We start from the raw sequence: 137,377 nt of genomic DNA, 5'->3' as shown, positions 1-137,377 counted from the left end.
GAAAAAGCACTCCCGACGAACGCTCTTATTAATGACCCGTATTCTCTTTCTGACGGATCTGATGCTGGGAATGAAAAGCGAGCTGGCAGACGCCAGAGCGGAGATCAAGCTGCTCGAAGCGTCCTCTCGGCTATATGAATCATATCCGAGTTTTTTCAGTACGCCAGGACTCAGGGGAACAGAAAAGAGCCCAGCTCACCGCTCGTCGTGACGCCTATCGCATCGACCAGCTCTCAAACAAGCAATATGCACAACTGGAGACGCCGAAACTCCAGACTGCGCGGAAGCGATCAGCTGCCGCATCTCAAGACGACCGGCGATCACCATCGGAACCATGCGGAGACTTGCCGGTCGCGGCGGCCCCAGCCAGGGTCATACGACCCGACCGCATCTTCATTACTCAAGTGGCACCTGAGGTGAAGGCGAAGACGAATCTAGAATACGTGCTCAAGGTGACCGATAAAGTGAGAAACATCATAAAGGTCAAACCCCGTGTACCGAACCCCTCCTTCGCATCGTTCATCGTGGAACTCGAGAGAGGTGAGGCTGAACGATCGTGAACGATCCGGCCAACTGGAGGGAGGGACTAGCGGTGAGAGAGTTCGATCGACGCGTCTTCCGTGTCTCGGAGCAGGGAAGTGCCGAGATGGAGACCACTGTGATTGAGAGGGCCCCGGGGGACTCCTAATTCTCAGTGGAGGCCCCATCCTCTCCCCTATCCCAAACACGGACCGGAACTCTACCGACGATGGAAAACAAAATCTAAACGAAAACGAAAGCGAAGCGAGATCTACTTCGGTGGGTGCAGAGGAAAGCTCCGACGACCTTATCGGCGAAGAAGCAGCAGATATGGTCGTCGGATTATGGAATTGTGAGGGACTGCGGAACAAGTTGAAACTGATCACAGGAGATGTTCTGAACAAATGCGACGCTTTCGTGTTCACCGAGACGTGGGAGACGAGTGAGCTCCAAATACCGGGCTTCTACACCGTCAGCTGTCTCGCCGAGAAGAGAGAGGGCCCCGGGCGCCCCAGTGGGGGAGTCACGGTGATTTACAACAACAAACTGATTGGAGCAAAGATAGAACGAAATGACGACAACACGATGATCATCAGCTCGCTGAACTGTATGATCATAGCAATGTATGCGAGTCCGGCGGAGAGTCATGGCACCTTCGAAGACAGACTGGCACAGATCGCGTGCTGGGTCACCCCCGAGATCCCAACAGTCCTTTGTGGAGATTTCAATGCCCCGCTCGACAAGCCGCAGAACAAACGCACGGTCACTCTGAACGAGACCCTTAAGACCTGGGGTTCAGCCCTCCAGACGGACCCAGCGACACCAACTTTTGTGGCTCACCAAGGACGCTCGACGATCGACATATTCGCGACGAATGGAACTGCCCGCTACAGGGGCATGCGGAGCAGGCTGCCAATCTTCGGAATGACGGCACATCTGCCGGTGGCAATGTCAATTCAGACGCAGAGATGCGAGACCAAACCAAAGAAGAAACGACCGAAGACTGCTCTGAACCAGGCCAAACTGCTCGCCGGGGCACGAACGTTACCAGCCCTTCCTCCGGAAACGAAGGAGGAGATCGAGGAGTCCTATCGCTCAATTAGTAGTATTATCTCCGATAGCGTGCTCCCTACGAGACAATGGAACTCGAAGGAATGGTTTGACGCGGAATGCTTTCGAGCCTTCAGAAAACTCATGAACGCCACGGTCCTCGTTACCAAGCACGGCCTCGCCGACTCAGAACTGTTCGAGCTGAGAGCAAGCTATAGGGTACTCCTTCGAGAGAAGAAGTAAATGCACTTCGAAAAGCTCGAGTTGAGGATGATAGAAGAGTCGAGGGCGAGACCATACGTATGCCTAAGACGAGATTGTGGAACGAGAGCATGTGAGATCCCCACGAACACACTCTTGGAACCTTTCTCTTCGATGTTCGGTTCGAGTGACACAGTACCGCAGGGGACTCCAGAAATCAAGTAGGTGAGATCGCCAGGCGATCAGTTCGAGCACGACGCTCTGAACGCTCCATGGACAACGCGGGAGGTGTTGCAGGCTATCGCGAGGCTTCCGAGACGAAAAGCGCCCGGTCCGGATGGCGTCCTCAATGAGCACCTTCAGCAGAGTGGTGCCGTCATTCCCCAAATCACGGATCTGATGAATGCATTCCTGCTGAACGGACTGATCCCGAGCACCTGGAGCTCATGCCTCATGACGATTATACCCAAAGGGAAGGGTAATCCGATGGAGCCGAGCTCCTGGAGGGGAATCGCGAAAAGAAACACTCTGAGCAAGCTTCTGTCATCTTTAGTGACCGAAAGACTGAGGGACTACCTGAACTACAGAGACATCATACCGCAGGAACAACATGGATTTACACCGGGAAAGTCGACCTTATCGGCCTGTAGAGTTCTCTTAAACAGGGTCAAGGAATCGACATCGAGAACGGGAAGACCACTCTACGCGGTATTCGTAGACTACAAGGCTGCTTTTGACCTCGCCTCCCGTTCCATCATCGTTGAGAAATTGGCCAGAGCCGGTGTCGCCGGCAGGATTCGCCATTCTGAAAATCGAGAAGCTTAGAATTCCGGTAAAGTCGTGTCTAGTGACGGAGAGCTCTTCGGGCTCGCCGAGGAAAGCATGTCACATTGATCACCCCAACGGGTGCTCCGAATGCGCTTTGAAATTTCGCTAATCGCATTGGAGCAGGTGGTGGGTGACACAGCCTAAATTTTATCGACGATCCTTTCCCGAACTTCAAGATGATCAATAGACGATGTATTCTGTTGTCTCGAATTGCTTGCGCTCGACGCGGTCGAGGACGATGAATAGGACTCATTTTCTCTACCTTTCACCAAAGTCCTCCGCTCAGTTTCTGTGCAGTCTCTGATCGAGTGCTGCTCTATGCTTGCGATATAGCTATGTAGGCGATCCTCCAACTTACCGAGGAAACTCATGCTTCCGGCTCAGCTGACCTCCGGGTGTCTATTCCCGAAGAAATATCGCAGAAAATATCCTTGAAAGTCCACAGTCACTAGAGGAAATAGTCGTGGAACTCGATCAGGATTCTGGCTCCGAGGATCCGGCCTTGCAACCAGAGACATTCAGCATCCGAAAGTTATCGAACGAATTCTGTTGATCTTGCAGAAAGCAAAGCGTCGGAGATTACAATGAGGGCTCCCGTGCGAAAGGGGAACGTCTCACATCAGAAATTTATAGATACGAGTTCGTGATCCAGCAGAACTTATTCGAAGACTTCGTCATTCTACGGGAACTCCTAAGACGTTCATGATCTTCCCCAACAGATTCATGTATTCGGCATCAGAGGGTATGCGTTCACCATTGAGAACCCTGACAGCGCAATAGTTTTCCAAACGGAGCATCCAATAGAATTGGTATCCGGTGACGGTATGATTCCCTGGGGAGATTCTCACGTTTCTGATCGCCTGAGCAGCTGAGCGGTCGTACGCATGCTTCTCGAAATCCTCCCACGGGCGTGCGAAGTCTTGGAGAGCGATGTTTTCAGTGATCACGAGAGCTTGCTCCATCACTTGGATGATCTGAGATTCACCAGCTGTCTCTAATATGTACGCGAACAGAGCCGTATCGAACGGAACTATCAGAGTCTTCTCGTTCCAAAGCGTTCTGGGACTGAGCCAGCCTCGATGGAACAAATCGTACATCTTCTCGAATAGCATGTTCAGCCGGACCCCGGAGGCGTAATTCGTGATATCGCGGCATTCGTTACATAACTGATCTAGTTGGAACATATGTGGTCTGCATACTATGCTCGAGCCCTCCATGAGCCGATTGCATATGTCATACGGAAGAAAGTATCCATTGATCACCTGCAGCGACTCTAGATCCTTCGCTGCGAGCGATTGCTCACATTTAATATCCATCGGGCTCTCGTCTGCCACGCCGTGCCGAGCGAAGAAAACATGATTTGACAGACAGACCAATCTCTCAAAGGCGTCTTTTCGCTTGGAGTGATGTAGCAAGACCGACGACATTTCCAAGGGTGGTCGTATGTTGCAGATTCGTCGCACAAGTTTCTCAGAAGTCCCCCCGGAAAATACAATCGGTATGGGTTCTGCATCTAGCATACCGACCCTTCGGAAAGTCAGGGTGACCAAGGTAAGTAATAGGACGAACCAACAAACCCAGAGAGTTTGTTTCTGCTTCCTTGTCAGCGGAGGATCCGAGAACTCCTCCGGCTTTGTCTCGAAAAACCGCCTGGTATGCAGTTCAGTCTTCACGGGCGCGGCGAGAACTTTCGCGATTCGACGAATCAAATTCGGTGGAGAGGGCCTCTGATTTGATTTCTCGGAAATGAGCTTCGAAATGGGCTGGCTGGTCTTCGAGACCCTCTTAGACGGGATGCCGTCGTCAAAAGCGCCGTGCTTGGCTGTGGCAATATTCACAGCGGGCTCTTTCAAGATGCTTTGGACGCCAGGACCTCCCAAGTCCGGGACCAGCCTCTCTGTCAACGCAGGCGGGAACTGTTGGTACTTCCCATCTGCGGGATTCATCTAGACCCTCGAGTAGCATCGAATCGTTGTTTCCCGCGTAGAGATCAGGGGCAGGAATCGGCTCAATCCCCATCTCCTCGAGTCCGAATTTTAGATGAGAAACTTGCAGGCTTGTGAAGATTTTGGAACATTGAGGAATGTAACCTTGAAATTGAGGAATGATACCTCTGAATATACCCGTCGAACTCTTTGGTGATACAGTCATACTGGGCTCAGGGCTCATGATGGTTTACGGGAATCAGCGTCGAGCGAATCAGCTGTATGAGAGACTATGTAGGAGCTCCACAGGAACGCGCTCCTGTGACCCAGACATCGAGCTTCAACATCGGTACCGGGCGTCGCGTTATAGCGTTGCACCGAGGAACGAGACAGCGTTGAGCGGGGTATCATCGTGAACAGCTCCATACCAATCCAGCCCTACCTTTCCCTGGAGGAAGCCCGAGGCAGACGCTTTCCTCGGAAAGAAGGAACGTCGCGTCGGCTTTGGAGTCTCCACTGGAGATACCCGAACGGAGGAAAGCACGCGCGACTCCAAGAGAGAGGATCTGAGGGAGCAGACGTTTTGAAGTTCATGATTCCCGTCAACAGGCGACGTTTTTATTCGACCCGGACTTCGACGAAAGAAAAAGTAAGATCCAAGCGTGACTATGTTTCCTTGAGCCATGTGGACACCGCGAGGCGACTTTCATCCTGCGTTCGAAATCCGGATCTCTGACGAGCCTGAGAGCGTTTTCGCAGCCTAGTTCTCTCGAAGTTGAGCACTGCGATTGTAGAACTCGATGTCCGCGGAATCTTACCTGCAGATTGAGCGATTTGCCCTCGTTGACCACCCGACTGCTCTTGCGGGCTCAGGAGCGTGGGATCTCCAACCTCCCGTATTCGCATCGGAACTTACGCAAACAAGTCACCAATCTTAGTTAGTTCAAATCCAAAAACCCGTGGAATCTAAAATTTTGAGGAGGGATTTCGAGAGGATCTCCTCCCGGCAGTCTAAGAGTACATGGAATCGTATGAATGTGGGGAAAAAAGCTCGAGATTGCAATGGATCAGAAATTTATTCATCTATCCTACAGGAACTCGGATCAGGAGCCTTGTGTCCAGGTGCCTCTTGCTCTCAACCGCCTTCAAATAAACACTCACATTCATCCTCCCACTCTTCTGAAACGATCCCGTGACACGAGGTGATCGTTAGGTTGACGCGATACAAAAATTACATTTTTGATTTCATCAGAGTATGACTCAGTTTCAGTTGCGGAACTTGCTCCATCGTTGTATTCTGCTAATTTCTGCCTCAACATCGATTTCAATCGATGACCCTTGTTCTGCGACTTTTTCGTTCCTCTAGCAAATAGCCCGCCAGCATTCCGGGAGGCTAACTTGTACCCTCCATGAGGCTCCTTACTTCAGTGCATTTTCCCTCGTCGGAATCGTCGACAAGGTAAATCATCATTTTCGAAGGATGGAGGGGGGAGAGGATCCTTGATTGCGAAGAGGGCTCTTTGTCGGGGAGCCGTTCTGTTCCGAAGATATCGGGGCGGCATCGGTAGCAGTAAGCAATTCGAGGCCGGCCTCCTATGAGACTTCCAGCATCTAGTAGTAGGACATGCCATCTCTGACGATGGCTCTCTTGGTCCACTTCTTTCGGACGCAGCGACTCCCGTCCCAGGACAATCGTGCACATCCTCGAACCTTTTTGAAGACGAAACACTGTTTCGATAGCAGATCGAAGAACATGCGACCGACGAATCGGCTTTGTGAAGTTCTCGCCATCTTCAGACACGACCGGAATCTGCAATAGCCCGATTGATTATGAATTCGATCAAATCTTTTTGGCGCCTAAGGTATGTCATAGGTTTTCGGTACAATTAACGAACTGCGAGTACAACGCGTACAATTAACGAACTGCGAGTACAACGCGTGAGTCTGGGAGGGGGCGAAAGCTCGCGTCTACCGATTTTTTCGGGATTTTTTAATTCCGGACGACATCAGGAGATTGCGTTGCTTCGTTGATCGATTCTGAGCCCTCGAGCATCATAAGACGGAGCTTATCGGAGCGATTGGAATATAAGAAATTTATTCCATCCCTGATTTTTTTTCCGAACTCCTCGAGGAGGGGATGACTTAATTTGTCATGTGTCTCGCGGCAGATACCAGGTTCTGCACCCCGGAAACTATCGAAATTCGCACTTCGGAATGTCTTCGATCGGAAACATCCGCGAGACGCCCACAAGGGTAAAGTTTTCTCTGGGAAACCTCCGCACTTCCAAGCGCCCTGGCAACGACTGTAAAGAACTCCCTAATATGAGAGCGGTTGGCTTGCCTGCATCGCCATCGTTCGCGATTCGTCTGTTGTCCTGATCGATCCCGATACCCCCGCCGAGACGCTGAAATGCATTCCGCCCCTCGGACGAGAAGCAAGGAGCCAATCTCGACTTGATTATAGTTCCCCGACTCACAACAAGCTCATTCTTCGCCGATTACCGTATAGCGTAAACCCTCAAACCTAGGGTCCACGCGCTCTGCACTGTGTGCCTTGAGAGGGAGCGCGGGAATATGTAGGTAAGTGATTGCCTCGCTTCAACCCCGGGCTCTCGGGCAGTCTTTCGGGGAGCTTCGTTCGCGGTGAAATCCATCGGGATAGACAGATAATCTCCTCGTTTTGTTTGGAACGTTCACGACGCAGGGAGAATCGAGGTTGCGGTTTCTTCTTCGAACTTTGCGAGTATGTTTCGACAGGCAGGCGTCGAGCTAGCGGACTCTATCAACCAGTCCGAACTATGAGTGTGCTCGTAATGTTCTTGTTTCAAATTTATGCACCCTGCCACACCCCGAAAATTGCCAGTGAGAAGCGCGAAGAAGAAAAGAACATATTCTGAGCGTACGAAGGTTGTCTTCTTCAACATAAATATGGAACACCAAATGTCACCTCCAGTAGGCAACGGATAAATAAATCCTCCCCTTAAGTGAATCTGCCGGCTTCGATCTCCGCTTCATCGGTAATGTCATCCACAGAAAGCCAATGAGAGCTCCGTTGTAAAAGTCCAGCTGCGAGAAAGCCTGCAAACTCCTTCCTGTTGGCTCAGTCAGTCGACCGGGGGCTGGTCCCGTGCTACGCTTTTCTAGATGATGATCCGCACCATCGTATCATCGGTGGCACGCTCAGCAAACTTCAGCAGGCAGATTTCATTCCTTGCGCCCGATAGAGAAGATGCTGCGTCTGCGCTTCCCCTGACTCCCACCGAGATTCATACCGGACCTGAACAGAAACGTCACCCTGACATGAGTTCGGCTGCGTCGCGGTCTCGACTGTGACTGCGTGTGTTCCGGGAATTGCTCGGAGGCACGACTACACCGACGATACGTTGTGGAACACCATGAAAGTGACTCTCTAGCGTGACGAGCATTGTCGCTCGGACAATTCCACGACACAGGGACTAATGCATCAGAGCTCTGATCGTGAGTCCGGCGACGGATTGACGTCTCATTCTCGCATTAAGCAAGAGGTCGGAGCCACGACCCACGAGATAGTGATGGCTCGGAGGAAAATGCTCGCATCGGATTCTGCCGAGCTCGAATTTGGCATATTTCGTCTGACGATGTCCGAGCAGCAAAAAGGACTCCGTCCGTGATGTGGCGCTGAGCATCCCGAGATATGATTTCTTGGCGCAGTCGATAGCTGCCGAATTACCAGCATCCTAACCCCTCATTCTGACAGAGGAAACAATGAGCATTCGATTGTGACTTAGTGCCTACGAACGAAGTAACGAGTCGATATCTGTCACGTGACTCCTAGCAAATCGTCGCACAATGAAGTATAGTACGCAGGCACTAGAACGAGGATCTCGGTGACACCGTGGCGTTATCTCCTGTCAGTCCCCCCGAGTCCATCAGATCAATCAATGAATGCGACCCGAGATATGGTCGCTTGCGCATTGGTCGGAATGAATTCCCCTCACTCGCTTCCCGGTCATTCTCTCCCGCTCTCTCCCTCTTCCGCTCCCAGGCTTGTTTGAATGTTGACCTAGATGATGCGGCGGGAAATCTGAGCTTGTTTGTCGATCATCTTGTCACAACGTTACAAATTCACCCCGACTAACCTTTCGTCGCATCTGCAGTGTGACAACGTGAAGAAACTCCTATTGCGTAACCCCCAACGCTTCTGGAAGCTGACCAATGTATAGGGGCACTGATCGTGTTCTCGACAGCAATCGTCGGTTTTTGCCGAAGCTCCCAACTCGTTGAAGGACTTCGCGTGATTGCCCGACCCGCACCATTTTGTACCGGGCAGTATCGATGAGAAAATCGAGCTGAAAAATTTTCGCGCGATGCTCCGAAATTCTGCTTACTCGAGTTAGAATCAATCCAGCGAGGAGAAACGAATTCCACTGACCGTTTCGATCGTCGAGACCGCGAACTTCGCTCGGACGCGACTTCGTAGCCGACGCCTTCATCTGAGGTATCCGAAGTCCTGCTGGAATCATAATTATTCTCCTTCCGGAGCGCGTCCCGCCGCATTGCTCTCTGCAGGGAGCGACATTCCCTTCTCCGCACCTGTGAGGATATTCATGAACTGAATGAGAAATCTCTCCATGACGATCTGCCATTGAACGAAGCCGATGATCAGCGTGAATTTCAACACTCACTCGAAACTGGAGGAATTTCCGAATTTCCCGCATCAGCTCTCTCTGTTCGGCACTGTTCACGAGCAGAGCGAAGGTCTCGTTCCAAATTTGTCTACCAACAGGATCTTCAATCGAGCACCAAAATGGCTCTCTAGCGGCATCCGACTGTTTAACTTCATTAGTTTCGTCGAAGTCGACATCCGAAGACTCATTCTCTCCATCTGGGTCGGTGGACGATGATTCGTCGGACGTATCTCTCGGGTCCATCTCCTCCACCTGGCGTCTCGACTCCTTATAACTAGTGAACTTTGATGTGTTGCTCTGGTGTGCAAGGGAATCGATCCGTTCTGATCCTGCCGCAGATTCCGCTTTCTTCTGCTCCGCACAGTTGAAGTCGTCCGTGAGACTTCTGTAGAAATCAGCTATCTCGACCGGGTCCGTTTCAAGTCGGCACGAAACCAGATGCTCGTTGAGGAAAAACGAGCTCACCAGGACTTTTCCGTTGCTGAGCCGCAGCGAGCTGGTCCCGCGTTCCGGTAATGCATTGTGGACCGCAGTCAGACCCCTATGGTGGGCTCGGACCTCGGTCTCCCCGCCGCTGAAGAAGAGCCGATGATAGAAGCCGGGAATGTCGATAGACCTGGAAGGAGCCCGAGTGGAATCTCGAAGTTCAAGGTGCCGATGGCCGATTGGCATCGGGATTCAAATATAAATGATTCCGGGAAAACGGGAATCTGAGCTCCGATTGCTTGGACCACGGACCACCACCCATAGCTCGACATTCTTCGTCCGACTGGGCTGATGGTTCGAGACGCCGACGCTACTCTTTTTTCTATTAAAGCTCATGCCTGCATCCGCTCTGTCATCTCTGATAACTATTTGTCTCCACAGTCGACGATTCGAAGGGAAATGAAGGATTGCGTTTTCGCTGCTGCTTGTAACCTTATCCTAGTTGCATTGGAAAACATGTCATGAAACATGAGACGGCACTTAACGGCTGCGTGAGCCGCTTGCGTTATGATCTACAGAAAGGCAACAATTTGCATGGCTGCCTCTTCGCCTCGAGCGTATTGGAAAGCTCGCAGGAGAAAATCCTCTCTGAGATGGCTGTCGCACGCCTGGGCATCACGCCGCGGCGTCGAGTCCCCTTGGTCCAATTTGGAAAATTGACACAAAAGCTTGCCACGGGCGTTCGTTGTGTCCCATTATGGTTGCAACCAGAGGATCAGGGTCGAGCGAGGAGTGATTCCGAAAATTCTGCGGCGGAGGAAGTCGACTGCCTGTAGACATATCAGGAAAAAACACTGGAGCGTTCCATTCATTTTCGCCCATTTTCATATCGAGACCTTGACCATGGAATATAAGCTTTGCGGCTCACTCTTCACCATCAGTTAACGATCGGATGATTAGTATCTCAGCTGATTGGTTTTCGTTCAAAGAGCGGTGATACTAGAAACTCATGAGGATCACTCGCGAGAATATTGATAATGATACGCCATAGGATCAAAGCTGTACCGACGGACCGTCTGTGCAGCCCGCGGATTCCATGAAATTCCGATTCGCTCCTCAAGGAGACACCAAAGCCGTACCGTCTCACCGATCTCTGACTTGAAGACGAGCCTCTTTTTCCCCCTCCGGATGTCGATGCACATATGAATCCAAAGGCTTTACTCCTTTCCGAACAGTTGGCTATGGTTTACCCGAGTACGTGATAGGTATTCGACTTGCTTAGACGGCAGCGCGAAAGGAAGTCGCTGTAGGAGGGCTACACAATCGTTCCAGCAAATTGATACCGAATAGAGCACTGAGACGGCATATCATCATGCTGCATCCATTTGTATTCAGAGAAAAATCGTAACACGGTTCTTCCACTCCGGGAAGCCATTGCTGGCGCAGTGTCATCAGTTTCGTCATGCGTGCGACCACTCCAAATGCTGTTTCGACGATTGCCGGCGCCAGCTACTTACCAATGCGGAGTCTCGGAATCCTCAGATTCACTTGCGAATGCGCCAAGTTCGAGAGAGCACAGGAGAACGATTATCGCGGTCAACTTGGAATTCAACGCGAGTGTTCGCTTGATCGTGGTCGAGCCCGCCATTCTGGGAAGCATGCAAGCTGTCGTCTCTTCACACCATGACAGAAGTCTTCGCACAGGGGAGTGTGCGTCCCGAAAGACCCGAACAGTTAGCGCGCGCACCCGTAGCACTTGTCAACGGACAACATTTCGAACATGGCGCAAGCCTCAGTCAAGAGGGCCGGCTCCGGTCGGCAAGATCCGGAGAGCTCAGAATCGAGTCTGCGACACAGGGCACCGGTGCGCCGAAGAACTCGGGCAGAGGCTCCACAGGGTCGATGGCGCACTCGTCGAACGAATGAACGAACTAAATCGTTCATCTCTCCGGAAATCAACCGGCTCTCACTGCTAGGAAACACGTCGCTGTTTGTGGTTCGGAGAGGCGGAGCCTGAGGAAAGGAGGAGTTTTCTTGTCCGCTGACTCATCCTTGCAAGGAGCTCTGTGTAGTATTCTTCCTGTCTACGGCTGCCGGTGAGGGGTAGGCGAACGAGGCAAAGAAAAGAGAAGGCTGGGAAGAGAGTGAGACGCGCTGCACGTGAGCGAGAGTCCATCGTAATATCGATAAGCAACCAACCAGTCGACCAACCGAAAGGTTAGGAGCGACCCGACGAGTTTATGGTCGCTAGCTGTTCACAATCCTATTGATGATCGCATTGATTGAGTCTGACACGAGTCAAAGAATGCAAGTCAAGTATAGGGCTCTAAACTTCTCACTTCATGTAGGAGCTCGGAGTCTCCGTGGAACCGACCGATGAAAGCGAAATACACCAGCACGCATGCGTCTGCTTTACAAAACCTCGATGACGTAAAATGCAGTGAATGATTGCCGAAAAATTTTCGGGCACACGGAAGGTTCAAATTGAAAGCGATGCGATTTTCCCAGGAAAGCTTCAGGATCGAACCGAGGCGAACTTATCGAGCGGACTGGAAGCTGGAAGACTTCGAAACCAAACCCGTGCAGCTCACACAGTCGGACCTCCACGGAAACTCACGGCTTTCGGAGGCGCTGCTGGTGGAGGTGGAAGACTCACTCGTTCCTTGTTCTCGCGACAAAGCTCTTAAAACGCCGGTGACGTTTGAGCTGGCCGCTCTCTTCAACCATCCATCCCTCCCGAGCGAGCACGCAAGCAAGCGAGCAAGCCACCGACCGCGCGGGGGAGCGAGAAACCGAAAACGAACAACAAGCTTCTTCGGGACGACAGCTGGCTTCGACATCAAAATGTCGTCAGTACAATCGAATCGGATCTGCGAAACAGAGCCCGTAGCTATGAACACCTCGACTTCTCGACGAACAGGGCGCCGGATACGACAGACGATAAAGGGATGCTTCCTCGGTGAAGTCCGTACAAATGTGAAATCTACTGTTACCACCTTCACGCCGATCAAGAGTCAAATCCCATGAAGGCGAAAGACCGAGGTCCTTCCGAAGCTCTGGAATCTCATTCCAGATGGATGCAGTGATGCGGCATCGTGTTCCTGGATATCCCTTCCGAGGATACCTCGTCTACGGGGTCACAATCCAAGTCAAGCCTTCTCGGCCGGCCGAGCAAGTTTGCCTCTGGACGGAACGACCTTCTCCCTCAGCCGTGATTTTTCCCTCCTGGGCTGCCTTTCCAACATCGTCGCCAATGCTCAGCAGCAGAGGCGGATTCACCCAGTAGGCCTGCTAGGCTATCGACTGAGACAGCAAATTATAGGGGGCGGCGAATGTCCGAAGGGACTGCCGTGATTCCCGAAGTGCGGGGAATCACGTATAAAATCATAAGGACCGAGTCGAATTTTTGAGCTGCATACTCCGCGGGTGGGCGGAAATGCTTCATTGGAAGCCCTTTCGAGAACCCTCCTTGGGGAGTTCCGATGCCCTCGTCGAATGGTAGAGCTGCGACATGGAATCTCGATCAAATCCAGTCAGATGAGACTTCGCGTGTAAAATCAGAGATTTCCAAGCTTCTCCCGCAAATTACTCTCCGGACACTTCAGAAGGATTCCTGTATCCCGGGAGCGCGGAAAATAGATTGGAATATCTATGGTTTGTCAACAACAAGGATCACGTGCTCAACTCGATTTTCGGTGCATTCGCTATGGTAGACCAGTCGGGGATGGTGATCCTAGATATGTATGTACTAGATGCTTATGGCAGTCATTGATCTAGACGAATCACGTCGACTGCGATCTCTCAGCATTTAGGAGTGCATTGCAAGATCCATCGCTCTAGATTCGCCAATTGCTGACCTGCATCGCATCGACGGTTGGAGCAGATTCTCGGAGGATTCAAGTAGGGCCGTGGGAGCGAATTACAGTGACAGCGTCGGCGCCGTGATTTTCCGGAGCTGAGGCCGAGTAGCCTGCTCGCCGATTCATCGGCCCGCGGTGCACTCCACCAAAGTTCAATTCATCGGATCCTTGGACTAGTGGGATAGGCCGGAGAGAGACGTCGACTTCCGACTCTCACCGACAAGAGGCGAAGGATTGTCGACACCGCGCCGACACCGTCGAGAGGAGCGCAGTCGTCATGCTCCTCAGATTGGAGAACAATCAATTACAAGCTTTTTTCAGTAGGGCTCCAGGAGCTGGTGATAAGGACGAGACCTCTGTGGAACCACCAGAGGAAAACTAGAGCAAACCCGGAGGCAAGCAGTGAGTGTATCTGTTAGTTCGGCAACAAACATACACGCGAGCGCAGACGAATCCTCTTAGAGTCGTTTCTCATCGTGCACTCTCGTGTATCAGATGTGTTCCAATCAGCATGACGCGCGTCGTAAGCTTGTTCTCCATTATTTAGCTATACCTCGAGTCTGGTTGCTCTTTTTTACCGGAAATCAGTAGGGGATGCCTCGCTCCTCAGCTAATTCGCTCGCCGGCATCGCTCGACCGAACTCGCGATATAGAAAGATGTCCTCAGAGACCGTGAGAACAGATGGTCGCAGCATATTCAAATTATGCGCAATTCCGGGAACCCGTGGCTCCTCGAATAACTATTTTGGAATTAAGATCTCAAAATGCTATTACCGAGATATCCTCGCGTCACTTTGATCTATCCGAAATCCATGACGTGGGAATTGAGTGAGCGCCAGCACACTTCCGGGAACCGACATTTCGCGGGAGTGAACTTCTTCAGGAAATTCCTCTTGCCGTGTGATCCTCGAGGGGATCGTAGAGAAGGCCTGATTCCCGACGTCGACTCCCGCTCCACCCTCACCGAAAAAAGTATCCTGTCCGAACAATAATCCTAATCCTCGATGCTGAACGAGAAGCCAGATCAGGATATCGCTGGCTAACAGAACACATTCCTCTCCACAAAGAAAGTGAAACGGCCCCTTCGAGATACAGCGACCCGCGATCTCAGGAATCTCCGAGAATGGTCTCATTCGCTCGAACCCTCCCAGTCACCTCACGGGGGCACTTGTGGTGGTCACACGCCCCTATGAAAATATTCGCAGATTCCCCCGGAAGAGCACAGCTGCTAAATATCCCTATTCCGCTCACGATCTGACAAGCATGTTCACACGGATGAAGGAACGAGTGGGTAATAATTTCAGAAGTCCGATCGTTCGAGCTCTATCCACATCCGGAATCAGCACATCGCAACTCGAACGAACATTCAATATGTCGCGAAGATCACATGCGGGAGATGCTCTTTATCAGCTGTTATTTCTCGATTGGAATTTTCTTCCTGATGATTTTCGAGCATTCGTTCGTATTCATTCTATGCTAGTGCGATAGAGCTCACTGGTCGAGTGTACCTAAATCTGCGCCATGAGCAAAGGTTTCCTCGCCAGGGAGCACGCGCGTGCTCCTCGATTCAAGGTTCCTGCCCCATCGAGTGTGGATGAACGCATCCGGAGATTGGAACTGAGTGAAAGTAAGATTTTGATTCCAGGATCCGTTCATCCTGAGACGCATCATTCGCGCACGACTTTTATCGGGACCGCACTCTGGCAGAGGGCACTGATTCCAATATATCTGGCGACGATTTCAGATGAAGCGTCAAGCGCGGATCAAACTGGTTGGTATTCTGCAGTCTGAGGACCTCAGAGAAATACTGATTCGGGAGAGACTTTTCGATGATGCTTGAGGCGAATAGCTCGATGATGGGCTCTTGCATCGAACCGACGATCCTTTTCGATAATTCATCAAGATCGAGGCTTCCAGAGAGATCGCCAGAGAACATAGCCTTCTTCCATCACGAGTCTCGCGGGCCTGCTTTCGAGGCGATACCAGAACGACAGGCTCCATGGGATATCGACGGTGAGTGGAGTTGTTGTGAGTACTCGTGTCGCCTTCGATCGCGACGGAAGATCCCCCCTGTATGATAAATGCTTCCTTCCAGATGCCTTAGCCGATTTCCAGGATCTCTCAGTGGATGGGATCCGGGGGAAGCGACGTCGATTGTCCCCGAGTGAGTGAGTTTTACGACGGATATATCTCATATCTCGGAGCTTGGGATTCTCTTCCGTTCGGAATGTTTAGTATGAGGAAGGTCGGTGGAGAAATGCGGATCGCTTCGCGTCACTATCGAATTCTTTCAGCGGGCTTGGCCCGTCCAAATTCATCCGCGTCCGGAGGACTCAAGCTCCCAGAAGATTATCCTAGTTTCGAAGACGGGCCTCGTCCTACAGAGGAACATTACCCGGAACGAGTTAAGTGTTCAATGCCTCGTTTCTTTTTGACGTGAAGCGTCTTTAATTTGGACTTGGGGGGCGCGTTCAATGTACTTCGTCCTTCATGTAACGATTTAACACCGTTATTGAGAGGCTAGAACTTTCTTAATTGTGCACAGAATTTTTTTCTTCCCATGAACCTCCCTTTAGGCCACGTCGAGCCGAGAGAGGGCATCTTGATGCTCAACATTGTGCGTTTGCAGCCGACTATAATCGCGCAGAAGAAGAAGCGTCCGAGGAACAAGCTGCGTCAGGCCAGGCTCGACAAGTTTCTGCCCACCCGAAGAGCCCGAGTCTCGAAGGGATCCAATTCCGAGAAGGATAAATCAGAAGTTGTATCTCGAGAATCACCTGCATTCCCGGGACTATTCACGGGCCACGCTCCGCAGGATACCATATCTCCTACTGTTGATTGCGCCAGTTCGATGCCACCAAGATCGCCTCTCCAACCCAATTTCGTTGTGAAAATCAAGCTGGAACCTGCCGAAGAGAGGCTGCTGATCCGTTTCAAGTACATGTTCGAGGCCGCTGCCGAGAGATTGAGCCACGTTCCGCCTTTGCCCCTGGGACTCCAACCTTTCCAGGCTTCGATGCTGGAAGTCCAATTGGATTCGACGACCTCCAGCACCGAACACCAGATTCTACAGCAAGTCTTATACGCGGGGCAGAAAACCGAATGTGTCCTGACAGGAAGACCCGAGAGACCCTCTCGAGACCTCCCAGAATGGGCAAGAGTGCCAGCTTCATTGCCGGGAACTTTCATGTTGAAACTCTCGGAATTCCTCAAGCTCAGGAGGGTCGTCCTTGTGGTACCAGGGGCCTCATTGAGTGATCTTTGTCGATTGTCGGAGAGATTGCGATCCATGGACATATCCACCAAATATACTTTGGAGAGAATTCCATGTGAAAAGGTGAAGGATCTCGGAACTTGGTTAGTTGGAAACGAACGATGTCTCGAAAGTCTCCCGAGAGATTGCTTCGATGGAGTCATACTGCCACGCGGATCCCCTCCGTGGCCCGGATTGCCCTGTGGAACTCTGGAAATCGATATAGATCCAGACTTTTCCGATCTAGTCCCCGTGAGGACGGCTTTCGTCGACTGCCGTCTGGAAGAATTAATGAAGAGGTGAGCGGATGATGGACTTTCTTCGGAAATGACCCTTCCGGAACTTAAGATTTGTGCCCCGACTCCGCTCAGGAGACTTCGCTGCGACGAAAGCTCCCGCAGCGAGCTGGCTGTGCCGTTGAGAGTATTGGTCTTCTCGAATCGATTTCAGGTTGGGGCAAATGAATAAGATGCAAGCGGAAACCAAGCCACTGGATCGGTACGGGGTTGACGCGTGCTCCGGGGAGATAGGTTTCATCATAAATCACGAAAAACTACTCAAGTCCACGAGTAAAGCTGTCAAGGTCCGACTGGTCCAACGAATACTCCGGGCAGCCACTCTTTTCCGTCACTTGATCATCGTGCAGATTGCAAATCGGCCGACGGAGTACCTGAAGGGGATCATTGAATTCATAACGTCGACGAGCGTTCATACAGAGTGTCAGATCCAGGTACAGTGGGGCCAATCCTGGGCAGGGGGCAGTTCAGGTTCGCGGTGTACTCCGAGCGATTCCTGACTCTTTCAGATGGTCGACTCATGTCATGTTCCGATAGAGAAGACGATTCAAGGGATCTGTGCCGCGAAAGGCGATGACTTGTCAGACTTTGCTTTCCTCACCATGAGGAATAGCGCGGTGAGTCTCCGCTGTTCGAAAGAGAGCCGTCGTCAATATCAGTCGAGATCTCGGAACCTATCTCAAGCAGAATTAATCCTAAATCTCCTCCTGTCGTCCATCGGCAGCTAGCGAATATCATCGACGAAGGAAACCCAGACCGGACCCCGCACGGAACTTTAGTGACGGCTCTCCTGTGAAAAGATCTCTTCGGTGGGGTCATTCTGAATTTTGTGTTGATTTTCTGACCTCAAACGCTTTCGAACTCCCAATCTCATTTGAGATTTGGTCGCTGTACATTACTATCTAATTCGAGCGAGCCGGAGCACTCAGCAGCCTCCGTGATTTTACTAAAATTTCTGTCCCCCCTAATGTCGAGTTTTATCATCTGGAGATTCCCTATGATTCAATGCTCCCTGCCACGATGTGCTAGAGACCGGGATCATGGTTTTGAGCGAGTTTGCAGGGAGCGCTATAGCATTATATGCTTGAACATGAAATTGATGATCGATGATCACCAACACATGCCTCCGTCACGGATGCGGAACTCGTTGCTATCTCACTCAGTCAGGGGTATCGGGGGAGTAGAGGTACTCCGCCATCCGGAAGTCGGGGTCGACGGCTCCCAACGAAGGATTTCCCATTCTCCCACCAGTCCACGCAGACATTCGATCACTCTCCCAGTGGTGACGTCTGTCAACCGCGCCAACTTACCATGCGCGCATCCGCGAATTTTAGCCTCGGAGGATATCCGAGGCGAAGACCGCCGCTCGATAAAGGGGAGTTAGCCCGACTCTTGTGAGACGCATCCGGGTAGAAGATCCTTCCATTGACATTTCTCGATGCTCAATTCGGAGGAAGTATGTAGATTCGATTCGATCGGGGATATAGCCACGGAACAGTCAACATATTTCAGATCAATTTCTCTCTCGGATGAGAGATCACGATATAATCTTCCCAGAGTTCACGCCCGCCCCCGCGCTGGGCGCTCCCTCACCCCGGACAGTCCATGGAGAAGTTGACACGTTAGTGAGGTGCCCGATTCCGGCCGAATATGAACAGGTGGAATATCGCCCCGGACGAACAGCCGCGCGATTTGAATCTAAAGACGATTATGAGAGTCAGGGGGAGAAGATAGTGTCGTAACCCGCGGAAACCGCTTAAGCGTCGGAAACTGGAACGAGTGATACCAGCTGGGTCTGCTCCTTCGTTCGGCCAATGCTTATCAAGCCGAAAAAAGCGGAGGAATGTGAAGCATTTCCACCAAGAGTCCAGTGATAAATCTATTTTCTCATTTCTGTGGAGTTTCAGTGATTGTCACTCGAAACGGAGAGGTGAGTTCTTGAAGGTTCCGCATACCCCTTTGCAAAGGCACAGCTGAGCTCGTGAAAAAAGGTTCAACTTCTCGGAAACACATCGCACAGTGGGAGAGACAGCCCATTCTAGAGGTTGACCTGCCGACCGTCGATGAGCGGATTTCGATATGCCCAAGTGGATGATATGGGTGGTCCTGATACTGGAAGACAATATCCGAGATACGTCCGGTTCCGTACTCGGCTTTTTTCGCGCTGCACTAGGCCAGGTTGGAACGTCCATCGAACGGAAAGCACTGAAATGGCGTCACGCTGAATTTTTGCGGAATCAGACTCCACGCGAGAAGGAACTTTCATGGGCTGACGGCTGGGAGCCCACCGCGAACGTGATCCGAGAGACAACAGAATCGCAAAAGACTAACCGCTCCGATTATCCTTGCAGATTCTCAGGCGCAATGAGTCTAAGAGAGTGCCGAGACCTGAGGTGAATATGATACCCACCTACCTTGGATTTAGAGTCGCAGCCTCTGCTTCACGACATAATAGGAACGCGCTGATAATATGAACTGAACATTGCAGAATACGTGTCATCACGTACAACGTGGCCTCGACATACCCGATAGAAGATCTGCGGGAGCTCCTTGGAGTAAAACCACCGTTTGAATTGGAGAATCTCCCCAATATCTACGCGATCGGGTGAGTTTCTGGCTATACATATGTACCATAGGTACCTATATTAATATTATCACGTCGCGTTCCGGATAATATGGTCCGTCGAGCCGAGGGGAAAGATATTGATGTCCTTGTATCAGGTTGCAGGAGGTCAGCGTGAAACCTGCGAATTTGGTCAATCAGACTATTTTCGAAGAACCCTGGATCACCTGCTTGCGCTCAGAGCTCAAATCCCTAGGGTATATCAAGCTCATAAGCTACAAACTGCAGGTTCGTCCTCATCAAAGAGCTCTGAATCTCAGATAATTTTATGATCTGCATCATCATGATGTAACGACTGCCGCTTGTCTCATATGTTAGACCAGGTCCTCTGTGCTTCCAGGGATTGGTCCTCATAATTTTCGTGAGGCGAGCCGAGCTCTTTCACTATCGAGATATCACTCCGTCCTACGTGCGAACGGGGCTTGGCGGAATGTGGGGCAACAAGGGAGCGACTGTGGTGTCATTGAAAGCCTTCGGGAACTCGATTTGTTTCGTGAACTCGCATCTGGCGGCTCATGATCACGGTTATTACAAGAGGGTCCAGGTATGGGGTAGTAGGCAATGCTTCGATTAATTAATTGAATATCAAATTAATTCAATACTCGATTAAATATCTCCGATGACGATCGTCCCATCCTCTCCTGCAGGAGTACACGGACGTCTTGAGATCGCAAACTTTCGAGGGTGAAGCGTGCAATATAATCGCTCACGACTACTCGTTCTGGTTTGGAGACTTGAATTTCCGGTTGAACGACGTGACCTTAGAGCAGCTAAAGAACGCCATACAGGATGACACGATTATGGCGATGTTCAAACATGACCAGGTGGGTAGGAATGCATCTCGATTTCATTAGGCTGAAACCTGATCTCTATCTATCATCATGGGTATTCCTATGCCCATGCTCAGATGAATAAATAATCAACGGTTCCTGGCATTTCATGCTTCTTCTCACAGCTCACGCGGGCTCAACGCGCCGGGGAAGCATTCGAAGAGTTCCAGGAGGAGGAAATCACATTCAGACCCACGTTCAAGTTCCAGCAGGATACGGCGTATTATAAACTAACGTGAGCGAGAGCTTTTTCTCGGAATCGATGAGCCGGATAGGATCTGAATCCGAGTCGAGCAATCATTGACAACGCTCTCTTCACAGCTCCCGGAAACCCGCGTGGACGGATAGGATCCTCTACCGCTGTACAGAAGAGGCTTATAAGTCCTGCAGACTAAGTTTGAAAGTAGACGACTATCGGTCTCACGAGTCGTATCTACACAGTGATCACAAACCGGTATCAGCGATTTTTACCATCAAAGTTTTCGACGCGGGGCTACCCAAGGATAAGATTTATTTCTACGATCTGGAGGACTGGTCTGTAAATACGGGTTTTGGAACGTGGTGAGTTTTTTGCCCGAAAAGGACTGCGACTCGATGAGTGATGAGTCCCGAGGAACTGTGTCGACCATGGACCCTTGTTAGTTTTCCGACTTCCCTCTACTCCAGGTTCTGTTGTGATGATTCTGAGACGCCTCAGAGAAGCGATTGGATCGGCCTCTTCCAAGCAGACTTCACGTCGATTGACCAATATGTAGGCTACATATGGGTTGAGACACAGCCCGCGGACAGACCACCGATGGATGGAGACGTACGTTCAGACTGTACCATTCGTCGTCCTATGCCGGTCGGGCGCTGCGAGATTGAAAGGGCTTTATACATGTGTTCTGCCCAATATTTGCAGCACGAGATTTCTCATGTTTTTCGCTCTTCCACTTCTCAGGAAACAGATTTCCCGGTCAATCGACGGACCTATTACCAATCTTTCTGCGACCAAATGTTCGTTCCACCGGGAGACTACGTATTGATCTATTTTCGCGGCACCTGTGATGTTCTAGGAATCAGTCAATCTTTCAAGGTAAAGTGGCCTCCTAGTCACCTGCGCCTCGACCCTTTTTACTATAGAGTCTCCTCTTGAGTTTCCAGCCATGGTACCCGTGTCTTCTTTTAAGAAACGAGTGAAGTGGGGCTTCTGATTACGTAGAGTTCGGCTCCTTCAGCGTGCGCCGATGGAATCGGACATCGAAAAGTTTTAGGATATTATCGGGGGGGGCCACGTGATCTAGACCTCGACGGGGCCTGTCGGGAGCGCGTGGCATCTTTTTCTATGTAATCGCCAGGGCTCTGTCCCCCTCCGCGGAGCCTGGGGCATTGTATGGCGAAGTTGGAGAACGAGACCTGGGCATGGTCCTTAAAAAAAGTCCAAATCTCTTGGCACGTATCTGATCTCACAGTGCAGCTCCCCATTAGCATTCGAATTGTCGTCTTGATCGGGGGTGATGATTGATGGCTCATTACTTTGATAGAATCAGAACGAATGTCGTGTGTTTCTGCTGGGGAACGAATGATAAAGACAATTTTTTAACGAGTCGAGCTGTTTTCGATCCATCCGTTCTCCTTGCGAGAGGGCGTCATACGGTGATATATGAAGATTCCTCACGGTCCAATCGAGAAATGATGACATTCGTTTCAGATCGTGGACTCCGTGGGGTCCTAGAGAATGGAAATGGCAGACTCACCCGACAGCTGAATCGTTGCATATCACTGACGTTGCTAGTTCGTATCTTGCTGAGACGCGAAGCGTCCCCATCAAGTTTACGCGTTCGTTATTGTTGACGTCGTTGTAAGTTTTGTACACCTCCTGATTGTTCACAGAACACTGCTCATAAGTTTTCGGCTCAGTATTGGTCACGTGACAATGTCGTCTCTTGGAAATGACGGATCTGCAGAGCGTCGAAACGGCAGACTCGCTCATTTTAGCATTTTCTCACGGAAGGACAATTTATAGAGTCTATTTTCTTAATAATAAAGAAATCAATATTGGGAAGCTCTTCGAGCAGTGCACTTATTCAGACCGAGAAGTTTAGAGTTCTCGAGGGAATGGTCTTCATCGAATGATCCTCCGCCTTCCTATAATATAGTCCCTACCCCATCCACGAACCCCTTGGCCATCACACATGATCTCGGAGCGATGAGTCCGAGACTTTCTCCCGGAGTCAGGTTCTCGAGATTCATCATATATCCGAAAAAAAACTCGAGGAGGAATGAGGTCGAGGTCATGATCGTTGATCACCGACGAACATGTGCATGAATCAATTTCTAGCCTCACGCGATGCTACGCTGACGATTCGAAGCTCCATTGTGCAGGGCGACGCAGCTACGGAACGTATCCCGCTCCCGGGATTCCCGTGAGACTCACCTGACAGTGCCACCGGCCGCCTGGAAGTTCCCGGGGGATGATTAGAGAATAAAGATGGAAGTCCGCTGGAGGGACTGAAGAGTGGAGAGTTCAGACGAATGAGTTCGAAAAGTTAAATCTCAATCTCAATGCGTTTATTTACGTGAACGATGCCTAGGAATAGCATTCGACTAAGTTACATCAACGAATCAGCTAAATCGCAAACGACGGCTCCCTTCGGAGTTGGAGCTCTTTACTCGAGCGAGTGGTGCACTCCATTCGGGTTACAATCAATAATAGATTTCAGTACAATAATATGAATATAATCTTGTCAATGATTCTGTGTAATATCCGTCAGTCACCAAGTCTCTAATTATAATTACCAGCGCCAACCAACGTGACACGCGCATTTATCAACATCGCTCTTTCGATAACGGTCCGATTCGATAGCACGATCGGTAATCAACCGCAATTCTCATTCGAGAAACAACTCGACCAAACATAGTAACTAGAACCGTAAACATTTTCGAAACGACTTAATGAAGACATTGGAAGATCGAGGACCATCGGCCGGTAACGGATAAGAAGACTGTGCCGAGGGTCCTTTGGCGCGTATGTAATCGCTCGTCCTGGTTGGGGGTGGTGGTGGTCATCGTGTCATGGTCGATCTTTGTATTGTACGAAATATGATTCATCCTCTCTATCTACGCGTTGAGCATCCGTAGCGAGTTGGGCGCCCTCGGAGAGCCTCCCGAGTTTTCTTTCTACGCCTTTCCGAAGAGTCAGGCGCTGGATTCACATTTATAGATACCGGGATCGAGCCCAGACTCGTTTTGGCTCAAGTTCCGCCACGTTTCGATTGTGTGCTCGGGTCTGACTGTTCCAGCGAGATCTCTCGATCGTGACATATTGGAAGGGATTCGAATTGAGAGAGAACTCGAATGGGCAGCGTTGGTGAATCATAATTCACCAAGAAAACACCGGTCGACTCTGCTCGGGGGCCAGAACCACTCTGATCAAAGGTTTATTAAGGTTCATTAGATTAATCCATGAACGATCTATTCAGTCTTCTGGAGGGGACGCCATGGAAGTTTCTTCGCGACGGAGACGTTCAGGAGGTTTTTTCCAATATCGTTTTGGTTCCGAAAACCGCAATTAGACAGACATTCGCGAAGAATCGACAGCTCTGACTATATTCATCTCGACGGGCGCCTAATGAAACCGACTGACTTCCGGCTCGGTATTATTCTCAGAGTCCGCTCTCGTACCCTACGTGGAGTATTCGCACTACTCAGAGCTAGTTTCGGTAGTTTAGTCTTAGGAGTAATACGTACTTTACGCAGCGAAGAGCATGCACTAGACTCCCGTTTTTCGAAGTGGATTGAATCAGGCATTTTCTCCTCTTTCTTCCTTCCTTGCGACCTCGTCTAGTAACGTCGTATAAATGATATCCGAAAAATTCATGCGTATACAACATGGGGGAATTCAACTTATCATCAAATTCACCTACTACTGGCGCGGTGATTCTTTGCATCGTTCGGAGGCTGTCGATGGCACCAGGACGAACTCTCCAATTCTTATCTGATTAGCCATCCGTTATTCAGCGAAACTTCGCTCCTACCATGGGGTGTTTCCTATCATTACTGCTCCTGAGATCATTATTCAATGGAGCTTCATTTTTGAACTATCATAGAAATCTCCCAGTGCTTCCTCGTTTTAGGGAAACGTAATGAGTTTCCGCCTCTTGCTCTCCACGGCACCTGCTGTACAGGTGACCGTTCCGCTGTCTCGCTAGTGGTAGTCAAATGATGGTTTTCCATTCTACAAGCAATATGGTCTCTCCCATGCGGGACAAAGTTGTAAAAATAACAAGGTCATAACCTTTCATCGAGGAAATCAAAAGTAGTGATCGCATTTATCGTTACAATGGCAACGTTTCATATCAGTCAATCGTATAGGAAGTAATCACTTCAGTTATACGTTCTTCCAGGAAGTAGAGGGGATTCGTGGGGGCTTTGTTGGAAAGCGAATAATTCTGCACCGGTCATTGAGACAATAGTTTCAGCTATGGTTGTCGATCAAATCGTTGATCCTCAGGGGATTGATAACGAATCCAAGTGTATAGATAAGTTGAGGTTTTCTGCGCTCGATATACAGTCAGCATCAAGTAAGGATGAAGTAGCCGAGTAGGATACAAAGATGAGCATATTATCATTATGTTCGACGCTTAGAAAACCTCCAACGAGGCTTGGTCAGTACTCAAGTTTGCTGTACCGGACCAAGGATTCTGGTCAGTGCCTCGATTCTGATCAGCCGGGACGGCTATTGGAGCAAACCGTAGAACAGTCTCGGCAGCTGTACGTTTTACCCGCTGCATTTGTCCGTGATCAAACCCAGGTCCTACAATGCCTTCTGGGATCTCAGGATATACTCACGTACAAAACGCTCGCGGCTCAGTGTCGAGATTGTCCCGGCAGGCATCAGAACAAAATTATTTCTGTCGTTTGTACTTTTACTTCACTGTCTTCTGCTGGGAACGCTTGCTAGAATCGCTCGCTCGAGTGTGTTTTCCTTCTCCTCCCTCTTCTCGGGATAGAATAGCCGACCGAACTCGGGGGTCCTGTCGCAGGCCATAAGTCCCCGCTCCATCGCGGAGAAATTCGAGGCTCCGATATTCCCGATCCTGGCAGTCATGGTCATGAACTGCTGTCGGTAGGTGATCTCGGTTCGCCTACGACGTCCTTCCGAGCCGGCGGAGGTGGTCTCATCGGCGCGGCGGCGACGCGATTGGACTCTTTTCCAATAATAACCAGATAGGAGACTATCATTCGCTGTTGCGGATGCTTCTGGTGCTGCGACTTCTGCGGCTGTGATCATCTCCGGTCCTCTTATGGCTGAGCTTGAAAGCTAAGAAGCGCGTCGTCAAGCAGCTGGTGAAGAGGACGGCCTGCTGCTTCTAGGCGGTAAGTTGCTCCTTGTTCCGCATTTTTTCCAGTGCTTCTCCTTTTTCCCTGCCGCATGTCTGCATGCAAGTTATACGTCTACCTTATCTATCCTCAGGTGAGACATGAGAATTTTTCGGATGACTTCCGAAAATGACGCCTTCTAGTAGATCCAACGAAATAGATCTTTTGGCAGAGCATCAGGCGTGCCGTATCAGAACGAGTGACTTCAATGCATTTCGAAAAAACCTTGGACGCAAGCTCTTGGTCATCGTAGTTGTTCGATGGCCTGCGCGTGTTCCGAAATCCCGATTAGCATTCAGCTCGTATTCCGAACCGATCGGTGGATTATGGTTCTTAGGCCATAGTAGCTCAAGAAGACGACAACAGAAGTTAGTGGATCCATTCGGAAAGATACCGTAGTTGTCGGCTGTATCCGATCGAAATACTGAATGAACAAGCTCGATAAAGCGAAGCTTAGCATCAAAGTCCCATCGATCGGAGCTCAAGATGTTCCGTGTCTTGCTCGATGGTATGCTGCCGCTTCTTGCCCTCGCCTCTCTCGATCGAGGTTCGCTTGCTTCATAAGCTCAAGCCTGTTGTGAAATGATTCCGTCTGGGTGGCTCATGTAGCTTGATTATTCCGGTGTCAGTCTGATGAAATTTGTCCTTTTGTCAATTGTATTGCGAAGCTCGTGAGTTCAAGCGGCTCCTCGAAGCCTTGCTTGCTTTGCTGGCGTGCCAGCGAATGTCAAGCCCCGCCGCCGAACAGTATTTTCATTCGAGGAAATTCGGACGGTCGGTCGGGCACATGATGAGAGTTCCTCATCTCCATAGAAAGCTTTGGTCGTATTGTTCCTCTTTCTGTGTCCTTCATTCTTGTCATAGGTAGAATCGTTGTTGATGTCGAGTCTTGTATTTCATTTATATGCATTCGTTCGCTGTGCAGTTTCGAGGTAGACTTTTCGTGCTCTGATTGAACTTACTGATAAGAAGTGCTGCTGTGTCATGAGTGTTGTATTTATGAAGCGACGGGTTACTCGAGTACTAGCGATTCAGGAGCGGAATGGTGCGTCTGTATTCATATATCGATGTAGAATCTATTCTCTCCGGGAATTCGCGGAGTTTCAAGTGCTCTGGAATACTGACGATTTGGCAGCCTGGTCACGGCTGGATTACAAGGGAGGGGGGCGGCGACCATATCGGAAGATTTGGGTTCGGACGACGACTGACGCCTTCCTCCGTGAAATGCGCGGACATCCTTCAGGGCCGAAAGTCTTTGAGGAGAGACGACAACGGCGCCAGCGCGCGCGTCTCGCATGAGAATATCGAATGAACATTCGAAGGTGTGCTCGCGGAGCACCCTCAACAGGGCAAACAGGCTCATGGTCGGTGAGCACTGAAAATTCCCACCGTCGATGAGAGATTCGGACACAGAGTCATCAATCATAAACATGAAAACAATGAACAAGTGAGGACGCTGTGCATATGTCCTTCAAAAGGTAACATTCCTGAAAAGGCTTCGGCCCTGTGGGGATTCGTCCATGATCTAGGGATGCTAATTCCGATGTGATTTGACTCTAGCCGATTAGAAGGTTTCTGCTTGCTTTCACTTACTGGCGCGTACGATCCGTGCGCTCTGATCGGGTGGACACTCAAAACCGAATCACCCGATGCACAGCCATCACGAGACTCAGACGAGTACATGTGGTAGTAGAATATCGAAAGAATTTCGCTCATCTAATCAAGTATTCCAGCACTGGAGGTGGGTGAAACTTCGAACAGTGACAACGTCACACTCGTTACTCTTGATCTGAGACGGGAGGAGCTCATGAGGACACGAAGTCCTGTGAGAAGAACCGGTTGACACAAATTACAAGTGTCGAGCTCTCTTCACTCTGTAGGCCTCGGACGTCTGCGCTTGGAGCGAGCGTCAAACTAACCTCAGTGATCGATCAGCCGCTCATGCTAGACAGCTGATCAGTGCTTGGCTGGCATCTCAGAAGACCCTAAATACTTCGACTTGAAGTGGAGCGGAGAAAGGAGAGTCTGTCTAGATGAATTGTGTGGATGGGTGGATGAAACTGTGTGATTCTCTAGAAATTCGTCTCGCTGGTAACTAGTTCTGAAATAATTCAACTGATACTAGGAACAAGGAGAATACATAGGTATACCGTACTATGGAAAAACGTGATACTTACAATATGACTACTTGAATTGATTGATAGGTTGGTAGGTTGGTTGGTAGATAGATTGACAGGTAGATAGGTTGATTGATAGAGTTCAATATGAAGTAGTAGGATCGATGGATGACTTGAAGTAGATGTAATCTTTAGCTAATTTCAACATGACAATCAACATGGCGTTCTAAGTCCCTTCGACATCAGTCAAAGCTGATGCGGCTTATTCTTGCTTCCCATTTGTTACACTTTCCCCGCTCATTGCTGTTCATCCCAAACAAAAATGGATGATGATATCGTCCATAACGGTCGTTCATGGCCGGTCTGAGCTTTAAACAGCGGATGGATCTACTGATGAGATGGATGGTTTTTCTTGAATCAATGTCAATCAGTTCGAAAATGTTGTGTGAAGGCGGTGGTTGTTGTTGTTTGTTGTGTGTTATGTGTGCCGTACATCGCCGACGATCGACTCAGTGGAGGATCGTCGGTTCTTCGTACTGAACGTCTGAGATCTTCAGATAAATTACCCAGTAGGTAAGATTGAAGCAGACGAAGCACACTGGGAAAACGACTCGAGAGTACTTATCGATGTTCGACGGATTGACCCCGAATAGTTTGTTGGGGTTCTTGCCGGCAAGGGCCGCTTCGATCTCAGCGGGACTTCCGGCGGCAGTTTGCGCCTCGGGGGTTTGAGCCGATGATTCTTTTCGGGAACTCTTGGAATCCGACTTTTTCAGCTGCAAGAACGGTTAAATCATTGAAGTCGCTGTGATCGGGAATCTTCCAAGGCCCCCGAGCTTCCATTCGTCGGAACGACGTTCGGCGAAGGTAAGGCGGGGCACTCGTGAAATAAGTCAGAGGGAATATGAGAGCAGCTCACCGAATGTTGCTGCTGGCCAGGCTGGCCTTGTTGCTGTTGTAAGCCTTGTTGTTGAGCTTGAGACTGCACTTGCTGATGTGATTGTTGCGTAGAACAAATCGTACAATTTCGGATCCCAGGACAACACTGCTCACCCATTCGGCGCAACTGACTGTCGTACAACGTCTGTGGAACGATTGACAGATATTCGATGGGTAGTCCGGAATATGATATGAGTGGGAACTCAAATATTGATCCTAGTGAGCACGCTTATACGCGACCGATCGGGCCTGCAGTCACTCACCATCGTAAAACAGGGTGGGACATGACCAGGTTGGCCTTGCACCATAGTCGGGCAGGTTGGGCAGCCCGGGAAGCCTTTCACAAGAGGCGCCATGGCTTCAGGACTCTGAGGCATCATTGGCTCGTTGTGAGCGACTTCTTGTGCAGCTTGTTGACGCGCTCGTTCCTGTCGGGCTTGTTCGGCCAACTTAGCCAGTTGTTGTGCGCGTGATTTGCGCATCGCCACCCGTTTTCCAAGATAGCCCACTGCTGCATACTCCAGAAGGGACGCGAACACCTTCGAATGGGGATTCTGAGGTGAATTCCAGGATCTCACGGCGGCACGGAAGTTTTGCCCGGGACGATGACGGAAACATTCGTATGGGATAACGGGGGAGCCCGGGGCAAAAGCGTTCCTGCACCAACTCACCATGACGAAGCATGTTCCTAAGAAAACGTCGATCGACTTGACGTAGGAGATTTTGGGCAGTTGGGAGTTGGTGCTAGACATCAGGGTAGTCATGGTCAGCACGGTCATCACTCCCAGAGACACCCGTGCCGGGGTTGCATTCCGATGCAGCCAGAAGGACACCCACGATATGACAACAATCAGTGAGGCTGGGATATAGATCTGGATCAAGTAATAACCCATAGACCTCACGAAACGAACTTCGCATATCAACCGGGAGTAGTTGCCGGTCGATAAAGACACCTCGGAGATTTTTTGAACGTGGCCGAGCACCTTGAATTGTGGTAACTCTACTTCTTTGGATATTCCAATCGAAATTGGCCCATCTTTCCACTTGTAGCGGATGTCGCTCATCGTATAACCAACTGAAAGAGGCGAGTCGGACTTGAGACATCAATTCGGCTGTCCACCGGGACAGAAATTGATCGTCAAACGGCGGAATCACTCATATCTTCTCGGGCGAGAAGCCCCTCTCAGCGAACTCACAGCTTTCAACCTCGATGGTGCACGATTGTCGATCCATAGGAAAGAATCGTAGGTCCATGGGACAACTGGCGGTCACAGTTAATCTGTATGGGAGGCAAACAAAATCAGAGCCTATCCTATGCCCAAATGATGTTCCCTCCGGATCCTCGGAGGCCACGACGTTTGACCTCATCACTCACCGGATACTTCTGTAAACTTCGCCTTCAGAACTTATTCGCAGAAAGGTATTTGGTGTCGTGGCTACGTGGAAGTAGGCGGTTTTTTCGTTGGCGAAGAAGGTGTCGGGCACCCAGATCTTGTTGGCCACTTCGGCTCCAACGGTCATTTGATCTAAATCGTTACTTTTGACAAAGGACAGGCGTTCATCTCGCCACGCTTGACGGAAGTAGAAATCGGATGTGAAGTCCTGCAAGCGAACGCGACCTTAGTGCATCCGGGGTCTGTGAGAAAGTCGATCATCGAGCGCCGAAGGGGAGCACCAACCCTGGGATTTCACGTTGCCATCCACATTTTTACTCACCATCTGCACTTCTGATACGGTACTGATACTGACGATCTGCATACTGACGCCGACTTCAACGGGATTGCCTGGAGGAGAGATCAGGTTTTTCATTCCTCTTCCCGACTCATACGAACGCGCCGGGGAGCTCTGTTTATTTCATCCTGTCAGCTCTCTGGCTTCGTTCCAGAGGCCCCTCCCCGTCCCCTCTTTTGACGTGTGGCCTCCTCCTCCCGAACGGAGGACTGCGTTATGCCGGGGGGGAACGGAGTAGGCGTGCCGTCAATTGTTTCCCAACAAGACCTCGAGAGGGCTTCGGTAGGCAGATTGAAGGAAGGTCTCCTTACATGCATGAGTTTTTTCGCGGCCCGCTATGAAGCGCACGAGGCTCGATCGCTCCCGAGAATAGTGTACGCAGGAGCAATCAGTGAGCGACTGCCGGCTTTGCGTAACGTATACATGGGCAGGTAATGTCGGTTTCCGCCCAGACAGCTCCCGCACATTGGCGACAGCTGTCCTGCGACACTTTTCCGATATAGATCGAGTGACCGAAGTCTTGAGAGAGCGCTCACCTCCGTAATTCGGCCGTACTCGCTTGTCATATCCTTTCGTGAAAAAGGCATTGAGTATGTGCGTGATGTTCTGACCGCGTTGTGTTTGACTGGAAAGGAAAAGACATCAATCGAGTCAGCCCTGTTGGGAACAAAATTGATCTTTCCGTTGAGTCGCGTCGGGGGGGGGGGCGATACGTGGACGATGGTCTCGAGCTCTTACCCCGGTCTTAGACCATTGTTGCTAGATGCCATCTGGTGGAGGAGAACTCGCTCTGCGTCCACCGTTAGAATGCAGCACGCGAGAATCGCCAGTGCAAGTCTGGTGACGTCTCGGACGCATCCCGCGGTTAAAACTTGGCTATCCATTCTGATGTTTTTCGTTTCGATACCTCTCTCCCTAGGTACGAGGTCACAGTCACGCAGAAGGCAAGAGTCGCTTGTTCGGGCTCAAGACGACGGGCCGTGGGTCGACGGTCTAGAATAACGACGCACGCACGAGATAATACAAGTAGAAGTAGAAATGTACTGAGACTGACTGCTGCTGCTGTCGCTGCTGTTGCTGCAATAGTAGAGTGTTTTTTCTTTTCTGTGATGATTGAGCGACGTGTCACGCGGACTCTCTCGCGCTAGCTCCAAAGAGCTCACTGTTGGAAGAACCTCGTAGCACACACGTTGAGAAGAGGAGGTCGACAACAGCGGAGCCGCTAATGACGCATCTGCTGGACTCTAGCCCTACACCGAGCCACGATAGTTCTCGTTGCTTGAGACGAACCAACCAAGGGACCAAAGCCGCTACCCGGTCGAGGGCATTGGCTACACACTGATCGACTGACGCACTGGGCACCGGCAGGCGCACTGAGTCGCTACGGATTACAGATTGACCTGATGATGAGTAGTAGAAGTAGTATGTATTAGTAGTTGGAGAAGTAGCAGTAGTAGTTGTAGTAGTGAGTATTGTTTTCTCTCGTAGTAGAGGAACTTGCAGCTGCGGTGATTGATGGAACTAACTCCCAGATGATCCTCTCGCCCTAGTTCACGGAGTACGGAGCGCGAGCGCTCTTCGCCTCGATACTTCCTCGCCTGTCTCGTTCAGGACGCGGAAGCACCAACAGGTGGAGCTTCGGTGATCGTTCTCACCGTCATCGGTTCATCTCCGGGGAGAGCGCTTCTGTTCCTCACTTGGTCTTCTTCGCTTCCACTTCTCTTCCCTTGTTTCGTTTTCTGACCCTTATCTCATCTGACTCCTCCGCTTAGCGAGGTCGATGCGAACGGCTCCGGGTTGCTTGGTTGTTTCATACGTGAAATTAACGCGGTTGACGAAACTTCAATGAGGAACCCAGGTCATGAGACAGACGGTTGCTCCCTCTTCTCCTTCTGCGACGACTGCTCGAATTTTCAGAGTTGCTCCTCTTCTAATAGACGCTTCGAAGGAATGCCACTCCGCCGCTCCCGGCTTGAATGACAGGTTTGTGGCAGAAGTGTCGATGAATTCCTTGAGCAGATGGTGAGGAAGGTGGAGATTTCGCTCGCTAGTCGCTCTCTTCTTCCCGTTTCGAATTAGGAGTTCTTCTCCTTCCAGGAGGGATCCACTGCGTCTCGAAAAGCTCGGCTGTCTCGAGTAGGTCTAACAGTAGTAGCTTGAATTAATCAGCTGATCGGTTGATTCGAGTGACAAATTAACAATACGGCATCTGACGACGACCGAACGAAATTCGTGGCGAGAGATAAGGACGCTAATGTTGGAGACCACTTGGTTGCTAGAGATCATTGAGCAAATCGAGAGGGGTACTCGACCGATGATCCTGGCATTAGAACGAAGGATACCATGGTCGTTTTCGATAGCGACAACTGGAGCAATGATTCAGAAGACAAACAGAGAATCACTATCTACTGCTCTGTTTCTGGCTAGTCGTTCAGGTCGGTAGGGAATTCGGCCTCTCCTCGAGCTTTGTCTGATGTTCTGACTTCCAGAGTTGCTTGTTTCCCTTGAAGAAAACCCCGATTGTCCTTCAGTGTATCGACCTACGATGGTTGGGCAGGCCCGCTTTGACGAACTCAGACAACCTCGACTGCCTCTCGCCTCCCGGACTCATTGTCCGCACCTGAAACGTAAACCGCTCGTTAGTGTATACGACTTCCGAACCTGATCAGGATACCTCATCGGGCGCCGGGGTGATCCGTAATTGACCCGCCTCGGTGTCGACCGATTACAGCGACGACCTATAACGTCTGCCTTGATAGCTCGGTGATTTTTGGCGATGAACGCTTCGATGCCCCCGCTCTCCCCTCTCTCAGTCTGTGATATTGAAACTCCGAGTTCCCGATCAGATTTTCTGCAAGCTGATGGCATTTTCGAGTCGGATGCTTCGGATTCCGAGAGGTATCCGGTATTTTCCGCATACTAGGCAGAACACGACCCACCACCATTCATGACAAAGGCGTTAATGAGATTAGGCAAAGTTCGTTGACCGCGAATGTCACAAGGTCGAGGGGTTCCATCAAAAGGGACGCGGCTCGAAGTCACGTCCTCTCTGCATGTGGAACGGCAGTTGAGGACACCATTTTTTCCTGAATTTCCGGCCGCCCTGCTGCGTCTGACCTCCGCCTCGACTTGCCTCCGCGTTGTTGCGCTCCTGAAATCTTGTCACGTAGCCCGACCGGGACGGCTCGAGGCGGCAGACAATCGTAGGTTTAGATCGCAAGATTCGTGGAGCTCTTCAGATCCGATCGACTGATTTCGGAACGACCTCCCCGTGTAGGTGAGCGCATCCTGGGTAGACGAAATATCGTTCATCAGATCAACCTAGCGCGTTCCCCATTCGGAACCCGCCCGGGACACGGGAGCTCCAAGCCGGGTCACGATGATCGACTGAGAGCTCGGAGACACCCTCAGAGGTCGCCGAATCTACGACGGCGTTCTTCATCGGGAGAATCTATTCAGTATCTCGATGCGCCGTCGCTTCCCTATGCAAACGACGGATGCAGTCCCCGGAAGAACCCGCCTGCTATAAACTCAATCATAGACCGTCGCGACGCGCCTGGCTCATCGGCTCGTACGGGCACGCAGCCTGAATCGAACGACCTCACATGTCCGCTGGGACGTGAAGGACCCTTCCGTTTTCTGAGCGGCGCGTCCTCAGCTGTTCCCAATCAAAGTGAGCGATGAGCTCAGTGAACAGCGGAGCGGCGGAATGAGCCCTGTCGGACGGGATAAGCGCATTCGTACATGTACGGTCGAGGCGCTCAGGTGCTAATTTGCAACGTGACTACTTTGCTTCGGAGAATTAGGTGTGAGTGATAGTCTCGCCTGCATGTAAACATTTCCATCGGATATGAGAAACCGGCGCCATTGAAATGGTAACTCCGATCAAAATGCAAGAGAACCGAAGTTCGGAGGCACACTCGGGGTACTCCTCGCGTGAACTCGCACGTCAAAAAAGCTTTATCGAGTATTCGGAGACGGAAGACGCGCCTAATCGAGCCAGAATCGTCTTCCCTATTTTTTTTGCTCATGTAAGCTTCGTGCACGCTTCCTGGGTTGTGATCCTGCGGAGCAGACTGCGGCAGCGGTTGCAGAATAGCCATTCCGGCAGAAAATCGACCGTATCAGCGTTTCGTGCTAGGCAGCTGAGTTTGCTCTCTCATGGTTGACGTCTAACGCAACTCCGGTGCGTCAGGTTCGCGATCGCGACTCGCGATACCCGGGGAGCGTTCAAGCTGCATGACGACAATTTGGAGTCGCTCAAATTCGAATCTGTAGAAATTTCTCAACTCGCACCCAACATTCGCTCTCGAGCTGCAGATTACCCCACGTCGTTTCGGACTAGTGCTCACCGCAATGAAGTTTCCTCGTCAAACCGCAGGGTAAGTCCAGACATCCACTCATTTTGCCACCGACACCGTGACCACGCTTCCGTGATTTGAGCCATTAATGGTATCGGTTCCAGAAAGCTGTTAGCTCCGGGTGACCCACTTCGATGGAGTCGAGCAGAGGATCGAGGCTTGGAAAAATACCCATCGCTCTTTCGACACAGAAATCCACCGGATTTCCCCTCAAAATTACCACTAAAATTCACATATTCCCCGCGAGTCGGATATTTCAGGGAAAGCGCGCTCGAAAGTGGGGGACACGGTCACAGTTCCACCGAAATCGCAACGCTCTATCTTGACATTTGGGAATCTGGGACAGAACAACATGGCGCGCCTCCCAGCGGGACTGCTCAAGGTTCCACCTCTACAACAGCTTCCGAGCTCTGCCAACCCACGGTTGAACGCTCAAACATCGACCCTTTGCATCGACGTTCGACGTCGATACACCTACCAGGCGATCTCGGGGACTCCGGGTCGACTAGAGGAGTATAACTCACCGATCTGCGCGGTGGACTGAGTTTTGCTGCAATGATGAGGCTGCTCAGGTCGTCGTCGTCCAGTGCCTCGCTCTGGGTTTCATGCCTCCAGTTGTTCGCGCGATCGTCCCTGCCCCGCCGGGAAGCAAAAGCTACGCGCACTTGACGAACAACGCAGTGATAAAAAGGGTGATGAAAACAGTGGATAACCAAGAAGCCAAGAAGAAAGATCCCGCTTAGGCAGGGACATTCAAAAGAGAAAGATACTGAGCCCCGAGTGAGAGCGAGCGAACGCCGAGGGCCCGGAGACGAAGAGCGGGCTCGGGGGAGAGGCCCGGATCGTCTGCTCCCTTCTGAGGCCCTCGGTCGGGCCCTCGCCTGACCCCCGCCCGTCGAACCTCCCCCTTCCCCTCACCCTGGCGGCGCGGCGGTCCGAATGGTTGCCCTGTTCCCTCTTTGCCTGTCTGCTCGCCTGTTCGCTTGCGCGGAGCCGCTCTACGCTATCTATTCGCTCACACGGCGCTTTTTTTCGGCTCTTGCATGGAAGCAGTAGCCGAAGGCGCAACATAGCTTCCACAAAAGGGAACCTCTGAAAAGACGGATCTCCAGCCTGTCAGCCAGCACTTGCTTCCCTTCAAAGGAACGAGATCGCTCTGGCGAGAAATCAGTTTTCCACGCTCGGTTTCTGGTCTCGCCCGCACACGCCGTCACCAGAGTACATAGGTACAGTCGGTTATGGATTTACCGTCCCTTGAAGCGAACCAGATGAATATAGACCTCAGGGACGTGGTCGGAAGCGTTGAGTGGAAAAGTTTTTATTCGCTGGGGTGCTCGCTGCGGTAGTATCATCGGGGATCCGCAAGGCGAATCAAAGTCCCCACGTGCTGCGAAGTGTTATCGATTCCGAGAGCTCGCATACTATAGCATTCTGCTTCGAGCCTCGTCCCGTAAAATAAGATACCATGCATTCTCCCATGGGGCGGAACTCGCCACAACGGATAATGGAGCTGCAGCCGGTCCTTGAACTTGATGTAGTGAAATAATACAATACGGATTACACAGTCTCCGATAGGGAAAGGGTGTCAATTGAATCGTGATACCCTCATGTACGATGCTGCGGTCGCTAATTACTACGAGAGCAGGTTGTCTGCCAGGTTGGACATATTATGATGGAGCGGAGCGTGTCGTGAATACTAAGGTTTCAGGGTCACGAAAGGCTTGTCGCTCATATTACCCTCGGATGGCCGACCTGGCGACAGGGGGAAGACGGATCAAACCGCCGTCCACTCGAATATCAGGATCATTCCCCCTGGAACTGGAGAAATCCAAGCGTGATAAGGGAAGAGGTGGATGGACGGCTTATAAATATAGGGTGCAGAAGAAAATTATTTCGTCGACTCAGATGGAGTCGGGAAGTCACCAGGAATGATCAAGGGAACGCAGGGAGAATGAGCTCCGATCATCCACTTCCATTATCTTCTATCCGAGTTCGACTTACACATGTGTTCAACTTCAAGTCATTTCTCGCGGGGCGGCCTTGTATCTAGCGCGTGGAATATTCCCCCGGAACGGAGCTAACAGATCTGGGGGGAAACCGGTGGATCATCCGGACTCCATGCACCCATGTAACTGGAACGTGATTCTCCACTCGAGAGTTCTTCGTAGACCGCAAACGACCGCTCCAATATTCGGAGGACGATCAACTCGGAGGAGGAATGGAAGTCGATCACCGAAGCGGTGAGCCGGATCCTGGCGAGGAAAAATAATCCAGGACGGCAGAGGGACGGAAAGAAGCCTCCCCGAGGATACACCCAGAAGTGCCTGCGGGACAAGACATGAGAGCCCGCGGATTGAATTCTTGTATATTTAATTCCCCAATGTACATACAGGATACTTCCAAGTGGCAGAGATCGATTGCGGACTTAATTCCCTCACCTATCGGCTCGACTTCTCCCTCGTGGAATGTTCCGGCCCCCTGCCCTCTTCTCCCGCATATAAGTGTACGCTACCATCTCTCCGTGTCGGCTCCCCTACTGCTTCTGCGAGTGCCTTCGAGGGAGCCACCGCTTGTCCTCTGACTCTCCATAGACTGAGGAAAGCCTCCAATGCTGCGCCCTTCGCGGTCGCGGTCATGAAGGGAGAAAATGTCGTTTGCTAATTGAGAGGTTCCGGAGCGTATCACCAATCGCCAAACCCAATAATCACTTCGCGCAGGCTCCCCCTAAATTAACTCCCGCGATCGATATCCTTCACCGGAAGGTCCACCGTACGAGCCATATACCCGCATGCCCGGTGCCTCTCTTCAGGATGTGGGAAACAAGGGGTTCATCCCGGGGTAATTTCGTTGCCCCGATGCTCCAGCTCGCCGTCCGATCACCCCATCGTTGGGAGGGACGGAGGCTTTCCCATGGTCGGTGAAGGATCAATATCTGCAAGAGCGATGATTTAGATTGAGGTGTGACTCTTGAAACAATCGAGACTCATCGGGATTACCGCCATATTGAAAAAAGTACGAATATTCTATGAGAGACTGCGATCTTTCCGGTCGGAGTCGGTGCGCGAGAAACGAAATATTCCAAGCCTGACCATTGATAGTCGTGCTGAGTTGGAGCATGCCCATCTAACGCCAGGTAGCCGAAAGCTCGATATGAGAGTAAATTATTCGCGCTCCTCTCAGAGTTCCAATGTAGCAGAGTTCGTGCGTCTGGCTACGTGTTCATGCGGTTCCTCTCGGGGGGCTCGCTTTCTGGCTTGCCATCAATGCAGAACGAACGCTGGTTTCCCATTCATGGACCCTGACATACCGAGGGATCGATTCCTCCGCTCGAAAACCTGGAAAATCGAGGTATGTGCCCAGGATGAGCCGGTCGTCGTCTTTCCGTCGTTGGGCTGCCGCAGGCGAGTCGATCGCATTTCTTTCGCTTCTAAGTCGTCACCATCGCTTGCGACAAACTGGAGCTCCCTTGACAGAAGTGTCAGTCTTCCCGGAAGAGTTCATCCCGACCGACTGAAAGTACCGACTCTAGCACCGGAAATCAAACGCGATCCGATACCGGAAAGAGTGGAGGAGATCCCATGCAACATGGATCCATAAGCGTAAACGAGTGAGCAGGAGACGACCTTCTGCGGCCTCTGCAACGGATAGCCAAATGATCGCTGGATGACCGATATATTTGCCCTGCATTGTGCCGCGGAAACGGTCGTGATGTCTGGGACACCTCCGACGGGACTGTGACACAAGGTCAAGGTTGGGAGGCGACGGGACTCATGCTGAACGTGACAGCAGATTGACGGCTCGGGAAAGCGGGAGGAGGAGTCGCGCAGTCATTCATCTCGTTCAATCTTGGGGTCATAGGTTGTCCAAGACATCTCCAATGGCGACACCTCCGAGAGGTGTTGAGGGACCGACAGATCATTATAGATTGACGAAGCGATAGCCTCCGAACTTAATCGACGGATTCCATGTATATTGGAGAAGGGTTCGGTTACCCACCGCAGCTATTATGCATCATCTTTGTCGAAATTTAGCGAGCTCTCCCGTTCTGATGAAAGGCTCGCTGGATACGACGAGCTCGGGAACGCGAAGTCAGAAGCTCGCTCCCGCCTGAATCTCTCAACTCATCTGATGCGTAATGACTAATGACCAATGACCGGTTACCTGATACAGTGACGTCATAACGATATAATAGTGATTTAACAGAATACTAACAATACAATGAATCCTTATATGCCTTTAGTCCCGAGCAAATGATGATGGTTCTCGGGCTGAGCCCCCATCGAAACGAGATAGATCACTTGGAGTGAAGTCGTCTCATACCCTAGATATCATATACCCATATACCCATATACCAGCGGACATACATATTTTGGTAGCTCCAAGGAGCGAGCGAAATGGAAAAATAAAACTTGTCCTCTAAAATCGCAAGTCCAAAACTAATGTACCTATTATATATCCAGGCCGTGGAAGTTTTGGCGAACGAGACGCATTGGGAGGCGAGTTGTAAATATACCTAAGAAGGAAAAAAAATGAGGGGAACTCCACGGAGCTTTCTTGCTTTGCTCTCTGTGCACACATTCGGCGATATCAATGACTCGCAAAAGGTTTAGTAGTTAGACAACGCGGCTCGATCGGGTACACGAAGGGGCTAGCTGGTTCACAGCAAGCTTCTCGGATGCGCTTGTGAGCATTGTTCGGCGACAAGAAGCGCTCTCGAGTAAGTGAGAAGCTGGCAGTTTAAGGTTATTTAATTTGCAGAACGCCTACTTCACTCCGGGAGGCCCAATCGAAGTTCCGGTAAGATCTATGGAGGTCGTCTTTGAGGTTAGCCGGTTTTTCTCCAAGTAGGACCTGTTTGAGCTGCACCCTGGGTGCCGTCATGGGTGGTCAATGGGGTCGTCGCCGACGTCTTAGTTTTTCTATCTGGCTGCTATCTACCGAGCTCACTTTCTTTTCAAACCTCACACCGAGCGAGCCTATTACCGACTCTGTACGTCGTTCCGCCATTCGATCCCGACCGGGCTCCCTTCTGCTTCTGTCTCTATCCGTTTTTTCTTCTACAAACTTCGAGAAGTCAATGTCTGTTTGTTGGAGGTCTCTTTCTCAATTCTTTGCGTTGGCGTCTATTGAGCTGGGCGACCGAGTCTGCTGCTGGCCCGTACGCGACATCATTTCGAGGAACGGACGGCCTCACTGCCTCCTACGACTTCAAATAAAGAGAAGAGAATGACGGAGGAATCTCGTGCCGGTTGATCATAATCAGTCTTGTTGATGACGTACTCCGATCGCCTGATTGAACACAGCCAAGCTGATTGAGTTGCGGGCCTCACTAAGGAACCGGAGTTCATAGCTCAAGAATGTTGCGTGAATTTCTCCGGCTTATCGCCTTCGTTCCTTGCGAAATAAATTTTGAATGATTGCGGGATCTCCCAAGATAAGCTCCAGCTCGCTAGCCCGCGAACAGCGGAGAAAGTCTCAACACAGCGCCAAACCTCAGTCCGCCTCCTGAGGTTGTGATGGCCTCGGTTTACAATCTCGATTAGCGGGAAAAAGTACGACCTAAACCGAAGCGTCCTGCCAGTTCGAACTCTCTTTGAAAGGGAAGCCGCGGCTGAAGTTCAAAAGAAAAGTTCCTGGAACGACCGAAGAGAGAATAAGCCCGCGAGCAGTACTGTCGAGAGACACGGGGCACATGTGGGAACTGCCGAACGACTTGCCAGCAACTGCCATGATAGTTACTAACGAATCTGGTTGTCACTCCCCTCGTTCCACGCGGCACCCCGAGCAGTCGACACCGCCTAGCACCTTCTTTAAACAAATCCGACAGCCGAACGACACCGATCCCGTGCGCCGAGAGATAGAGAGAGAACAATGGTCCAGATCACACGACAACGACATTGAAAAAAAGGGATGCTACAAGGCCGACCCAAAGGAGTCGAAGCCGAATGGGCCAGGGTCATGGCGAGGAGTTCCAGAATCCAGCGTTCTCGACAAAGAAGAATCTTGTCTCATGGAGTCATTGCGACGACCGACCAATCGAGGGGAGACATCAATTTGTCGTTCGGGTTCTCTAAGATCCGCAAAGACAGTTGTTCTGTCGACTTCTGAATGGGGATCTCGTCGATTCCACTCGATCATCTGCTGTGCGTGGGACGGAATCAGAAGGGACCTAAATGAAGAGCCAAAAGCGGTCGCGGATTTGGATCAGATCGGGGTCCTGAGTTGTATGCTCAATTACGAACCCGAATGTGGCTCGCTCAGGAGCTGCGTAAGTATAAGCAAATAACCGGTTGTGCTTTCCGAGAGCAAACACCTCCGAGACGCCCCGGAATCACATACGACATGGTGCTTGGGCTATGCTTACAAATATTGTAGTAAAACAACTTTGATGGGGCTCGCTCGGTCGTCAACGGAAAATGATTAGTCTTGATAGATATACAAATGGAGATCGGCCCATTAGTTTTGATGTTAACGTTTAGAAGACGGCGTGGAGCAGTTCCCGTGTCTGTCTCGGAGGAGGGCTAGACGGCTGTCGGATGCGCTCTTAGAGAGTCTCTATGCCCGAGCTAGCTTGCTCTTCGCAGCCGCCGGACGAAAACAAAGCGCATTGACTGAAGAAACTCGTTAAACAGAAGGGAGCTTCAGCGAATGACCGCGGCTTTGACGCATAGCCCCGGCAAGGGCTATCGCTCGATTTTGCAGGAAATTACACCGTTGCTAGAAACGGGCCTCAGCAAGTAGACAAGGCACGCCGCGAAACGGCCGATGATGTACACTTGACGACCGATGCTCAAATCAAAGGATTCGGTAGTAGCGAAGCGAGCGAGGCTCCCGATAAAGAAGAATCACCCCATCCGATCGAGTCTCTGCACGGCTTCTTCTTCACGAATCAGACGGAGGTATAACCGAGTTACGGTTGCAGACGCTCATAAAATTCTCGAGCATAAAAAGAGATCGAACCATCTCGGAGGGTATGAACGAACCCTGCCTCCCCAACCCTGCCCCCCTGGTATGCCTCCCCTCACGTTAGTTCGAGATTCCGAATTCAAAACTCGATCTGTGGATAAGTACCGAGTGGGAAGAGGGAAGAGATCAGGGAAGTTCTTCTGGTCGCATGGCGCCGGAAACTTGAGTCGGGACCCCACCGGGAGTCCCTCACGCGACCGAGGATTTATTCCTTCGCGGAGAGTTTCTGCTTTCCGAATCACAATGGGAAGGCTTGTGTAGTGTAGCTAGAAAGGTAATTCCCGTTCGACTCGAGTCGTGGAATCAGAGCGGCGATTCTACCGAAATCAGGACGAAGTTTCGAGCGAAATTTATAGGTGCCACGACAGACGCAGGGATGATGCTCCGCCAAAGACTGCTGATGGAATCATTGGTCCCAAGGTGCCCGAGTTCCCTGATCGAGACATCATGAAAGGCGGTCCGACGCACCTTCCAATTCACAAACAACAAGCCTCCAACAATCAAACGGTCTTCAACCGAAACTCGCGGTCGCTTGGGAGCCCACTTGTGCGATCTATCTATGGAATACGCCGGACGACCCGCGTCGTTCAAGACGATTCCGTGCATACGATCGAGAGAGCGTCTACATATGTGCGCGAAGAAGACCGGACGACATTTCGGTAATGAGCCTGTCGTTTCCCCGATTCAAAGTAGAGAATGAGAACTGCGGACGGCCGGCGCCTTCTGTGGCTCCGACCCTAAGTTTCCTCTGCCAGCTTCGGAGGTCACCCGACCGAGGGCGCCACGGTTGATGTTTAGAGAGCAGTGGGGTGCGAGACTCGTCAATCAAAAGATGATGACATCACTTCTACCTACTGGATCGTATAACGTTGGCAGATTTCAGAATGACGCATGGGAAACTACTGCCATCGAATTCTATCTCTATCGAGAGCGGAGCCTCTTCGACCCGGGTGGAGTTCTGGTCGTCTCGATCAGGAGGAGAACTTCGTCGTTCGCAACAAGCTGATCGCTGCTAAACTCCAATCTTCGTGCTCTTCTAAAATTTGAAAGAGAAGAAGGGGAGGGGCTGGGGTAGGGTTTGAGGTCATTCGAATGACTACCTTCCGAGCGACAGGTCCAGCGAGTGAATGAAAAAAGAGGTGAATCCGTGCGACTCGCCTTCCGCAGAATGACCACTGGTCGAAAGCATGGCGGTGGACCACAGTTATGGAGCTCGGTCTCGGTGAGCACATCATAAAAATGTCCGAGATGACCACGTACTTATCCGATCTAAATCATTCCGTCCCACCATCACCGCAACAGCCACCTACACCACCGCCGTGGGCACTGGGCTGTGGTCATCGACGATCCCCGAAGTTTTTTCGCTCAGATCCCATATTTTTTTCGTTCGGTCGATTCTTTTTGACCGAGCCGATTCCTCGAACGAGTTCACGGCATCTTTGAAAGTACCAGCCAGCTTCGGCCGGTGGCGTTTAATGACGAGTAAATTGCGCATCGCATTGTTTTATGACGTCACGCTGCTCCTTTATGGCTACAGAAGGAGGATTCGAGCTTTCCGAGACCCCTCCTTTGCAGTTTGATGCTGTAAAACGGGCGGACGCGTAAGTGCAGTCGTTCGCCCTTGTAATTGGGCATAATCAGAAGGCAATGCAATTCTTACATCCGAACTTTATGATCTTGTCGAAACGTTGGAAACGGCGACTCTGACAGCTCGTGTGAGCAGCGATCAATCGCGAAGCCGCTTCCGCATTGGCTAGCTGGCCAGTCTGCAAGCTAACACTTGCTACTGACTTGTAGTGGAGGTCGTAAAACAAGGTACGATCTCTTTACATGTCCGCAATCGGCCGCTCGAGCACCTACCAATGCATACATCAATAGAATCGGAGAGCTTCTATCGACCGTTCTCGAGTCCCTTCAGGAAAGAGCTCCTGAAGCGATTGATGCCAGAGTCAGATACTTGAAAATCACCGGTGTTGCGCTAGCCCTCTTGAGCAATAAACGAATACCTCCGCGTCCCTTGCGAACGTTTCCAATGTCGATTGATGGGATTGCTGAAAAAAGCGCACGATGACCCTCGAGATCCGTGAGTTCCATGCTTGCTCTGACTGAGTCTGGCGGGCTTCGAGTCTCGCAGGAGAATTAGATTCCTAATTTGAAGTTTTGCGCGAGCAACAGTCCTGCAACGGAAAGAAAATGCTGTCATATGGTATTCGTCAGGCTCTCCCGAAGTACTTTCCTCCCTCTGCCAGCCGCTCCTTCCGTTCGGCAGAAGTCGCAGGTCATGTTCAGGCAGCATGGTGGTCCGTTTTCCTGAGAGGTAGCTTTTGTTCATGCAATAAACCCTTTGAAAAGTTTGTCGCTAAACGCACCTAATGGGACACTAAGTCCCTTTATAACACAGTTCCTAGGCCAGACATCCTCAATATGACTTCTTGGCTACTTGTAAAATTTTGAGTGGCCTTCAAGTGGTCTGAGACAAAAGACTGTCAGCTATATCATCCACATGGGAAGTGCTCCGCTCCCGAATTTCAGAGACAGACCGATCCGAGAGACAATAGGCTGAACGGAGCTATAAAATCTCAAGCTTTGTTCCCCCTCTCTTCCTCAAGCCTCTGGCCGTCGCTTCGCTCGGTGGCTCGTCCGCACGCCTACTTGAACTGCCGCCACGGGTTATTCGGTGCCGTATCTATTCTGGAAAATTGCCAGAAGCCCGCTAGACAGATAAACGCCCACTCGTCATGATAACGCGGCGCGTAGACCCGGGCGGTCCCTAGCAACACGTTCGTGCCGGAAGTAGAATCCATGCTCAATTTATGCTTCTGTCCGTCCTGAAACTAGGATCCGGACCCGAATTTATGTCCGCAAATTCGAGCGACGGATCCTCGACGCAGGCACGGCCTCGTCCGTGTGAGGAATGTATTTTCCCTCATGAATTCCACCAAACTGCAAGCATGAGGGCCTCGCTTGCGTACAGTCCGAATTCCGAGGCTTCCGGCCATAAATTTGGTGCGGAAGAGCATCGATCCTTTTCGGAGAGGCCGCGACGCCGACGGCCCGGAGGAATTACGGGCTCTTATCTCCCTTAGGCTGTACTATTTCTCGATGTGTTCGGAACCGCATGTCGGTCGCATATATGAGGCCACTGCTTCACTTTGCGTCAAAACGATCGGATTGCTGCTTCATCTCCGTCAAGCTGGAGTACGACAGAGATGTGGCAATGTCTGCGCCGAATCCTTTCGATTCTTCCCTCTCCAGAGCTCAGAATCGGGGATCAATCGGGGGGCCGTGGCTTGATGACTCTGTCTCGTCGCGCGATAATCAGATGATCAGAAGCTATGGCTCTCTTCCGATTTCACTTGGGTCGGTCGTCAATCTCGTCTCGCACCCTCTCAAGATCCTCCACTGGATAAGTCGGGAAGCCAGATCAACGTGGCGGACGTCAGGACGAATGAAAACACTCAGATCAACTTCGTCTACCGGACCGTCTCGATGGAGCAGACATCGCGCCAGCGCTCGCCCTGCTACCCATGATTTGCCGGAGCGGGCTAGCCGCATCTATCGAAAGTTCCTGATGGATTTCAGCAAATTGAACTTAAATTCAGATGGCAGCATTGAGCATTATTCCTATCCAATGGGCTCGCTGCGGAGGAGTCTCAGGCCGCGATTCTTTATCTGATAGCGCGTCCCGATGCTCTCTGAGAGCGATGCCAGGGAAATCCTGCTGACAACTCATCCAGGACGATGGAGATCCTTTCATCTCTATCTGCTTCAGTCGGGAAGCATACTCACTCCGCCGTCCGTGAATGTCTTCTTTTTCGGATTGTGATCTCGGTATAGAAGTATAATGGAACACGGGGCTTCCCGCCATTCCTCCGACTCCAGGAAGATCTTTTCCGGATGTGGCGCTCGGAGTAAGGACAACGATGGTGATGAAGTATCTGTGGTTCCCTGCAGGGAAAGCGGGGAGCGCCAATAGATTCACAACAGCGCCAGCGCTGCGGTGATTCGTCCCGAAGCCATGTCACACGAACGAGCCTTCTGCTAACAATGTAAATTGCTTCGAGTTGCCATCGAATTACTCTTGCATTGCTCACATTTGGAAGAGGGGTCGCGAAACGGGCTGCTTGCAGGGCCGCTCAATGAATGGATTCAATGAGCTTTAGTGGTGACAGAAGAGGAGCGAGCTCCATGGCGAGGAGTGAACGATAAGTTGAGACGAGTTGAGCCAGTCGAGGCGGGGTGCGAGGAGCGGGGTCACCTGGCCGGCTAGTGAGCCTCGAGATTCTGACTGCGATCAATCTGTTTATCCAGATCTCTAGCTTCATGAATGATCTCTCAGTTTTTTTTCGGATTCGGACCCGAAGTTGCTATTTTCGAAAACCCATACGCAGGAGTCGGAGTACGGCGGAGCCTCGTGGTCCTGGGTGGAATCAGTATCGAGTCTTCTTCCTCTCTCTGGCTTCAACGAGGTACTAGAGACCATTGAGCTTTCAGCCGGAGTTCCGCCCACTGATCCCGATCCAGAACAGGAAAACAGAGGAATCGGCACGACGAAGTCTCCCCTCTTCTCTGTCTCTGAGCTTGAAAGCGCCGCTCCCGTACACACTGGACACTCGCGTATTCGTATTCGTTGTCGCGTATTCTCGAGAAATCCACCGGCGCGGAGTGACCTATATTACACGATATGCTTCCCGTGGATCAGAGAAATATAATCGCGGCACTCACAGCCGCTTATAATGAACATCAGAGTGGATCGAGCATCAAAGAACCACCCAGGTGGCTAGTTCAGGTGAACGTCTCCGGACAAATGTCAGGTAGCTCCGTTGCCATTTTCGCGGTTTGTCTTCGAAGTCTTCGCGCTCTGAATGCACATATTTCCTCTTCTCGGGGCGCTCCAAATGCCGCCCGAGAGACCCCTTGTCTCGTCTGTGATCTCAAACTTCGGTATCGTATCTCCCCGAATTTCCTTCCGATTGAGAAGACGTTGATCCTTTGGTTGAATATTTCCTCTCCCACTGCATTGCACATCCTACTGCAATATCGACAGATAACTTCAGAGATCCCTCAGATAGGAAGTCGAATATACTCGACGTTATATTGGTTTTTGACGCGGATGCGATTACCCGCATTATGGGTATGAATCAGGGCTCAGGTCGTCATACTACAGCCATGAGCACCCAGGACAGAGAGAGCGCGCTAGGGTAGTCGAAAACAAGGCTCGTTGGGCGCTAAGTGTTAAACTTCGGCACTGTTCTGAAGAAACAAACTGATGATCCGAATACGTAGAAAAGCAGCGGCAAAGCGGACTTCCCCAAAGGGAGGACGGATACGTTTCGTGGAGAGTACATCTTAACAACTGATACTGCGGTACGAGCACTGAGACCGCACTAATTGCAGCACACCGCTGCTCTTGCTCCGTTCAGAGTAGGCTGAAGGGTTTCGACCACAGCCGTGGAGCTTGCGAGACATCTTACGAATGGATCAGAGCTATTGCAGCATAGTTTTTGAAACAGGAGTGTTCCGCACACCCCATGATGAGATCGTCTGACGTCGACATCGAAGCCCCTCAGTGTGCTCCACTGTCGATTTTTTTTGTCCGTTCTGCCCGCTTTCTGTTTTCCAGGAGAGGTTCGCTTTTCGCATTACGCGCTGAGGTAACACTAATTTTCATCGATAAGTGAGATTTGGCGCCATATTTCCGTGCTTGGCACCGAGGTCTCGACGGCACGGGCATGAGCCAACGCTTGGATCGGGGATTTTGTTCGACGCGAATCGCCTCTGTTCGATCGTATATACGGACATCGAAATTCACCCAGGTTCTGCTTGTCGGGCAAATAATTGGAGGCATGAGTTAATTCTACGGCCGAAGAACATGGAATGAAGAGTCCATTCGGACACGAATTCTCCTCTTCTATTGCAACCGTATCGATCGGGTATCATATCGCGCTGGACTTCTTCTCCACGAAATTCGCGCTTCTCCCATTTCTCCGTCTCATGCAGGCAGCTGATACACTCTCAGGCTGGTTAAAGAGTCAAGTCTGTATAAGAACCCATGGCTCGAGGATCAGCGGGGCTCTATGTGGAGGACCCCCGGGCAATACCTCTCCGGAAAGGTGCTGGCTGTAAGCTTCAGCTCACGGCAAAGAGACTATTGGGACAGCACCCCGATGCGCCATGATCTTCCGTCCGTTTTCTGCGGAGACTTTTTCGGGGACGGCTCCTCGGAGAGCGGACCTCAAAGGTTGGGTTCAGACAAAGTTCCCCGACAAAGTAGCTCAAGAACTCCCGTCGCTGCAGGACCCTGAAGCGATTCGAGAATTCTCAGGGACTGCGTCGGGAAATTTCTGCGCTTGGTTTGAGGACTCGTGGTGTGTCGGGGAACCTGAGCCAGCTCGAAGTTCCGGTCTGCCAGGGAAATATGCACGAAAATGCGCTCCAACGTCTCCCGCGTTCGGGTCCCTCTTCTCTCATCCGATTGGAGTTTCACATGGGGCTCCTGGAATTGAGGGAGCTTCCCTGGATTCGAGACGCGCATAAAGCGCATGCCGATCAGGGGTCGATGCCGAGAGCGCGCAGCGACGGGAGTTCTTGAGCTACGCCGAGGTACTTTGTCTGAACCCAACCTTTGAGGTCCGCTCTCCGAGGAGCCGTCCCCGAAAAAGCCTCCGCAGAAAACGGACGGACGATCATGGCGCATCGGGGTGCTGTCCCAATAGTCTCTTTGCCGTGAGCTGAAGCTTACAGCCAGCACCTTTCCGGAGAGGTATTGCCCGGCCGCGTGACGATCGTAATCGAGGCAGAGCAAGAGATCAATATGTTGATTCAATCGGAGCACGCTTGAATCCGGGCTCCGGACGCCAGAAGCCGATTCCCCTACGATCCAAAGTCGACGCAAACCAGGGTCTAACCGCAAAACTCTTGAGCGAGAGATCTCACGTTGGTCCAAACTTCCATATCTAGAGTGGGTGAAAGCTGAGATCAGCGTTTCGGGTTGCGGTAAAGACTTTCCTTTTTAGTGGATCGATACATCCAAGCAACAATTTCTCCAGGAATCAATTTGACAGAGAAACAAAGGAGCGAATTGATTTACGATGTGTGTTCAGGCTGAAGAGTTGAGTCGAACGAGTCGGTGCCTGTAAAGAGGGTTTCGCCGCCCTAAAAAAACGCTCCAATCAGCCGTGATCCTGGCCAGCGCGGCACGATGTTTTTGAACGCTCCAAAAATCGTTCGCCATTGTTGAAATCATCCGCTAATCACGATTCTCGATTCATGTGTGTAGGTCGCACTCCTTCACTGCGAGACGTACGGGTTTTCATCAGTATGGGGAGCTTTCGGGAGCTCTGAATATCGTATTCCGCTTTGGGATACCCCCGATTCTAGCCCCCAACCTTTGCTTACGAGCTCCAAATTCGTATACTTCGCATATCGCGACGTCGACCAGATTCGTTTTTCGAAAGCTCGAACGGACGTTCGGGGGTAGGTAATCTTTCGCGGGTGGTCTCGGCGTTCGTAAACAATTCAGAGTACACTCTTTCAGTAGAGACTTCTCAAGACAAGTAGTAGTTTCCTTTCCGATTCCGGGCGATGTTTCATGGGTTCCGAAGAACGACGGGCGTCTTGTAATTGCACGCGGAAGCTGCGCTTTTCCAGAGGAAGCTACGAGTCATAAACGATTTTCTCGAAGCCAGCTCGGAGCTGACCCAGATGACTCGAAACTGAGAAGCACAATGAGAGCACCACTAAAAGCATAAGAGATCCCCCATTGCCGAGTTCCGGACTAGCGTTGGGGTCCAATAAAATGGAATCAGTCAATTCTCCAATTTGCGGCTCGTTCCTATGGGAATTTCGAAGAATTGCGACACACCGTCTCCGCCGCTCTCCTCATTTTACAAACCTCCTTTCGAGGATTTCTGCTCGTGCTTGAGTACGAAAAACGACAGATACAACGGCATTAACGAGAATCAAATGTCTATGAGGGTCCCCTTCGAAACTCTCCCCCTCGGTCAGATGTCGCGGTTTTGGGACATTCTCTCAGATGGAGAATTCATCATTGAGCGATAAGCCACATCGGTTTGCGGCTGGATTTGTATACACACCAGATTTCGTTTTCCGACGGCGCCTCACCCTGTGGGTTTTCAGGCGTTTCAAATGGCCGCTCATTCGACACGTTCCGGTAATCTGGATCAGCCCTTGTTGGCAGTTCGCGCTGAATTGAAGAACCTAATTGAGATCGAATCACGCGATGCGGCTCGGAGATTAATGATTCCAGACGAAAACCTGCATCCCGCATGGCTCGAATCCATTCTCCGGGTCGATTAGCCCCTCTATTCCAAAGCTGATCGAAGCCGAGATGACCCGAACCGGATGGAGGGTGGGGCAGCTCACGGCTGACCGAGATGCGATGCTGATGATTCTTGCCCGATCGACAGCAGTCAGAATCCCCCCGACAAAGGGCGAATCTCGAGAAAATGGGGACAACAGGGGGACTCCAAAATGATTCGGACAAGCATGCGCACGCCTTCCGGTTAATCTTCCGAACATTAATTCAAAAGCGTCACCGACGTAATATGAAAATGATTTCGGGGTGTTATACCTGTCGGACAAGATTCGATACCCCCTCCCGCGGGGTAATCGGATCTAATAGGGGGCGCGCCATGCATCCTTGAGTTCCCTATGTTCTTGAGTGCGAGCTCCAATGAAGGCTCTCCCGAGCCGAGAAGATTCAAAGAGTCCTGAAGATCATTAGGTATTGGGCTCTTTCAGAAGTTCTATCGATGTTTCCTGCTGCGGATCAGTTACTCAACCTTGGTGCGGCAGACGTATGCTCGAAATTACGGGCGCCCTAAGGATTAAGATCGGCTATGGCGGCCGGGGATACCGGACGGAGATTGTATTAGGATCTCAAGAATTTCTTCTTTCTGCCCTCATCGACTCAAAGTCATCAGTTCATCGGTCGAGCTTCTGAGCGGATGATCAATGAACGACCCAGGCCTTGCACCGAGTGAACGCGCGGGTTGTGTGCATTCGAGAACTGAAAAAGATACAAGGCCGTGTAAGAAGTTCCTTTGCGAGCACCGGATTATGTTCCAGGGAGCTCTTATCGCGCATATTGCCAATGACGAAGAGAGACCATTCTGGCGAACTCGATAAGCGTCTTGAGGGTGCCAATGATCTCGACGATTTTCGCTGTGCGAATGTGAAAGGGTCGAGGCTTGCGACGTGTGTCGGCGACGTGGCGTTAGCGGCCAAATTCTTAAACGACGCCCTTCTCCAAAATTTCCATCTCCGAACTTCACATGCGATATCCACCTAGGAAATTCGGGTTTCCCCGGTGAACACAATCGGGAACGGCGTCCGGGAATTTCGGTGTCTAATGGGGACCTCCCTTGCCCCCCTCCGGCTTCAGGACCGGTCAAGCCGAGCCCCAGTAGGATCCCTTGCTCCGTAGTCCTCAATGGTTCCTGATCATACGTTACGTGCTCCTCGCGCCCTCTGGGGATAAAATGAAAGGAGAAAGGAACAGCGAACGAAAACACAGAAATGAGCCTCATTTTGATCGGAGGGGTGGCGCGGGGGAAGAGGGGAGGCTCCCTGGAATTGCAGTTACGGCAATGCGACTGCTCGAAGATGGATAAAGGAAATCGCGATGGGGAGACACAAGGATTCTGAACTGTTTGTCCGCGCCTTGAGCTTGCTCCCGAAGACTGTGATGCTCGACATGACCGCTGCTCTTGCAAGAGCCTGCCGTACTTCGATTCTCGCGATGCTGTTGGAGAAACCTCAATCCTTGCTTGGACAAGGATTAAGACTACGGGAGTCTCTCGCCGAGGGTCAGAGATTAGCGCTGCGACCCGCAAAGCTCCTTTATTTGTAGGAAGCAGGCGAGTCTTCTCCGTGTCATGCTCGTCTGGGGGCAAAAAATTTAATATGGGAACGACGCAGAACAATACCGTTGGCGTTCATGCTCGCTTGGTTCAGGACTAGGGTCTCATAATATTTTCTCGGATGCTTGTTCTGGAGACATCGGATCGTCGGACTGTAGGAACGGATTGAACTTGGGACTTTCACGTCTCTTCCACGCTGATACGCGGCGAAATGATGCGGAAGGACAAGAGGTGTGACGTTTGACAGCTGATTATATTCCGGTGCTGCGACAAATTTGGAGATGTTGCATATGACACCATGATCCCACCTATTATAATGGACCCTGCTCCGATCCGTACTTCGAGCGTCGGAGAGGTCTGAGAATTTTCCTTGGGGTTTGGTTCATGGATCTCTCTAATCGATGGAGAATCAAATCTGACGTCGTAGATCGGGAGGGCGCTCCATCCGAGACCGCCGGGGAAAAATCCTGGAATCATTCCCGAACAGGCCGACCGCGTTCCAAGAAGAGGGAGGGAAGAGGCCGCACATCCGAGGAAGTCGAACCTAGAAGAGCTCAGATGTCGTGAGTATCGCAGCATTCGAATGCCGCATAATTTGGATTTCTGCTTAAGTTTTTCGGTGATTGACGCTTCCCTGGCTGAGGACGAGATGGTCCACGAGTCTTCGGGACTCCAAGCATCCCTCCAGGTATTCCACCACCGCACTTCGACCCGAAATCTTTGATCCGACAAAGAGGAATGGATCATCCCCGAAGACTCGTAGCCTCCCGAAATATCGGCTCATGGAGTACCATTCGCTAATAGCTCTCTTCGAGGAGATAGATTAGTCAACTAGCTCATTATCACAGCATCGGGTCGGATTCTATCATTGATTAGAGGATCAATTAAACTGAACTCTGAATCTAGGGGCTCATTTCAGGGTGGGATCTTCTTGGGCTCATCGAGAAAGTGAGCACTGCGGTCCGATCGCGCTAGGGAAAAACCAATCCGAACAGCGCGCATATTCGGAGCGGCGAGGAACGAACTGACGACATTCGAATATCCGGCGAAGGCCGCAGTGGTCGAGTGAAGCTCGGTAAGATGTCTAGCATTACCAGCAGGCTTGCTGGGCTAGTTCAATCGTCTTTTCTCTCGCGAGAGGAAGGTGGGGTCTCGGCGCCGCCTAGCCAATGGGTGAGGGAGGCGGAGTCAGAGGCCGGTGGCGAGTGTCCTTATTATAGCTATATGATAGCTGATCTTCACTCGTGAGCAGCATTAGTGACACATCAGTGAGTCGTACGTCGTGAGTGCGCAGTTTGCCCTGAACGCAACTTCTTCCGTCATTCCTTTCCACTCTTCCGCACAAGGGACAGCTGCTTCTTGTGGCAGACAACAGACAAAGTGTGACGTGATCCAAACGTGCATTTGTGCAGACCTCGCGCCCGATGTCCGTGTCGAAAGCGGCGGCTTTACAGGAACACAGGGATCCCCGCAACAGCATGGATAACGGTAAATAGACTTTCGCTTCAATCTTCCCTTCGATTCCTGATTTTTTCCCGTTCGCCGTGCCCACGGGAAAACGGAACTTTCCAAAACGTGACGTAGATTCCTCGATCGCGCGCTTTCCGCTTCCCGCTCGTTATTCATCTGGTACGGAGATGATGGGATTCCCGTGTTGTGGCAGAGCTGAAAAACAGTTTCCTCGTCGTCGGGATAGAGAGAATCAAGGTCCCGGGGACCGACGACCGCTGAGCGCGAGAGGAAGTCGTGCCCGTGACTCTCCGCTGGAGATTCGGAGCTGAACTTGTTTGACGACAATCTCCGCCGCCGTCGTGAGGCGGCAATGGCTGAGTTGTGAAAATGTGGATTCGCGTGTTGTTAGTCTTAGAGTCAGGGCCTCTGAAGTCTTCGACTGAGCTTGCCTGCTCGAGCATACAGTTCACGATCGCTGTGTACACATCAGTCGGTGCCCGTAGATTAGGACATTTGGTATCCTCCCACCGGTGATTCACGGTTGATCTCGTCCGATCGCGGCCGGTACGGTGACTGGGACAAATCTCGGAGACTCATTCCGAGTTTGCGCCGAGACCCTGACGAGAGGATCATCCGTCTGCGAGGAGCTCTCCATTCGCGGAGGGACGAATCCAGCAAAACTCGAATTGGGTCTCGTGAGCGATCGTTTTTCCAGGGAGCCGGCGCTCTGGCTATGGATTCGGTAGTAGGAGCTGTAGGATCCTTACAGTCCCCCCGAATCGTTCCGGCAACGCTCGAGTCTTTCCCATGCCCCGCAGGTATGAGGACGGGAGCATTTCTTTCGCGTCGCAACTGCGAATGACAATTTTGCACTCTCTCGATTGCGTGGCGATATGACGGTCTCTCGTTGGAAGCAAGTGATCCGAAATTGAGCTAACTCCTTCGTTCGAAAGCTCTCCCCCGATGCTCCGCTGGTGTCGAGGTTCCGATCGAACGAAGATCGCTCTATTTGTCTAGACCGTTAACTAACAGCATGCTTGTTGACCGAAGTGTGAGTGACATGTTGATTGCTCTAAATCTTTGTTCCATCCGCTTTATTGGCTCATATCGAGCGCACGCGGGTCACCAGGTGGGGGCGTGTGTCCTCCAGTGTAGTTGAGTCCCCTCGTTTTCTTTCTTCTGTGTCTTTATCCCGCTCACTCTCAATCGGTGTTAACCACCTCGATCGGAGCTACTTTCGCGACTACGGCTGATGCAGACGCGGAGAAAGTAGCCGCACTTGATTTATATCGCATTCGAGTTCTTCGTCCGACTTGAATCGCACGCTCCATCGAATCGGCAGTGAGCGACAAAGCCGGTGTCTCAAGCCATTCGGGGAAGCGGTCTTCGGCACCGCATCGCTGCAAATGGTCGATTTCGCTGTTGGAGAAGTCATAACCAAATATTGTGATGGGATAAATCAAAAATCCAGTATTCCGCGCAGTTCGGAAAGACCTCATGCGGGAGTCGAGAGCAGACGTTCAAAATTGAATACCTCATCAGCTGCTCATCGCCGCGAATCTTCTCGCATTCATCAACGGACCTTTGTTGAGAGCATGAGCGTAGTTATCGCTGCGCTATTCGGACGAAGCGAAACCGCAGATTTCGATGGGAAATCGGGTCCGTGGCCACCTAAGCAGAATTTCGCGGACTGGGAGCCGTCATATTGAGCCTTTCATAATGAAACACACGAACTCGATTCTTCTTGGTCCGCTCGATAAAAATTTCCGTCAGTTGAGAACGCGAGGAACTTCCTAAGGCAAGGTTTCCCACTGAGTGCCCCGCTCCCGATGAGGTCTTTCTCTTGTTCATTTCGCGAAGCTAAGTGAACTAGGCTGTTTCGTCCGTACAATGAGGTCACCTGGCTGTAGTTTGTGCTCGGATAGCTCGCTGAGAATTCGAAGGGCTGTACAAGTTGTGGGTATGTGTGTGTTCGCGCCCCATGCCCCCCGCCGTCCATAAGGTGCGACGTTAAAGAGATATGTGATTCGTTAAAGAGATTGTGATCGTGTTAGTGGATGAATAGACCACACACACACAATGTCATCCCACAATCTGATCGCTTCATGTTCTCGAGACCCAGCTCACAATTCGAAAGAGCCAGAGTCGAGAAGTCACTCGTCGAATGGGACCACGCTGAACGGAGGGCAATTTTTGGAGAGAACCTCCTCAGTCGGAATAGGATCGAATAGTCCGGACGGATCCAAACTCGATGAATACGCAATGCACGAGGTCACTCGGAGAACGCGAGCATGGGCTCTTCGGCTGCATTCGTCTCTCCTGATGATCCCGCTGCTGGGTCCCTTTCTTGCCGATTCACGGATAGATCGAGGAAATCTTATCAGTTCCTCGACGAAGTCGAAGGCGGCGTAACTTTAGAGAGACAATGCATTATCTGATTCGAAACGCTTTCGAGTTTGCAAATGGTCAGTTTCTGTGAGTTCATCGAATCTGGCAGGAAGACGATGGAGGAAATTCTTCGGGAATCATGATTGAACTAATTAACACTACGAGGCTTCCTGCCGCGGAAGCCTCTGTGAGCAGCTCGGAGCCAGCGAAAGGACTGAAGCGAACCAGGTTACCTGGAGCCTGGTATGGTGTTTTACTGGGATGCCTAATGAAGGCTTCGCTGTTCACCGAGAGATGGAGCTCGCTGAGTCCATCGAGCGAGCCGAGCTCAGAATCGGATTGTTTCGAAGAGCTCCTCCATTTGCGCATTCCTCAGATGACCGAGCTGCTCAGTTTGCTGGTAATTTTCTGAGTCCCAGGAGGGCACTGCTACGCTCGGCTCTGGTTGCGGTTGTAATTCCTCGCTCTAATACAGTGGCGTCTCCGGGAAGCGTAGTTTTCTTGTCGATGTTGACGTCGTCGATGTTGCCGCTGCTCCTGTTCGGCCGCCCCCGTGGTCGCAGCCTCGGTGCTCGTGGTGCTTGTCGTCGTTGAATTGTCGCTGTTTCTTACTGTTCTCTCTTTCCATGCATCTGTATTCTGCGTTCTGGTATTCAGGCTCGTTGCGCTGTTCGTCGAAGTGGCGTCGTGGGGCGACCAGTCCACTCCATTACCTCAGGGGGCGTTCCTCCTAATTTGCCGGGTGGTCCTTCCCGGTTAGGAGCTTGCAGACCACAGTTTGAATACAGCTCGCAGCCATAACAAGGTATAGCATAAATAGTGAGCGACGGCGGACACCTATTTAGACATCACATGCCCCCAACAGCTCGAATGACTCCAAGCTCACGCCTTTCTGCGAGACAACACCCTACACGCCTCCGAGTCTGTTCGTCTGTCTGTCTGTCTATCCGTCCGTCCGTCTCCTCTCGAGCATGCCAGTCTGCGAGCCCATGTATGCATGCGCTTGCGCGCGACGCCGTTGGTCTCGAAATGGCGATGCGGTCATATAGGACGATGAGCCGCTCACACACAAAACAGCCATTTATCTCGACATCGCTGGAAGAATGAGCGCTGAGACCGAGTCGTTCAAGGAACTCTAGGGTGGGCACATTACAGACTTCATCGCCACCTCGGAGCGTCCCGATCTAATTCCTCAACTGTCGGCTATCCATCAAGTTATCGATGCTGTCGAGTGCGCGCCGAGGAAGTCTCACGGAGAGAGATTCTCCATTCATCTATCGATCATTTAGACTAGCTTCGGCTGTCAATCAAAAAATGAACACACACTCTCGGTTTCTGTTTAGACGTTCATCATCGTCTAGAGATTCCAGTGAAAGTTTGCGTTGACAGCGATAAAATTCGGTTTTCTAGCGATTCGCATCGCGTGTTCTCTCCTCCGTGGCACATTCAATAATTGCAGCTTCCTCCGCTGCCGGCGCCGCTGCTGCTTCGGGGAATACTGTAGCGACTTCGGAGGTGGCTTTGTGCCAACGCAATGACTAGAAAATGGAGAGACAAACAAACCGAGAGACACATGCGTCTTAGCACATCTCAGCTTTTACGGTTCGTGCTAAAGATTTCCATTGAGTGAGAAGATGACAAAGTCGGTCGGGTGGGCGCGAGCACTCAGTGCCATTCTCGTAACCCGACGACGACGACGCGGTTCTATCCTATAAATTCCTCTCCATCTTCTATTCCGCTCATAAGTTCGGAGTGCTCTCTGGGAAGGGCACTTTCACTCAGTCAGACAGAGCCGACCAGAGTTGCTAAGTTGCTTTACCGTCGAGGAGCAGGCATCTTGAAGAGAGTTCTTATTCCTTGATTGAACTGCCTCCGCAGCTGCTCTAGCCGTACCGCCGCAACTCTAGGGAAACTGCACGAGAACAGCCCGCTGAGGCCCCGCCCTCGCTCCGCCTCGAGGCCCGGAGGCCATCCAATATGCGCTTAATACCGCCATCAGGGTTAGACTATTACTACGCTATTGTCTGCTGAGCTCCCCTCCGTCGACCGTTTTCCCCTTTCTGACTCCTCTCCGCCCGCCTCCCCATCGGCGGGCGACGGTGCACACTGCGCCTTCCGCTAGAATAGCCTCCGTTCTCCCAGGAGGGAAATACAGCGTTTGGAGTTGCCTGGACTCGTGCGCCCGCTCCCCAGCCCGCGTGTTCCTGCCCTTCTGCCTGCCGCCGCAGCGGCCTGCCTCGACGGTGGAGGGCTACGCTGTATATTGGGCTTCCTACTGGGCACCAAATTGGCAGATACAAACTTATGTTCCCCACTTCCCTTGCGGGGAGCTCTTCTCCGCTCTTGCCCCGCTCACTCGTTTCGCTCGCTCAGCTCATAGACCGGGTCTAACTGGTTGACTGTCTAAGGAACTCGTTCTCCTTCAGCTTATTCTTCTCTGAGCTTATTGTCGGTTCCAGCTCACTCCCCTAGCCCGAGCCACTGCAGCGACAACAAGATTAAACAAGGGAAGAGCAGGAACACGACGTGAACCCAATATGTCACACCCCTTCACGACAAACCGTTCCGTGGTCATGAGCCTAAAGTGTTTCTATATCCGGCGTTGAAACAAGTTTGTTGGCGTGTTCTTATTAGAGCTCTCCTCCGCAATAATAAAGTGATGGCCCAGAGAGAGTGGAAGACGCGCCGAGATTTCACCCGACTCTCTCAGCTTATCTCGATCGTCTGCAGACGCCTCTCGGAAGTCGTCGTCGTCCTCTTCTTCCCTCCGTGACCGGCGTCGTCGTAGACCTCCTTAAAACTCCACTACAACACGCGATACTATCGTTTCCTTTTTCCATTGGAGAGCGTCACTCGGCGCTTTATTGCCGTGTTGCTGCCCGCCACCCAGGCGAATGAATCAGACTGAGATTCCGACGAGCTTGAACCCGCGGCCGTCATTCTCCGTCTCTCACTCTCTCGCTCTGTCTAAGTGAGATACCGAGACGGCCCGCCGGAGATCCTGTTACGGAGTCAGTCGGATCCAAGCACCCATAAATGCGATTGTCCATTGAACTCGGTCTCTCGTTTATCCATAAACAGAGAGACACACACACACAGAGCAGAGGCTGCTGTCTGTGACTCGAAGACAAACGCTCGTCGATAGCATCCGACCAAAGCAATCCGATGAGGAAGAGTGACACGGTGTCAGCGGCAGCGGAGAATAAGCTATGAAACAGATTCGACTCGGACGTCGTTTTTCTCACCGATCCAACAGCCTGGTTCTCAGCCTCAAGATCAACAGACTTGATCTTGCTCGGTCACGCGCAAATGCCCAAACACACGCAAGCAAATACACCGAGTTTTCAGATAAGAAGCTTTTGCATGAGGCGCGCTCGCACCCATGTTAAACGCTCTGTTCGGCTTAGGCGATTCGCGTCGGCCAATAAACAGTTGGCGATAAGTTGTGTCTCTTGCTCGATATTTGTCGAGATAGAACAATGAATGAACGAGTGGATGGAGGAATGCACGAGCGTCTCATTTGCGTGGCCAATTTTGTTGAGCAACAGCAACGATTCGTCGCTCAATCCCTCCCTCATTGCTCCTCAAGTCACTCATCTCTCCCTAGTTTTCTCACATCCGGGGACCCCTCATTTCCTCCCCACTTGTCAACTCCTCCCGTGTCTCGCTGTCGTCAGAACGAATAAAGCACAGCAGCATGGGTAATTTATTATGATAGAACAGGCTAAATCCTCCTCAAATCGCTTAATCTTAATGCTCATGTAATCCCCTCGCCGCCATGCACCTGACTGAGATTCCATACGGGAGTCAATCGACTCTGGCTCGAAAGCTCCATTCACCGTTCTCCCTGAGAGGAAGAGCGGCAGCTTCTGTTGGCTTTTCACGAAGAGAGTGATCGGAACGATCCACTTGCCGAACGGGGGGGGGGAAGAGGGACGGCCGGGCTGCGCGAACTTAAATCATAATGCTGTGTCGATTCTATTTAAGTCGCTCAGCTCAGTGACAGCTATTAGACGACAATTGAGCTCGCATCGGAGCGAGGGATTTCTGTGGATTTCCACCTGCGATGCCAGCGCAACACACACATTGAAAGCCCACGGTAGTCGCTTGATCGATGGAAGTGTGTTCGGAGGGAGGAGGACGAGTAGCTAGCAGGGGGGTTAAAACACCTGCGGCTCTTCTATTGTCCTCAAGTTGTGCAAATTGCAAAGTCGACAAAGACGGACCGGCTCAATGAGTTGTTGCCGCTGCGCGTGTCGAGCAACTCTACGAGGCGGTAGAAGACGAGTTTTCGGAATTGATTTCTTCAAACTTTGGATTGAACGAGAAACATCGACGCACTCCTGGAATCCTGCCGCTTTCTCGAGGCAGCCCGGAGTCTCTGTTGTGGGGAGCGTGGGCAGAGACACAGGAGATTCGGGCTTGCACATCTCGATTGGTCGCTGGAGCCTGTTGTCAACCTGTGAAATGGCCGGTGGGGTCGCTGTTTTCCTCACTCACCCCCCTCCCCTCCGGAGTGGAATTGCAGTTCGAATATCTCCTCTGGGAGCAATAATGCAATTGCTCAACGCTACTTCGCGACTAATTATGTTAGCGCCGCGAACATTACGTTTATGGCCATACTTCCGCGGACAGCAGTCAGCACCCTGTCATTGTCACTAAGAGAGGGTTTTTCTTCAATTTGCAGAGCAATCGAACCGGGACAATATCAGGAGATACAGGACCGCCTTCACTAGGGAGCAGCTCGCACGCTTAGAGAAAGAGTTCAGCCGGGAAAACTATGTTAGTCGACCCCGACGTTGCGAGCTTGCTCACGCCTTGGATCTTCCCGAGGCCACAATAAAAGTCTGGTTCCAAAATCGTCGCATGAAGGACAAGCGTCAACGGCAGTCCTTCGGCTTCCCGTGCGATCCTCAGATCGCCATGTACTTTATGCACGCTGCTGCGGCGGCAGCGGCTGCCACTACTTACGGGCCCTATCCTCAAATTCCGGGGAATCTACCTTATCCCTACTATCCTGCGCCGATCCGTCAAGTTTCACCAGCCGCACTGCAGCTCCCGCACACTTTCCCCGTCGGGATTTCTCTCGCACCCTCAGAGAGAAGCAACTCACCGGCACTCACAACGAGCACCTCCGTGACTTCGACCAGCGCCACTCCGCAGATATCACCTTCTCAACCTAAATTATTCCGACCTTTTAAAGAGATCTAAACACATGATCGCAGAGCCACAATACCTAGTTGAAGCAGCTGTTGGGTATGACATGCTAGCTTCTCAAGCAATACAGTCGAGTTTCTTCTTATCAGCAGCGTGATTCGTAACCTACCTCACAGCAGCGCCTCTAAAAGCACATCTCGTCGGTGGAGGTTTTTCCACCGATATCACGATCTCAATCGAGACTATGGGGTATGCCGCCGCGCTGCTGTTATGCGAGCAACGTTTCCTAATAAATTAAGTAAGCATGCAAAAATGGTAAATTTCAATCGCAGCTGGTATTAGAGGGTCGGGTGTGGACATGTCCTGTGTCTTGAACTAGTCATCGTAATCATGGGTAGTGATTTGAACTTAGTCCGACTGAGCTGCGAGCCGGCTATCTTATTGGTGTTGTATATATTAGTAGCGAATTTGTAAATATTGAATATTTCGTATCCATTCAGAAAATAAATCGTCAGTCTCCACGGAATCTATGTTTTCTAGCATTTTTCTCTGCACGCGAGGTGGTTCGGGAGAATCTCTCGGTCGAACTGAAGACCCTCGAGATATTCAACGGTCTCCCAGCTTCCCAACGGGATCGCTGTCCAGGATCATCAGCCGACTCCGATTATTAGAAAATGTTTTTCTCGATCGCTCCGCTCGATGTTTCCAGGGCTGGTCCACGACTGCTCTGAGAGAAGTCCAAAGAATGTTTCGAGGAGAGGGTAGGGGGCGGATCCGAGTCAGTCCTGGGTAAACATGAGGGGCATAGGGGCACTCTTGGCGCTTCTTTGGGGGCGATTTCGCTAAATCCAGTCCCTCGGAAAGACTTCAATTTTCGCATTGAGTTGCTCGGAGCTCCCATGCCCAGAGAGTCGCACGTCTGCTACCGACGCTCTTCACGAGCCCGATCGGATTCGCCTTCAAAGCAGGAAGGGCGAGGGCAATGTGTCTGACGAGTGAGAATTCGTTGGAGGATCCTCCTGTTGGAACGCAGATCTGATCCTGACAAGGTCCATCGCTCTCCTCATTACCGAAATGATCGTTGAAATCTTGAGCTGAGCCCCATAAGCCAAGGGCAAGAAAACCAAACGGGGGAGGGTTGATGGGACTAATGAGCGTGTTATCGGCGCCTCTTCCTGATCGGGGAGCGAATTGGTCGACTCTGATGCCATCTCAATGTGCGGAATCGAGTTCTCCAAGAGTCGCTTCGTGCCCGGATTTGACTCCATCGGGAAATTCACTTTACCTCATCATTTAGTTCCCCTGATAATTCGAGGCTAGCTTACCTGAGGGCGACGAAATTCGCCTGAAATGATCAGCCGACGTCTACACCCCTGACTTTATTTGCCCACCGGCATGATCAGCCTCATTCACCCTCCTCGCGTATTTACAGTAGTTAAAACATCGCTTCCTATTTTCGGGCAAAAGGTACACCGCCCACCGAAGTTCTCATGGACTTCTCGCTGAGGCTGCAACCACTCTCACTAAGAGCATTCATCTCCTCCGTCTCCTCTCGGAACTCAGTCAGCTCCCTTTTCAATCCTTCCCCGTCCGGTCTAACATTGGGAAACGAACTAGAAATTGATGGCTTTTCCGGCGTATGCAGCCAAGTTAGCTTCTCGGAACGCCTCAGAGACAGTTGGGTGAGCGTGACAGACACGCGCGACATCCTCGCAGGAAGCGCCGTATTCCATGGCTAGTACAGCTTCGTTGATAATTTCACCAGCGCCCTGAAATGAGAACGCGGCATTAGCATGAGATTCACTCTCGCTCGATTTATAGGGGATAGGGGAATCTGCGGGATGCTTCCTCAGAGCGGGAGAGGGTACTGATACTTGACACGGTCCAATATCGATAATCACGGACGGCGCAGAGAATTCCCTCACCCATCCAATCATGTGAGCTCCGAGGATCCTGTCCGTCGCTTTGTCGGCGATGATTTTGACGATGCCATCTGTCTCAGAATTGGTCTTTGCTCTAGAGTTCGCGAGCAGAGGGAACTTTCCGACTTTGTACGCCGTGCCTTCCTTCTTGACGTCTTCCTCGCTCTTCCCGACCCATGCGACTTCGGGATGGGTATAGATGACACTCGGTACGCAGTTGTAATCGATGTGCGGCTTATTGCCGCTAGCGATCTGTTCGACGCAAATGATGCCTTCGTCTTCAGCCTTATGAGCCAACATCGGTCCGGGAATGCAATCTCCGATAGCGTAAATGTTCGGTACATTCGTCTGGAAGAGTTTGTTCACTTCGATTCTACCACGGTTGTCCTTCTTGATACCGAGTTCCTCCAAACCGAGGTTCTCGGTGTAAGGTCGCCGACCCACGCAGACGAGAAGAGCATCACATTGGATTTCCTCGTTTTTGGAAGGGTCTTTGGCGGACTGGAGCTGAACAGTGATGGTGTCCCCGGATTTCGTCGCTCCCATGACTTTTGTGTCGAGCTTGAATTTCATTCCTTGTTTCCCCAGGATTCTCTGGAAGTTTTTCGAGATTTCTCCATCGATACCCATTCCTCCGATGCTACCGAGGTATTCAACAGCGGTCACATGGGAACCGAGACGGCACCAGACCGAACCGAGCTCAAGACCAATGACGCCTGCTCCAATGACCACAAGTTTCTCCGGAACTTTCTTTAGAGACAGGGCGCCAGTGGAAGATACAATGGTATCCTCATCGATCTCGATTCCGGGGAAAGGAGTCACTTCCGAGCCAGTAGCAATCAAGATGTTCTTCGTTTTGATGGTGTCAACCGACCCATCGGATTTATGCACCGATACTTCATTCGGTCCGGTAATTTTCCCGTGTCCGTCGAAACGAGAGACCTGCGTGAGGTGAGAGCGTGAAACAACGACTATTGAAAGGCCCGACAACCCTCAGATCTCATGCCTTCCAATCCGCGTATCGCACTTATATACGAGCTCGGTCAGGTTCATCGAAGCGAGACCGTAGCTTTTACCTTATTCTGTTTGAACAGATGAGCGATTCCTCCGGTGAGCGCAGAAACGGCTTTCGTCTTCTGGTCCATGAGAGTGTCGAGGTTGAGACGAACATTGTCGCATTCGATTCCGCGCGACGCGAAACTGTGTATCGCCTCATGGTACAGATGGGAGTTGTGCAGGAGAGCCTGAGAATCGGAGGATGATAATTAGGTCCAAAGGTTCATTCAGTCTGAGTTGATATTCGATCTGAGAATCAGCTTCATCGACCTTAGAAGGTATGCAGCCAACGTTGAGACAAGTTCCACCGAGAGTTTCCCTCTTTTCAACGCAGGCGGTCTTCAAGCCTAGCTGAGCGGCTTTCACGGCGGCAACATAACCTCCAGGTCCGGAGCCGATGATCACCAAGTCGTGGTCTGCGCGGAAGGGACTTCTTGTGAGTTTTGTGAGTGAGGTTCCGCATTTTTCAGGTGGCGATTCGATGTCACTCGAATCACACGGTTTCGTAGGTTGTAGGGGGAAGTTGCGGAGAGGGAGCTACAGAGATCATCGGGTGGAAAATGATACTGCTCTACGACTAGGGAGAGGATGATGTCCAAAGGTTTTTGAAACATCGAATGTGAGGAGACTCGTCGGTCGAAAACTCAAAGACCCTTCTACAGCTCTCGAGGGATGGACAGAACTCTGGCTGGAATGAAACCTACTCACCTGGCGCTGCGGCATATCCCCTGCTGGAGAGCGCGCTGAGTGCTGATCGCTAGAAGAAATGAGTGAATTTAAGACTCCTCGAGCTCCGCCGAGCAGTCCCAGCTCATCCATAGTCTCCTGTTCCCAAGAGGAGACCTACGGCTTCGGAAAGAGCAGTTGTGGCACTGGGAACCCGCTTCCGGAACTGCGTGGAACACGGTCAGTTTTCTGCAGGTGCCCCAAGGGTCACCCCTGGGCACAATTTCTGGGCACCCCCAGGAAGGAGCTCCAACCCCAACTCACCGTCACGGTTGGAGTGATCCTGCTCAGAACTGAGGAGTTCATGGTGAATTTCGGGGAAGAAATCAGGAGCAGAGAATATCGTTAGTCTCTCACCCACAGTGGTCGGACTTCCACAGCAAGGACGACCCCGGCTCGAAACCACTCAGCACGTCAAAACAGTGGCGGAAAAATGTCCGCCAAACGCGTTTGACTTTTTGCCTCGGACATGATGGAGCGGCCTCGTTGACGGATCCCAGTATCCGAGAGACCCTGTCTGAGCTCGTCGCAACGATTGGTGGGCCTCGCTCGAGACGGAATTCCCCTGAGTGATAAGATTCCTGGCCTGGCAGCCCTTAGCAGACGACTTCTAGCGGGCGAAACTCCGCCAAATATCAGTTTCACTCTTCCTTCACGCAAAGACTGCCGTCAAAAGCGCACCGGCTACAAACTGTTTGCACTACTGTATTTTGTCAAGACGCCCGAAGCGGTCAACATGGGAAAACGAGCTGTTGCGGTTCTGAAGGCCGATGGCGTCCAAGGGACGATCTGGTTCACGCAAGAGGTGAGTCGATCAGAATGTCACATTAGCGAGATTGCGAGATTTGCTCTCGCATGTTATCGACGAATTCCGGAAGTCAGCAGCTCACTGTCGCGCATGCGAAGAGTGACGGTCTTCTGACGTGGATGGTGCTCATGAGGCAGTTGCTACGAATCTTCGGGTGGCGATCGCGGTGACACTGAGTCACGGTGAGTCCTCATTGGAACACTCGTGGTCTTCTTCGAGCCGGCGAAGGGCTGAAATTTCGATATCCCTCATGAGCGTGATGACGGTGCATTTTTGCTCGTTCGTTGGGCTCACTAGAGCAACTCGCCATCTCATCGATCCCTCTCCATAGATCACCTGCCTCTGTATCATTCCGAGGGCAGGTCCGCGGAATGCGTAATCCCTGGAAGGGGGAGTGAGCCTCCCGCGCAGTATTTTGATGGTACATGACGACGGTAGTGAACAGCGAGATCGAAATGACCTTGACGGATCGTTTACGCTCTCCCAATCGGGAACGATGATCGCCGCTTCAGGGAAAATGTGGTCGTGGAATTCTAGTCATGGCGAGCGATCGACTTGGACTTCCTGTAGGAAGGGCGAAGTAGAAGTAGAACAGCACCGCTGCTAGCCCACCACGCAGCTGCCAGAGGAAAACTTGACATGATCCTCTGAACAGCGGCTTTGACCCAACGCAAACTCATCTCTCGTTTGTTTTGCAGGGGGATTCCGTCAAAGTGACTGGCGAAGTCACAGGATTGAAGGAGGGGAAACACGGTTTCCACGTGCACCAGTACGGCGATACTACCAATGGCTGCGTATCAGCAGGAGCCCACTTCAACCCGACGAATAAAACCCATGGGGGACCGTCCGACGAGGAACGTCACGTCGGAGATCTGGGGAATCTCATCGCCGACAAGGATGGAAAAGCAAAAGTTGACATCGTAGATAAGTTGATCGCTCTGGAAGGTGCTCATTGCATCATCGGAAGATCGCTTGTCGTCCACGCCGACGAAGATGATCTCGGCAAGGGTGGTCACGAACTTTCGTCCACAACTGGTAACGCGGGAGCTCGCGTGGCGTGCGCGGTGATTGGACACGCCGCCGATGCATGAAGCAGCACCAGTGGTCTCTAGAAACATCGATGGAACGAGCATACAGCTAGAAAGTCCAGACGTTTCGGTTCCCCGACGACCTACGATTGAGATCGAAGGGCGGATAGCATCGAAGGATTTTAGCAACTCCACCCTTTATCACACGATAGCTGAAGCCCAAGTCCCTTGTATGAGAAGGTACTTTGCAAATAAATGCACTGTCCATCTTTGCCCTTCCTCTCTGAGGATGTTTCTCCCTCTGCTTGTATCAACTGAAATTATGTCTTGGGAGTGAAATTCATGGATGGATCCGATCTCGTGGCAATCGGTAGTGCGTAGGGGGTTCCGGCGACCGCGCACAAGTTCATCCCGAAGGGGAAGGATACATAATGGAAATGAGTCATCGTTCATTATCGTTTCCTGTCTTCCTCGATTTTATTCTCTTAGTCTCGGAAATCTATTCTGGTAATCTTCGTGGTCATTCGTTCCAGTGTGACTTGTGTTTTCGGTGACAGAAGGTGCTCTTAGCGAATTAGTTATCAGTTGGTCCTCACGCCTCGACTGGACGGAGGCTCGTAAGGAAGTTGACCTCCGAGTGACGCCCATTCTCTGTTGAATTCTTCCTCGAGTATTTCGGCGCCTTTCTTCCTCGCCAGGCCTGTTTCTTCCAGTTTCAACTCGCACATCTGCATATCATCCCGACCGGTCAGGAGCAGCAGAGCGGGTTTGTTAGGCGACATCTCGATTTGGCGGGCGATGAATTGGCCGTCAAAATGCGCAAACCACCATCCGGAGACCGAGTGTACATCGCGTTTGAACGGAATCTTGAAGTAGCGTTGTCGAGGCGGTCCTTCAATATAAAATGACCATCATAACGATCAGGCTCGGATACGATCGAATCCAGGAATCCAGGATACGCACGGATGGGAAATCATGATCGAATTCAATGAACTGAAAAGGAACGCTCGGGTACCTGACTCCGGCGAGGGTGCAACTCCCGCGTGATCAGCCGTAGGGAGCCGAAAAACTTCGTCTTTGGAATCGGGTCCTTTCTTCGCGTTCCGACTCTTCCAAGCGTGATACACTTTCAGTCGTCGGTAGAACTCCTCTCGGCAAGCTACGAGCAGCTCGAGGTCACACGAAGTGTTGATGACGTCACGAAGCTCCGAATACTTCCACTTCGACAGGTCATACTTGCCCGCTGGGATGGAGTCTGCGAGGGAGAGAAAGACTTCAGCATTCGCTCTAGGTTTCTGCTCTTCCGCGGGGACACTTCATTCGCGGTAGTCTCGCGCGAAACGACCCACCTTTGCCCGTAGACCCAATGCTCGACGGCGGGCTCTGATCCTCGACCATGGAGTTGTTTTCCTGAGCCAAGCGCATGGCCAACTCGCGGTCACGTCTTTCTTGTTCGAGTTTGCGCTGCAGTTCGATGAAGCGTTCCTCCTGAGCCTTACGTTCAGCATCGGCGGCGGCAGCCATCGAGGATTCTGTTCGTGCTCTCTCTTCCTCTTCTCGTCTGCATCTCTCAATCTCGGCCTGCAAGACATGATTCGTCGAATCAGTGTAACCCAATACCCTTTGAAGTTCAGCGCAAAGGTTTCTCAGCTCTAAACATCTATGATCCGAACTTGAGCCCCCCGGAGTATCTCACCTTTTGCCTCTTGGTTTCCTCTTTCTTTCTCTCTTCCTCCTCCTTGAGACGCTGAGCTTCGCGGACCTGCTGCTCCACCATCGCGCATTTCACTTTTTTCGCCAGTCCACCGAGCGAGCTCGTGAGATCGTTGCAGCTCTTTTCGATTAGGACTCGATCGACAGTTTCTCCATTTTTTATTCTACGGGAAAGATTCTTCACCTGATTTTCGAGATCGGCGAACTCCGAAATTTGACTGACGATGGTGGGTGCGGTGGATTTCTTCATGTCTGCGAGTTGCTTGAGAATGGTTTTGAGCTTCTTGAGACCTTGGATGCGACCACCGTACTGTTTCCGCGCGAGGTACCCTCTGACGGTTTTCTGTATGATCACGAGATTCTGTCGACGGTATTCGATTTTCTTCCGGAGTTTGATGACGCAAAGAGCGCACCATTGAGCCTTCTTGAGTCTCGATATCACGAGCCACTTGCGGACCTTCGAGATGAGTTGAGCGAGACTGGCGGGATCGGATTTCATTATTTCGTCGAATTCGGCGAACTTGCCGGGGCGGAAGAAGATTTTGGTGAGCCCGAATTTGAAATCGTTGTTGCGGAGACCGAGGGCCATGAAGAGCGTTCTACAGAAAAGCCGTGGATCCAGCGAAGCCAAGTCCTTCGGTAAATAGCTCTTGTACTTCTCGTACAGCTCTCTGAATGGAACCCTTGAAGGGAAACCGGTCTGCATCAGCTCGAGAACCGAAGTCATCCCAGAGCAGCCCAGCTGATTGAGAACTTGCGGTCCTTCGAAGATTTTCGATTCCATTTTGTTGTTGGGTTTTATGCACCGTACGAAATGAGTTCCAGTAGCCTCGAGTTTCTTCATCAGCTCAGCCAGCTGCTTCCTGAACTTGGCGCCAACCGAAACGAAGCGCAACTTGCCCTTGCCAGAACTCTGGGGACTCTTGGACAGGAACAGCGATTTGACAAAGGGGTTATTCGAGTCTAGGACAATCGCTTCGAGCGAGTCGTGCAGGGCGTCGTTATTCTTGTCGAGGAATTTTTCGGTCTGGTAACATACGGCGCCGGCGAAATGATGGATTAGGAAACCGTCCTCGTCACGGAGTTCCCGGTGAGCTTTGAGTTTCGACTTCCGAGGTATGCTGATTCGGAAGTGTTTTCTATGCGTGGAGTGTACTTGAGATGTGAAGTGCGCCGCGGTTCCGGTCGGCAGATGACTCTCTTCGTCGAGTATCTCGAAGATTCCGGTGTTCTTCGCTTCGAGAAGATCGATGCAGTCGGAATTGTCGGTGTACGCGATCCGCTTTACGCCGAGACCTTCTTTCTCGTAGAGATTCTGTTCTTCGTTGAGGATTCGATAATTGAAAAACTGCTGCAGTTTTTCATTGCAAAAATTAATACAGAACTGCTCGAAGCTGTTTGACTGGAAGTACTCGAAACCGGCTATGTCGAGAACGCCGATATAGTAGGCGCTCTGCTTGAAGGGAATGCTCGAATTGATCGTACCGACGATGAAGTCGAAAAGTTTCGCGTAGAGAGCCTTCGCGAGCGCGTCTCGGGCGCTGTTGGCTTCGTGGGCTTTAAGAGGGACCATGTAGACCGTGCCCTTCACTCCCCCTTTCGACGTTATCAGGCGTGACAGAAGCGACATCTGAAGTTCTTCAGGATCGACTCCGATCAGCGTGGCGGCGTACTTCAGGGCGATCTCGCTGGTTTTATCTCTCAGCTTGCTGCCTCCTTTCTTGTCGTCCGGATTCTCTTCGAATTGTACGTTTCCCAAATGGAGAACCGCGGCAACGATCGCGTAGACGTAGAAACGGCGCTCCTTATCGAGCCCGATTAACTCGAGCGACTTGTCGAGACGCTTGAAATCCTCGCTGTCGTCGAGCACGGGATCTTTAAGCGGACCTTGTTTCTGATGGTCTTTAGAGGCTTTCGTTGAGTCGAGTTTGTTGCTACTGCTCACGAAGTACCTCGTGAGCCCGCTCCGCAGATAATTATAGTTGTCTGGGTTTGTGAGACCCAGTTTCTGCCTGAGATCGTTGTCGGCTCCAGCGAGGAGCTGGTAGAAGATGTGGTAGTTCCGTTCGTCTTTGGATTGGCTGACTATTCTCGACTTTTCGAGCAGATAGTGAGAAATGTATCCGCCGACGACGCTGTAGTCGTTGCCGAAATGAATTTCGATGAACTTACCGAATCGCGACGAGTTGTTGTTCCTCATTGTTTTCGCGTTTCCGAAAGCTTCGAGAATCGGATTGGCCTCGAGAATTTTCTGTTCGATGGGTCCGGCGCTGCTCCCATCACAGAGGTAGCGTAGGATGTATTTCGTGGATTCTGTTTTTCCCGCGCCAGATTCGCCCGACACAATAATAGCTTGTGAATTCTTCCCGACCCTCATATCGCGAAAGGCTTTGTCTGCGATTGCGAACACATGAGGGGGCAGCGAACCTAGCGACTTGCCCTTGTACGACTTGATTGTATCCGACGTGTAGAGCTTCGGTATCTCGAAGTAGGGGTTAACTGCGATGAGGATGTTTGCGACGTAAGTGTAGATTTTATTTTTGTGATAGCGAACTCTGATATTGTTGAACAGCGTCGCCTCATTCAAGTAGACCAGTGCGCAATTGTCGTCCACTTCTTTGTTTGGATCTTCCTCCGCATAGTGAACTTGCGCATATGTGGCTTCGATGGTTTTCGAGGCCACGCGGACGGAGATTCTCTCGGCTCCGATGTCGATCACGTGTCCGGACACGTAACCCTCGTCGGGGTGTGCTACCCATACGGACTGATTATCGACAAGATTGACTGGAAAAAAACAGGAAGATATTATTGAGTCGGCTTCGGCGATGAAACATAACGATTCTGTAATTAGGGGAGCATCCAGCCGGAAGGGAGCTTAATTAACGAGGAGAAGGTGCTCGTTGATTCAAGCGTTTAAGAGACGAGATATCTCGCTCCAACTATTATACTTTCCCCGCTTTCTTTCTCTGGTTCAGTGCCGTGAGAATTCCGCTCCGCTCCTCCGATTTTCGCTAGTGAAACTCCCCCATCTAAACCTCGCGTTTTTTTACACACATGCGGATGTGTGGGGAAGTCACGATGATGATGATGATGATAAGCAATCGGCCACTCGTTCCCACCCAGAACACTGAAGATCTCGATGGACACCCGTTGAAATATTGATTAGGCCCTTGCGGAAGGTTTCCGTGTTCCATTGTCCTCTCACTGAACTCGCAAGAAGAACTTTCTTCTCCATAGAAGCAACAGGAAGCGGACTGAGCCGAGCCGTTGCGGAAGAGAATAGCGAAACAGTGAATTGCCCATCTTCCCAGATATAGATTCTGATGATGGGAATGTCACGCGATGTGAATCACAGCGACGCACGTTTTTTTTCATTCTCATTTTCGGAATCTCTTCTCTGCGTAGCCCGCGCCCGCGTCGAACGCTCGGACTTCGCTGACGTCGCGTGACAAAATGTCGCCACGTTTTAGATTTTCTCACTTCTAGTCAAATATCCAAGAGGCTATTCGGACGGATAAGCTGTTTCTTGAACTAGTGATTGCGGCGAGGCGGTCTGGTCGGGGGATATTTGGATAGTTCGGGAAAAACCGAACGCACGAAGTGCCGAACAAACAAACAGAAGAAGGATGAAGGCATGAAAGACTCAGGCGAGCCGGCAGCGAATTCACGGCAATCATTCGCGGAGCAAAGTGGAGCAAACGTGATCTTCGTGGGAGACGACTGACGTGGCGCACGAGTAGCTGCCGCCAACGAAAATCCCTCGTTCGTTGTTCGGCATTCATCTGTACCGCGAATGATCCACTCAACTCGTGAAGGATTAGGATTTTAGCCGATCTGGCTGCAAGGGTTTCTTCCTAGAAACGAACGCGCTCTTCCGTATGCATCGGCGATTGGTGCCATGGTTCTCCTTGATAAGCATCCGAAGCAGGGGTAAAACAAAGTGCGCTCCTTGTGTGTCAATGCAGGAGCGACTGAGCCGCGAAATCTGACCACGCTTGGATTCTACATGGCGCTGTCGGGAATCTGGAAATCGCTGGCGGATCTCTTCACCGTAGCAGCGCGGCCAGCGAGCTGATATTGTGGGAAAGCTTCCTCCAAGCTTGAAGTTTCACCGAAACAGGCAGCGGCTCAACGATAATCTCGGATTCTTCCGATTTCTTAGTCGTCTGTCGCTCATCCTCACTGCATATCTCTGTGTGTCAGTCAATCCGTGAATCCGTCCGTCTGTCCGTCAAACCGCTCGTATGTCCGAGTATCCATTCGGCAGGCAGTCAGCTGTTTCGTCGCTGTGTGTGGCTCTGAGTCCAGGTCGGTCTTCCTCTATTTCGTTTTTCATTCTCCGGGCTTCACGACAAAGCCGGCGCTGCGTAGTCGACGGCTCGCCGGTACACATCAGCTGAGCCACTCGACTTTGACTGCGGATGAGGAACTGTTCCCCCAGAACCTCGCGATAGACGGAACTTCGAGCCGGAGCGTCAGCAGCGACAGCAGCAGTTGCCGCGGCGGCAGGATCATCGAAGAGCCGACGGGCTTGTGTGACTGGCTGAGCAAAGCTGAACCGAGCGAAGCCGAACTGGGCACTGGGATGCGACACAAAGGACCAACCGGAGCATGACTCAATAGTGTTGCTTGCCTGACAACACAGGCGAGCGGGTGAGGTAGCGAGCGACCGCGACCCTAGCAGCCAGCCTGCTCAAACGCCAGCGAAGCAGTTTTTGCTCATCATTATCGTTGTCGACGCCATCGCCATCTGCATGATGATCATCATCATTTTCATTCCCATTTGAGTCATTCAGGTTCACTTTGGAGCTCACCCAGTCATTTGGTAAACTATTCTTGATTTCAATCGATTACGATGCATCAGAGCTCTAGCTCCGCCGCGCCGAAATTTCCCAGAACTTCGCCACCGATCGACGGCACCGTTTCACGGCATTTACGGCAGCTTCGAAAGCGGAAGCATTTCGGGAGGGGCTCCGAATCCCCCTCCCGCGAACTCAACAAGCGGTAGCCGTCTTCGCAGACCGGGAGCGAGAGCTTCCTCGGAGGCAATTTGGCTTTACACAGGTCTCTGAACGAAGTATGTAAATAGTTTCCGGTCCAAATCTTCTCTTCTTCTGAGCAGAGAAAATCTCCGCCGATGACTGCTTCCCCTCGGGATCAGCTGCAAGGAGCCTCCGCTTCTTTTTTTTTCCGCCGGGAATTATTCCATCCAGTGAGAACGATAATTGGAGGCGTTGCTTCGCTAAGCTCTTCGGAAGAAAGACCGGCGAGGGGATTGCTGAGAGAATCTTTCCGGCTAGATGAAATTTGCCTCGCATCCGATCGATACCTCGAGCTTTTCCTCCTCGCCGCGGAGCTACAGCCAGATTAGCCGAGACGTCATTCTCATCGGAGGCTGATCGGATGCGATATTTGTTTCTCAAGTGAGATGAAAGCGCGGAGAAATGCGGGAAAGCGGTGAAACTCGGGATAAATGCGCTTCCGAATCCCAAGAGCTTTCAGGAGCTCGGACTCGCTGCAACAATCGGATTCGAACCGACGCTGGCAAAATAGCCGTAGGTTTCCTCTGGAATCCCGCGCGAAGTTCCGGCATAGAAGCCACAAAGAACAAATCATGCAATCATCGGGACCGCACACTTGTCAAACGATAAGCGGGTCTATGTCTTCGACGGTCAGGCCTGTCAGTTTTCGCCGGTGAAAGCGGTGGCATATTTTGCAGACGAAAAACTGTACCGTCACGGAACCGGTACAGTTCTGAGAAAAATCTGTGGTCGAAGATATCATTTGTTTCTTCGGAAGCATCAGCCTTCGAGTCATTCCTCTCGATCATCGCTTTCGTGCGCGAATGATTCACCGCTTTGGAACTGCGGGTTCCTTAGGAAGCCGCTGTTAGCGTGTCTGATTGCGGATGAGACGAACGGTGGTCGACTGGGAATTTCTCTATCCGAGAAGTATCCGCCGTCGACGAATCAGTCAGGTAAAGGTTGGTTTGTTTGTCCTTTTCCATGGTTGTCCCGACATCTGCCTGCATTTTGCTTCAGCTTCTTTATGAAGCAACGAAGCTCAAAACGGCGAGTCAGCGAGCTCGCGAGTCAACGAGGAGGCGCCGCTCCCGCTGCGCTCTAGAAAGCAAAGTCAGAACGAGATGTGGCTTTTGCAGCTGCCACTGCCTGCTGCTACCTTCTATTCTCACTGCTTTTGGTGTTCGGAAAAGTTCGCCGACGGATGCGCGGGCGCAAACTGAGCTGAACAACAAGCGATTCAAGCAACGAACCAAGCGAGCGGCCGACCAAGCGAGCGAGTCGAAGGAGGCCACACCGAGCAACTTTTGGCCAATATTTTGTGTCGTCTGTTTTTTTTCGTTGAAAACTTTTGCTCGTCTTCTGCTTTTTCATCCCTCCCCTCGGTGGCCGACACTTTCGTTGCTCGAATGTGTCGGCCGCCCGGTTTGTTTCCGTTCGTGGGCCAGTTAGTCGCTTGGTTGGTTCGTCGGCGCCTCCGAGTGAAGAAAGTGCAAGCCTCAAAATAGTTCTACAGGGCTTCGGTAGCGCTCGCCTCCGTACGATAATTCATTGCGGAAGAGAACTCACAGGGCCAGACAGAAAGCTCGTCCACAGCTCCGGCACCATCGGGGCGTTCGAGACGTCGAATGGTGAACCTCAAGTCGGGCAAGCACTTGAGCTTTCAACTCAATTGTCTCCTTGTGGCAACCAAGGAGACAATTTGCTGATACGACGAAGAGGTGGTCCAAGAGCATTTGACCGTGTGGTCTGGGCGAGTTTGGAATCGATCCCCTCGCCGAACCTTCCCGATTTTGTCACATCGAAGAAGGTCAATGATTCGATGTTCGAACATCCTTTCCGAAACCATGCGATCCAACGTCGGCTCATAATACAGTTCATTGACGCGTCCCAAGCTGATGAACGGATCGCTAGGGTTCTTCGACAATCAGAGGAACGTGCCCAATCATCGCGATCCGACGCGCAATCGTAATGTGAGGAGGGAGCACGAACTCAACGAGACAAAGATCTCGGTATTTCACTCCGGGAGCAGCTCTTTAGATCATGTTGTACAGCTGAAGATGATATTCATGGGATGTTGAGCAGAATACAGAACGCTGGTCAGGAAGATGACAGGCATCCCAGACCGTTCGGAATACAAGCTTGACGGTAAATACTTCACGAACAAATGAGAGCGCAGTTCAAATCGTGCGTCAGACGTGGAAGTGCTCGATGTGAGGGCTATACGGGAACCCTCATATTCGCTTTCTGGCTTCTGACCTTCTGTCGCTAGAAGTCAACGATTCGGACAGGGAACGAGCGGGCAAGCGAGTAGGCGGGCGGGCGGGCGGGCAGAAAGATGTCCCAAATACATGCCCATGGCAACAGTCAAGAAACAATTAGAGGAATGCTACAGATTAATCACGGATCAGACGCCCGATGAGTCAGTCTGACCTTGTGTCCCATACGCGATGGATTCATTGTCAGGCTCAGGCAGACAGCCCATCATCGATACAAAACACGCCGGCACTCCTATTCTATATAGACCGTGACAATTGGCAGCCATGTCTGTATCAAGACCCAGTTTATGAGCTCTTTGGAAACGACTCTCGACAGCCAAGTGTCGCGTTCGCTCCCATACCTCAGTCAAAGAGTGCGAGTACGTACATAACTCGCATGCGTAACTCAGATCAGAAAGAACGGGGGAGCCCATCGAAACCGTCCTCCTTCCGAGCAGAGTAAGCGCGAGAATCGGTGGCTAACTTTCAGCCCGGAGCCGCCAGACATTATGCCTAGACGGCCTCCAGCTCCGATGACAAACAGACTAGGAAGACCCGTAGCTTCTCTGAAGCCTGCCGTTAACCACTCGCTAACAGGATGCGCCATTCAACAGAGCGTAGCTTCTCGAGGCGGATTTCACTCGTGGCTATCTTTGGCGGAACACTTCCGACGAGTATGACCGCTACTCGCAACAAATTCGCCTGTCCTCCTGCTATAAAATCATCGGTCATAAAAAAATCTTCTCCTGCGAACCTAGATGTCGGTGAGGCTGGAACGTTCGACACACGTAGCTGACGCTTGTGAGAACTCGGGACAAAAATCTCGCTGGTCAATGATCGGCCCTCGTGAGCGAGGTACCGAGATGTGAAATCGATGAGTCATGATTCGCTGCAACGCTTGCGAACCGGTGTGGGGATCGTTCGCGGAGCGGTATAAAGCGATTCGCTGCCTGGAGAATCGTGAGAGGTGAAGAGTTGAAAGAAATCCCTCATCTGGAAGCTCGCACACTGATATCCCACTCATTGTAAGCTATGAGAGTCTTCCGATGGTCAAGTCGAACGCGTTTAAAGACTCATTATGCTGTTCCGGGAAACTCGCTGGTCGCTGGTAATTAGAGTATCCGAGCGTATCGATACTTTTTCCAAGAAGGGGAAAAACTGTTCTTGCGATCGGTTCGGGGAGTTTCGCTCCGATTTGTTCATTTGCTCGATCTTCACTCCCGATCCGTTCTTAGGGTAAAGACCACTTCGCGGTACGAGGCCCGGCATGCTATTGTTGTTCTCGTGGATGGGTTTCCTCTATGAGGTATAATGAGATACGATTCGATTTGCAAGTTAAATTCAGCCGAATACGAAAGTTCAACCACAGACAAAGACAAAAGAGAAGGGAAACAATTACATTTGACTTCTCTGCTTCTATCGGTCATCAGGAGCACCAGAAGCAGCAGAAGAACGAGACGAACGATATGCGTCCTGTGCTTACAGAGAGAAAATTTCGAGAGGTACCCGAAGCTTCGCGAGACTTTCCGACCCAGACTCCTCCGAAAGACAGGAATAACAGAATTCCGTTAGTACCATGAGTGGCAGACGCTTCTTTGGCGAAAGTACCTCATGTCCGTTGAACACAGAAAAAACTGAGGCAAAAATCAGATGTTCTCATCGCACGCATGGTTTAACGACGACGGTGCGGCGTTGGCCCGTTGAGATCCCTGGACCTAGTGTTCAGGCTATGGCTTGTCGAGTTGATGAAATGCCTCCTAACGTAAGACGGAGGAGGCGGCGAGAGGAACATGCCCAGCTTGGAATGGAGAATATTCCACCCCCTGCCTGGCAGCTCTCGAAGTCCGCTCTCCCTCGCCGTCCTCATGGATTCCGTCCGTAGAGTTAAAATCAGGGGCGATACGAAAGACTGCTCGAGAGTAATGTCGACTGGTAGATTCCCTCCCACGGCGAATCCGCGATATCCCGAATCGATCGAGTTACTCGGGACGACGCGACGTACTGGTCACATCATTAAGCGTCTTCTTGAAGATCTAGTCTGTGAAAATTCGGTAGAGGTTGAAGAGTCTCGCCCACGCAGATTTGAGTGTTGCTGATTCTCGTCGATGTACGAGCAATCTTGACCGAACTTGAGCAGCGAACGAGCGCGCAAGCGAAACTGGACTCTTCTTGTTTCTTGTCCGATGCAGATCGCTGTGTGGTGTACACACATGAACGCTAAACCGAGAGTTAGCTCCGGAAAGGTAAAAATAAAAGGCTGGCGCAACTCGGTGAATAACGTCAGTAGACAGACTTCATTTAAATACTCGGAAAGTGTAATGCGTTTTTTTCCAACTCGCTGACTCACGACCGGTAAGTCAGCTGTGTAAGCAGGGATACTACAGATCATAGACACTCGTGTCAGAACGATTGAGAGAACTGTTTCGTAAAACAACCGAAGCCAAGCGAACCCAGTAGTCATCAATCGTTCCGGTAAAGGCGTCGGAGGTAGTTTTCGTAAGTCGAAGCACCACCGTTCCGACTAGAGGAGCTGCGGTGACAGGAAAAGTCTAGAACTTCGTTTGCCCAGAGCCATATGCCGGAGTCATATTTTTCTGAAACATATACCGAACAGCCAGCTTCGTCGAAAGCGAGCGGAACTTGTGGACGATGTCTGCTGTTAGCTAGTGCCGTTCAACGACAGGACCGGTGATGTCCCCATTCGAAGTCTGTGGCGCTGACTGACGGTACGAACGGCGGACGGGACGCTCCCGATCCCACAGATCTTCGATACTTAACAAAGCGGCCACATTGCGAGGAGTGACTCGCGGCCGGACTCACCCATTCTGTCGAAAGCAGTATCCTTTGGTATCCTTAATCACAACGGATGAATATCACGGCTTTGGCAGAAGCCGCTCTGCGGCTGAGCCAACGGTCGAGGAGTGACGTGTGGCCACCGCGCCGTCTGGCTCCTCTGGCGGCGAATGATTCTGACACGGACGGAGCTGGAAAGGGTGACGTGGATGGATGAGGAGGGAGTGACGGTCGCCGGAGCAAAGACTGTTCCTCCTGTTCGCGGAGGTTTTCTATCTTCAGTATTGGATAAAGTCGAGCACGTGGCCGATGGATGAACGTTCCGATTCGGCCACTCTCGCCAGACTCCTCGGCTCCAACGGGTGCCGGACTCCGGACTCTTCTCCGTCTTTCAAAAGTAGAGACATCCGCTGGAGCGCGGATGGATCTGCAGTCGAAGATCCATCGCGCGCGGAGCCGCCCGCCCCGGGAGATCTTCCCGGAGAACGTTGAGGTCCGTTGGAGTTCGAGGACGAGTTGCTAAGTGTTTGAGTAGGACAGCCCGAATCGGATGGGGTTTGCTTGTTTGCTCGATCGTGCACATGTGTATTGTTGTAGTTCACCGAATCGCGTTCGTTTCGTGGTCGACAGAGCTACCGATGCGTGAAAAGGGGCCGCTTCCTCTCCACAGATGGCGCCACTGGATGCTCAGAGCGCCCAGTTCCTCTTACGTTCTGACGGAGAGAACAAATAAACTTAGAATTTGTCTCGACGTACCGCTTCCGGCTCAGCGCGGCAGGCGGGTGCCGTCTAAAAAATCGAGCACCTCCATGTGCGCCGGGCATGGAACGATTCTTGCCATTCCTCCATTCGTTCCCGGACTTTTTCCCCGCGAAAATTGGCAGAGGGGGCGATTTTCCTTACGAGGGAGCTTTAGGGGGTCGGTGTGAGATTTCGAGTGAGGCGCGAACCGCTCTGGACAATAATTATTGTTATAAAATTATAATTAATTTTGATTGGCTTCAAGCCTGCGAGTCCGTGCGCTCGATTCTGATTCCGAGGATCCGTTGACAGATGAGCCGACGGTCGAAACCAATGAGGTCGTCGAAGAACTTTATTCGTCTATTGGAATATACATGAGTGAATTTTATAAGCTAAATGCTGTTCACGGGATCTGCAGGAGTGATCTCCCGACAGGGTGGCACATGTCACAATCAAAAATCATCGAGAGTCGGGTGTGTCGAACCACGAAGCAATCCAAGCTCAGTGATCTTCGTGGAGGCACGTTATTCGGAGCAAGGGAGACAAATAGGGGAAATGTGAGCCTACCAATCATGATGCTCATGGACATGGAAATGATGATGATGATGATGACGAGGTCTACGAGCCTTCACGACTAGCGGGATGTGGTGGTAGGAGATCACCGGCTTGGAAACATAATGTATGGACTTCACAGGCTTGTGCACGTATGTGATCACGGGTTTCTTCACATAATGAGTAGTGATGATGGGGGTCTCGACGTAATGCACCTTGGCAACTTTTTTATGGGTCACGTGGTAAAGGTGATGACCTCCGTGGTATCCACCGTGAATTGAAGTGATGAAGAGTGCAAAGCAGACAAAAGCTCCAAGAGCTGTGAGTTTACTCATGTCCAGGGTGTTTGCACCGGGGAACGGCCCCCAGTTCCACTGTCTGCCCTTTAAAACGTCGTCGTGTGACTCTTTCTCTCGATTCCCAGGACAGACTTTGTTCTTGGAAACCTTGACGAAATGTCAACTACAAGTACCAAAAACTTGGGAGTTTGTTGTGCGTCAGGTCTTGAATCGGTGTGGGAGGAAATTCCGGTCTAATTTTTAAGTTGCTTCGTTTTGTGTCGAGATACGAAAAAAAGAGCGATTCTGTATCATAGTTGCAGGCTTGCCGCTCGCACAGCCGTCGATTGGTTTCGAATGCAAAGTCGGGAAAACCATGAGAGCGTCTTGCGGACCTCTCCGCTGCTTCAAAATCGCTAATCGTCGGATTACCTCAAGAAGATCTGGATGGCGCAAAACCGTTATCAACTCTGGACTATAACGTTCCTCTTAGACGTTGTTCGATCAATTCGCTCCTTTTTCACAAGACCATCTGAACTCCGCTGGCGAATCTAATCGTAAGAATCCATCCTACGCCAACATGCTTCACTTGCTCCCCTTACCGAAAGTTACAGGTCTAGGTCCCAATCGATGAACGTGGGAAAATGCGGAGGCTCGTCGAACCTTTTTTACCGGCCGTGACCGTGACCATCACGAATAGAAACGTCGGAGGGTTGCGATCACATTGATGTCAGGACTGCAGGCTGAGAAGTCCGGTCATTCGGATAGCCGCCGAGTGATTCAAAGAGCCCTTCTTCCCCGGAATATCATCGTCCACATCCGTATAAGATTGGCTTTTTGAGATCTGCGACCTTACTCGGGCGAAACTTCATCAACGAGGGTTTTTTCCGGGATAGTGAGACACAACCAGAAGGAAAGAATGAATCCGAGAGGAGCGACGGAGGCCATATCCGCAAGTGTCGTACTCATCCGTCGGATCTATAAATTAGACGTAAGCGGATCAATTCTTCAGTCGCCGTTGCTGCAAATGATCAAACAGAGGATCTCGAGAACGTCACTTTAGCTGTTCCATCGCGGAGCCCTCAGCTGACCGCCAGCGGCTCATTTCTCCCTTATGCCCGCGTCGGCGAAGGCAGCGATATCCCTGTGTGAGGTGATGTAGGAATAGTATACGCCGTGACCCAGACTGCTTCTTCGGATATCTATCGAAAATCTGTCCTCGCCCATCGGAGATCAGAGACAGAGAGTTTTCGACCTGTGCGCCGGTGGAATGCCTCTCTCGGGCGAGTCTGTAGAGAGGGATTTCTCGCGAGAATAAATATTCTGGTCGAGGTCGTCATCGCCTATTTTTTTATTCACAAGTTCGAGGAATCACCACAAGCATCATTCAATACCGACATGTTTAGTTCGCTGAACATGATCTACCAACCGTGTCCGTATCCTTTGCTTATCACGGGGACCGAGTGGAGGGACACAACAGGTTTCGATACGTAATGGATGGATTTGACCGGTTTATGGACGTAGCTGACCACAGGCTTCTTGACGTAATGAGTGGAAACAACAGGAGTCTTGACGTAGTGTACCTTCGCAACTTTGGCGTGGGACACATGGTAGTGACCGTGCCCGTAACCGCCATAGCCTCCGTAGCCTCCACAGTTGACCGATGCGATCAGGAGGGAGGAGGCGAAGAGAGAAAGGACGATTCCGGAATGCATGTTGATTGAGATAGTTCAAGCTTCTGATCCGAGAAGCGAGCAGCGGGCACGATATATATACTGCCTGACGGAAACGAACCCAGATATGAGAGGGGTCTCCCTCGTCAAGGTTTGAACCTTCAAATGCTGACTCCGATTTCTACTGATAATTTCTGTGGGAAATCGAGAATAGAACTACAAAGGCACTTTCGGCGGTATAGTGGCGTCCAATAAAATTCAGCTTTAAACTATCAGAACTGTTTAACTAACAAACCGTGCAAGTAGCGGACTTGACGGTCAAACGAATCTTCGCCAACCAACTGTTCTCTCCTTCAGTTCGCTTGTGTTCGGGGCTGATATGTAGTTGGGAATGGTTCACCAGAAAACCCTCGAGAATTCCCCGTTGATACCGAGACCTCAGAAGCGCGAATGGGAAATGCGCTGTTACTGGGTGGGGGAAGCGGGCGAATCCGACCTCTGATCCCCATCCTCAGGAGGATGTGCAGGGCCGACGTCGCGGATCTTTGTTCCGAGAAAGCTGTTCTCCGAGCTCCGAGCTCGGGTCTTGCAACTCATCAAACGTGATGTCATCGGTGTCGGAAATCATGCGATGCTTTAGTCGCCGCAGAGATTATAAGGAGATTCCGCCAAGCCCTACACGATGTAAGCACAACACCAAAAGCGCGAAGATAACTAATTCTGATGACTAAGTCTGATCGGTGAGCAATACAGAAAGCTTTCGGTACCCGGTAATTCGAGGGCCGATGATCGATTTGAAGATTTTTCGACAGTAAGGATGAAATTCCGCTTTAGATCTGACCGGGGAGCCCAAGTATGAATGTTTAGGGGCTATCGCCACTACGAGCTTCCGATATGACCGGACAGATTCGATCGGTCCCATGAGATTCGCTATAACGGGGCTCAAATGAATTCCTTGACATTATGATTAAGACCGTCAGTCACGATTCAAGGCAAAAGTGCGGTATTTTAAAGATTTTCACGATATCATAGTTCTATTCGTAGTTCACTGCTATAGCACTTTCTCCGTAAAGCAGCGAAGCGTCACGGAAGTTGCTGGAAGTCAAGGAAACTGGATAGTGACTTTCAAGCTCCGGCCAGAAATCCACCCTGGTCTAGCTTTCCTACAGAATTTTTTCGGAAGTGTGACCGTAATAATCTGTTCTTGTAGCATCAGCGCTTCCTGTCGCTTTTGTGCGAAAAGTCTGGGAGTACCGGATATGATACCCCAAGCTGTTGACCCTCATGCGCGCTCGGATGGGTGCTGATCCGACACAGTCCCTTGGCGATGTTTTCATCTTTTACGTCAGCATTGGTTCCGGGCATTGATACTCGTGCGGCGCTGCTCCCTGCTTCCGCCACTCCGGAAATCAAGCTCCGGCACGAAGTCGAGAGCCCTTCGTCAGGTTGGGAAAACGCGCGGCGCTCTAAAGCAGGGACTCTGTAAGGGTGAGCGCGACGGCGTGAACTTTCCCCGAAACCGAGGACGGAGCCTTGTCCGGCGTTCTCGGAGCGATCTCTCCCCGAGTGCTGTATTGGGAGATTCAACGTTCGAGGCTCGCGTGGGCTCCGATCGAAATCTAGCGACTAGAAATTGTGAGGTTTGAGGGGGAGGAAGGGAAGACTGTAAGACTTCCGGGCTATGTTAGCATACAGTCAATTTCGCTCGATTACCTGCGTCAGTTCCATCGACTTTCGTGAGAAGTCGTGACCACGCGCTCGAAGGGTAAGCTTTTGTGCGCTCGGGAGAGAATCATCGGGCCTATCTTCCTCGAAATCAGTCGGATCACGTATCGCAATCAACCCTGAGATTCGGAGATATCTATGTGAGTCGTTGCAATGTCAGATGAACCCGCTGAGTACCCGGTGTAGATCTGATTACCGGAGACTGAGCATAAGCATCCCAGACGGAGTTCCAACAGATCTGATAGAAGCAGTCAGCTATCGCTTCCAAGGAATATGGGACTCGACGACCAAGAAAATCCATCTTGCGAGGTGTCATCACTGTGCACGGGCAAGCTGTGTATCAGATTCGTTCAATTGTATACATAAATATATAAGACGGCACCTAAGCCGAGGTCAAACTTAAATCAATTTCCTGGGAGGTGCTTGCGAGGGTAAATTTGAATCAGGAGAGGCTCAAGAGAAGGACACAGTTCACACACCTCGAATCGAGCTCCATGAATATACGACCGTGGATTGTTTTCCAACGATAGCATCAGTGCGGTCTCCTCCGATGGACGAGACCGCTTAAGCTGAGCTTATTACGCGCATTCACAGCCGTTCGCAGACCCGAGGCACCGCTTGCATGATGCGCCAGGTAGCCTAGGCTGAGCATATCCTCAAATCGATTAACAAGTCGTAAAATCGAGGTTCCGAGACCTCCCTAGAGTTCTCAATCCACTCGAGGCCTCCCGTTGAGCTTCGCGTCGTTTCCTGCGAGACTTGTACTTATTTAGGACATTCATTGCCTATATATATTAGCGTGGTGCCGAAACTGCCATTGAAACGCAGACTCTTCTCCCGGCTCCATGATACCCGAATCGGCCAAAGGATCGAGAAACTTATCGATGGAGATGTGTACGAGATTCGGGAATGTCACTTGATGTGAAAGATATGAGATGGGCTCGACTCTCGGACTTGAAAATCTCCCGAAGATACGATTTCCGCTGAATCCGTGCTGTAATTTGAAGATCGAATCGGGGACGACCTTCCGGAGGCTTCTTTTGCTTCAAGAAGGAGTAATCCGAAACTTTACGTGTAGCAAAAACGCGCTCGAGCTCCGACAATTGGAGTTTCTCTCCGCGCGAGGGGATTGCGGCCTATCTCGTTAATGATTAAGTATTTTGAGAGCCTTGGAGGAGAAGCTCCTTCCATATCGCTCGATTCCAACGCCAGGCATGCGAGGAAGAAATATTCTGGGAAGAAATATGCGCCCGAGAGATCCAAATTTTTTCGGAGCCCAGACCCTCGTACGAGACGTTAGCCTCAATTCCGCCGAGGAACTGATTTCGAGCTCTACTTCGGAGAGTGTCGGAGGTCGCTCCGGACTTCCAACCGATTCAACGAAGTAGGTTCCCGCAGCTTGGTTCAAAGGGAAATCGACCCTAGAACGATACACTCTCACTCGGTTGAGCCTCTGAGTCTCCCCTCAATCAGCAATACGGACCCGCTCAGCAGAAACTCCAGTTTCCACAAAGACAACTCACAACTCGCACCATCCGTACCTCCTTCTCGTGGATCGAGTTCCATCGCGGAATACTTAGTCTGAAGAAAACCTTTGGAACCAGCGAAGTCGGATTCATAGATGTCCGAGGGTTGGAGATATTGTTGCAGGCAAAGCCGATGGCATTCGGTCAAGCTCCATAGGCGGGGCTCACTTCCTAGCGTCCTTCGCCTCTCCGGAAGTACTTCAATCGGAGCCGCGGCGAGAAGCAAGATCCGAGCTCCGAACTCCGAGCATAAGTGCAGAGACCTTATCCGAAACCCGGTATGCCCAAAATGGGGTCTGCTGGAACGCACTGAGAAATCCGGGGGCGCTAACATTGAGCATCCCTCTGCTCCTTCGGAGAATTCTGATCCGGAACCTTGACCATTAGGAATAGGGCTTCTGGTGGTATCTCGAATGTTAGCACTTTGGTCGCTTGGCTGACGATGGTTCCGTGACGCTCTGTTGCCGGTGGTGGACAAGCAGCACAACGGATGGGGAAGCTGAATTCTCAAGCTGTTAAAAATATCGGTCGACCGCCCCGGATTATGGCTGTCCGCCAGGGGCTCTATTTTGAAAAACATCGCTCAGAGATTCGATCCATTACCTCTATTCCAGTTATTCTCGGGGAGGTTCATAAAGTCCCGGACCGGGACGCGATCGCGCTCCAGGGAAACGTCAAACATTGTCGGATCGACCCTCGTTAGTGTAGACACTCTTGGGGGACTTTCTTGGGAGCAAATCATGAGCGGGGCAGCACGTTTTCGGGGAGCCTGCGAAAGGAGCCGACTGGAGCGGGAGGTCTGCCACGATATTATCACCGGGAACAGGATCTACTTCTCAGGATGGTTTCCGGTCAGAGGAGCTCGGCACTGCCTCCGCCGGAGTCTCGGAAGGGCAGCCGCTCAGCTGCATATCCCGCGCCGGAATCCCACCCGTTCTGGCAAACATCCGTTCGCGATTGCGCGGCTTCTCGCGCAGCCGGTCTAGCGACATTCTTTCATCTCTCAATTTTGAGTACCGGCAGATACATAGAGTCCAGTTTGCCGGGAACAAATTTTTTTCTCTCTCCCCCCCCTCTGTGGCAAACTGCCGCGGAACAATCCCGCGAAAGTCCGCCGCGACCGTTTGAAATCCTGGATCGGTCGGGGGAGTCAGCCAGGAAGCTCTACACGTTTAGGATGCACGGCCCTGAGTTCGGGTCGAAGCGTCTGGGTTTCTCTGTTGATATCCTCCCTAAAGCGGTGTGGAGCCTCAATACAGACTCCTCCCGTGGGACTGAGAGACATATCCCCGCGAACCATGCCTGCTTGAGCTCCCCTTTAGATGTATCGACTCCTTGCAACGGCTGAGAGAACTCGGATGCGGCTTCTTCGACGAAGACCTTCCATTGATAGGGAACTAAGTGACCGCTCCTCAGATAAACACCGGATACTGTCACCCGGAAAGAATCCTCGAGTTCACGATCGGCTCACCGCTGATCCGAAAGGATTTATCGGCCTTCGATGATGACGACCAGAAAGTATTATCGCTAATTTCTACCTCGCGTAGCCAGACTCGCGTCTTCTGTGGTGATTTAGGATAATGATCCTTATGAGTAATTAACAGCACCAAGCAACACCCTTAACTTGTAACATTCTGCGGGGAACAATGCTTATTGTGATATTTCGGTCGTTGCTTACCCAGAACTTGTCAGAAGAAAAAGAGAGCTTCAGCCCTTGGGAGTCCGAACCTTGACGGAAGAGAGGGGAAACTCGCTCGCTGAGCATTTCATTCGAAGTCCTGAGTATAAATAAAAGAGGAGAAAATCCGTTGAAGTATCAGTCACTTGGGACTTTCCACTTCTCAATTGAAATGAACTCCGCGGCCACCCTCGCTCTTCTTGCCTCTTGTCTCCTCATTGCCTCAGTCAACTGCGGGGGTTACGGAGGCTATGGGGGATATGGAGGCTACGGACACGGTCACTATCACGTATCCCATGCTAAAGTAGCAAAGGTGCACTACGTCAAGACTCCGATCGTTTCCACGCATTACGTCAAGAAGCCCGTTGTCAGCTACGTCCACAAACCAGTGAAGTCTATCCATTACGTGTCGAAACCAGTTGTCTCGCTCCACTCGGTCCCCGTGATCAGCAAAGGATACGGTCATGGATGGTAGATCGTCTAGACTCTGGGGTCGGACCGGATTCTCTTTTGAAAGCTCCGAAGATACATGTAAATAAAACCCTGCTGCTCGTTCTATATCTCTTGCTCTGACGGCTCCATCGATGTGTTTGTACATCAACGGAAGGAATCTGCAAATCGCTCTAGGACTCTTAATGTTTCACAGCCGGTGCCGCGCTCTCATCGTCTCCCTTGTTGTGAACGACGATTTCATACTGATACTTCTGATAGATGATAGCAGTTTCCGAGGTCCATCATTTCAGCGCTCGATACTGTCCGCATAGGATAAATTATCCTCCTTCTCGGAGCAGTTCCACTATATCGAGTCGGTGTAGGTTAGTAGGCCCTCAACGGCGCAGCCCATAATGGCGCCCAATGTTTCCGTGGCGCTGCCTTCCGGGCGTGCGTCGGCTCTAAACCTCAGTTTGGGGGCCGTTGGAGGCCGCTCCGCAGCCTAACTCAAGTCTTCAACATAGCCCCCCAAACTAAGGTTTAGGCCGCCTCACAATGTCATTGTTTCGAACGGATAATCATGCCGACTAATCGACAAAAAAAACACTCTCGCTCAGCCCCCGCGACCTGACACTGCTCCGGGTGGGATCTGAGCTTGGGATCGGGATAAGACAAGAAGACTCCTCGGAGGAATGAAATAGCATTCCACGAAGCGCCATGGAGCATTCCGAGATCTCATGTAGACACCGATTTCTGAAAAATGTTGTCACACGGAAATCAGGTCTCCATTGCGAGAATCATGGACCTCAATCAAGAAAGATTCCACATTGCAACAGATGGTAGTGTCGAGTGGCCTTGGGCAAATACCGTTCAGCTCCATACGGCTCGTCGAGTCGAGTTTCGGGCATGAGGACGCAGTCAGAATCACTCTTCTTCTGTCTCGTTGCGTGGATCGACGAGATCTACATTCATATTCCAGATTCTGGACGACCTTCACCTAGGCCCAGTCCTTATACCTGAACCAAAAATGGAGATGCGGGGTATCGATCCCCGTACCTCTCGCATGCTAAGCGAGCGCTCTACCATCTGAGCTACATCCCCTGATGTTCAACTAGGGCTCAGACCGCTTTATGTCTCCGACCCGATCCGACCCATGTACGGGAAGCCCCACCTACTGTGTAGGAGAGGGCAGCGGGCAGGAGCTTCAGCCTCGAGAGCTCCATCTATTCGAGCCCCTCTCCGTAAGTGAGCTCGTTGATTCGAAGCTTAGGATATTTTGGAGGGAAAATCGAAGATCATAAAATCTTGAGTCAAGTTCTAGACTACAAATTCAAGAACCAAATTCCAGTTTACAGACGTTGCAGACGTGGCGCCGTGGCTTAGTTGGTTAAAGCGCCTGTCTAGTAAACAGGAGATCGCGAGTTCGAATCTCGCCGGAGCCTTCCTTTTAATCCCCGCCACGGCCTCATTGAGGACTCTGCAAGAATATGGAGAATGGGCATTTGTGGAAACAGCCCGGAAACTCGAAGTGAAATCACATGAGGAAATTATTGAGCCCCAAAATTTATGTTCCTGCCAGGGCTCGAACCTGGGACCTTCCGCGTGTTAGGCGGATGTGATAACCACTACACCACAGGAACCGTGAGTCGCCCTGCTTTCACTTGAGAATCCATTTATAGACTCCAGCCTCGGAGTCGGATGACGTTTTGAACACCAGGTTTCGATCCATACATTCTATCCTCGACATTCCCCATGAGGAAATTCTGGAGACATTCAGAGTGAGGCAGTATTTCTCGTCCTCAATCTTCTCACTGCACCGACGTGCTCAATACATAAAGAGCCCGCGAACCCCAACACTGACTGAGTGAGTGAGGCAGCGAGAGGCGACGTATGGTCCGCGGAGTCCGCTGCCGCTGAAGTCTCTAACGATCCGAACCTTTGGGGACGATTGGAAGAGAAATCTGACACGTTCGGGCAAAAGACCGTGCGCGAGACTCCTTGGGCATCAGCAGGGGATCATGAGCTCCTGCACTCGGATTTCGAACATGAGGTATATGAGGCGGGCAATGTTGGTAAGCAAAAATAATTGGCCCACACAGGGATCGAACCTATGACCTTCGCGTTATTAGCACGACGCTCTAACCGACTGAGCTAGTGGGCCACGATGCACACCATTGGAGATCGAATAATAAGATTTACGTCTTTCTCGGAGGCCCATCCTTCTCGAGCGCGGTGAGCTAATCGACTAGCGATAAAGGCGCTGGGGAGAGAAAAATTCCAATTCTAATCAACTGAATCCGAGCATTCGGAACCCGGAGACTAGGGTCTCAAGGACTCTGTTGAGCCACCTTGGTCGAAACATCTATTTGACTCTAGCATCCTCGCGTATTTGTAGACTTCTCACATCGCGCTCTCATCTCAAGCAGAGTCCCTCCATGTTTTGAATTCTCCCTGATGGCAGCGTCCGGAATCACTGCACCAGAGAGTTACAAGGTTGACATACGGTGGACCCGCTCAGACGATTGCCCGGATACTTCGATACCATACGGCTTTTCAAGCGTCAATGGCGGATGGTGTCCGGAAGCGGCAGTGCGAGACAGATCGAACCCTCATCGCAAACCAGCCCGACGGATCGTCTGATGTTCTCTCTCAGCTTCATTCAGCTAATTCCTGTCTGGAAAAAGGCGCCGCATACGAGCAGAATCTTGGCGTCTTCTCTTCCAGAGAGCTGATCAGTCGTCAGAGAACATGCAATTCCAGATAGTTCAGCCGGGTATTCGGAGAGGGAGTCCGGTTGCGCTCATGCGATCGAGACAAAGAGCTTGATATCAACCTAGCCTCTCTCATCCGGGTTGGGATCGATAAGGATAACTTCTCACTTGGAGACCGACTGCAGGAGCCAACAATCCGCTTGTGGCGAGGGCAGACCGATCCTCGTCTCTAACTTCTTTCCCTCTGTCTTTCGGGGTCTTGGCGCATAACCATCGGGAGCTACCCTCGAACGCTGAAGCCTCAACATCACGGCGCTCCGAGACTCGGTGGTATCTTCCCGGGAACGAACGACTCAGTCCGAAAATGGCGAAAATTGGTGAGTAAGAATTCGAATTCTTCGTTCCCAGAGCGAAAATATGCCCCGGATATGAGAGTCTAGCGTCATCGCTCTATACGTGTCGACTCAGAACATAACCCGAGTCTTTTTCCTCGGAGTCTAGGAGAGCCACTCCCCGGTCGCGAAGAAATTGTCGTGAATTTGAAGCCTCTGTATCTTGACTTTGATGGCACCCGGATGGCGAAACTTTTCACGGTAAAGTGTTTCAGGGAGGCTGTCAACTATAAACCTCGGCCCGGTAAGTACTGCATGATTTGAGTGGGATCAGGTCCAGGATGGGGAGAACTGGCTCCATCCTCCCGCTGTATGACGAGTTCGTGAGGACTCTCGCCCGCGACGACTGGAGGAGAGCTATGAGGATGATTTCGCGTCAAGATCAGTGCAGGGCTGGGATGGCCGAGTGCAGACGCGGCTCAGAGGGTTTGGGGGAAAGCGCCATTTCGGGGCCCTCGACAGGTCTCGATCAACACAAGATCGATTTGGCCAGATTTCGCGAGTAAAACACTTTGGCTCTGCTCTCGCTCTTTTCAGACGACATCTTTATCGCAACATTCCCGAAATGTGGGACTACGTGGATGTCCGAGATAACCTATCTGATCTTCCACCACGGCAACTCCCCGAATTCTCACCTTGACCGACTGCAAAGCACGCCTTTCATCGAAGTAATTCTCCAGCGAGCGATACTTTCGGAATCAGATTTAATGTTTATGCATATCTGGAAATCGACTCATAGAAGATTTCTGCGAATGCTTCCCTCAGATGACGGGTGAAGCGGGTCCCCGGAACATGGCTCGACCCGGATGCATCAAAACTCACCTCCCGCGGAATTTGGTTCCGTACTCGGACGACGCCAAGTACATTTATGTCGTGAGGAATCCGAAAGGCAAGACTCTTTCCGTGAGAAATTCCGCTTATAACTCGCTAATGACATGTTGTGACAGCCCGTAACAATTACCTAGAGCATGCAAGTCTTATCTAGCGGTAGAAATCAGTCTTACGAAGCATACAGATCATTCAAGAAAACTTATGCGGTCACGCACTCGGGATGACGTAGCTTGATTTCGGTTTCGCTTAATTTCTTCGCAGATTGTGCGGTCTCTTACTTCCATCACCAGAAGAAAACTTTCTCCGCATACGAGTTCGAAGACGGGTCTTTCGATGAGTTTTTCGAGTTATTCTTGAAGGGAGAAACCGAATACAACGACTATTTCGCCCATCTTTTGTCGTGGTACCCGCAGACCAAGAAGCCGAATACATTTTTGATTCATTACGAAGACTTGAAGAAAGATCCCAGATCTGAAATATTGAGGTTGGGAAAGTTCCTCGGAGAGGACTACTACAAGTCAATGCTTGAGAGCAACCTCATCGACAAAATTGTTGTTGGTTGTCATGTCGACACCATGAAGAAACATTACGAGAGATTTGACATTCCCATAGAGGGAGTGCAAAATGCGGGTTAGTAATCTCGTGGGGAAGCTTGATTCTATCAAATCCTCAATGATGTTCCTCCAGCTTGTGATCCCTGCGAACACGTTCTCGAAATATTGTGTTTCAGGCGTGGCTAATTTCGTCAAGATGAACATTAAGCAAAAAACGGAGGAGGGCACCATCAGACTGCCCGGGTTCGTTCGACAAGGCAAAGTCAACGGTTGGAAGGACATGTTCACGGCAGAAATGAATTCCAGGATGGAGAGGAAAATTTTCGAGACTCTGGAGCCTGTGTGTCCGGAAATTGTGCAGAAGTGGAGAGATCATAACATTTTATCTTGAGCTGAAATCGGATGAGTCGGACCGCGGGGGCTACAAGCTCTACATATATTCCGAGACCGATAGTTCGAGAGCGTTTCGAGCATTTGTACTCCTGTAGGCGAGGCATGACTGCATGGCGATATGTGGGCATCATGTCTAGAGCACATATGTTCATTAAAATTGCGTGAAATGTAGAAGATCGCATGAATCGCCTGTTTCAAGTCCAAATCGCATAAAATGGTTTCAAAAGCTTATGTCCGCAGAATCCGCCTTCCTCCTTTGTTCTGATAGGAAGTTTCATAACCGAATTGAACGCGATCACGCGCTCAAGTGGCTACGACGCTCTCGGCATGTGATATTCGAAGGCGACCGTGCCGCATTCGATCATGCTCGATTTCGACTGCGAAGTACGGCGCCGCTCGAATCGATGGAAATCTCTCGGCCGACGGACACGTCATACTGTGCATAATCTGCGAGCGGCAAGTGACAGCTGATCAGAAATGGAAATCTCAGATCACACAACATCTCAATGGCGCGGAGCGAAATCGCTCTTTGAGACGAAGGGGCCGGCGACAACATCGAACTTAGTGCAAGTCGGCCCGTTCCTGAAAGTTTCGGGAAAGCGATTACCTTTCGAACTCGATCTTTGCGATGCACTTGTCTCAGCTGGCATTCGACTGCGAAAACCAGGAAACGCAACGTTGAAGGGTTCCCTTGAAACTTATTCCTGTGAGCCGATACCTTCGACATCGAATATTAGGAAAATATATCTGGTGAGTGTCTGTAGACCGAGCTTCATTAGGAACGCTGTTGACGACAAACCTGTTTGGCTATCCATCGATGTAAGCACCGACGTAAAGGGCCGTTCTGTTGCTAACACGGTCGTCCAGAAAAGACGAACGACTCTACTATTTCTCGAGTGCCCATGAACTCCTCGACAGTTCTCTGGCCAGATGGAGTTTGGCACGTCGAGGCACTTCTGTTTGTCGCGGATGGTGGTGTCTATCCTGCATCGAGAAGTAGTGCTTCCTGACGTCGACAGGCTCGTCGCTGAGGGCGGAAACTTTTCGCAAGTCGGCAGCGCGAGTCACTCGTTTCCAAGAGATCGCACGGGGAACTGCAATGCCACCGCAGTCGATCCTGACCAGATGGGGCACATGGATCGATGCAGCGATTCACGATGCTAGAAACCACAACAATAAGTCGTCTCCTGAGGCCATGCTCATGATGGAGAGGTATCCTGGCCGGGGAGTGGGTATATAGTAAAATTTATTGACGCTCAACAAACTATACACATGATATAAAACATTCGATGTAGGAGTTCCTCAAACAGGAGTCCCATCGTTGTCATCATTGCGTGCCTCACGTCGTTTCTCTACTCTCTCTTTCCTCTGCTGTTCTCTCCGTTTGGTTCGGTTCAGACGCTTCTTGATTTCGTCTTCCCACTGGCGACGTTGATGCAGGTAGAGCTTCATTGCGACCTGAGCATCTTGAACCGAGCTATGTTCACCTTGCTGTATGTTGAGCTCTAGGACGCGCAGAGCGAGGTTCTTCAATGAAGGCGTACGCCCGCCGAACATGTCACGATACGGCCTGGAGTACATGAAAGAAAAACGGAAAGGTAGTAGCGAGCTATTACCGCATGTTCGCGTGAAAACGTCTCACGTGATTGTGTATTGCATGAAGCTGGCAGTAGGTGATCTGAATTTCTGTGTTCATAGATTATAAGGATGATTAGAATCATGAGCGGAGGAAATACGGATTATGCATGTAGGCGGAATATTTAATGTTCTCACACTCTGAAACAATAAGCGCACAGCATACCGTGGTATCCTCGTCCTCGAAACGGTCCCACAGAAAAATGGCCACACCAGGATTCACTGTTTTAAGGTTGCGGAAAAACCAGAGGCGATCACAGACATCGTATGTATGCCCAAACTCGTTGCCTCGTTGTCAAGGAATATATTTTTGAATCGCTGTGACGCTCTCCTCCACTTTTATTCGTGAGCCGCATCCCTCACACATTCGGTACCTCAATCGAAATTCGCAGCATTATTTCTGAGGACACTCAGCTCGTTTCGACTATCGCTATTCTGACGCATGAAATGTACCGATTCTTGACGACTCACATTGCCAGCTTCAGGTATCAAAGTCAGCGCACCAAGATCTTCAGTGTTGGCCTCTGGTGGGCCATTGCACGGAGACGAGCACGAGTTTCTCGTGCTCTTTCCGTTGATGTTTACGGCCGTTTCGCAGCTGCTTCTGACCGCCCTATATTTTCAGCTACCCTTGCCTTCCGCTTTTCTCGCATGATGGTTCTTGCCTCCGGTCTCATGGCTAACACCAAGAAATGAAGTCCTCTCCGGAGACCCGGAGACTCAGCTTCACACTTCGTTATCTCTATATATAAATCTTTAAGTGTGTCTGTTTGTACACTTGTGTCGTTGTAAGTTGTAACTCTCTAAAACTTCAGAGGTTTTCCACGACATTTCGGCTGCAGCTCCGGACAGGTCTGTGGGAGGTTTCTGTGGGTTTTGTTTCGTTACGGGTGTACGTCACAATGCCGATTTTCGGGTTTTTTCCTCAACTTCGTTTTCCCTGGGGATGGGAAACATTGGGAACAACGAAGCTCAAACAGTTGTAGAGACGAGGGGAGAGTGGGGAGTAAGCGAAGGACGCGAGAGATATGTATGAGGTATGATTAGGAAAACGGCAAGCGGTGAAACGAGAGGACGGTAGAACGAGAAAGCGGTGGAACGAGAAAACGGTTGAACGAGAAAACGATGGTACGGGAAAACGGTGGAACGGGAGAACGGGGAAATAGGAGGACGGGGAAACGGGTAAGTAGAAGAACGGGAGAACGCGGAGATGGGAGTTCGCGGAAACGGGAGAACGGGGAAACGGAAGAAAGGGGGAATGGGAGGACGGGGGAACGGGGAAAAGGGGGAGAGGAGAATGGGAGAGCGGGGAGCCGGGAGAATGGGGTATTTCTTTCGGAGAAAATTCGGGAGTCGTGGATGACAAAGGGGGCGCCTGCGTCACTTTCTTTAATCTTCAAACAAGAGAATGGCAAGGGATGAGAACGTTGACGAGTAGATCGAACACGAACACGAAAACTGAAATTGTTGACCTTAAAAAGTCCGAAGGAGTAGACCGTCTTTCGAATTTTCGGTCGAGGGGTGGGACAGAACAGGAGTCTGAGCATCTGCTCCTCTCACCAAGAAATAAGAATAAATAGTTGGAAATATTTCAATCATCGTCCTGTTGTTCGAAGCAGTCAGAGGTTGATTGTCGCAGCGAAGCGCGACGGGTTGCGCTAGTAATCTATAGAATCTCGGCGGAACCTCCGTTTACAATTTCGGACGGACGAATTAAGCTCAACTCAGAACCGTGCTCGATTCAAGATCCTCCTCCGATCAGGATCCTAAGTTCAGGAAACTTATTCCCTTATTTGATACGCGGTCTGGAAGTAGATCAAGAAAACCTGCATAGCTGCAGCGGTTTTCTCCACCAGAGCAAGGGATAGGTATCCCTACGAACTAAATTATTCCCCGGACAACCAGTCTTGGGTCACTTACAGTCCATGTCCTCACCATTATACATCAGAATCTCACTTCCTTTCAACTGCTTGAGTTGAACATTCTCCCCTTATTCTAGAGAACAATCATTCATACGGCTTAACAGAGGTTTTCGAAGCTCGACAGAAAACGTCCAATCAAACCTCCCCCTCAGTTCAGTTTCGGACGAAAATTGATAGGGACAATGTCCCGTAAAGCAATATTTCGACCCAATCCTCGTGATAATCCGATGCCTACCAGCGGAGATTCAGCCGCGCAAAAGCGGGGTAGATTTCGCTGCATGGAGGACGAAGTTTCTTTGACCGGCTACTAGAGGCATTTCAAAGACGTTTTCACGTCAAAACCTTCAGCAGATTCTCTCGAAACTATGAGCGGTAGGCGTTCAGACCAGAGGTCATCGATTCGAATCGATTGGTTACTCACTTGTAGAACGATGTGTCCCTCGTGAGACTATTGGGATGGGACAGGAATAAAACTTTGAAGTCGTGATGCAACGCATGGCCGACAACGATCCGGTTTTTGATGATATCACCGACCTCCTTCTGGACCACAGTGAGGTCGACACCTGCCACGGAACAGCAAAATCGTCGAATTATATGGTTCAGCATCCTCCGCTCCGTAATGTGCGTTTCCCGCGACGAATACCATGTTCAATCTTGGGTATCGTTTCAGAATTATATTGAGGTATGAGTATACCAACCGACTCCGAGATGTTCAGGTCTGATACCGCTGATGTTGGTTCGGTAGTCCGTGACGGGCTCTTTGGGCAGTACATATTCATCGTAGACGACGTTCCCGTGCAAATTCACAATCGATACCCGAGCGAGCATGTTGTCCCTTCCACCGGGCCCCACTCCTACCATCTCGCAGTCGAGAGCGACTGCTTTCGTGAGACTGAAATGATCGAGCCTGGATGAGTCGTAGGGTCCTGTTGCTATGAGCAGCCTGGAGCCTTCCAGCTCTGCCGAGAAACGAACTCTACAAATATGGCAAGTTCACCGGCTCTTCACACTCACCTCGTGTCCTTCTTCCGCATTTCCTCGCTGAAAGCACAATAAAATTTCACTGACGGAGTCTTTGACGTGAAAACGTCTTGAACCAGACGAGCTATCAAAAAAACTTTCTTGTTCTGAGAAAGCTTAGGTTTCTTCGCAGTCCAATGAGAGAGGCAACGAACTCGTTGAGAATCCCCGGTGAGAAACGATGAGTACACGATCAACAGGTACAGGACTCACGCCAGCTGTTTGGTCTTCGCCTGCTTCTCTCTGAGGGTTTCCTTGAGCGTCTCCTTGATTCCCATGGCGGCTTTAAGGTTTTCCCAATTCGCTGATACTCCTCGGGTTCCTTCAGGTCTCCCCACGATCGTTTGCAGCTGAAGAAAAAATGATGAAGGCGAGTCTTTAAACTTGACGGAAAGCACAAGCGACAATTTGAGAGAAACTTCAACAGGACTACGACCTCTCTCCACTGAGGGTGAGTGGAGGCATTCATGCCCGACTCTCTTTTAGGGCAAACGATCTCCAGATGAGGAGACGTTCGGAAACATGGAGGTCAACAGCTTCCATGGCATTCTCCTCCAAACGAGCGACACTCAGAGACGAACTCGTTTCATCTCTCGAAAGTTTTGAGAAACATGATGGGAAACCAACCCCGTCGAGGATAGCTCTCTGTTTCTCCTTGCGCTGGAGCCGTTTCTGACGTAATTTCTCTTTCCTCGGAGTCGAACTCATATCCGGAGGCGGCTGTAAAACACGGATTGATTGAAACGCAGCGGAGAATCAAAAGCATAACAGCACGGATTCAAAAACCGTGTGAGAAGGACACACATGATAACAGCACTTGTAATTTCAACGTTCCAGTTGAGAAAGCGACTGCGATCGAAGAGCTCGAATGCTAGTTGTTCACCGCAACGGAATGTTCCGCCCTCGCCTTTCGATTTTGGGTCTCACCTGCGGTGTCAGTCCGATCGGAGACCTTTCTAAGAACAATGTTAAATAATTTGAAGCACCGTCCGGCGAGTTCGTGACCGATCCGCTTCTTTCTGGCGTTTTCAGCGTAGCACTCACTGGGTTCTGCAGCACTGGGTCGTATGATCGACCGTTGTCGGATTGCCGAGGTTCGACGAACACAGTACAACGTGCTTTTCTGTTTACACTCGGGGAGAGGGCTGTTCGGAGAGCGAACGAACGAGGAGCCTAGCTAGCGGCAGCAGGACGACGATCGACCCTCACTCAAAAGTCGTCTGCTCCGAAGACGGGTTGAGCTCCTCGAAAAGCGGAGGGATAATTTGAGTGGCTCTCACTCCGCTCGGCATGATCGATCTCCGTATCACTCCGGCACGACCGGGACTCGGGAGTCTTTTCGCTCAGAGAGTTCTCTTGCCGACTCCGGATCTTCTCGCGCGTTAGATACGAGCAGACAGGAATCCTTCCGGAGTTGATTGTCGGAAAAATGAGCAAGCTGTCCGAGTCCCGAACTTGTTGGAACTGAACGTTGGCCGTGACGTGAGCCAGTGTGTTCCATTGGACTGTGTGAGGAGCCGTCTTGTCGAGAATAAGGTTGCTCACACTCTTGACTGAGGTCCGTGTCGGGGTGGAGCGTGTCAGCTCCACGCAAACAAATTGATTTGGACATTCACGGCATTATTTAAGGTCGGTTCTTCGGAAAGTTTCGCTGTCAGTTCGCTGTGACTTTGAAGCCGTAATCAAATAAGCGAACCAGGAGCGGAGCTCTCCGTGATCGACGGCCGGGGAGATGCTCACCCTTTAGGCGGGGATCCCGGAATTCTCCCGCTCCGCAGGCCTCACTGGGAGGATCTTTCCATCGAGCTGTGATCATTCGTGACCTTCGTATTTCGTTCGCACTCTTCCTTGGGGAGGAAAAGCTACCAATTCGAGGGATGCCTTTGATTATGGACCAGCTTGTATTCTCATAGGTCTAGGTTATACAGCTCGCCAATATTCGAGCATCGGATCGATGAGCTCGCGGTTGGGAAATTTATCAACCCGGCGGAGTGCGAGTCTCGATCACCATCCACCCATATAGAATCGCTCTGGAAACGGGTCTAATTCTAGCTGCAGAGAAACGTACAGTAGTGACTCCGAAGTAGGTAGTTCGCTTCGAGAACCGCAGTAGTCGGGTTCACTGTTCGTATGAGTGGGGCACTCGGATATCTCCGAGGATTCACGTAGAGGAAATTGGAGGGACATTCATGTCATGCACCTTGGGGAGATGAGCCCTCGTCTGTCAAAAATCTACCTCCGCTCCCCCGTTTTGCTTCCCTAGGTCTCGCCGTGAAATTTCGGCAAGCGCTGAGGATATGTACTCGGATTCGGATCTCATCTCCTGTTTCTTCGCTTCCTAAGACGACTGAATTTTTGCGGAACCATTACGGCTACCACAGCCTGAATGCTCTTCGAGGCTTGTTTCGACCAGCCACATCGGAAAAGGGTCCAACGAATCCGGAATAGGTTCGCTCTTGAAGCGGGTGGAGGATTTCCCGTCGATGCTTCAACGGGCGTCACGAAGCGCCGGATCGACTCGCTTCGACGTCACATCACGTACCAGCTGAAGTACAGTCGCATCCGAAGTCGATCATGATTGGAGCCGAGCTCAAGGATCACCTCACTCACGAGCCGGTTTCCAGGCTCCGAGGCCAAACTCGTTGTAGGGCATCGACGGTTTCTTGACTCCCCTGGGCGTTGGGTATTCGCGTGGGAACTCTCCGGGATATGTCCCGAGACCTTCAGCGTCCACCGAAGCCACCTCAGCTTCCAATCCTGTGTCGGTTTCCATAGCTTATAGCATAGGCTTCTCAATCCTCTCAGAGTTTTTCCCAGAGTTCTCAGTCGTGAGCATGGTTCTTTAGGAGAACTCATGGCGAGGGGTCCTGGAGCCGTGCGCGGACAGGCATAATGTGTCTGATCAATCGAGCACGCTTGCTATTATAAGCCGAGAGAGTTCCACGGAAAATCGAAGGGCTGGAAAGCTTCCCTCGCGGCGAATTTCCACAAGCCCGGCGAATCTCGGGGAACGGATGCGATCAAACTCCCCGAGGATAATCTTTGTGAGTGGACGAAGAGTGGAAAAATCTCCTTCGATCATGTATTCGAGGATCGAGATGAGCTCAGCATAGATCCGAAACAGCTCGAGGCGATCCGAAATATTCGCGTGATCTTCTGCTTTGGTAACAAAGGCTCGCTGGAAGCGCCTGGGGCGAGCTCGCATAAAAAGCCGTAAGACTCGCTTTATTACTGGAGCTGTTTGGAGAGATACGTCAAGTTCTCGCCTGCACCACCTTTCGTCGCCTCAAGTCGACGGGAATACCGCAAGTTTGCAAAGGCGATTAGCCCTATCGATGATGGCCTCGAGCACATACGATCGGAAGAGTGATCTATCCGAAGTTTCTCTCGAAGCCTCTCCGGATCCTCCCGACTCATTATTATCGACCCTACTCCCTGCATACTGAGCGTTCAGTCGATGCTCGGACTCGATAATTGTGAATGAGGAGCGACGAGTGCTCTTCTCTCACGAGTCGGTATCGAAAGATCCTCGGTAATTGGCACGATGATCCGCGAACCTTCATCATTTCCTCTTCCAAACTTTGGGAAGCAACGGATGTCCGACATGCCCCCGATACGGAGCGTGTCAACTCCTCCCGCTGAGATTCTACAGAACTTAAAGCATGGGTACCGACTTCGCGACCTCGACGGATGTTTGCGAGGCATCAACAGCCCGCGTTCGCTCTGCCATTCTCGCAGCGGCAGCAATCATCCGAAGAACGGCAAACAAGCGCCGAGAAATTAATCAGTGCGCTACTCTCGAACGAGACACCCCGGGGCTCCGACGCAATTTTTTGGACGTCTGCGCAGAGATCGTCAATAAATTGCGGCGAAGAGCTTCGGCCGGCTCACCAAACCGACGTGAGAGGTCCGGACTCCTCCGCTTGGTGCCTAGAGAATGATCCATTCCCTCGTTCGGCTTCACCTCGGCAGAGCTGCTGTGAAAAGTGTTTCCCTTCCTGCACATCGCCGATATCGGACATTCGAAGGCAGTAATTTCCCCCAGCCGTAAGATGGAGAGTCAAACGTTCCTGAGATGGAGGCCAAGCCGATCGGGGGCTACCTACATAGACTGGAATTCGTTAAGGGATCGCCAGCACTTCGCTGAGCGGAGCGGCTGAGTGGAGGAGGATTTCCGATTGACGAGCTAACAATGTTGAAGGGTAGCGCAGGCTTCGAGCGCTCAGGGCATTGTTGAAACTTTAGTGCCCATCCTTCCCAGATAAGCGAACGGCACTCAGAGCCGGCCGAGAGCGAACTGTCGAGGCTACCTGCTGGACCGACCTACCCGGTCGCTAGGTCGATTCCGCTACTCTTTCTTCTTCGTCAGAACGAAGAAGGCACCTCATCAAAATACACTCACGCAGGGAGGATTCCGGAACATTATCGGTCTTAGGATACTCGTGGGACGAATCGTAGAGTTTGAAAGTCTCGAAAGCTCGACCCACGACAACTTCAGCGTATGAACTCCAAGAGTGTATTTTCTGACGAGCTCCCCTCGATTGAATGCACGTGCCGCGCATCGACTCATGCACGGGCACGCGGCACCGAGAGAGGCGATGCATGTAGAAATGAGGTGCATCTCGAGGGAAGAAGACCGATTGAGAGAAATTGACTGCGACAAGATGGCAGGCGAAACATTGACGACTATGAAAGATAACAAGCAATCATTTCCAAAGTGGCTCCTGAGTGCTTCCTCCTCGGCTCTCCTCGCTCGGGTTGCATGGCCTTCGAAACATTGTGAGCAGTTCGACGGGGAGAAATTCCGAAGATTCTCTCTGTGGCTTCGAACAACTTCCTGTGCTGTGTATTCGAGAGAAAAAGACCGTCTCTCGCGTGGAACTGCCGGCGCTGTCGACGTCATCAGTGAGCGAAACAATACGACTGTTAATCCGAACGGACCTCCCACGGAGGCTAGCCATGCTGAACTTAGTCACAGGAGGAAATTGTACCAATTCGGAATCCTCGGCGTCGAGGCTGGACCTTAGTGTCGATTGACGAGGAAGTTTTTAAACGACTTTCCCATCGCAAGACGAATCCTGTTGGTTGATTCGAACGCTATGGGTATGCGCTCCGCTTCCATGATGATAAGCGTCATTCTGACGTGGATGGTGGAAATGTGGAGCAGTCGGACTGGAAATGGACCAGATGAAGAACTCGATCAGTTCCTCTGCCGTTTCCGAGGTTTCTTATTCGAAGAAAACGGATGATCCTCTCAGTGTTTGGGTCGAGTTTTGTGAGACCCTTTGTTCGTCGCCTCTCAGAGTTCGTCCCTCCTCTTCGGGCACGTGGGGATCCCTTTCCGTCGACTGCAGCGCCGTCATGTCCACCTGCCACAGGCCCGCTTATCGCCTTCAACTGCCCAAACCCCAGCGAGCTCTACACCTGCAACGTAGCCTGCGATAGGTCACCCGCTTGCTTCAATCAACCACACCGTCCCCGCTTGTAGTGAATGGTGAGTAGCGAATGAGCGTTGGGCAATGCAACTCGATGCGGCCGTGCAACTTGTGAACCTCCCGCTCCGTACGGGACTCGGCAAGCAGGGCCGGCCAGCCAGCCCTCCAGCCAACCAGACAGCGCAACAGTTGAGCTGCAACAGGTCTCCTTCTCGATGGGCGCTGCTTGGTGTTTTTAGCTGCGGCTGTAAGAACTCTGGCTTCGTTCAGACTGCGTCCTGGGAACTGTCAGCGCAATGCAGAGACCGGAAATATTGCAAGCCGTCTTTCGATTGACGCAATCGTGACGACTGACGAAGTGCAGAGCTTCAGATATTGGTCGAGATGCCGCACCGCTCGCAGCGAGTTCAAGTGTCAACCTCTCCTGAATATCGTGAGTAGATGGAAGAGAAAAAAAAAGAGAAATCGGAGACATGCGAGCTACTGATTGTGAGCGCCCCCTCGGTCTGCAGAGCCCACGCTCGGTGAGGGTTTCCCTATCCGAAGTTTACGTCCTGCTGGCCGACCGCGGAACGCGTGTCGTGTTGATGTTCTTATTGCTGTTTTATTCTTGTTCCCGAGCTCGCGGTAGTCGCTAGGGCTATACCCGTCGTAAAAAAGTCTTGTGACCATTATCTGGGGTGCTGTCGTGAAGGTCTCGACTTCGGGAATAGATTTGTCATTTCTTATTCCTCGTCGTCCCGTCCGTTTCTATTCGAAGGATGTCACGAAGTTGGCAAACATCTCTTTGTGTTGTTGTTGTTTTTGGTGATGGGACGAGCAGGAGAGCTTCGGAGTTGTCCGCCTTCGTCCCCACTTGACTTTTCCTCGCGCGACCCTCCCGTATCGTCTAGCCCCTGCCGTAGTCGCTATGTGTTCGTTTCCCGAAGTTCAGAGCCACTCGATTTGAATTTCCGAAACCCCAACGTAAAATAAACGGGAGCATCGTTGAGCGTCCTCTCTGGTGTCGCTCCGTGGACTCGCATCACTTATCCGGATTCTGTCTAACGTGTTCTTCTCCTCGTGGGAAGAGTCGCAACGCATCCAATCTGGCGACGGGAGCGAGTCTATGCGGAGTTCGCTAGAGTCGCTCCCGAGCAGGCCGACCGAAACCCGCTCGGGATTCAATGCGTCACGCCGGCATCGGCTTCGGAGGGAGCAGCGCGCCGGAGTTCGGGCGCATTCGACGTAATGAGCGCGACTCGTCATCAAACTTGTCGGCCGACGGAGCAACAGCTACCTGTCCAATAGTGGAGAGCTGTCGCAACCTTCTCCTCTGCCGGGAGGGGTTCGCGAAAGGGGATCTGGATCCCACTCAGTCCGTCGGCTCGCGTTCGACGAGTTGAGCAGGGGAAATCTGGGCTCCCGTGGGTTGCTCGGTAACCGACCCTCGACACCAACTCAATGATTGACCTACTGGCTCAACCGGACCGGGGAACGGAGAAGCCTCAAAGCTGGCAGGGCGCTCCCTCCGGCGAGGGTCGCCCGGCCCGAGAGCGGAAACCGAAGAAATCAGATTGACTCGGGCTGGGCGTTGAGAGCTCTCCGTTTTTCTGCGTGATCCACGGCATCACTATGTTGAGAGACGCCGTAAAGTGACCACGTCTACACGAGGTTCCTGTCCTCCGCGACGGTTTTATGCAAGTTTTGGGCGTAACGATTTGTCCACACGAGCCGACAAACTTGAGCGGACAGCGTTCGATGGCCGTAATTGATCATACTCCGTAATTGATGCTCTACAAACTTGGCCGGAGAGATTGTCCCCTACACACGCAATCACTGGAAAATTATGAACGAGCTCCTCCGTGCGCTCTCGGTGATAAATCCGGTTGAGCAGGACGGATACTCGAGCGATAAAGGCGGGTCGTATCGGGCTCAGCGTCCGGCTGCGAAGATAGACAGGAATTCGCTCCTTAATGCAAGGGGCTCGTTAGCACCCAGTCAGGTATCGCCAGTTAGGCCAGCCTTATAACTTCGTTACGGTGGGCCGGGGAACTTTCGGTGCATCGAAGGCTCAAACAAGGAAGCGACTGTAGCGGCCGTCTCCTTCGTGGTCCGATCCCCTAACTCTCCTTTGTCCCCGCTCCCCGCCACTGACATTGGCATTTCCGTTTTATTAGCAAAATACAGCTTCTCCCCTTGCCTGACTTGTGTCCTTCAAGGCACCAGACAGCCTCGGCTGATCTCCCCTGTTGCGCTCCGGTTCCTTTCTTCCTTGATCGCCACACGGCGGAGACCATAAAATCAAAAAGAAAAGAGGAAAGTCAGACGACCTTCAACTGCCTCCACTGGTCGACTATAACAGAAAGTAATCCTTCACGAAAGACCTCAGCAGCAGGAAAACAGTGACACCGTAGCACCGACTGAATTCTTGGTACTACCGGATGAAGTTGCTGTCACCGGCAACTTTCTCACTCTTCTCACCGACTGCAGAGCTCGGGCTTCCCGCTCTCTGTCTTGTCCTCGCTGAAGGTTCGCAAGGAAATGGGTGTGTTTTTCCCGAGTTTCCTCAATTCTTGTAATGAATTCGGACGAGACAACGGGCGAGCCAAAGATCTCCACGGACTCTCTTGAGCCAATCGATGAATGATAATTGTTTACAACTGGATGACGTGAATCGGAGGAACTCAATTCGAGAATAAAACCTCGGATTAGCAATGATGGCAAGAAGCAGACTCGGTATCGGGACCCAGGATCACGGGGTTTCCATGACTGAAGATGATGCTCGGCCGGAAATCAGTGGAATGGACTCAAAGCCGATCCCGAATCGCGTCCCGAGCGCTTCTTGTCTACTGTTGTAAACTCTCGCCGGCCGGAAATCCTAATCTATATCTCGGAGACTACTGGTTACGTGATTCCTAACGCCCCCTGATCGTTCGCGGATGGCAACCGCATGCATAATTCAACGACAGTGTGACTGCGGCTCTCTGCGGCGACTTGCCGAACAGCTATTCCGGGAAAACCATTCCAACGTAGGAACCTATCAGCACGCCCGAAGTGATATTCTATGCGATCGAATATCGGTCGTCCTGGCCCATATGTAACACTTTTCCGAGCATCCATCGAAACGCAACAAGCGTATACGCGAGTTAGGCGGATTTCAACAACGATTCAGAACAAAGTTGAGACGAGGCCAGGCCTCGGCGCTCCACGGGAAGTTTCCTGTGGAGACATTTCCATGAAGCTAATTAAATCCGTTCTGAGTGAAAGAAATTTGAATTTCAAAGCTCAGTGCTCAACCACACAACAAGCGAAACTTTCGGCAGACTGTGGGTATAGCTCGACTTAGTCGCTCATTGCCTCATTGCATGCCCAACGGAGTCAGACTTCTGCTGAGGGGAGCTGGCGAATATTTTTCAAGATGGGACCTGAGGCAGAAGTTTCGAAGGGACTCGACAATTCGCTGCCCGATGGTTCCGTCCGGCGCGGCGGCCGGGTGATCACTGGGTTCCGCCATCTCATCGAGTCCGGAAACTCCGAGTCAGGTCTACCAGCGTAGCCTGAACGGGAGTGACCAGCGAAGGCTCTCGGAAAGACGAGGCGGAGATGATTGCGCCGTGTTTTCGTCTCGTCAGGATGATTAACGCTGCGTCGTGACAGTTGAATCCGGGAAATGATGGAACAGTCGTGCATGAACGAACGCTCCGCGAGGACTCCGTTGTGGGAAAGGCTTTTTTGCGGATTCTGCCGCAAAGGCCGGCGCCGGCACTGTCAAAGTTTTTTCCTTCTGCTCCGTCCCTCCGTTTTTTCCCGCGAGGCAAACCTCTTCCGGAAGCAATTTGGCGCTTTCCGAACAAGCATTCAATATAGCTCGGGTTCAAGAGTATGGCCGCCTGCCGCTCCTTCTGCTTCGATCACTTCCTTCACTGTCATTCTGATCCGGTGTCCGACGAGATCTTGTAACAGCTCTCGATCGTGAAGCGCAAAGCGGCGGTCGCCAGCCAGATGTTTACTCCGGAAGATTCGGCCGGTTTACGTTTAGGCGAGGGTTCCGACCGCCAGCGGGCCGAGTAACCCGAACCTCGGTCGCCACAAATTCTTTTGCAGATTCGAATTCGAGTGCTTCGAAAAATCATATAGTCTGAGTTGTATGTGCCGTGTTCGTTGCTGAAATAGATGTTGATGGACCCGAGCCGGTCTGCTCCACGGCTCTAATTATTTCCCTAAGTACTACCCGCTACTAAACGCAGTGTCCTGATGGATGTGTTGCGCGACTTCCGCTGCTGTGGAACCTCGTGTCTGAGCTCCCGCACGGCATCAATGAATGTCCTCGACGAAAGCGTCGATAGTAGCAACTCGGCCGCGTCGTCCCCGAACACCCCTAGAGTACAGTTCCGGCCGCCGTACTCATGTCACTTCTACCGTGAGTGATTTCCAACGTAGATGTTTCCGCTACCTCGTTTTGGGCCGGTCCTATCCGGGACCATGTCTCGTCCCATGCAAGACCGGTTCCCACCTCCCCTCTCCCACATCCCAGGTTATGCTGACGCGCCGGGCCCCCATCCTTGTTGTACGTTGTCTCCACGGAGGAATCCTTCCCGACCGAGCGAACTATTTTGAGGGAAAACGCTCACGGGACGTCGAGACACGCAGTTCGGTCTGCTGTGGCTCCAAGCACTATTCCCGTGGAACATCTCCACCATTTTTCCACGTGGGAGTCGCCAGACGGAACGATTCCTCTGAGATGAAGCTCGTCTCGGCTTGAGCTTTGAAGTCTAATGAATCAGCTTGACGAGTTGGATCAACTCGTCATGTTGAGCTCCGGATTTGGAAACTGCGCTGTCGCGTTCCTTGCTTAAACGAGCGCATCTAAAAAAACGTACTGTCTCGGAACCACTGCTCTGAGCACAGAATTCGTGAATGAAATTCTCCGTTCGTGTCCGACATTATTTGCTTTCATGGCTGGGAACGAGCTTGCCGGTGCGGCGCGCCTCACAGCGTCGCTAGAACTCCGATGTGGTTGCTGGAACGAGCTGGAAACAAGGAACTGCGGTTTCCAAGGGGAACTTGGTCTATCCGGTCGCGTTGTCGACAATCAGACGAGGCAACCGGTGCCTCGGAGCCATTTGACAGGGGTAGTGCGTCGGAGGAGGAGAAGGAGCGCCGGCGCCGACTCGGGCGATGAACGCCGAAACGTAAAAGAAAGACAATCGAATCGAGTCGAATTGCCGGTCTCCTTCCGAGCGTGACTCTGATTGAGTGCAGAATTGCCGAAAACGAACACAGTTCCTGATTGGAGCGAAGGTCACGAATCACAGTGGTGGCAACGTCGCTACACCCTCCAACGGCACCGCCGACGCCGCTGTTAATGGGGCAAGCGGAAAAGCAAGGAACTTGCCAGCTTGCGAGCGTTTTGGGCGCTTCTGCGCTGGCCGATGTTGTCACCGGGGCAAAGCCTCTCTAGAGGAGAGGACAGAGTCTTTCGTTCATCCGTCCACCATTCGACCATCGAATGAGTGAAAGAGGAGAAGAAAGAGGGCCACCCGAGTCTAAGGCGGTTTGCTCGGCCGGCGAGCCCACTGGGCCCCCCTGATGCGCCCTCGAGCGTTTTCTTTGTCTCCCATCCCGAGATCAAAGCGCTTCCCACGTCTTTGGGGAGTCTGAGCCAGAGGGATCTACGGGCATCAAACATGAGATAGGGGACGCCAGCCGGCAGAAGCCGACAGACCGAGAGATCGGCTAACGGAGAGACAACAAAAATCTCTTCAAGCGTAGCCGAGGCCGTTGGGTTCGACTCGACGACCCTCTCAGACTTGATCGCGATAGGAAATCTTCGGAATCTCAGCTCCCTGCGCGTGCCTGAGGCTCAATGCATGCGGGCTATCTTTCGTAGTGGACAAGCTACGAGCTTGCGAATGAAAATATACCAACGATTTACTCTTCGCCTGGAAACGCCCTACCGAAGGCATTGGAAAACGGAATATCGCTTCCTCGATACTGGCTCGATCTCGATGATTTCAGAGGAGGAGGGGGAGGTGCCAAAGAGTCGAAAGAAGTTTGTTTCCCGCCACACGGGTGCCCCGAGTCTCATCTCAAAGCTTCGACGTTCTAGCTCCGGGTAAACTGCAGAGAATTCGGACCATGGAGATCGCGGCACTATCTAAGAATCTATCATTCTGGAGTAGCGCCCATGACGCATCACGCAGCCCCGTGCGTTTCGCGAGGAGATAGAGCGGTCGGGACGAGGGGGGGCGCTCTGTCGAAGCTGTTCTGGAATTATTTCAGGGATATAGTATCGTACGTTTATGGTTTGTTTCTGTCGGGTACACTCATAAGAATTATGGAATGAGTTCTAGGGAACGAGGAATGCCTCAGCCCGCTCGATGATTCCATGAGCTCAACAAGCAAGCCAAATCCCAAAGAATCCGGAAAAAAACTCCGGCGCCCCTTCCAGGGTTCGACGCTGGCGGAGAGCGGATGGAACCCCTTCGAGGCGTTAGCAATGCCCCCAACTATCCCGCCTGGTTTAAGCGCTCCTTGTTCGTCCTGTCGCTCTAAATATATGCACCGATGCCCGGTAAAGATCGAGGACAGTCCCTTCCCGCGGTATTTTTTTCTCGAGACACTCGCCAGCAGACAGATCTCTAATGACTCGAGCCACAGCTAACAAGTGTTGTACAGGAGCCCGAAGAGCCCCTGGCAGCAACATGTCAATACTAACTAAGTGGTATCTTCCTCGATTCTCGGGAGAATTGAAGCGGGACTGATTGCAGAGACCAGGGGAAGAGAGACGCCTCGCCAGCGATGTTGAATACATAGCTGCGAGATACACCGCCTCGTGAGGCCGAGGCGCTGAGTTTCCGAGGGCGGGTAGGTCGACGTAGTTATGTGCCAGCGTAAGCAAACTCACGCGGCGCATAAAGTGAAAAGTTGCACACGTTTTCTTAACAGCGGTCGCGAACGCGCCGCCGTATCCCGGAGTCGTGTATTTTCCCTACGCCTTCACAACGCGAAATAATCCTCACTCTCTGACAGCAGGCTCCCGACATCGGGCGAGAAATACGGGAAGCCCACAGGAAACCGGCTGGGTCGGTCTCCGGGCGGATTCGACCTACGAAAAATATCCGAATAAGGAAGCGTGCGGGACCCTACCGAATTGCTAGCTCATGATTCGTTCAATGAGAGTGTTTTTATCTGCGCTTGATTCGCGATGCGGCAGCACGTCCCTGATAAAGAACGTCGAACTGTCGGGGAGTGAGAGCGGCTCTTATCGATCGCTTCGCGCGGCATGCGATATTGATTGTTGCGTCTGGTCATCGTAAGAGCGGAAGCAGGAGATCGTTTGAACGCTCAATGCTCTGATTAATGGTGCAACAATATCATTAGCGGAAAGGGAATCTCACAGGAATACGGACGGCTGGCTATCGTTGATCATGACACGGCGAGCTCAGAGACGCCACGCTGCGAAGGCTCTGCCTCGTTCGGTGCGAATCAGAATGACTTGCTCGCGATATGGATTCTGTCGGAATTCGGACGCACAAACGGGGGAAAGACGACCGAAGTGGATCGTGAACTCGAGCTGCACCCGAGAAACCTTTCAATCCTGGGCTGCTCCTCTTTCAGTGCATTCGAACGTATAAATAGCATCGCAGCGCGTCGCGGGTTTTCTTTAGGACTCCATTGTCAGCGCAGTGGAAGGAGGATCCTTGAGCGCACGTGGGATTCACTCTGATTGCGACGGCAGACAGGGAGGAGAAACGCGGGAAAATGGCACTCGAGATATCCGGGACTTGCGCGGCGCTTATTGGGATTCAAGATTGGATGAGGTTTCCGGTGTTCATCGGAGCGGATTCACCACACAGCAACGTTTTGAAGGGGTTCGCGAGTGCATAAAACGTAGGCGGAATAACTTAATGAGCGAAGCAGCTCGGATCTGGCCGACTTTCTGCTGCTCGGGGAAAAAGAGGATCCACGAACCAGGGTCAACGACAGACAAGAAAGGATTCGAATTCTGTTCCACACAGAATACATCTGTCTTAGCAACTGAATCTTGATGGAATTCATCAATAGATCACCGACGGTATCTGGGCTGTCGTTGGTCGAGCATTTATCGCCACGATTTAATTCTCCATCGATTTTTCCTCTGTACTCGAGCCCAAGCCCCACCGATGCGAGCCACCCGAACGAGGGAAACAACATCGCGTCATTCCTCGCACTTTCGCTGTTCCTCTCAAATGAGCATCGTGTCTGCGGACGGGAACCGGGGAGCGAAAAGTGGCGGGTGAGATTGGAGTTGTCGGTATGCAATCGTTCTCGCCGGTAGTTATGAACCCGGTCAACCTTCTGCCCGAGCTCTGATGCCTCCCGGTCGATAGCCACGTATTCCTCTCGCGGATAAGTCGCAAAAAGATGGTCCGTCTAAACTTTCCTCATTGTTGTTGCTGTTGTTTTCTTTGCAGGGCAGGGAATGCCCGTGGCCTGCGATCCGTCTTTCAGTCGACCCGGGGGCTCGGAGTCGCTGAACAAAAAGACAGATTCGAGCAGTAGCAGGAAGACATCCGAGGTGTCCTCCCCACAAAGTCCCGATGGCGGAGCGAACCAAGTGAATTCAGACGGCAACTCGACGTCGAGCGCTTCAATGGCTCCAGGTCACCAGCAGTCGACGACAGCGACGACAACAGCGACGACGACAACCCCGACATCAACAGCAACAACAACAACAACGGCAGCTACCGCACACACCCGACTAACTTCATCCGTGCTGCGAGCTTACCATCGACTCTTTAAGAGCTTCCGCAAAGCATGGACCGGCGTGCGCTTCGGTGAGTGTTTTTCTCTCGTCTGGGTGATTGAGTGAGCGACTTGCATCTGTACGAGCGTGGCGCAGACTCGAAACTCGGACTGACGCTTTTAGACCGCTCGGTGTTTTGGTCGATCCGTGTCGTGCGTGTAGGTTCTCGAGACTTCCCGACGCTCGAGTCGAGACGATGCGTGCGAGTTGATTTTGATTAAAAAGTTTTGGATATTCCACGACAGCGAACAAGAAGGGTGCCTGCTCCGGAGGAAGATGGTCTGAGACCTCTGAAACGTTTTGTATACACTGAGTGAGAAGAACACACGGAGTTTCGGTGATAAAGAAAACTGAGTCAACTTCTCCACCCCGAATTTCCATTTGACGAGGCCCCGCAAGCTCTCGCTGGGATCGACCGGCCGCAGCGGAGCATGTTTTCACGTCCGATGGTCAGCTGCCGTGCTTTTCGAAAAGCCCCACTCAAAAACTTAGTTTAGAGTTCCACTCGGGGCGCTTTAGCTGTCTGCGCGGAAATTCATAGCTCCTACGAAAGCACAAATGTGCCCGACAAATCGTATCCAGCAAGAATCTGTTCAGGGATGTTTTTCCTGTCTCCGGACGTCCGAATAGTGAGCTCACTGACGTGCCTCCATTCTCTTCGAGCGTAAAGATTCAGAACATTTTTGAGGCATGTTCCGTTGAGGTCCATGCTGTGTACGGCACCGAGGAGAGAATTCCACTTAAGCGTAGAGGGCCGATCGAATTTCTCCGTATTTGCTTTAGAATCCACCCCCGTAGATTCATTCCTCGATTCAAGATTGGACGTGTTTTAATTAATCGTACCTACCGTTAATATACGACATGAGTAACGGCAAGGTTCAAGTTCCGAACAGAATATCCCCGGTACCTGGGCTTTCTCGGACGAAAAATGAAATCATCTCTGCCTGCACTCGATTCAGTGCGCCGATCAGCGGATCCGTGTCGCTGGTCGCCGATCAGTCATTCTCGCAATCAGACGATCGATCGCGATGGCTGACGATAAGCACAAGCATCGGAGAGGGATGACGAGCGCGAGTATTCGAGAATTAAATGTCTGGCTTAAGATGGACTCGCTCAGAGCGATTTGCAGCCACAAAAGCGAGTCCGATAGATTCCCGAAACGCTCAGAGGCGTCTGAACATTTCTCTGTCATGACTCATGACCTTGGTTATTTTCGAGAGGTGAAAATCATGAGCTCGGGAGTACACGCTTGTCCGAGGGAGGGGTCGCCGGATTCCCGAGCCATGCGCGTCAAGCCGAAGCGACCGGCGGGAGGTCCGGGACCTCTCGAGATCCGATTGCATTTCACGGGTTAACGGATCGCTTGCGTAATGGATGACTGCAATAACACTGACACGCCGCATATGGGTGAACCGAAAGAATACAGCTGTGTACTCAGAGCTCCGGGTCCGGTCAGGCCCGAAAGACGAATAAGCCTGAAGATTATCAGCGGTGTAATGGGAGCCGCATTCGGGTTACTTTGGGAACGAGACATCATAATAAATCTCGCAGCATCCCATTCCGTACTAAAAGGGCTCGAAACGATCGCAGACAGTGGGAAGATGCCCGCATAAAAAATCTATTACATTTCCACTCGTTAGGGCCGGGGGAGGCGACACTAATCTTGCTCGCCATAATTCTCCCCGCCGACATTGATGAGCAGCTGACGAGCAGATGAATGGCGCAACCCTCGAATGCCTGAATGGAGCATGTCTCTCCGCGGTAAGATTGTTTCCAGTTTCCCCTTTTCCACTCGATTCGGAGGTGTGGCTGAGCGCCAATTACCCACAACATTGGCGGCTGCGGTCGCGGTAGAACGCACGGTCGAGTAGAACTCGCCGTCCTGGCTGCCCTCCCGCCGCCGTTGTCATCATCGTAAGCTCGAATACCGTCGAGTCTGCGCGCCCGGCAGCCTCTTATGAGATCGATACACGCTGTTGCCATAGTGGGCAGATCCTGTGGTCACCTCGGTGTCTCGCCGTCTTTTCCGCGTGGACTCATTCTGCTCGAGGACTTCCGGTGTCGTGTTGGATGTCTTCGACGGGGATAACGGCTACGGAGATGACAAGTTCTTTTGCGCGATTACCGTCACGTCGTCTGCCTGGCTAAGTACCGACGCTCCGGCTGGAGGCTGGGCGGGCGGGTCTATGAGGCGGCAAAGACGCTCTCACCTGATGCGGCCTCGCTCAGCGCTCAACACAATGGGCCTCAATCTGAGTGGCCCTGGGGGAGTGACGGGAGCCATAAAGATTAATGAAGAGACCTGATGGTGGACGCCGCCGTCGCTTTCGAAGGCACCGGGGTCCCCGGTTCGATAACGACAGCGAACGAGTGGAGCAATATTTGCTGATGTAGCTCCGACGCATTCGTCCCGTTGGACGGTCCCTCGCCCTTGCCGTTCGCTCGACTATCCGGTGCTGGCGGTGGTGTCGCTGCAATCCGGGACCACAATGCATCCGGATATACCTTCCTCCCCGTATTCTTAGACAGCAGCTCGACAGGCCGGATAAGCGACTGGATCGGGCTCGACCAGCCGTTTATCCAGCCACAAAACTCACAATGACTCGGTCTGGCTCCCTGAGATATCGCCCACGGCGTCCGCTCACTATGCGGCTCGAATCTCCAGCGGAAATCTAATTGAGGAATCCGCTGAATCGGCATAGAAAGAATCATCAAATGAAGCGTGAATGCAATTTCCGATGTGCGGCTCCTTTCGCAATCAGCTGTAGAGTAACTTCATCGGGACTGTGCGGGCGCTGCTGGCGAGAACGTCTGAGCTTTACTTTTGATTCGCCAGAGTCTTTTCTGCTAGATTGCCCCCGGTTCCTAGTCTGCTTTCCTGATGGCCGACCGCTTTCTACAATCGGGAGCAACCACCCACCTGCTCGTGAGCTCAATCTCGGGGACGCTCCTCCGCGGGTCCTGCTGGCCTGCCTGTGCGAGATGACGGAAATTCCGTGCCTGGAATTTCCGCGCCCAGACATGAGGACTCTCCCTCCGCAGATATGTATCGACCGAATAGTGTGAATTAGCGCCTGTCGGATCGACCGAGGCATACAGGTAATGAGGTTTCCGTGGTGAATGTGAAACAGAATTCCTCTGCGCTCGGAGATCAATTCGCGGTGAAGCTCCGACTCGAAAGGATCGTCGAATCACCATCTGCTGCAGGTGGTTCGGAGTTATAAGCCGATCCGGAAAAAGATCCCTGTTCGGTCCAGGAAACTCGAGGCACCACAACTGGTGAGCGCTCGGCTGCCCGTGTTTTCTTATCTGACCGAGATGTGATCCCGCGTCTCCTGCCCCCGGCTCCTCCGACAGTCTGTGAAAATTCCTCCCGGTGTGAGCAATACCTCATGCTCGGCTCCGTCATGGGGACAGGTCATTCAATTTAATTTAATCATATCAATAATCGTCGAAAGTAGCGCATACGAAGAGCCCCCGATCGAAGCTCAGGAATTTCTTCCGAGGAATAACAGAAGGAGGAATTCGGTCTCCTTTTCCAAAGACATTCTCCTGTCAGCCCACACAGAAGGGGAGGTGGAGCCGTCGGATTCTCCATTGGAATGAAAGCGAGTCAGCACCAAACCTGTGCCGTCAGGAGTGTGAATGCGGTTAGTCGGCTTCCCGGGTCGAGGAGGGAAGATCGTCGGCACGAGAATTTTTCAATGGCTCTTGCTCCCCGGCCTGAGCTTGTCGATCCTCCACTCATGGCCCAGTTTCCTTTCTTCCTCCTTCCTTTTCGACCATTTTCCAATCAGGCCCGCCTAATCCCCGAATCGAGGAAGCTCGCCGCTATCAGCAAAGCGCCAAATCCTTCTGGGCTATCGAATATTGAAAAAAAATTGCTGACCGAAACTAGGCTCCTCTCATTGACCCGCATCAATCTATTGCCGAGCTGGTAATAGATTGAGGTCATGCCTCGGGATAGAGGTATTACTCCCAACGTGGGTTGCTCAAGCCCGCTTCCGTCCTAGCCCGCATTCTTTTCCTTGCTTGATAACTGCGCTTGCTTCACCGCCCGTTCCCGAGCTACCTTGTCTTGCTTCCCTTTCCACAATCATGCGAATATGACGGCGATCCCCTCCAGAAGGGGGGAATATTTAATAATTCGTCGGATGGTTGGCTGATTACCTTCGGCTCCCAATAGGGCTCTCCCGCGCGCGATAGGACCGCTATTGAACGAGCCGAGATTCAACAGCTCCCTCGAGGGACGTCATCGCTTTCTCGCAATCTCCAATCCCCAGTTTCTGCTTTTCACTCCCATTCTGCAGTGCGGGAAAATGGAATTTCAATGTAAATTATTTCGCAAGTTCGCTAGCTTGCCGCGCCCTCTAATCATTGCGCTCGTTAAAATAAGCCACTACCTAGATTTCATTCGCGCTTCACGAGTTTCCCATGAGTGCTGCTAACGGGAGAGATTTATCTACATCGTCGTGTGATACCGACGTGTCCTACCACCAGGTCTGGTGTCCTTGCGTAATCGATAGGAATTCTTTCCAGACGATGAAGTCGAGGCGATCCCCCTCCCCGCACCTCGCCACCAACCTGATCGCATCGGGGACCTGCTCAAGAGGACCAAGTTTAACCGCAGTGAACTTAAGGTCAACTCTCTCTACAGATCTTTCTCGCCAGCTCAGATTTGCGCTCAGACGGATCGTTCATGGATTCATCCCTCTTTCCCATTCTAGGTTATGTACCAAGGCTTCAAACAGGTTTGTCCTAGCGGGCTTGTCGACGAAAATACTTTCCGGGATATCTACGCTCAATTCTTCCCCCAAGGAGGTGAGTCTGAGATCGATTCCATAAGAAGGTATGACAAGCTTTTAGAAGATATCCGGGTCAGGGGCTTCTCATTCGAGCTCTGACCCCGTCGGCATACCAGTGGATTCCAGGATGAGCTCTTGCTCCGTGAATGTGCTCGTACTTCGACTGGCGCGGAGCGTAGCTGGCGAGGTTTGTTGTCTGATTAAAAGTTGCAATTCGAGCTAGGACCAATTTGTTTAATTGACATAAAACTCAAAGCTTCCCAGGCGGGCTCCCAGCCAGTCGCGTTGTTTGCCTGTCTCCTAACTCGATAGTTAGCTAACCCTGTTGTCACAAGCCATCGACTTGATTATTCCAAGATGGAAAGGAAGGAGTTCCGAGCGCTTTTCGCGGGACTCGAAGTCTTCCGATAGAGCATGGGAGATTCCTTCCCCGAGAGCTCTCACTGGAATTAGCTCCGTAGCGGAACGGTTAAGACTCTAAAGCAGAGCGGGAGAAGAGGAACCTACTGGTCGGGAGCGCACAGGGCAGGCCTCATGATGCCTCCGATATTTTCATTTACACTCAGGAATAAGTAGATTGGATGCATAGGAGCTCCGCTCCTTTCCACCGGAATTAGTAATCTGGGTAGTCATAGCTCGAGACTTCCGCGAGCGAGTCCCTACGACGTTTACTCTGGGGAGAACTTTCAATAGTACTAGATTCAAGATTGACCTCATGCGGAGGCAGAATGGTCATCAATTGATGGAGCGATTCAATCGAGATTCGGAAGCAGCAGGAAAGAAGCTGTAGAAGTTCGAGCTCCTTTTCCTGGCTCCGAGAAATTCATTCAGCGGTCGATGATATGGGTGATTCAGGGAGAATATCAGTAGAACCAGTAGTACCTGGTAGAATGATCAATTCCGTTCTCTGAAATATTGAATGGGGAAAAATACGGACCTTGAGTTAAGGCCGTTCGGCTTCCAAGTCAGAGATAAGAGTGAGATGATTCTGGTTCATGAAGGGCTCGTTGATGGATTCGACGTATTCGCATACATTGAAACGCTGAACTAGCTGCTCTCAATGGCGAAAGAGTGTCCGATTTCGAATGTGACAGGCAATAGTTCTTGCGGTGTACTTCGAAATACTCAATTGAATAGCAAGACATCCCTCCGATCTCGTTATTCGAGAGGCCCGATGTAATCTTCGACTCCGTCTTGGAAATCTGTGTGCTCAACTGCGAGGCCGCATGCATTCCCCTGATCATTCTTCAAGCGATTCAAACTGCGAACTGAAGCACACGCTCACGCAAAAAGTATAGCGGGTGGATTCCGGACTTCTGCGGCAAAATACGTTTCTCTCCCCATCGACGCGACGGCTAAACCGTTTTCCTACCTCTCGGTCGGGAATCCTCTCCGAGTCTCAATACATCCCGCTAGGTGATTCCGGAAAGTCTGCAAACATTCTGGGGGTGGAGATCCAGGAGAGAGGACAGACTTCATTCTGAGAGGAAATACCGTCCTCCTCTTCGACTGAGAGCGGAGCTTTCTTCCAGTTGGGTTCTCTTAAGGGTCTCGCCTCGAGTTCGCTCACTCGACAAAATTAACTCCTAGCAAGCGAGGGACAGCGAAACCAACTCGCGGCACCGTTTTCAACGAGCCCACTGTCTGGAAGGGTCGCTCCTCGCAGACGCTCCCAAGTTGCGTACTTGAAAACACATGAAGCCCTTCCGTACCGTCGCAGGTTCCACGTGCACGGGCCAGGAAGACAAAAGCCGTACGAATGAGGGCGAACGAGAGCGTCCGTTCCCACCGTCGGAGCAAATTCAATATCGAGCTCGGGACCAGCTGTATTCGTGTTTCGAGTTCCATGTCAACAAGCTTAATTGAATAAATTTCGTGACAAAGAATATCTCCCTTTCTGGCTTCACTGCCCCAGGACTCGGGCGAGTAACTCTCTGCAGCGAATTATTCCCTACCTAAAAGCGCCTAGACCAACATTGAGATCTGCAGTCGACCGACCGTAGGAGACACGAAGTCCGCCCCCTATGGAACCTGGCAGCTGAGGGCGAGATGTAGGTAGCGACCGAGTCAATATCGTTACTAGCGAGCTCGAATTCGGGAGCGACTGTTTCATCTCCTCTTTCCTCTGTGGATCGCCTCGGGTTCGGAGTTATTTCTCGGCCCGAAAACCACTACCCCCACAGATCATCGTTCGAGAGCCGCTCGCTCGTCGGAAAATTGCCGTCGTCCGGGCGAACCTGTCTGAAATAAACTCGACAAACGAGAACGCAGAGACGGGAAGAATTGCAAAAACTCCCGCGATATCCGGGGCGAGGGAGAAAGAGGCACAAGGAAAACGCCGACGCTGCCGTCCGCCTCGCTTTCGCTTTCCCAATTCCCAAAAAAACTCGTCCTATATTTACCCTCGATGATGTCGGAGCTCTTTTGAACTCAGCTGTCAGCCGGTCGAACCGCTTGCTGCAATCGAATCAGCACCTGATTAATTCTCCACGCAGACGATGGTATTGTCCCGGTTCTGCCCGGGACAAGCAGCTGTGTGACAGCTGATTACGGGGTATGAGCTAACCACGGCCTCGGGGAGGGATAGAGAGAGCGTTGAAGTCTCGTCTCGATTCAAGATCGATGTTTATTATTCGTCCAGGCACTGTTTCGATACTAATTTTATCATGTTACCCTGCTGACGCATCTCCCTGAATTACCCTTTCAGACGCAACTCTGTACGCGCACTATCTATTTCTGGCGTTTGATCAAGACCACAATGGGACGGTTACTTTCCATGACTTCGTCACTGGCTTGTCTGCCCTTTCGCGAGGTAAGTGGTTGTTGCACAATCTCCGTCGCCGTTGACTGCGGCTATTATATTCAACCAGTTTGTTTTGAAGTGGAATCCTGTGCCTACTCGACGGGCACTAGTTCGCTCGGCGCACAATTGTAGGGCGCGGGAGAAAAATTGCAGACTGCGTTCCTAACCACCGGTTCCCCTGACAGCGAGCAGAAACTCATCGCAAGCGTTCCGGTCCCTAAGCCTCAAAGTTTCTCAGGGGCTGTTCAATGTGGAGTCAATCCCAGTTTCGCGTACACAGTACACGCGTTTGGTACGTTGGTGCCATGCCGACGAAATACGAACACTCACAACTAGGGCCGAAATCTCGCTGCTGCTTCTGACAGCTTCGACATGTTGGGGTTTTCAAATAACTGGGCGGCTGCACATCTCGGTGGAGAAAGAGAGAACGGGAGGCCAGACGGGCGCAAAATGCGGAGAGGTGGAGGAGGCCGAGCGAGTTGGGAAACCAAACAACCAACTTCACTCGCTGCTGCTGCTGTTCTGATTCTGCCCTGGTTCCGAGTCTGCGAAAAAACATGACCAAGAGCCAGAAGCCCGCTCCACGCACATTCCCGCGTCACATCCAGAGGTCCGTCAATTTTCACTCGAGCACAATGTTTGTGCCCCGACGCCACGTGATGCACTGCCGGAATCCCCCGTTAGCCGGTGAACTCGACTCACTCAGTCACTGATCGATTTCGTTATGTAGATGAGACGGAGACACCGTCAAGGATAACCAGAGCAAGAAGAGAACCACCGGCTCGCTTCAAGCTCCACGAAGCAGGGTCACTCCATCGTTCCTTTCGAAATGCTCCTCTAAAATATGACGGGCAGCGTACTGAACCAAGTCTGTGCGTTTGACATATCGCTCGAAGGCGACTTTCAAGAAACATAGGCGCTTCGGAGATTTTTCGGGGTCCGTCAGTAAACCGATCGGTGGGTCTCTCAAAACTGAATTTCCCATCCCAATGCTCCTGATAGAGTCCTTCGAGACATTCTCTTCTCAAATAGCGGATTCCCTCCGCATTTCTGGAGTGCTCCGGAATCGTGGTCGAGACGACTTGCCTCATCAATTGAACGTGGCTCCCACGAAGAGGAATGCTGACATAAGCTGACGTCTGTTCGGAATTATCGCTTCGTGGTTGTGCTCGGAACGAGGTCGCTCCCCCAGACCGAGGCAAAGAACAAGGGAGCGCATCTGGAATTCCCCGTCACGACGCAACGTCCGTCCTTGTTATCTACGAATTGAAGCTTCTCGTACAGACAGTTCGCGAATCGACCTCACCCAATCAGACAGAAATAACAAACAATATCCGATTATTTTCATTCTCTTATCAAGGCCAAAAGGCTGCATGCTCGATGTCGTGCGCTATTCTGGCAACCTCCGCCAAAAACTCAGACGGATAAGCCGCGAGACGCTTCGACAGCCTTCTCGCTGCCTCGATGTTTTCCCTGAACTTCGTCATCTATGCCGGCGGCGCCGTAATTTTTTGCCTTAGACCTCCTTGGGCGGAGTAGACCTCGGGCTTTTAATGGCCCAAACGAATTAAGCTCCGACACGCGGACATTATCAGTCGTCGATTCCCAAAGAACGACGACCACCGACCGCTGTCACCATCAGTGGCTTTATTCACCGTTGGTCGAGCTCCGGAGAATGGCGTCTGACACGGCACGTTATCTCGCGTCAATCCGGTCATGTCCTCAACTGGTGTCGAAATGACGAGTGAGATGTTGACGCGACTGCACGAGCCGTCATTTTGCTGACGGAAAGTTTCTCGAGAGCCATCGGTCATTTTGCTCCACCCGATTTGAAGCGCGAAATTCGTGCGGAGCTGACAGAGGCTCAGCTAATCGTTGCGGCCCTTGCGACACCTGGGACCCCCCATTCACAACATCCTGCCTCGCTGTAGGTGGCATCGTATTGTCGAGAAACTCGATCACGTTGGCGAGCCAGGTCCATACCTGCCAGACCTCTGCGGGCCTGTATCACTTGTTGCACGTCTCACCGTGGAGTCGGACCCGTCGAGTCAACTCCCTCCCCGGAATCGAAATGGTCCTAGAGCGTCTTGCGCGCCGTTCCTTCCCTGCTAACTGAAAGAACCCGCTGCCGATGTGACCGCAAAGCGGACGAGGTTGCTCGGCGAGCCTCCAGAATTCCCATCTGTGGAGGAAAATGAACAAATGAGGTGATAGCTGGCGGACGGGATTAGGATGAATTCCCAACGGTACTTTCAGGGTCACCGCTGGAGAAGCTCCGATGGACGTTCAATTTGTACGACATCAACGGAGACGGTTGCATCACCAGAGACGAAATGATGGAAATCATACACTCAGTGTATTCCCTGAATGCAGACAACTCGCCCGAGGGACCGAACGGCACCAACGAGGTTCCACAACAACACGCTAACAGGGTTTTCCAGGTGGGTTCATTGTGTGCGACGAGTATTCCATGCGTGGCCGCGGATCTGTCGCCTAGTAGCAGCAGCAGCAGCTTCAGTAGTGTCGTTGTTAACAGTGAGCGTCGAATGCAGGGGGATGAACACCGGAGCCGACGGGAAGACGAGAGCGGAAGTTCGCGACACAATTCGACGCGAAGACTTCCCGATAGCGGGGAGTCGACACGTCGGCTTCGCACGCCGCCGCCGCCGCATCCTATTTGAGCGGGGACTTTCCGCATCTTGACTTCACCCAATCAGATTTGAGCTAGGATCGAGTGCGGAACATGCATCAGAGCCGATTATGAGAACGATTCTCGACGATCCACGGCTTGGAGCTTCATGCTGACACCGGAAGGGATTTTCTCCATTCTCATTTTGGGAATGCCGGGGTCTCGGGACAATGAAGGATCTGGGAAGATGTCTCCGAGCTCTTGTGTGACCCGAAATAGAAACATGGAAAACTGCGTCGAGTTGGAGACCGTGAGTGTCGAGGAAAGAATCTACGCAGAACGAACTCGGCACGGAGCTTCCCCGGTGGGCGGAATCGAGTCTCCAACCCAAAAATTATCATCTCCGACAATTTCGTTCAAATAATTCTAGTGGATTAGCGTCAGCAACGACACGATCGGGGATAGGCGAGTGTTCTCACGTAGAGGATGGCGAGACAATATTGTTCGAGTATCTCGGTGGCGTCCTCCACCGGCCGAGAATTCAACGATATTTTCAATCACCGAAGACTTTGAATCAGTGTTGTTTCGGTCGCGTTCCTTGTTTGCGGGTTTCGGAAAGAGCCGGATCCTTCATCCTTTCAGCCTCGTTTTTTCCAATCCTGCTCCGCTGCGACCGGTTTGCGCAATCTCTTTATTCGAACGTCCAGCGGCTGGTCGAGCGGAAACTCGAACGACAACGGACACGAGGTCGTTCAATCAGGGGACCCAGGCTACGGTTCGCGAGTTTTTCCTTCCGAACGCTTTCGACGAGAAATCTTCGGCGTCGCATTCAGATCTTTGGGATTAGTTTCCATATTTGAGCTCGGACTGACCGATCGCGAATCGCCGAATACTCGCCAGTGGAAGGGTGTTGCTGTAGCACTCCTTCCGAGGAAAAATATCCGTCGGAGACATTCGATGGGGACGCGGTGCGGAGGTCCCGCCTAGATCTTGGAGTGACCGATCGGCTACTGAGGCGTGAAGTGTCCGAACGCCGATATATCGGTCCGGTCAGGTCTCTCATCGGAAACCGAGTACAAAGGAAGAACATCAGGTTCCCGAAAGTGCTATAACGATTGCGGACGAAATATCGGTCACGGTGGTGCAGGTGGAGCTGCCGTTGAGCTCGAATCGCTCAGCGGAATGTGCGGTCGATCGGCAACGAATCAAAATATTCCACATGACTCCTTCCTTCTACCCTGTGTCCCTATCTGCAGCATCTCGATATCCTCCTCTTCACGCTCCTTTCCGGTGCCCCTCTCATGTTACTCTCTTTTCCCTTGAGCTCCAGTTTCCCTCAGTATTCCTCTTTTCCTTCATCTGGGCATCATCCTCGCTGTATCGACATTCTCTGGTCAAGGAGCCGTCCGTTCCTCCGGCGGAAACCACCGGCTTGTCATTGACCCCTCCCCCGCTCGCGTCTGATCCCGACGCTGTCGATGAAATCTATTATCGCCTGAGGCTTCTCCCATCGTTTTCCCTCCTAATCAGGCTGACCTCGTTATAATTCGGACAGCTCGAGAGGAAAAGCGAACCCACAGACTCGGTCGTCGGCCCCTATGGGCTTCCGCTCCTGAGGAAAATTGCGAGGAAACATTCTCCTGAGATGAAACACAATGAAACTCGAAGTTTTGCTACAACATATCTTTCTTGTATTATCCCTGATAATTCGCGGCAACGATCAGGGTCAAAGCCTCTACGTTACGTGCGGTGCATGACGATAGACAGGAGCAAAGATCTAAAGCGAAATCACTTTATCGTCCACAGAAACTTGACGCCAACAATGACGGCATCGTCACCTTCGATGAGTTCGTGTCAACCTGCTTGAGCGATCAGAACATAATCAAGTCGCTCTCCATCCTCGACACCGTCCTCTAACATGCCTCCGTAGTCGCTGTTGTTATAATCGTCGTTGACGTCGCGTCAATATCGGTCGGAACATCGTTTCTACCGCAATCCAACCCCTTTGACTCCTGCGGTCGGTAGCTTCTCTTTATCGTTTGAGGATATTCCATTCTTTCCGCTTCTGTAGATAAAGGACTACGAGAACGACGTGAACGGCAACGACGTCACGATTATCATTGTGTTCAGAAACCGTCGCGATAAGACTGACGCGGGCGTTTAGACGGCATTGGTGACGGTAACGGCTACAGCTTCGGACGGACGACTTCGAAAGCTCGAGCAGCTGTCTGCCGCGGTATTGGCGGCCGCAACCGGTGCCATCGGCGCTGTCTATCTAGAAAGGTCTAAAACCAAATGCGAGCCACACCTGCTTCGTTCTTCATTTTGCTCACATGACACCACCACTCGCTCACTCACCGAAACATACAGTGAACGCGTAGAAGCGGAAGCAGAAAAGGGAACACAGACGAACATTTAGACAGAAGAACTGACCGGAGGTCAGCTGTGCAGTTTTGTGGATGGTTATCCAGGCGTTTAGTGTAGAGAAACAGCAAGAGTATGTTCCTCTGCAGAGGCCAACAGAGTTATCTGAGGAAATGTTAATAAAACTACAAACAATAATGGATCGAGACAAAATGTATGAAGAATCGATAACAATTGAAAATAAATAGACGGTTAAAGCAGATATGAGAACGTTTACACCATGCTCTTCATTTCCCTCGAGGAAGGTGCCGTGGGCACGGGGCTTCCCGTGAGAGGGTAGCAGTCAACGCCCTTGTCGCAGACCTGTACGACTTCCTACTCCATGAAAATACGATAAATTGCAGCGCTATTTTGTAGAAAATTATCTCTCCAGAGAAATGCTCTCTTGCGTGGAGTTCTCTCCCGCGAAGAATTCTCGATTTCCATTCTCCTCGTATTCCGACCCAGTCGACCAAGGGCCTCGACACGTTTCCCGTTCTTCTCTAAGCTTTCAATTCGTATTCTGCTCGACGTATGCCGAGACCCCGGATATGAACGCGAGAAGGAACGAGTCCCACAGCATTATCATAGAGGATAGCACAACGCTTATGAGATTTGTCGGAACAGTCGAAACCGACTACGACATCAGCAACAAGGACGTCGTCGCAGGCAGTTGGCGGTTGCTTGGGTGATACGTCTCTCGCGATCATTCCTGCACGCAGCGGCCCGACAAACCCCTCGTCAGAAAACGGACTGCCTGCCTGCTTTCATACATACAAATATATCTCATCTTAGACTCTCGCAGCTTCCACGAGAACGGAGTGGTAGCCCGACAAATAGTCGTCGGAAGAAAGCCGACTGCCCGCCTTCATACATACAAATACATATATCCCATACTACGGTCTTGCTCATTCACAGCCGCAGCTCACTGGAAGAAGGCTGGTCGACCGACCGACCGCCCGCCAGCTTATAACAGGTTCGACACAACCTATATAAATCTTTTTTGGTATAAGGCTCTCTGGCTCCTTGTGCGCTCCTCACATTTACACCTGTTTTCCCTGGTCGTCAATCTATTCTCACATCGTACGCTTCGTGTGAGCCGCTGTTGCTGCATCCGCCTCGAGTTTCATCCACAGCCGACGTATATGTACGTCGAGCTCTGCTGGGTGGATCACCTGACGCTTGCTGCTACACGCCGTGTTTTTCGGTGAAGATTATTGATTGTGTCCTCGTAGGTTTCCCGTAGCCTGTATAGCCGCCAGCGCCTTCTCGAACCTCTACTATGTAGTTTACGAAGACAAGGGAGCTCGAGCCGGCGCGGGCGCTGCCCCGTGGTCCGCACCGAAGTCTAGGATTGAAGAACTTCCCGAGATTCCCGGTTCGTGAGACGTCGCTCTCGTTCAGACACTCGACTCCGTAGGGCGATTTACGCGTCGCGATGCCTCAGAGGCGATAGAAGGCGGTCTCGGAGCAGAGTGGCTCGATATCGACGGCCAGCAGATGAGGAGGTCCTCTCCGCTTGACTCCTAGGAATCCGCTCGCTGAAGCGATACTGTATCCTCGGTTCTAAGACCTCCCGCGAGAAAAGTTCCTGGCGCCGCCGCCGCGAGTTTCGAGTGCGGAGCGCGACCGATGCACTCGAAAGGCCCCTTCGAGGAACCGAGACCGGAGGAAGAGTTTAATCGCCAGAGTTCACGATGACACACCTCAACGAGTGCCATTCCACCAAATTCCCGACGAAACAATAAGCGACCAATCGCGTTTCGCGTGCGAATCGGATAACTTCGAAATGGAAAAGCGGAAGTCGCCCCCAAAGCCTGGAGGTGAGCATCCGCTCCCCAATCTTGGCCAGGCCCGTCCGCGATCGGCCAGAAAGATCCGCGGGCCTAGAGATTTAATTTCAACATGATCAGGACTCGATCTGAGGGATTCTGGCGTCCGCTGCTGTGGAATTCTACGACATTCCTAAGGAGCACACTACGGAGCGATACGACGATTCAAATAGGCGATTATATAATTATTTAATTCAGTACATTGTACTATATTGTGAGCTGAATTGGAATATTCTAACGACAGGACGAGTAGGGCAAATCATTCGCAGGCGGAGAGCGCACGTTCGTGCATCGCCGTTGGGGAGCAAGAGAGTACCTGTACGGAAAGCAAGAAGCCATTGCTTGACTGAATAAGAGCTAATTGTGTTCTCTCCAGATACGCCTCAATGGCTTCTTCTCGCCCTTGGGCTGGAAATCTCGTTATTCCAGATAGATGTCATCCAACTTCAAGTACATGCACACAGCAGCGCTGGGGCACTAGGAGCGTCTCCTGGCCGGCCGGCTTGACAACGAGCGAAAGTTACGCAGGCATGAGATGAGCACTCGACAAGAGATCTTCGGTCGTTGAACACGACGAGAGGGGACTCAATTCGCCGAGTTGAGTCCGGAGCTGCTTGCTTCATGCATTAAGTGACTCTCGAGATGATTCTCTCAGATTAGCAACGAAAGCGTACGGGACGTACTCCTGGCTGACTGTCCGTGTGGAGAATCCGAATCGCTGTCACCGGTAGACTCTTACTCGAATTTATGTCCTGGGACTTTAACATCAACGCTGTCCAGGAGTCAGTCCGTATCTCCGACCGAGAGCACGTCCCGGAATGAACTCGGACCGCTTTTTCATATTCTCCTCGCTATGCTTGAGTTCTCGTTGCCCCTTTCGCTGGAACAAATGGCTCGTCAATCCCCCCACGATAGCCGATGTACGCGGGGCCTCGCAGCAAATAATCTACCTGCAGATCACTGGACAGCAATCACACCCGATTCCGGAGCAACAGCTCAACGGAGAAAAAGGAGCGAGATCAACTCGATCTCCCGAGGTTCCCATGGTGCACAGCCACGGCTCTGACAATCTTTCCCGCGATCCGTCACGGATTAATACCCGGGTGAATTATTTAGTGTTCTGCCGTCACGGTGTTCCATTTATCCACGTATACTCACAGAGATCCCGGCGTGGGCGAATCTCGGCTTTTTCTCCGACCTACGACCCGTATCGAGTTCGCTCCCCTCAGTGGGGACTTCGGACAGACGGACAGATGGACCGATACACCTGCGTACATGAGTTGGAGGACGAAGCCCGACGTACATACGTAGGTCGCATTCCGATGCGACTACGATGCGGCATGTCGGAGTCGGTGATACCACCACCACCACCACCACGAAGTATGAAGAGCTCAGTCGGCGGCGCTCGGAGCGGGCTACGAACAGGCGCTATATTCGCTCGGAAGAAAGTGTTCGAGGCTTAGCGACGTTGATAGCGTCGTCGGCGGAGCGCTCGAAGCCGGATAGCTGAATGGCTCACTGCCTTTCGCGGTCGCTGAGTGATCTCATCCGAAGCTGAAGTCTTTTGCGAGATAACCAGCAAACCCAGCCAGGTGAAGCCTTCGGGGGAGAACCGAGCGACGGCGCGTTGTCGGCCGACGGCTCAGGTGGGAGTCGCTCCTCTAGAGAGGGAAAACAAGACACACAGAGCTCAAGCAGGGGAAGCACTCGACAGCCGCAGGATAAACTTTCTTCTTGAAGATTGAGGAGAAGATGATCTTTTCGGGAGTCTGCATCCTCGAGCGCTTGCCAGACCTTCTTAACAGAGGAGACAGATCAAATCCTACAACGTCACAAGGATTTCCTTGAGGTGACGCACCACCACACTGAACTCGGACAGTATTTCGGCGGTCTCCAGCGACATCTCATCAAGCTCCCGAGAGAATAAGAAAAAAAGGGAACGAAAAATGACAGGCATTTTTTTCGGCGCAGTCCGCACATACATGCGGAGGGAGAAGCGAGGCAGCACCGAGTGCGAATCCGTATCAGCCGGGAGAAAATCTCAATTCTACTGACAGAAATAAGTTACGATCGGCTCGGAAAGATCGTTAAGTTTCTCTCTGGAGACGCCACGCCGCCGTCGTTGGTTCCCACATGAGTTGGGGAACGAAGCCGCCGAGCCCAAACTCGAAATGTGTTCGAATGTCGCTAGTGAGCAAGATAACCTCAAGGTACGAGCCACTCTCTGCGCTCTTTGCCGTTCATGCGCTTGCGAGGTGCCACTCTCAAGCTGCGACACACGAGAAAACTTACTGAATGTCTACGAGCGGAAGGGGAAGATCAACCACCTACGCCAGACTGAGATCGGGGCGCCCAATTTTACCTTGGAGGCTCCGTGTCAATCGCCAGACTTTTGCCAATGGACAACAAACGCAAAAGTGAAAGCCGGTATCCGCTTGCCGTGCCCGCCTCGAGGTGCTGAGAGAAACAATAGGAACGCGGTCGTGGAGAGCCGTCTGTCTCGAATGGCTCTCGCCGCCAAGTAGGAGCTCGTGCGTACGTACGTACGTACGTCCGACCGACCGCCCAACCGACCGCCGCTCGGGATTGTCGTGGCACTCATTAGTGGCGCTGCCGCACCTTTTTCCGCTTCGTATAGAGTCGTTTTGGGTCCCGCGCACTTCCGCTCCGAGGGGGAAAGACGAGAGCACTTGCATACTGGACCGCAAGAAGTATGATATGTATTGCATTCGGAAGCCTTTCGAAGGAATGCACTTGTGGCTCAATGACTGCTGCTGGAAGCGGCCCAATCATCGCCCTTCATAGATCGCAACGACCTCGAATGGGCTCTGTACGCGAGGCCAAACATCCCTCGAGTGACCGCTGACGTGTCGACTTGGAACAAATTGATCCTAATCCCCGATCAGATCGGGGAGCGTCTCGGAACGACTCGCTCTTCGACCAACTCCCGACTGAAGAGGGAGCCCATTCGAATCAAGGGATCCTCAACCCTTATGAAACTCGGCGGGGAGATTACGTTGGAAGGACAGGAAAACTTCCGCAGATCGTTTCGAAGTAAGGCGGTAAACTTTTTCTCCTCTTTGTCGTGAATCGCGCCGCGTATCGTTTCTTATGCGGTCTGACGATACAAAACCAGCGTCCTGAACGAACAGGAAGAAACGAGCTATTGTCTTGTTGACGGCTCAGAGTTGCAGAACGCGTCTGGCACAGCTCGCAATTCCGACCGCTTCTCGTGTGGCTGGCCGCGATCAACGCGAGATATTGTTGCTCGAGAAAGTCGTCGCATAGCGAGCCTTAAGCCTCGTTCCATCGGCTTACGACGGAAGTCGGCGACGTGGGCGGGGAGAGGAATAAGAGTTGCTCAGCTCGGAGACCATGACGCTGAATTCACCTGAAAAGTTCATTCACGCCGACGGGGGATGCTCGATTTCGTGCTTGCTTTTTCGATCGGCGGATGGGATTGACCTACGTGCCCTCGACGAGGTTGGTCAACCTCGTTTATTCCGGATGAGCTTCGTACCGAGAGCTGCAGTAAAATAAGTACGATGCCGTAATTTGTCTCAAGCCCGAGAGTTGTGGCAGTGAAGGGTGTTTGCTCTCGCTCAACTTTCGTCGACCGGGTCCGCCGTAAGAAGGGTCGCAGCGGTTGCCCTGTGTGTACGTATTATCAAGTTTGCGATGTTGTCTATGAGAATATAAACTCCTTCGCAGCCAACGCCCCCGCTTCGGGCCTAGTCGACAACTTTCACCGGAACGCTCACCAGCCTTATCACTGATTCGAGGCTTAAGATGCCCCGGATTCCTCACGAGATTCCGTCTATTACAATTTTCAATCAATCAATTAGTTTTCGCTGTCTGGATAGAGTAAAGGAAAGGTGGCGCTAAATTCGTTGAGCATTCTGTTAAAAGTATCGGGCCGACTGCGAAGAATCTCTCGCTTCGATACTCAAGACCAGTGCAAACATATTGAATATTCTCCTGGCCACACCCCGGTATCCACTTCAGCCCCTAGGTCCTCGAGATCGGATAGAGAATCGTTCTTACGAATGAATCGACAGATACGGCAGACAGAAACTTTCGGGCAATGGAACTTCTTCTGTCGTCCTTGAACATTCTCCTTCATGAGCGGGGGCGGGATATACAAGTGTTTCGAGGGTAACGCGACGCTTCTGCCGGTGTTCCTCCCACGGCATCAATCTGGAATCCGCGCTTCTCCCTTCCGGTCGAAGACCTAAACAAAAGAGCTCTCGGTCTCGAGTGAGCTGCTGAGGTCGGAGATTGGATACATCTCCTCCCTGTACGCTCCCGGTGCGAAAAGGCACAGGTCAGCGCTTTTCCTCTCGTCTCATGATATTGCTCGCTGGTGCCCTTTCCGTCATTCTCGCAGCCAAGAACTTTCTCTGAAACAGGTGTGACTTCACGGATTCCTGATTCAATCGCCGCTCCGCGAGTGAGGCCTGGGTAGCGGCTTTTCTCACGGGAGGAAGCAAGGATGGGAATCCTAATCGAGAGCGACGTGTCCTCCGAGCTATTTAATCCAAGACCAGCTCCGGGTTTCAGCAGTGTATCATCAGAAGGTCTCGCCCTTCCCAACATCAGGATTGAGCTGCCCAAGGATTAACCTCTGGAGGTCCCTACGAGACCTTACCCATCATGCCCGAGATGATCGCTCTGCTTCGGGTCTCCTAGAAAAAAGCTTTCCCGAAGAGGACGGATCACCTTGGCTACTTGATCTGATCATCGAGGCGTATTCTCCTTTCAAAAAACCTTGCATTTGAGACCGATAATAATAGATGTTCGCGCCTGATCGGCAGGAAATCGCGACTTCAAGCGTCGATGTCGCCAGGGTCTTCAGAGTCACGGTGGCAATGAAAACGCACCGCATGTGACCAAGAAGACCAAGAACTAAAACTCGACCCATGCGTTTGAGCTTTCGAAATGATCCCCTGATCGATATACTAAGCAGTTCTCAGTTGAAGGCAACGGCCATCCGATCTCCGGCAGTGCGGTCGCGGAGGGCACATTCCGCCTCAGTGAAACTCTTCTAGGATTGTTCGACTAAATCTTAGCAGCTCAGAGAACAGATAGCAGGTCTCCCTAGAAACGAGTAAAGAGAGACAACGTCCGAGTTTGCTCGAAAGAGTTTGCTCGTCCCGAGCGGGAAAAGATCTTTTCTCCTTCACCAAGTCCAAGGGGACGAGCGAGGCTTCGGGCCGGCAACGCCTTAATCCATCTAAGCTATCGGAAAATCCCGAATTTTCGTTTCGTCATCCCAAGTTGAGTTTCGAGCACTTCTTCTCAGCTCGGGTCACAAGGAAAACGTATGGTTAGGGAATCGGTTGTTGTGTCGGGAGATGGAAGCAGCATCGAATCTTTTGCCGGCGTAACTCACTCAGTCATTGATAGAATTCGACGTCGGCCCCTAACCCGGTCTAATCATCGGGAAATCCGGAGAATCTTCGTCCATTCGCACCGCTTATGACCGTGAAGAGCGTTCCGAACTCTCCGAATTTTCCGGTGGGTCTAGGGACGCCTCTCCACAGCAGTCATTCTTGTGAGAGAGTTTCAATAGAACGGGACGCATAAAATGATAGAGAATGATCGGAAGCATGAGGAGAAAATGCCCCATGCGGCGAAAGTAGCAAAAACTTCACTTCCGAAAACTCGCTTTGGAACGAATATCCATCTCGAAGGTACGAGTTTCGGTGGCCCGCAAGGTTCGTTGTGGGGATATCCCGGTGGGTCTCGAGCGCTTGGTACATAACTCGAGGCCACACGATTCTGGCTTGCTCGCACATTCGAACGCCAAGGCGAGGTTCAACGAAGAGGAAGAACGGAATTTGACTCTCAGTTAACCGGCAATCTTTCTCATTCCCAAAAGGGAGAATGGCTCCAGAAACCAAGCGTGAGATTCTCGGCTTATCCGCGATACACTTCAAAAAGAACAAGATTCGGTAGACTTAAGCATGAGTCATCCGGAGATTCGGGCGGAAAATTCATCTCGGGTGATAAGCGTCTTCGTGAGTCGGTTCGACTGTTCTACGGACTGTTCACTTTGACTATTTTGCTCCTCGAGAAACACTCCTCGTCACTCATCGGCATCGCGGAATGCTTCGGAATCTTCGTCAGCTCCCTCTTTTTCACGATTGCTCTTCGGAGCATTTCGCTGCGCTAGGAAAGTCCGTGGGGATTTATGATAGAAGAAATACCCGAAATCCGGATAGAACCCAGGAACAAAAAATGATCTCACGCACATCGATTGATCTCCCTCCAGATGAAGCTTTATAAGAAGGCGGTGGATCTGAATCCCTCGCTACTTCCGGGTAACAGACTCGCTTATGTCCACGAACTCTTGAATCAGATCGAAGTCCAACCCACTGCGATGAGTTTCTACCGCGTCGACGAAACGATCCTGACAGAGGTGAGCATCGCCATGCCTTAAAGTCACCAATTCAAAACTCCGAACAGCCCCGTACGAGGGCATTCTCATCGATGCAAATGGATGACCAGTGTTTGAAACCTTCCCGCGGATGGCAGCATATAGGCTGGGCAGGGAACGAAGGGAGGAAGCATTCATCTCGAAGTGTCCGTGCCCGATCTTGAACTCTACTCCCGTAAGTTGAATCGAAACTTATTGAGCTCAACGAGAGCTCGAAGACCTCACTCTCACGGAGGGTCGCTCCTCTTTCCCCGTCGATATTCTCTCGAATTGATCAATGGATCGATCCCGTAGCTCGGAGTAAATTCCGGATTCGAATAGTAGAGGACGTCGGTGGGGACTTCGTTGACTTTCTGATGAGATCCTCAAACTCCGAACGATGTCGAATCATTATTCCTCTGGAGAACTTCCGTTCTAGAGAGCTCGAAATTCTCGGAATTGCGAAAATATTACTGGGCAACCTTACTATCGATGGACCCGGCATGGAGCGCAGAAAAATCAAGCAAGCAGATCTAGGGGGACGAGCGGGAGCCGTCGGCGTCGGTCGCCCGAACACCTTTCTCCGCATCAGAAGAGCCGGCTCAGAGGAGAAGCTCTCATTCCGAGAGGGATTGCGTGAGGGACAATCGTTGATGTCGGAGCTCAAGACAGAAGAGAGCGTTTCTCGAACGGACGAGAGCGAAGTTTTTAATCACGCTTTTCACGCCATATTCGAGTGTCACGGGCGCCCTCAAGTCTACGGGCGTAAGGAGCAGGGAACAAGTGTTAGGAGACAGCTGAAAAGCGTCGTGAATGTTCCTGTTTGCCGTTATTGGAAAGAAATAATTTCGTCGGACGGTCTTCATGCGCCCGTTCTGATTCTCGCCTCGAAGCGCGGCAGCCTGTCTCGAGAAAATATGGCGGCATCTGGAGCGAAAAAGAGTCTTAAATATATTCGATCAAAATGGGAGTGATTTTCACAATAGACGGGCAAGTACAAAAGCGCTGCGTTGAGTCATTGTCGGTCCGAGCGCGAGCTTGTCTCTGGGACGACGCATTCCTCGTGGAGGTACTCGGTCGACGAGCGCTCCTTCGGCAGCTGTTTCTAGCCGCTCGTGATTGAAGTCGACTAGCTTTGTCGACGTTGTCGGCTTCCTGTCCGACCCAAAGCGCGTGGCCATGGCTTTCGTTCGCAGGAACGCGCGCTTTGATCAGGAGTCCACGCCATCGGGGCTGAAACTCCCCTTCGTTGGACTCATCCTGCTGACTCTCAAAATCATCACCGTCTGTCCACTCACATACGATGGATTTTTTTCTATCCTCAAAAAAACCCTACGGAAGTTTACTCTACATCGCACTCATCACCGCGTCGATCGTTGCGATCACGGCCGCGATGATCTTTTTCCCGGACGCCGAAGGCTTCGGCCGAGATCTCGAAGGGCTTTTCATGATTGTATCGAGAGCGGGAGACGTGTTCAATATCATAACGAATTGCTTGGCTGTCGTGCTCACGATACGCGACAGGTATCTGCTATATAAATGCATGACGATGTTGCAGCGTTTGTGGCAAATGTGAGTGCTTTCGACCTCAACCGTTTCGTTTCTCCGTCGCTTCCTGACGTCTGCCGACCAAGATCCTATGTGATCTCGACTTTGGCGTCCCGTTTCTTAACCACGGGCCGCTCTTGCAGGTATGGAAGCGCCTCGAAAATTTTTCGGTCGCAGATCCTCATCGGGGAAATTCTCTACGTCTCGAGCGCGTTACAGTTCGCCGTGAGCTTATTCCTTGACGAAAAATTTCCTCTCACCTTGCTCATCCGCCTCTCAAACATAAGTGTTGACCGCTGGTTTTATCAACCCGTTCGGATCTGCTTCGCCATCGTAGGCTATTGGCCTGGGCTGTGTTTCCGCGCGACTGGCAACGCCATTCTCTTGTGGATGACATTCTTTTACGGTTGCGGCTCGGTGTGTTTAGATGGTTTGTATGCACAAATCCGAGCGTTACCGAACAACGAGGTCAAATATCGGTACAGGCAGGTACGTTGGCCTCGGTCTCTCTCACTGCGGGAATTCCATGTTCTCGGGTTCCCTCCTCCAATCCGAAACTATTTTTCTTCCTTATGCAGGTTTCTCGGATACGAGAATCGGTGAGAACTTTCGACGACCTATTCACTGGAGTAGAGAAGCTTCTGTCCGTGCGAATTTTCTGGTTTCTCCTAGTTTTCGCTCTGAATGCGATGTCAGGCTTCGGTGTCTTGTTGGCTTACCCTCTTCGGTCCAATCCTTCAATCGAGAAGATTTGTGAGACCCTCATTTCATCGTCCCTTCTCCTCCTGGGTCTGAGGTGCATCTCGCTGGGCGCGAGAAGAGTGAGTCAGTTCGTTTCTATTCAATTCGTCTCTCGCATGCTCTTCAAACACACGCGAGGACCTTTCAGTAAGAACGGAAATTTTCGACCAAGGTGGAAATCATTACGAAGGAGCTAGCACTCGATCGAGATCTAGTTTCTGAGTACAAGCTCGACGACGTGTTGGTTCGGCTGAATCACATGCACGTGACACCGAGCGCTATGGGTTTCTATTCTGTCGACCTGCGCTTATGGCCGGGGGTGAGTACGAACTGCCCAAGAATCTGAAAAAATTTATCCATATCGTCGGGAGACTACTGTTTCCCGACATCGGATCTTACGTCGACGATCGATTGGATATTGATCGCAGGAATCCTTTGTCTGGTGCCCGACGGGTAGAAATACCTCTCAAGCATGAATTTCAGATGGTGGTCAATATATTGACTCTCTCGGCCATCATATCCCAATTCGCGACGACTCGCTGATCCACTCTCAGACGGTAGGGGGAAGAATTCAAGCAAAACTTGATTATGAGCTCATGCGTACCGATGGAGAACTCACCATTCCAGAATAATTCCAGGTCCGCGCCCGGGTCCATGCATCCGTTCTCCGCGAGAAGCTACTGATAAGTATAATTATATTCATTGAATACACATAAAACCTGATTTCCGAAGAGCTGGGAGCAGAGCTTAGTTTATCCCGGCCGAATCCTGGGAAGTGGGTACCGATACTTACCTTATCTTCCCCCAAAACGCGGTATCAATCAGGATGAGAACTTTTTTGAGTGGCTCCAAATAATCCAAATGGTGACCTCGCGCGGGAATCGGAAGAAGAATAAGCTATTGGTGACGATTCACATCCGCGTGCTTGCGAGATTCTGTTTTCCTATCCGCCAGCCTTCCCCGGCTATCTACAGTCAGAAAAGAAAGCGGTACAGTGACGTACACAAGAGCCTGGAGAGTGAAGCAGGAGAGAGTGAATCTTGAGAGAGAATCAACTTCATCACGTTCTTGCACAGCTTCCGACTGCCGATATTCCCCGAAGATCCGTCTCCGAACCATTTCACGACTCAAATCCTCCAGAAGTTTGATGACCGCGGATCTTCTTATAGGGACGATTTCCGCAGCAAAAGATTACTCGCGCTGCAGCTCGATTCGATTCCCGAAAGGTCTCCCCAATCGTGGCTAGCGAAAGGCTTCCAACAAACTTGAGCGCTCCTGGAGCGGTCGAACTTCGCGTGGTTTGAGCCTGGAATCGAACCAACCAGGGACTGCCTGCAATGGTCGATTAATTCGAAGGTTGACGGACCTGATGACTATATCATCAAGTAATTGATATAGTTGAGATGATTTTCCGCAGACCATATATACCTAATCGGAGTCATACAATCGAGCTTCCTCGCACTTGATTCCTCAGTGGTTAGGCTAAGCATTCATCGCGCGACGGAATCCGCGCGATTGCGGCGTGTCCAGCCGGCTCCCGAGGGACAGTCTGCGAGAGTTGGGAACTCCCGCGAATTTTCGGAAAACATCCCGCGATGGATAGCCAGATAGTGATCCCACTCATAAGTGACCTTTCGTCGGCTGCATGCTGCATCCAACCCGCGGCGGTACTTCGACGAATCGATAGTGCAGTCGATTAAGTACTATTGTTGCTTTTCCACGCACCCATCCAGATCTAGAGTCGCCGGAATCGAGTAGTCCATCATACGCGGGAGGCGTGATCTCGGATTGAATGGCTTTCGATTCATTCGAAACGCTCCATGTTTCGAGTCAGACGACTTTCCCAGAGAATTTTCAAGCATTGACCAGAACTTCAGCGCCTCGCGGTCAAGTCGCAAGATGCTCCCTCTCCACCACGGGGGGATCAGCGACGGAGTATTCGGTCAAGGAGGTTCGTCGTCTTCGATTCGTCCGTATCTTTGATTGCACTCTGTGGAGCCATAACTTTCGACTGATCCTCTGAAGGGTGTTCAGAGGATGTAAGATGGGGTACGGGCCTCAGCTCTCGAGAGTTTCAGCGGGTGGCCGAAAACTATAATTCGCCGGCAGCGCACGAATCCTCATCTTCATCATCTTGTAAATTGAGATGCCCGATTTCCCTTCAGAACATTTTTCAGGAATAGCTCATCACTTGCTCTCGTTAGGCAATGCCTCGATTCTGGCTTCGCGTTCGGGCTCGAGGGGAATGACGGGACTCGCGAGACCCTCGCTGCGGTCGAGTGGAGCCGGCGATTTATTTTAGGCTCCGTTTCTCACCGGACTCAGTTTCTGCGGAAAGGTAGCGTAATCAACGACTAGACTCTCATCCATCTCCGGGTCCTCTCTCAATCGGAATCTGATCGCCGAAGGAGATCTTCAAGCCACTGGATCAGGCTCTCCGATGCGTGCATCTCCTACTCCGGATAGATGAGTCGCGCGAAAATATCTCAGTAGAGTCTCGGGGAAAAACATGCCTATAGATAGTCGAAGTAGCCCTTGTCCGGACGTTCTGCGTGGTTGCAGCACGGGGGAGTAAACCACCGAATTCGTGATCAATGGACCATGTTTTCGATAGCATGCCATGTTCTAGCATCAGCTACTCGAATCGCACTGGCTTGGCTGGTCATACAACAAGCAATGTTTCGCTGAGAGCTCAGCTCCATCCCTCATTAGGGCCGTAAAAAGCCTCGTAAATCTCGCGGCGCCTATTTCCCGACCCCATGTAACAGTAGCTCACCTATGTTCGAGCCCATGGTGTCCATCTGTTCCATTTTTATCGCCTGAGCTGAGTGCTATCCATTAGCAGGGGCTTCTCGAGCACCTCTCTGAATTTCGGCATGCCCAGGAAATATCGGAGCCGCTGAAAGGCCGAGGATGATTGGGAGCTCGGCTATCTTCCGTCTGGAATTTGAAGTCGGAGATTGGATTCATCGCCTGCGATCGCCCTTGGTCAGACAACGATCGCCAAGATCGGGACGAATCCCGTCCCGCGGTTTCACACACTCTGCAAGGAGGGCGAGATCCATGCCGATCGGGTGCGCGTCGCCGAGTCTGTCTTGTCTGAGAGCTCAGGAAACGATTCTCGGAAACTTCTCACCCTTGCCTTCCTGACTTCATGCTCGAGAGGAGATCGTTGGTCACCGAGAGATGAACTTTACATTTTTGCTTGTGCCTTCGGCTGTCTTCGCGTTGGTCTGCGCGAGTGTTTCCAATTCTCGATCCAAGTCACGTTCGACTACGAATCGAATTCTAGCTGAGATCCAGATACAAAAGCTATAGACGGATTTCCCAATCGGCGAAAGGTCGGGAGTTTGAAGAAGATCCGGATCCTCTCATACAGCTGCGCCATCAAGTACGTCATGAGAACTACTTGAGAGCTCCGAACAGCGTCGTTCAGCCATTGCTCTTGTCTCTCGGATGGATCTTATGAGAGAGCCCATACGTGACTTTCATATTATTTGGACTTATTTCCGAAGGTCGCCCGTCAATTCTTCAATCATCCGGTTAACCCTCCTCCGAAGAGCTTCGAATGACGACGTATCCCTAATCGCCGACCGGAACCGAACACTGTCGCCTCAGGAATCCTTATCTATCTTCCTGGTTCCGTTGTTGGCGAGGGTCAGTGGCTATCGAAGACAAAATGAGGAGCCCGACAAAATTTCGTAGCGATCGTCCGTTGCGGAATCGAGTGGCCCCTTTGCGTGCTCGATCCTGAGGATTCTCCGCAATGCC

At 51.6% G+C, this 137,377-nt stretch overlaps 12 protein-coding genes and 4 non-coding genes across 16 annotated transcripts in view; 7 read left to right on the top strand and 9 right to left on the bottom strand.

The window, feature by feature from the left end:
* Positions 1–2,976, bottom strand: part of LOC100909099 (proteoglycan 4) — a 5,956-nt gene extending 2,980 nt beyond the window's left edge. The window contains exon 1 of the mRNA XM_018641178.1: positions 2,957–2,976. The gene's annotated coding sequence lies outside the window, so the exon portion shown is untranslated. The remainder of the gene's footprint in view (positions 1–2,956) is intronic.
* Positions 2,977–6,134: 3,158 nt separating this feature from the next.
* LOC100908952 (uncharacterized) lies at positions 6,135–11,264 on the bottom strand. The gene is made up of 5 exons (XM_003737075.1): positions 11,134–11,264; positions 9,188–9,806; positions 8,935–9,095; positions 8,642–8,851; positions 6,135–6,333 (listed from the first exon to the last, which is right to left on the bottom strand). Exons 1-5 carry the CDS (start codon positions 11,262–11,264, stop codon positions 6,135–6,137), a joined length of 1,320 nt encoding a protein of 439 aa, XP_003737123.1.
* A 7,574-nt stretch (positions 11,265–18,838) lies between these two features.
* Positions 18,839–22,445, top strand: LOC100903674 (inositol polyphosphate 5-phosphatase K). Its single transcript, XM_003737040.1, has 11 exons — positions 18,839–18,955; positions 19,377–19,418; positions 19,514–19,630; positions 19,747–19,876; positions 19,989–20,192; positions 20,296–20,472; positions 20,604–20,713; positions 20,800–21,039; positions 21,145–21,286; positions 21,419–21,553; positions 22,169–22,445. The coding sequence occupies exons 2-11, from the start codon at positions 19,390–19,392 to the stop codon at positions 22,190–22,192; spliced, it is 1,308 nt and encodes a 435-aa protein (XP_003737088.1). The 5' UTR covers positions 18,839–18,955; positions 19,377–19,389; the 3' UTR covers positions 22,193–22,445.
* Positions 22,446–28,380: 5,935 nt separating this feature from the next.
* On the bottom strand, positions 28,381–31,510 carry LOC100908669 (gamma-aminobutyric acid receptor subunit beta-like). The gene is made up of 9 exons (XM_029112944.1): positions 31,365–31,510; positions 31,163–31,251; positions 30,612–30,679; positions 30,271–30,497; positions 30,092–30,174; positions 29,567–29,970; positions 29,159–29,434; positions 28,876–29,040; positions 28,381–28,732 (listed from the first exon to the last, which is right to left on the bottom strand). The coding sequence occupies exons 1-9, from the start codon at positions 31,508–31,510 to the stop codon at positions 28,466–28,468; spliced, it is 1,725 nt and encodes a 574-aa protein (XP_028968777.1). The 3' UTR covers positions 28,381–28,465.
* A 21,577-nt stretch (positions 31,511–53,087) lies between these two features.
* LOC100903530 (homeobox even-skipped homolog protein 1-like) lies at positions 53,088–61,360 on the top strand. Its single transcript, XM_003737039.1, has 2 exons — positions 53,088–53,325; positions 60,365–61,360. Exons 1-2 carry the CDS (start codon positions 53,262–53,264, stop codon positions 60,886–60,888), a joined length of 588 nt encoding a protein of 195 aa, XP_003737087.1. The 5' UTR covers positions 53,088–53,261; the 3' UTR covers positions 60,889–61,360.
* Positions 61,361–62,203: 843 nt separating this feature from the next.
* Positions 62,204–64,945, bottom strand: LOC100903386 (dihydrolipoyl dehydrogenase, mitochondrial). The gene is made up of 6 exons (XM_003737038.2): positions 64,803–64,945; positions 64,521–64,569; positions 64,083–64,228; positions 63,833–64,000; positions 62,760–63,698; positions 62,204–62,603 (listed from the first exon to the last, which is right to left on the bottom strand). The coding sequence occupies exons 1-6, from the start codon at positions 64,842–64,844 to the stop codon at positions 62,448–62,450; spliced, it is 1,500 nt and encodes a 499-aa protein (XP_003737086.1). The 5' UTR covers positions 64,845–64,945; the 3' UTR covers positions 62,204–62,447.
* Positions 64,946–65,194: 249 nt separating this feature from the next.
* Positions 65,195–66,658, top strand: Sod1 (Superoxide dismutase 1). The gene is made up of 2 exons (XM_003737037.2): positions 65,195–65,343; positions 66,045–66,658. Exons 1-2 carry the CDS (start codon positions 65,275–65,277, stop codon positions 66,435–66,437), a joined length of 462 nt encoding a protein of 153 aa, XP_003737085.1. The 5' UTR covers positions 65,195–65,274; the 3' UTR covers positions 66,438–66,658.
* Positions 66,659–66,872: 214 nt separating this feature from the next.
* jar (Myosin heavy chain 95F jaguar) lies at positions 66,873–79,787 on the bottom strand. Its single transcript, XM_029112942.1, has 5 exons — positions 79,523–79,787; positions 68,071–70,871; positions 67,724–67,955; positions 67,390–67,629; positions 66,873–67,266 (listed from the first exon to the last, which is right to left on the bottom strand). The coding sequence occupies exons 1-5, from the start codon at positions 79,785–79,787 to the stop codon at positions 66,956–66,958; spliced, it is 3,849 nt and encodes a 1,282-aa protein (XP_028968775.1). The 3' UTR covers positions 66,873–66,955.
* A 6,717-nt stretch (positions 79,788–86,504) lies between these two features.
* LOC100902908 (cuticle protein 65) lies at positions 86,505–86,807 on the top strand. The gene has a single exon (XM_003737036.2). The coding sequence runs from the start codon at positions 86,505–86,507 to the stop codon at positions 86,805–86,807; it is 303 nt and encodes a 100-aa protein (XP_003737084.1).
* Positions 86,808–87,792: 985 nt separating this feature from the next.
* Positions 87,793–87,865, bottom strand: TRNAA-AGC (transfer RNA alanine (anticodon AGC)). The gene has a single exon. It is a non-coding gene; the product is annotated as a tRNA-Ala (tRNA).
* Positions 87,866–88,132: 267 nt separating this feature from the next.
* On the top strand, positions 88,133–88,206 carry TRNAT-AGU (transfer RNA threonine (anticodon AGU)). The gene has a single exon. It is a non-coding gene; the product is annotated as a tRNA-Thr (tRNA).
* A 125-nt stretch (positions 88,207–88,331) lies between these two features.
* TRNAV-AAC (transfer RNA valine (anticodon AAC)) lies at positions 88,332–88,404 on the bottom strand. Its single transcript has one exon. It is a non-coding gene; the product is annotated as a tRNA-Val (tRNA).
* Positions 88,405–88,851: 447 nt separating this feature from the next.
* On the bottom strand, positions 88,852–88,925 carry TRNAI-AAU (transfer RNA isoleucine (anticodon AAU)). The gene has a single exon. It is a non-coding gene; the product is annotated as a tRNA-Ile (tRNA).
* Positions 88,926–89,628: 703 nt separating this feature from the next.
* LOC100902759 (sulfotransferase 1 family member D1) lies at positions 89,629–91,788 on the top strand. Its single transcript, XM_003737035.3, has 6 exons — positions 89,629–89,852; positions 89,977–90,111; positions 90,405–90,535; positions 90,633–90,756; positions 90,960–91,328; positions 91,429–91,788. Exons 1-6 carry the CDS (start codon positions 89,840–89,842, stop codon positions 91,641–91,643), a joined length of 987 nt encoding a protein of 328 aa, XP_003737083.1. The 5' UTR covers positions 89,629–89,839; the 3' UTR covers positions 91,644–91,788.
* A 1,159-nt stretch (positions 91,789–92,947) lies between these two features.
* Positions 92,948–97,304, bottom strand: LOC100908386 (RNA exonuclease 4). Its single transcript, XM_018641036.1, has 7 exons — positions 97,150–97,304; positions 96,850–96,942; positions 96,436–96,572; positions 96,217–96,243; positions 95,901–96,094; positions 95,624–95,765; positions 92,948–93,215 (listed from the first exon to the last, which is right to left on the bottom strand). The coding sequence occupies exons 2-7, from the start codon at positions 96,928–96,930 to the stop codon at positions 92,948–92,950; spliced, it is 849 nt and encodes a 282-aa protein (XP_018496552.1). The 5' UTR covers positions 96,931–96,942; positions 97,150–97,304.
* A 4,313-nt stretch (positions 97,305–101,617) lies between these two features.
* On the top strand, positions 101,618–122,581 carry LOC100908244 (Kv channel-interacting protein 1). Its single transcript, XM_018641597.2, has 7 exons — positions 101,618–101,716; positions 110,096–110,458; positions 114,967–115,067; positions 115,155–115,248; positions 117,940–118,044; positions 120,292–120,476; positions 122,471–122,581. The coding sequence occupies exons 2-7, from the start codon at positions 110,104–110,106 to the stop codon at positions 122,579–122,581; spliced, it is 951 nt and encodes a 316-aa protein (XP_018497113.2). The 5' UTR covers positions 101,618–101,716; positions 110,096–110,103.
* Positions 122,582–137,377: the final 14,796 nt, after the last annotated feature.

This window comes from Galendromus occidentalis, unplaced genomic scaffold, assembly GCF_000255335.2.
Source record: "Galendromus occidentalis unplaced genomic scaffold, Mocc_1.1 scf7180000075389, whole genome shotgun sequence".
NCBI classification, from domain to species: Eukaryota; Metazoa; Arthropoda; class Arachnida; order Mesostigmata; family Phytoseiidae; genus Galendromus; species Galendromus occidentalis.
The sequence above is the reverse complement of the archived record's forward strand: the minus strand, read 5'-3'. Positions and strand labels throughout refer to the sequence as shown.

Coding starts and splice junctions, on each gene's coding strand:
- LOC100908386 (XM_018641036.1), bottom strand. CDS start 96,930: ATGAGTTCGACTCCGAGGAAAGAGAAATTACGTCAGAAACGGCTCCAG. Junction 96,244..96,435: donor GCGAAGACCAAACAGCTGGC/GTGAGTCCTGTA, acceptor TTGTGCTTTCAG/CGAGGAAATGCGGAAGAAGG. Junction 95,766..95,900: donor ACCTGAACATCTCGGAGTCG/GTTGGTATACTC, acceptor GTTCCGTGGCAG/GTGTCGACCTCACTGTGGTC.
- LOC100908244 (XM_018641597.2), top strand. CDS start 110,104: ATGCCCGTGGCCTGCGATCCGTCTTTCAGTCGACCCGGGGGCTCGGAG. Junction 115,068..115,154: donor TTAACCGCAGTGAACTTAAG/GTCAACTCTCTC, acceptor TTCCCATTCTAG/GTTATGTACCAAGGCTTCAA. Junction 118,045..120,291: donor CTTGTCTGCCCTTTCGCGAG/GTAAGTGGTTGT, acceptor CGGTACTTTCAG/GGTCACCGCTGGAGAAGCTC.
- LOC100902908 (XM_003737036.2), top strand. CDS start 86,505: ATGAACTCCGCGGCCACCCTCGCTCTTCTTGCCTCTTGTCTCCTCATT.
- LOC100903386 (XM_003737038.2), bottom strand. CDS start 64,844: ATGAACTCCTCAGTTCTGAGCAGGATCACTCCAACCGTGACG. Junction 64,229..64,520: donor GGGATATGCCGCAGCGCCAG/GTGAGTAGGTTT, acceptor CCTTCCGCGCAG/ACCACGACTTGGTGATCATC. Junction 62,604..62,759: donor GAGCTCACATGATTGGATGG/GTGAGGGAATTC, acceptor TTCTCATTTCAG/GGCGCTGGTGAAATTATCAA.
- Sod1 (XM_003737037.2), top strand. CDS start 65,275: ATGGGAAAACGAGCTGTTGCGGTTCTGAAGGCCGATGGCGTCCAAGGG. Junction 65,344..66,044: donor CGATCTGGTTCACGCAAGAG/GTGAGTCGATCA, acceptor TTTGTTTTGCAG/GGGGATTCCGTCAAAGTGAC.
- LOC100903674 (XM_003737040.1), top strand. CDS start 19,390: ATGAGTCTAAGAGAGTGCCGAGACCTGAG. Junction 19,877..19,988: donor TCATAAGCTACAAACTGCAG/GTTCGTCCTCAT, acceptor CTGTGCTTCCAG/GGATTGGTCCTCATAATTTT. Junction 20,193..20,295: donor GTTATTACAAGAGGGTCCAG/GTATGGGGTAGT, acceptor CCTCTCCTGCAG/GAGTACACGGACGTCTTGAG.
- LOC100902759 (XM_003737035.3), top strand. Junction 90,112..90,404: donor CAACTATAAACCTCGGCCCG/GTAAGTACTGCA, acceptor CGCTCTTTTCAG/ACGACATCTTTATCGCAACA. Junction 90,757..90,959: donor TGTCGTGAGGAATCCGAAAG/GCAAGACTCTTT, acceptor ATTTCTTCGCAG/ATTGTGCGGTCTCTTACTTC.
- LOC100903530 (XM_003737039.1), top strand. CDS start 53,262: ATGTCCGTGTCGAAAGCGGCGGCTTTACAGGAACACAGGGATCCCCGC. Junction 53,326..60,364: donor CCGCAACAGCATGGATAACG/GTAAATAGACTT, acceptor TTCAATTTGCAG/AGCAATCGAACCGGGACAAT.
- LOC100908952 (XM_003737075.1), bottom strand. CDS start 11,264: ATGGCGGGCTCGACCACGATCAAGCGAACACTCGCGTTGAATTCCAAG. Junction 8,852..8,934: donor CGGTCTCGACGATCGAAACG/GTCAGTGGAATT, acceptor AAAATTTTTCAG/CTCGATTTTCTCATCGATAC. Junction 6,334..8,641: donor CACTGCAGATGCGACGAAAG/GTTAGTCGGGGT, acceptor GGGCTATTGCAG/ATTCCGGTCGTGTCTGAAGA.
- LOC100908669 (XM_029112944.1), bottom strand. CDS start 31,510: ATGGATAGCCAAGTTTTAACCGCGGGATGCGTCCGAGACGTCACCAGA. Junction 30,175..30,270: donor GAAGTTTACAGAAGTATCCG/GTGAGTGATGAG, acceptor CCTCCCATACAG/ATTAACTGTGACCGCCAGTT. Junction 28,733..28,875: donor CTGGCCAGCAGCAACATTCG/GTGAGCTGCTCT, acceptor CCGTTCTTGCAG/CTGAAAAAGTCGGATTCCAA.
- jar (XM_029112942.1), bottom strand. CDS start 79,787: ATGAGTAAACTCACAGCTCTTGGAGCTTTTGTCTGCTTTGCACTCTTC. Junction 67,956..68,070: donor AGGAAACCAAGAGGCAAAAG/GTGAGATACTCC, acceptor CATGTCTTGCAG/GCCGAGATTGAGAGATGCAG. Junction 67,267..67,389: donor TGCACCCTCGCCGGAGTCAG/GTACCCGAGCGT, acceptor TTTATATTGAAG/GACCGCCTCGACAACGCTAC.